The sequence below is a fragment of the Myxocyprinus asiaticus genome, chromosome 32 (assembly GCF_019703515.2).
Source record: "Myxocyprinus asiaticus isolate MX2 ecotype Aquarium Trade chromosome 32, UBuf_Myxa_2, whole genome shotgun sequence".
NCBI classification, from domain to species: Eukaryota; Metazoa; Chordata; class Actinopteri; order Cypriniformes; family Catostomidae; genus Myxocyprinus; species Myxocyprinus asiaticus.
This window is the reverse complement of record NC_059375.1, coordinates 3,991,406-4,123,781: the sequence shown is the minus strand read 5'-3', so window position 1 is coordinate 4,123,781 and position 132,376 is coordinate 3,991,406. Positions and strand designations below refer to the sequence as shown.

Genomic DNA, 132,376 nt, shown 5'->3' with positions numbered 1-132,376 from the left:
CGATTAGATTTTTACATCTAGCTGGATAATAGAAATTGGTCAGTAACTTTTACACACACACAGATCTTTGTCCTTTTTAAGAATCAGACTGATCCGGGTTTGTGTCATGGTTGGAGGAAGCTTTCCGTTTTTTAATGATTCTGTATAAACTTCTAACAAAAGTTCTGTAACATAAGATCTAAAAAATTCAGCAGCAAAACCATCTGGCCCCGGAGATTTGCCTGTAGGTAAGGCCTTAATTACCTCATCAAGTTCCTCCAAGGTTATCTCAGAATCAAGACAATTTCTTTGCTCAGTCGTAAATTTAGGAAGTTTTAATGGTTCCACAAAGTTTCTAATATCTTCATCAGTATACGAAGATGTAGAACTATAAAGATCAATATAGAATTCTTTAAAAGCATTATTAATATCAGTGGCCGAGGTAAATATTTCACCACCAGCAGATTTCACTGAGGAAATAGTAGAAAAAGACTCTCTCTCTTTATATATCTAGCCAAAAGCTTCCCTGCTTTGTCCCCTGACTCAAAGTATGACTGTCTTGCCCTGAATAACCAAAACTCCACTTTCTGTGACAAAATAGCATTATATCTGTATTTCAGTCTAGTCAATTCTCTGAGGCCATTAGACGACATTCTGCGCTTCAGCTCTGCCTCTGCACTTTTAATATTCTCTTCCAACTCCACAAGTTCTCGTGTTTTGGATTTTTTGGTGAATGAGGCATACTGTATGATCCGACCCCTAAGAACTGCCTTAAGTGCCTCCCAAGCCATGCCCACAGAGGATACTGAGGACCAGTTGGTCTCCATATAAACATTGATTTCGGTCTTTAACATTTGTTGGAAGGGATACATTAAAGCACCTACTATATGCTTTATTTTTCTCCGTATGTGGCAACATCTCCAAACTCACCAAGGTGTGATCCGAGACTAAAATGTTTCCAATTGAGCAATCCGCAACGGATGAAATGAGGGACTTAGATATCAAAAATAAATCTATTCTAGAATAAATCTTATGGACTGATAAAAAAAATGTATAGTCCCTACCAGATGGGTTCAAAAGTCGCCAAATATCTGCAAGACCAAGATTTTTACACATCCTGTGAAGCGTCAGTGTTGCTCTAGGGGGCTTACACACTTTTGCTTCACTGTGATCAAGGACTGAGTCCATCAAAAGATTAAAGTCTCCTCCCAATATTATATCATGAGGGGTGCCAGCGGCTTGCAACATCCCTTCAAGATCTATAAAAAAGCCCTGATCATCAGCGTTAGGTGCGTAAATATTAGCCAAAATCAACCTTTGCCCCTGAATTTCAGCTAAAACAATAATGACTCTTCCTAATTTATCTTTAATCTGTTTGAGAAATTTGAACTGTAGATGTTTATTAATCAATATAATGACTCCCCTGCTCTTACTTGAGCCAACACTAAAGAAAACATGTCCACCCCATATCTTCCCAAATTTTTCAGCTTCCTGCGGGGAAAGATGTGTTTCTTGAAGAAACACTATATCATATTTCTTACGCTTAAGAAAAGAAATAACCTTCCTTCTTTTTATGGGGTGCCCCAACCCATTCACATTCCATGTGGAGAGAGACAACTTATTCATATTAACATTTAACATTTTGACATATTGATATAATAAAAATAAATAAATTGTGTCAAAAACAAGATTATATAGACCATATTCCCCATTAATGCAACAATCAAACCCTGAACTTCCCCCCCGAACAAAACAAACAGATAAAAGAACATTTGTGCGCATTAACCCTGCGCACGACAGCGCCAACCGGCGTCAATCCCTTAAAACTCAGAGTCCATGTACGCCTACGAGAGCCCCCGCGACAACTTTGCCATCAGATTGCTCAAGCCAGCTGTTATGAGTTCAGCGAATGACATAATCATTCCAATGTCCCGTAAAAATACTCAACAAAACATACACCAGCCAGCAGGAGGAATAAGCACAAAGAACAAACAGATTTATCCACAGCTGTTCCAAAGGAGTGATATTCAACAGAACAAGCTCCAGCCGCCAGGCGGAGCCAGCATGAAAAACAAAACCGGCATCCCGGTTCCTCGGATGATCAAGAGCCAAACTAACTCGGAGGCCGCAAAAAAAAAAAAAGAAAAGAAAAAAAAAAGAAAAATACACCATAACTTACTCAGCCCGTCAACTTTATAAAAGACGTCCTTTATGTGAGCATGTAGATATTTTGCGGTCATCCAAAGTGTCCATTCTCGATCTGGCCGGAAACTTCAGTGTAAAAAAATCTTCTGTCAATGCAAAAGTTTCTTGGAGTCATGCCACAAAACAAACTCCAGCCGCTAGGCGGAGCCAGCGCAAAAAGAAACAAAAATGGCACCCAGCTTCCTCAGATAGTAGAGTCACTGAACCACGAGTCAGTCCATCAATATAAGAAACATCAAATGGCTTACTCCAAGGTATTTATAAAGGAGAGTGCCTGTTTTGGACAAGTAAATACTTTGCGACCATTCTTCGTTTCTATTCTCAGTTTGGCCAGAAACATCAGAGCAAACGAGATCTTTTTCTGATGTAAGAGTTTCTTACATTCCTTGAACCGATCGCGTTTCTCTCTTGTTGAATTCGCGAAGTCTGGGAACAAGAAAATATTATGGTTCTTCCAAGAAAGCTTCCCTTTGCTCCTCGCCTGGCGCAACACGAGATCTTTATCGGATGATCTCAGAAATTTGGCCAGAATGAGGCCTATCTCCCTCAGCAGATCTCTGAGCAGGGACTCTCTGAGCTCGCTCGATTTCCAGCTTGTGGCCTGTTATGTCGAGCAGACTCAGGAAGAGCTCGTCTAGGAATTTCACCATATCTCTGCCCTCCTCATGCTCAGGAATTCCAACAATTCGTATGTTATTCCTTCGGCTCATATTTTCAAAATATTCCAGTTTTTCCAAAATTAATTCCAAATCTGTTTTGGACACGGATGGATTAGCGGATAATTCCCTTTCCAATGACTCAAGATAATTGATTCGTTTTTCAACTTCTGTCACTCTTGTAAACAACTCAGAGAATTTTGTTTCCATCGCCGTAATCGATTGACGTATTACAGCGAGATCTTCCAAGTCAGCAACAACCTTCGTCAACATCACCGACATGTTGGACAGTTGATGCTGAATTTCATCTACCGACATGCCATCCTAATCGAGTCCCTGTCTCACAGTCCCACCAGAGGCCTCAGCTTGAATACGTAAGTGTCTTTTAATGTCTCCAGAGTCTGAGGATTTTGACTTCTTTTCCATGTTTACCTCAAAGAGCAAGTATGTAACTGGGTGTATCGAATCTCACCAGATTATAACATGAAAATAATTAAAAAACTAGCAAAGTTCGCAGAGCTCGTGTCTCACACGTCTGCTTCTCGCATGGTGTCCCCGGAAACTCCCCATAGCAGGCATTTTACTGCCAAGGGACTGCTACAGTAGTGGACATAAAATAGTCCTTGTAGGCCTCCTTAAACAAAAAAAGCTTCCCTTGATGGATGATTCCCACACTGAGGTAGATTCTTTTCAGCTCCACTGGTACCTGAAACTGCCATACACTCTGGCACTTGGTGTTGGTTTGGCAGTTTTGAGTATATAATTATGCAGGACACAAGTGGCCTTTATAACTCTGTCCACATTTTGAGGCTGGAACCTAATCCTCCTTTGGTACACATCCCACTTGGAGGCCAGGATCCCAAACGAGTTCTCCACCACCCTCCTAGCCCTTGATAGCCTGTAGTTGTATATTCATCTAGCCTAGTCTAGGTCCTTTCCGGGAAAGGGATGCATGATGTTCTGTGAAAGTAGGAAGGCCTCATCAGCCACAGTCACATGGGGGACTGGCTGTGAAGATCCGGACAGTGGTCTTGGCTGAGGGATTACCAGGGTGTAATTTTTTTATTGCTTTCCCTAAGGCACACTGAGCAAAGATGCCCCCATCACTACTAGAACCATGGCCACAAATGTCAATTATGCTAAAGCAATACCTGTGGTCAACCAGGGCCATCAAGACAATGGAGAAATCACCTTTGTAATTGTAAAAGGTGGATCCAGAGTTTGATGGTGCATGGATGACCACGATCCAAAGCCCCAATGCAGTTGGGGAACTGCCACCTTTCCTGAAATCCAGCTGAAATGTTCAACCAATCATCTTCCTTTGGAATGGGCATGTACTTGGGCTGCAACTTCTCCCAAATTGTGTCACACACCTCTGGTATTATTGAGGCTACAGTGGATTTTCCAACTCGAAAGTTTAAGTATATGGTTTTGAATGAATCTGTAGCTAAATACCTAAAAACAATTGTGATTTAAATGAAACAACATACCACTTCATGTTATAAATTAGCCTGCATGATACATGATACAAGTTTTCATTGCACTATAAATATATTACCTGAGACATACTGCCAAACGGTCTCTGGCGCTGATTGGTTTGCTGAAATTTGTTGGGCTCTTGCTGATATCCTTTATCACGATGTCCAAGATACCATCAAACTGATGTTGACTCATACGAAAGGATGAATACAGTTTGTCTTCATAAGACAATAATTCTCTCAGTAGAGTGTTGGATTCTTCCAACTCCTATCGTCTCTGAAGTATTTCAAGTACCCATATTTGTCTGTTTTTCTTTTGTTTTTGTGAAAGGTAGAGCAATAGCAGATCACCTACATCTGCTTTTTTTTTTGTTTTGTTTTTTTGTTTTTTTACTGCAGTATACTCATATCAAAAATAACTTTATCGTCCGTTGGTATGGATGCAAATATAGTTATCATTATAGTTATAGTTCTTGGTGTGAACGGCCATTTACTAGGGTGTTCCGGGTTGTTGCTAGGTGGTTGCTTTCTGGCCCAAGTCAAAAAAGCCAATCACCCCCAGGTTTGAATGATATTCTGGTATTGAGATATGGCTCTGGTCCCTCCTTCAACATAAATCTGATCACTAAGAAAAGTAATAGCACACTTTCCATCATATTTTGCTCATATAGCTCTAGCCTAGCCCATTGTGTTTGAGTGCTGTGCCTTCATACAGCTGTATCTCATGCAATCTTGCATCTCATTCTTCTTGATACCATTTTATTCATTATTTGTCTTTTTGTCCATTCCCCCAATTAATTTATTTTTAGACGTTACAGACATTACAGCTGATTTTCTGTAAAGCTGCTTTGGAAAAATGTGTATTGGGAAAAGCATAAATAAAAAAAAAACTATACAAAAAAATGTATTTGACTTGACAAAGTTTTTTCTATTTTGGCAACAAAATCTCAATGTTCTCTCTTTGCACTGTCAAACAAACAAGTGATAGCCAGTGCTGAAGCATTTTACCAATCAGAAATTAGCATAATTAATTGCATAATTAATCATAATCACATGAGGCATAATTAATTGTGATTCATAGTAATGGCCAGCATCGTTCAATCACTGCCAACCATGCTAAAATAAAATTGTACATCATAAATTCAGAATCTAAGTACTTATTACCATTGTCCTATGTCTGCCAAACATGTTGAGTGGTTCAAACATCATCTGCAGCCTGAAACTGAACTTTTGATTGGAAGTTTAGATTGAATGCACTTAGCTGCATAGGACAGATATAGGATGCTCCCTTGCTCCCTGTTTAGTGAATGACATAACCTCCAGTGTGTTGTCTGTCTGCACTGGTGTCAGAACAGTTCGAATTGCACCTTATTTTCATCCTAATTCTATATAAAGCCTCTGAAAGTGACATTTTTTAGCTTTTGGATGAACCCATTTATTCTCAGTGTGATAATTCACAGTAAATATAGGACACAATAGTGTACAATGTTTTTAGCAGCGTAGCGTTTTGCAGTAAATTGCTCAGATTTTAAAAAGTGGCATATTGGATGAAACTAGAGACTAATCTTTTTACTCGAACAGGTTTCAAATGTAAAAACGTAATTAGGTTGCTTACCAGATGTAGTTTTGTTGGCGTTTCTCCCAAAGACAAACTCTGCTGTGATCGGCGCCATGTTGTTTTGTCACATGACTCCGTGCATCAAAAGTTTAACCTGTTACTGACAGCCCAGAGTCTTCTGAACTCAGATCAGTTTGTTTAAATGAATTTAAATTATGTGTTGCGTATAGCGAAGCCAAAATACAATATCCATGCATGTGTACGCAGGGGTTGCACAAGGATAAAATGTCAGAGAAAGCGAGGAGCAACCACATTGTGTTAAGTTCAAAGTAATGATTCACTCTTAATAATAAAATAAGACAACATCTCCTTATGCAGCACCCGCAGCTCAAGAGAAAGCTGCAAATATTATGTCAGAACAAGACGAAAAGCAGTTCTTCAGTAGTTAAGAATTTATGTAACATTGAATGTAAACACAGCAGACAAATAGAATAGAGTCTATCAAAGTAGAATACAGTAAGTTAGTTGCAAACAGTCACCCTTGTATGGTTGTGTGTGTGAAGCAGTTCATTTTTCATAGTCCAGATAATTAGTGTACATCAGTAAGTGATATGAGGATGAATAATGGTCAGCTTGACACTGATTGATCTTATCCATATGGTTGAAACTTTTATTCACAAAAGTATGTACTGGGATCAGTTACCATGGTAACCATAGTTTCTGCTAAAACACCATAGCTACTGCAATGATTGTTACTAGGACTACTATAAAATTCACATGATATTACTTTTAAACTGTGTAAGAAACTTACGGATTTTTCTGTCTTTACACCCATGTTACCACAGTGTTATTGTAGTAACAGTACCTGTAGAAACAATGGTATTTCTTTGCACAAACTATGGTTTCCATGGGACTGTTCATGTTTGTAAGTTTACAAAACCCCTACAAAAGGAAGCTCAAAGCATCATATTAATTTATATTTTATTCCATCTCAAACTGTATGTAATTGATTTTATCAGTGTCACTGCAGACTTTTTATATCTATAAATTTGAGAGTGTGTTTGTGTGCATGTTCAAATGTTTAATTAGAGTTAAAATGTTTTTTTTTTTTTCGTCTTTGAAGAATAATAATGATGTTTGTTGTAATTATTTTTATCAGTTAAAATAATCTGTCTATATCAATTGTTTTAGTCATAAAAATGCATATACTGTAAATTAACAGATATATAATATATAGCATGTGGCACGGTTTTGTAAGTGTGGGTCCCAGGTAAACATACATTTTCTTCTTTGAGCCCTGGGCTGAGAAAGTTTAAGAACCCTGCCCTATACTGTATGTTAGTATTTAAATGTTAGTATTTAAATTGGGGTGCAAATATTATCTGCCATGGAGCATCTGCCAAATAAAACTTGAACTGCAAATACACAAGAAGGAGCTAACATAGTAGAACCAAAATGTGAATGTAGCATTTTTCCTAACTGCCCATTTTTCATGACAATACCATGTCATTGCATATAACCAATTATAAAAACTGTAACTTCAGAACCACTTGCTTATGTGGGTATGTTTCATGGTCATTTCCCAAGCAATTACAAAATATTTTTGCAGTACACTCTGCTGGCCTTTACCAGAGATAAGAAAGCATATTGGAAAAAAGAAAATCTCCAGTTAGTTGAGCTTTATTGCATGGAGTTGTCTCTGAGGACACGAGAAGGTGAAGTGAATGTAAATGGTATTTTTAGCCCTGCAACATTCTGTGATCTGTAACCCTCCTATGGTATTTGGTCATTTTTGACTGAAATAAATTTTCCTCATATAATAAAAATGGTTTCCTTTATCTGAGCAGTACAAGACTTGGTGACTTTTCCTTCATTTGCCATCTGAACATACAAAAAAAAAATTGGTCTAAGTGGTCGTAAAAATAAAAAATAAAAAAGCGACACTTTTGGTATTCGTGGTCAAAATTGACCGACCATTGAAAATGAATGGGAAAGACCAAAAACAGAAATTTTTTATCTGTCAAATACAATTAATAAATCAGCCACAATGCCGAAAAAACAGACAGAAATTACAGGATGAGACTCTAAAACATCCTGAGAGCAAAACATACACACACACACTTACACGCACACACACACACACACACACAAATTAACTGGTGAAACTTTAACACAATGCTTTTTTTACAATTGTCAAAAAAACTAAAACATAAATCAGTCACAGTGCTAAACATACACACTCAGAATTTAAGGGGTGAGATGATAACACACTCACAATGCAGAACACACACACACACACACACACACACGCACACACACCAGGGCATCAATAAGTGGAGCTCTACAGCCATCTTTTGGTCACTTTTGGCACTACAAGTCATCTGTTGTTTTCCAGCTGATGACAGCAGTCTGACACAGGTGCTGCACACACGTTTGCAAAATAAGTGTTTACTATAGAAAGTTTGAAATTGCAAAATGTCTTCTCTGATTCTTCTGTTTTATACTCTAATTGAATTTTCAGAATTTTGCAGTTCATTTCTGTTTCTTGATGTTCATTTTCTTGACATTATTATGCATTTACTTTGAGTTATTACATTTTTATGTTTGAAGTAAATTATTGGTTGAAATATGTTTATTCTGTGTCTTCTGTTTGTAACACCATGGTCAGGTTTGATTGCAATCATAATGACATTAACTGCAAAAACTGACACTTCAAATCAATTGAAAATGCTAAACTTTGACAAATAATAGTTTGATAATGTCTAAATACGTATATATCCAAATGCATATCTTTTGATAAAATATAAAATTAGGTTACAAGTGATCAGACTACACAGTAGGTGGCTACAGCATATACTGGCTGTTACTGGCGTGACATGGTTTTCAAGTCATGTTATTTATATTTTGTTCACCAGATGGCTGCAATCTGCCTCCAATTTATGTCCAACATTCTCATATTTTCTTCATGTTTCAACTTATAGAGCGGTTTAGGTTCTAAATAAATAAATAAAAAATAATAACAATAATAAAAAATGTGCTTATTTGTATATGCAAATTAATGGTAAAATTAAAAAATGTACATGTAAATACAATCAAAATAGCATAAAATTCCAAAAGAAATACTTAATCCCATTGTTCTTACTTCAGGGAATAAGAAATAAATTGTATCATTATCATCATCATCATCATCATCATAAAAAAAAAAAAAGGGTTAAACATCTGACCCTCATTAATGGTCATGAATGACCACGAATACCAAAAGGGGTGCCATATTTCAACGCCATAGGAAGGTTAAGTATATGGTGACAAACTCCTTCAGAAATAAGTAGTTCAGTCAAAGCATTAAATCTTACTTAAGAGAATTCGGCTTACTTTGCATGTCACAACTTAATTCCCATAAGCAAGAATCCCTACTAGATGCCTAGCTAAGTATATAAAGATTCAAGTGTATTGCATTCTCATTTCAGACTAAAAAAACTGTCAAACTCTCTTTCAATGGAAACACATTTATTTGTTTGTTTATTAATTTCTGTACTTGCTTGTGTAACACTTTGCATTTCTCTGCACTGATTTTGGGGGAAAATCTGCACTGCTTTACTGCACGTGCTTGTAAAATGTGTAACAGAGCTGAGAGTAGGCTACTACACTCTTATTGGTAGTGATGGGAGAAACAAAGCTTTCCAAAACTTTGAATCTTTGAAACCATTTTGCTTCACAAAATGATTCCCTTTTTTGAAGTTCTCGAAACAGCATGCAGAAGACATCTGCTGGTCGCAGGCAGTAAAAGCAATTGGAGACTTAAGTCAAAAGCAGCTACTATGACACAATGCTTTGAAAAAAAAATTGATAATAGACTTTTTATTAGAAGGCAATCTATCCTGGAATACACAGATCTGAATCATTGCAGAATATGTAGATCTTTATATAGCCTACAAGTTGACCTTTTTATGATTATTTTTTAATTGATTGAAAATAAAGTTTGTTTTCATACTAAAACAATACTTATGCTTTTGTAAAATCATGAAATCTATTTATGCTTCAGTATCTTATACCATGTTTGCAATAAACATGTGTAGATGAAAAGCTATGGTGAAAACTTGCACTCACATAACTCGCAACATCGATGGATGAACTTATTTCTAAATTGTAATTTTTTATTTATTTATTTTATTTTATTTTTTTGCTAAATTCACTTGGGATCATTTACAGTCACACATTGAATAGTTGAATAGTTCACCCAAAAATGATAATTCTCTCATATTTACTTACAACATCATATGCCGTCTCAAACATGAATGGCTTTCTTCTGTGGAAGAAGGCAGCATTAAAGCATGCATACTTAAATGAGGGAAATTATTAAAAAATTAAAATCCCAAACAATTTCTCTTTAATTTCTGTGATAGGGTTGACATATGGTTGAGACAGAAAATATTAAAATAACTTAAAATGATAAAAAAACTATAACAACTCACTAGAGCCTGTGTAACCTTAGCCTCATAGCAGGTGAAGAATGGAAATATGGTTATGCATTGTTTTTCTGCATCCTTTCAAAGTACACTATTGACTATAGTGCACAAATTACACTATTCAAAGTATACTCTATTGACCGTGAGCTGCACAGTGCTAACACAGTCTGCATGCACCCTGCTAGTGATGAAATTTACATCACACGCACTGTGCGTGAGACATAGCAGCTTAAGGAGGGCTACAGCAGGTAGGTGATGCTCATGAATCAGTTATTCTGCTTTGCAAAGACCTGATCTGTGTTCTTATTAACATGCTATCCATCCTAAATTGTATACAAGATTTGTCATGGTTCTGGTAAGCCCACAGGTTTGTTTTGTTTTGTTTTGTCATTTTCTCTCCCTCGTTTTGTAGGCGCGCTCGACTGGCATGATCGGTGTTTCCATGGGAACATTCATTGTTCTCAGGGCGCCGCCGATCATGCCACTGATTAGCTTGTTCAGCAACACCCGTTCCAGCCTGATTTCACTCCCTACATATGCCCTCATGTTTCTCTGTTTCTTTGCCAGATTGTTATGCTAAGTTGAGTACTAACCTCACTCTCCTTGTTTAGCTGGTCCTGTCTTGTCACTCTGTTGGTTGCCCACGTTGTTCGGGTTGTGGTTTGCCTTCCAGTCTTTGCTGAGTTCAGCCTGGTAATCCACGAAGGAATTGTGGTCTATGCCCATGTGCCGGGGATCTACACTTCTGCTGTTGCTTGCATTGTCCACTGGACATCTCTCTCATCGCCTAGCTTCTACGGAGGATTCTGCCAAGTTTCTCCTGACTTCCACGATGCACACACTCCACTGACAAACACACTACTCTCTACTCTGTGCGGTGGCGCATTACTGACTTTGTTAATAAATATTTTGTGGGGACCTAGGTAGCTCAGCGAGTATTGACGCTGACTACCACCCCTGGAGTCACGAGTTCGAATCCAAGGTGTGCTGAGTGACTCCAGTCAAGTCTCCTAAGCAACCAAATTGGCCCGGTTACTAGGGAGGGTAGAGTCACATGAGGTAACCTCCTTGTGGTCGCGATTAGTGGTTCTTGCTCTCAATGAGGTGCGTGGTAAGATGTGTGTGGATCGCAGAGAGTAGCATGGGCCTCCACATGCTGTGAGTCTCCGCGGTGTCATGCACAACGAGCCACGTGATAAGATGCATGGATTGACTGTCTCAGAAGCGGAGGCAACTGAGACTTGTCCTCCGCCAGCTGGATTGACGTGAGTAACCGCACCACCACGAGGACCTACTAAGTACTGGGAATTAGGCAATCCAAATTGGGAGAAATATATATATATATATATATATATTGGAACTGTTACCTCCTGGGTCATTCTGTCCAGCACCTACACGTTACAAGATTAAAAGTAGTGCATCTCAAATCATACTTTGTTAAGAATAGTCTGTCAAAGTTGCCCAGATTATATACTTTCTATGGTGGATTTTTTGTGCATCTGTGCATGCTTTTTTTTTAGCTAATTTCATCGCAACACAATAGGCTCTGCAGAAGTTTAATAAATTTAGCCGCTAAAAGTTACATGCAAATGTAAAACAGCATGCAATATGGGGGTGTGTGGTATCAAGGCATTATTTTATTTTTATTTATTTTTTGTCCGAATATTTATATAACCATCACCAGTGAAGTACATATATTTAGTGTTTAGTAGATATGTATGTGAATAGGGACGCATTACACTAAAATGCTGCTGTTTTGAAAGTACAACACAAGTCTCAATTTCTTACGGTCTTACAAAAAAAAATTAAATTTATGCTCTTTGCTAAAGATTCAAGAGGGCAACTGAACATCACAAATTAAACAAAGGCTGTTTCTCAATGCTAAGAACACAAATAACAGACTTGTTTTTCTGTGAAAATCAGTCTTGCTTAGCTACATTGAAAGAACAAACTCCAAAGGATAGGAGGATGTAGAACAAATCTATGCAATTTTTGAGATGTGCTACAATATGTATATTCAACAACCTCAAACAGTATCTATTTTATGTTTTTTTTTTTTTCAGTGGATGCTGATGTTGAAAGGGTCTACGACAACCTAGGAACGCACAAGAACGCACACTGAGGAACAGTAAAATGTTCTTGAATTTGCTTTAAAAGCAAAAAAATAAAATAAAAAAGTGTAAAGCTTATACTTTCACAGTACTGTAGGATGACCTAATAATGCTCCAACAGATTTATACATGCCCATGGAGCTGTTTAATTTAAAGGAATCTTCTGGGTTCAATACAAGGTAAGCTAAGTCGACAGAATTTGTGGCATGATGTGGATTATGACAAAAAAATTATTTCAACTCGTCCGTCCTTTTCTTTAAAAAAAAAAGCAAAAATCAAGGTTACAGTGAGGCACTTACTATGAAAATGAATGTGGACAATTTTTGGAGGGTTTAAAGGCAGAAATGTGAAGCTTATAATTAAAAAAAAGCACACATTTGTTCTTCTGTTAAAACTTGTGTAATATTTGAGCTGTAAAAATGTTTAAATAGTCATTTTTATAGTCATTTTTGGCTTCACGTTGTTATGACTTTAATGGCAACAAAGTTGAACAATTAGATAGACCTTTACACAAAAATGGTTAGTAATAAGTTTTCTTGTTTAACATTTTGAGTATTTTTATGATTGGTCGCATTCACTTCCATTGTAAGTTCCTCACTGTAACCCAGAACTTTGCTAAACATTTGTGGTAATCAACATTATGCCAAAAATGCTGTCAATTGAGCTTAACTTGTATTGAACCTGGAATATTCCTTTTAAGATATAGTTCATCCAAAAATGTAAATTCTGTTTAAATATTTTCTACATGTTTCAACTTATAGAAGTGTAAGTTTTTACTGAAATTTCATAAATGTGCTTATTTGCATATGAAAATTAATTGTAAAATTGAGAAATGTACATAAGATCAAAATAGCATAAAATCACATCTTATTACTTCAGGGAAGACAAAATGGTATAATTATCATCATCATAAAAATAAAAAAAAATTACACCTATGCTCTTTCCGATCAAAAATGACCAGGAGGACAAAAGGTAGGGCTCATTTATGTAGACCATATGAGGGTCAAATACTTACATATCTTTTCCATACAGCAACAGTATATAGTGACCATGTCTGTCAATTGTCAAGCTGTCTGTCAAGGACAAAAAAATAAACTAACATCAGTAGAGTGCTATAAAAGTAGCCCATATGACTCGAACACTCGAATGACTCGAATAGCAACTATATTGCAAGTCGCTATTCACTAAAAACAATTATTTCAAATCTCACTCTCCAAACCCATATGACCTTCTTTCTTCCATGGTACAATCACAGTAACACACAGCCTCTCATGGCTTATTGCTCTACTAAATAATTGAAACTCTGTAAAGTTCACAAACTTCAATATTTAAACTGGTTAAATATTTCAAATAATTCAGGAGCATTAAGGTCGTTAGGCTTTGCATATGAAAGATAAGATTTAACAAAGGTTGGATGAGGTAACAATTTAGCCTACATTTTATTTAGAGAGGCAACAGATGGAGTGTTCTGACGAAAAAGATAACATCGAGAGAGATGGAGTTACATAAAAAACATCAAAGTGCATGATGAAAGAGAGAAAGATCAGGGGAAAAAAGGAGAAAAAAATGTGACAAGGAAAGGGTGACAAATAAATAAACGATAAACAAAATATAAAGCAAAAACAAAACAAAAAATTAAGCACACTGGAATAAAAGCTAAAGCTCGTTTTACGGGCAAAAATGTAAATTAAAGAAAAGAGGGCAAGAAAAAATCTCAAGGCAACAGAAAAGGGAAAGTGACAGAGGTGTGTGCTATTTTGATTGGGGAGAGCAGGAGATATTTTCAAAGGCTTTCAGACTGCTTTAGCTTTCAAGCTGACAGTCTGATCCGCCTTGTTTTCTACAGAGTCACAATGTGATGTCTCAGTGTGTGTGTGTGTGTGTGTGGTGGATGAAGAGAGGGAAGTAGATAAGCACACACACACACACACACACACACACGCACACACAGAAATACATGGAGTGTAAGCTCTTGACAAATAATTCAAGGCCCTGTAAGCATTTTACTGAACTGATTATTAACTCTTCTCAGAGTGATGATATCATGGTCTTAAGACCAGCTGCACATATACACAGCTAAATAAAGACCTATCTAAAAACAGAGGATGAGATAAATGCATTAACTTGTATTGAACCCAGAATATTCCTTTTAAGAAATAATTAATCCAAAAATGAAAATTCTGTCATCATTTACTCACCCTCAATTTGTACCAAACCCATATTACTTACTTTCCCACGTGGAACACAAAATAAAAAAATTCTGTCATTTTTGACCTGAATCACTTTTGCTGGTTTAATAAAAATGGTTTCCTTTATCTGAGCGGTACAAGACTTTGACTTTCATGAAATGTACTTGCATTAGGTTAATAAAAGATGTTGGTTATATAACAGCATAATGATAACACCTTCCAAGCCGAACACTTTCACCTGAATTGCTCTGATCTGAGAAGCTTACACACACACACACACACACACACACACACACACACACACACAGAGAGAGAGAGAGAGAGAGAGAGAGACACACACACACACTAACTTGTTTTTATATCATTGTGGGGACTCTCTATAGACTTCCATGCATTTTATGGATTTTATACAGATCTAACGATAATCTCTATCCCCTAACCCTAACCCTACCCCTAAACCTAACCCTCATAGGAACCTTTTTGCATTTTTACATTTTCAAAAAAACATCATTTAGTTTGTTTACCAAGCCATTTTTCTTGTGGTGACCACTGGCTGGACCCCACAATGTAGGTGAACTCAGGTTTTACTATCCTTGTGTGGACATTTGGTCCCCACAATGTAGCATAAACATGTACACACACACACACACACACCAAGTCCAAGTTTATCCATGTATGCTTCACAATTTCTCAAAATGGCATTGCTTGATTTGCACCATGAGAGAGTCTATGATATACACGCCCGTGTTATTCTCAAAGATTCAAAGGCAACTGGTGTAACTGCAGGTGAGAGGAAGCGTCTACATATACACTGATGAGCCAAAACATTATGAACACTCACAGGTGACACGAATAACGTTGATCATCTCCTAACAAGGCCACATGTCAAGGTCTGGGTAGATTAGATGGTAAGCGAAATGGGTTCTTGTAGTCAACGTGTTGAATGCAGGAGAAATGGGCAGGCATAAAGACCTGAGCGACTTTCACCCACTGTTGCACTTGTGTATATGGAGTGACAATAAAGTGATTTTTGTGATTTTAAAGTGATTTTAAAGTGACAATGAAATGATTTTGACCTTGACAAGTGCCAAATTGTTATGGTCAGCCGACTGGGTCAGAGCATCTCTGAAACGGCAAGGCTTGAGGGGGGTCCCGGTCAGCAATGGTGAGTACCTACCGACAGTGGTCCGAGGAGGGACAAACGGGCAACAGGGCGTTGGGCGCCCAGGGCTCATCGATAAGCAAGGGCAATGAAGGCTCTCCTGTCTGGTCCGGACCGACAGACGGTCTACTGTGGCACAAGTCAGAAAATTTAAATGATAGTTACAGGAGGAATGTGTCACAACTCACAGTGCATCACACCCTGCTGCGTATGGGGCTGCGTAGATGCAGACTGGTCAGAGTGCCCATGATGACCCCTGTCCGCTGTCAAAAGCGCCTACAATGGGCACGCGAGCGTCAAAACTGGACATTAGAGCAGTGGAAGAAGGTCGTCTGGTCCGACGAGTCCCGTTTTCTTTTACTATTGTACGTGGACGGCAGTGTACATGTGTGCCATTTACCTGGGGAAGTGATGGCACCAGGATGCACTGTAGGAAAACAAGCCGGTGGAGGGAGTGTGATGTTCTGGGCAATGTTCTGCTGGGAAACCCTGGGTCCGGCCATTCATGTGGACATCAATTTGACATGTGCCACCTACCTAAACATCGTTGCAGATCAGGTACACCCCTTCATGGCAATGGTATTCTCTGATGGCAATGGCCTCTTTCAGCAGGATAATGCACCCTACCACACTGCACACATTGTTCAGGAATGGTTTGAGGAACATAATAAAGAGTTTAATCCGACTGAGCATCTGTGGGATGTGTTGGACCAACAAGTCCGATCCACGATGGCTCCACCTCGCAACTTACAGGACTTGAAGGATCTGCTGCTAATGTTTTGGTGCCAGATACCACAGGACACCTTCAGGGATCTTGTAAAGTCCATGCCTCTGCAGACCAGTGCTGTTTTGGCGGCACGTGGAGGACCAACAGCATATTGGGCAGGTGGTCATAATGTTTTGGCTCATCTGTGTATATAGTAATTATAGGCCCTACATGTAATGGTATCAAAATATATTTTTTTATAAAAACAAGTATCTTGCCATCCTTTGCAATCAATGCAAGTTGAAACTTGTAATGAATCTTGATTGTTTTGAAAATGTCTAATATAAAAGATGATTTTATTTAAGGCTGAATGGAAACACTTTAGCTGATGTGAAAGCAAATAGCTTTGTACATGACTAAATCCCAGAACATGATGTACTGTATCCTGATTAAAAGGTATGCATTTATGCAACCAAATCCTTGATAATCTTTTCATTTGAATAATAATAATAATAAAAAAAAAAAAGATGTTTTCTAAGTCTGGATTAAAGCTGAAAAAGGGAAATGCTAAAACAGGAATTGCTGTTAGCCTTTAAAAGATACTCAAATCATAATATGGAATATAGTCATTGCATGGCATACAATGCAAAAACTATCCATCACATATGTTATACTACATTGCGTAATTACTACACATACATATTTTGTAGCTAACACTTGTTTTGCATTTATGTGGTATGTTTCCCAGGGCAAGGATTTGGTGTTTCTCGAGATAGTGTGAGATAATAATGATACGCCCCTTGCTGTTCAATAGCTTCTAAACATAGATTCTGCGGATGCTGTGCAGATTATTTCAAAGGGCTTCTAGTATGCACGCGCAAAGCCTGTAATGAAATAATCTCTATGTTACGGGTTGAGTGAAGGCATGAGCGTGTCATTCATTATAGAATAAAACGGATTTGTGCTTAATACATAAATAATGGGACACCAGACGCAGATGATGTTGACATCTTGAGTCTGGAGATGGGCAAAGAATAAAGCGGTTATAATTAGTCTCTATACGTCATCCCAAAACAAAGTGCGAGGACTTGCGCAATATCCACGCCCTTCTCTCTGACGTCACACCTCTGATCCAGTCTCGTTGTAGTACTACATCAATATTTGCATGCCTTGGGAAATTTCGCCCAATCATCTGGCTGGAATGCGAAGCAGAACGAAGCCGTCAAATCCAAGTTTAGATGCGGGAGCCAGAACGCATCAGTCCAGGCTTCTAAACGTTTGGGATATTTTTCCTTCGATGCACAAGGTCGAAACATTCTTACGCTTTCTTTGATGTGCATGTTTTGTCACGGTGAGAGCTGTTGATGGAGGTGAGCAGGAACTATCTTTGGTCTCGCAGGTAATTGGATTTCAAGAATACCTTTTATTCAGGAACGCTACGACGAGATACTGCTTTCAAGCGATCTCGTAAAGAAGATATTGTGGTCTGCATCACTCTTAGGAAATTATGATGACGGAGAATAACGAAAAAGAGAACGAACCCCAAAACCAGGACTTTCAGCGCTCACCGGCTTCAGGACCGATCCAGCCCGAATCAAAGGTGAGGCAAGACCTGACCCATCTGAACGATCGCAACACAATTTATTAAACTAATAATACAAACCAATGACACATACAGTGACGAATGAAAGGATGTTTTTGTTTGTTTGTTTGTTTTTATGAAAATTGGATTTCGCTGACTTGCGCTGACTAAAACATCACATGACTTTACACGTTTAACGCATAGTGCGCATAAAAATAGACAATGACTGTAAATCCGTTTCTATGCGCCTTAACGTACATATATCGTTTGACGTTGGACGATATACTGTAAAACAATGTTTCCCAACCACTGTGTCGCGTGAAAGATTGTCAGGTGCCGTCGAAAATGATCAAATTCCACAAAATAAATAAATAAAAAACAATTTGCTGTGGCATTGCAATAATTATTCGCAAGAACAAATCTACAAATTAGAAAAGAAGCAAATTTTTGGTTTTTCATTACCCAGTTAGCGCTCTTGTCATCTGTGACGTCATTATACAGCGTACCTACGTCACGCGTTTATTGCGTAGTCGAATTTCAAACATTACGGGTAAAGGCTACTAAGACGGACAGAAAACATGGACAAGGTATTGAAAAGGAAAACTATCGACAATGATTATGTGGGACAGCCATAGTATTTTTTATTCGTAAAAAGTGGGCTGTGACAGAAATAAATGTTTGGAAACACTGCTGCGTAAATTATGTGTTGTAAAAACAAACAGGTAACAGGAGAGTAGATTGCGAGTCTGGCCATTATGGTGCGATTACATATAAAGTCAATGCAAAGATGCGGATAGACGCGAATTCGCACCGGGCGGCGCGATTGAAGCGAATGACACGACTGGAACACGTGAAATCGCTTCATTCGCGTAAATTTTTCAACTCGAGCCAGAAATTCGCATGACGCGTTGTCGCGAAAGATTATCAGCATTGAGATTGTCCGGATGTCACTGACATACTGACATAGTAGCAGAAGAAATCTGGAAAAATGGATGAAAAAATTGTTGTAGCGGTGTGTGGACACCCGGAATTGTATGACACGTCCAGTCGTACAGAGACCGGACAAAGCGGCAGTCATCCAGACGCAGTCCCTGGAGAAGGCGGTGAAATTCACTGAGCTGTGTGCGCCTCCGGATGATATCATGCACCCAAACACGACAGTGTTTGGTTTTTCGACGTATCTGTGACTTCCACAACAAATACAGAGCAGCAATCGTTGTGATATCGGCCATGGTTGATGGCAGAAAGATAAGTTGTCGTAAAAGCCCCTCCTCCTGTTCTTTTCCGGAAGAGAATGGGCAATACTCGCGGGTTCGTGTTACTCGCGCGAACACGAGTTTAAACACAAATTTATAATCCAGCGGTTAAACTCGCGCAAGCAATGCGAGGCGAAAATTCTCTTCACGTTGTATGTGAACGCACCATTACAAGTTCATAGTCTGGCGGACGTCAAACGATCATAAATAATTTATTATCTAGCCTATGCTTATTATATTCAGGACGATCTGTTGATACTGTAATCAGTGTACTGGTTGAGAGGAATACCATTCACATCAATAAGCATTAAGAACATTTCCATTTCAGGTTCGACACCTAAAGCGTTAATTTTTTTTTCCAGATCTATGAAATTATTCAAAAACACATTAAAAATAACATTTACACAAAACAACTACTTCAACACACTTATTCTATGATGAACATGTTTTCAGATACTGAGTTTAAAGTCAAACTGTCATGTGGCATAGCCATCTGAAAACAAGGAAATAATTCAAAGTCTCTTAGAAAAAGATGAAATTCTCATGAGTGCAGAATAAGCTTACTTAACAAAAAACTAAATAAGTCAAACAATTTTGTTTTAAAGTGTGATTACTATTTGAAAAAAAACAAAAACAAATTCCACAACATGCAGGAAGCCATTTTGTTGTCATGTGTCAAAAAACATAAAACTGGCAATACCCCTTTAGTCCCACAAGACTGTGTGTGAAGTTTTAAAAAACAAATAAATAAATCATTTTTCATTTCATTACATGTCAGTATTTTAAATTTTTTATGAAGAGGCACATTTTGTTGGATATTTCGTATGATTTGTACAATTTCATCACGTGCCCGGATGTGTAATGCGGAAGTAAGCGCGAGTTCAGCGTGCGAGGTGCCAAAGACATGCTTATTAATATTATGCTCTAACCTAACCCCCTTATCTAAACCTAACCGATCAGTAGAGTATGTAAACATGATGGGAAGCTGTTGTGTGTGACAGAAGCAAGTCATTGTCGTGAATTAGATGATAACGATGTCCAGACTTGCCGCAAATTTGCCACTGATAATTTTCGCATGCAAATGAGCTTTGCAGCAAACTCACGGAAAATTGTCCATTGTTGCCAAAGGTTTGCCGGAGGTTCACCACTACCGGCAAAGAGCTGCAGACTTCTGGCAAACATTTGCGGCAAATCAAAAGCGAATTTGCATGTGAAAATAACAAGTGGAAAATTTGCAGCTAGTTTAGATTTTTTGTAAGGGTGGAGCGGACACATTTTTGTTTGCTGTTTACAGAGTCTAGAGTGAGATATCTCAGGACACTTGTTTCATTAATAATTTTCAGGGAGCTGGAAATTTTTTGCATACCTTTCCATGAAAAAATATTGCTTACAGCACCTTTAAGGGGCGGTCACACTGCACTTCGCACTCCATTCACTCTCATTCAAACGCATCCAAACATGGAAGATCGGAGACGCAAACTCGTGCGAAGAAATTTCGTACGGCGCTGCGAACGAGAGCTCAAGCTTTATGAACTGTGAACCTTGAACAACGAGAGGACGCGTGACCAATAGAAGATCGAACATGCACGCTGACCTCTTGGCTCAAGAAAAAGAATACATATTTTAAAGCTGTGTGTTTTATTGTTGCAGGAAAGTGAGAATATACTTTAATAGTTTTAATATAATATTATTTGTTTTTTGTAGTGTATTATTTACTTACACCAAAAGTCCTCCCGCATGACATCATATCCACTAGACTTCTGGTGTAAGTAAATAATACAACACAAAAAACAAGTAATAATATAGCTGCAAGCAGCAATGACGGGCCCAAGCACAACTGGTCCATTTCCACCTGGTGGCTTTCGGAAAACAATGCAGGATGGACACATGCATTTGGTTGAGTAAACAAGACACCATGTCTTACCTTCTGCTCAGATATAATGGTTAACAACTTTGATGTGTGTGGCAAATGAAATAAATGTGTAATTATGGCAAGTTTTGGAATATCCTTGAACATCTATTGTTGCCAGCTGGAGGCCCTATGATCGTGACCCACCATAGCCACATTCATATCATAAGCATTATTAAACATATGGCTGAGTTTGTCAGATACACTTGAATACACTACAACATCATAGAATTTGATCCGTTGCCATGACAACACTTCTCAAGATATCAAGAATCCCTTCACACTTTTACATCAGCGGTGACTTGGCATTATTGTTAACAATTTTGAAGTGGGGGCCTGAGTAGCTCAGCAAGTAAAGACGCTGAATACCACACCTGGAGTCGCAAGTTCGAATCCAGGGCGTGCTGAGTGATTCCAGTCAGGCTTCCTAAGCAACCAATTGGCCCGGATGCTTGGGTGGGTAGAGCCACATTGGGTTAACCTCCTCGTGGTTGCTATAATGTGGTTCTCACTCTCGGTGTGGCGCATGGTGAGTTGTGCGTGGATGCCGCGGAGAATAGCATGAGCCTCCACACATGCTAGCTCTCCGCGGTAACACGCACGACAAGCCATGTGATAACATGCGCGGATTGACTGTCTCAGACGCAGAGGCAACTGAGATTCGTCCTCTGCCACCTGGATTGAGGCACTCTGCCACCACAAGACTTAGAGTGCATTGGGAATGGGGCATGCCAAAATTGGGGAGGAAAGGGGAGAAAATCCAAAAATAAATAAATTTTGAAGCGATTTGGGAAAATGTATGAGGACTATTTCAAAATCTATTGTAAGTGCCACTCTTCCTGTTTCCAGTTGGTGGCGCTATGATCATGACCCACAGTAGCCATATCCATGTGATTAGCCCCCAAGACTAAACATACATCTCAATAGTGATCTAAATCACACATTGCACACAGAAGATATTAGACACTTCCTGTTTCCCATTTTTGCCATTAATTTAATGCCTCGCTTTTCAATATATAAAAAATCTGTTCACAATTTAGCATCTTCAATGTCTTGGCATAATGTTGTCTAAATGTGGTGACAGTCTCATGAATCCCCTAGGAGGAGTATTTAAAAGTTCAGAAACTGCAATATTCAAAAAAATCAAACTATATATGTACTGTTGGTGACTACAGGTGAAAATGGGGGTGCTACAGAGGCCGTCTTACATGTCCATTTTAAACAGGGTGCTGCAGAGCCCCCCCTACATGCCCATGCATGAACTTTTGCCCATCCCTAATGGCCAACGACTCTGATGTGTGTGCAAAATTTAATGAAATTTTAAGCATGCCAAGTGCCTCAAAAACACCCAAATATAGGAAGAAAGGAATAATAACATTTAGTGCGTTGCCATGGCTACACTGTTTAAGATATCAAATATCCCTTGACAATTTCACATCAGCAGTGTCTTGACATTATTCAAAAAAATTTTGAAGCATTTAATGTAAACATAAGTTTCAAATTTCAAAGTCTGTTAAAAGTGCCATACTTCCTGCTGCCAGTTGGTGGCACTATGACCCATAATAGCCAAATCAATGTGATCAGCCCCCATTTCCAAACATACTGCTGAATTTATCAAAATTATACAGTGCACACAAAAAATATAATTAACTTCCTGTTTAACATTTTTAGCCATAAATGTATTAATGCGGCTTGGCGACACCGTTCAAAATATCAAAAATCCGTTTGCAATTTAGCATCTACAGTGTCTTGGCATGATGTTGCACAAATTTGATGCAAGTCACATGAATCCCCTAGGAGGAGTATTTAAAAGTTCAGAGCTTGCAAATTTCAGAAAATCCAAAATGGCTGACTTCCTGTTGGTCAGAGCTAATGACTATAATTATGAAAGTTGTCTGGCTTGGTTAGAACTATATATGCTAAATATACATAAAAATATATAAATGTTAATAAAACATATAAAAACATTATTAAAACATATAAATATACAACTAAATATACATCCAAATGCATTACTTGGGTAAGAGGTAAGAAAAGATAAAAAAAATCAGTTTGCCACAACTAGACATATGAAAGTTCCTCTGCAGCCACCTGCTGGTTATATATTGTAATTTCACTTAATTATACTTAAAAAGTTTTTTTCTTACCAGAAGATGGCAGCAATCTGCCCCTAACACATGGCATAATCTCCAAATATATATAATTGTGTGATATAGATGTTCACTGAAGTGAATTTATCATAGTTCTTAACATACATTTCTTATTTTATATGCAAACTAATTGTATAGTTTAGTAATTTTGAGGTAAATCAGGCAAAAAAAAATAAAAATAAAACACAAATGTAGCGTTTTTAAATAATTGAAGAAAGTGATATAATATTTGTTAAAAAAAATCCTCACTTTGGTACAGTCACACTGTTTGTGTGTGGGGTCAAAATTGACCCCCAATACATTTAAAGTAAATACAAGGATTAAGCAAGACAAGTGCCAGAATATACAAAGAAAATAATAATATTTAATGTGTTGCCATGGTAACACTATTTAACAGATCTGGAATCCCTTCCAAAATTGTAATCAGCTGTGTTCTGACATTACTATCAAGCATCCCTTGTTCCATGGAATCAAATGTTCCATCAGCAGTGTCTAAACAATTTTGAAGTGATTTGGGTAAATGTAAAAGGATTATTTCAAAGTCTGTTGTAAGTGTCACACTTTCTGCTGCCAGTTGGTGGCACTATGACCGTGACCCACAATAGCCACATCCATGTGATCAGCCCCCAAGTCCAAACATACAGATAAATTGTGATCTAAATCAAACAATGCACAAAAAACATATGAGACATTCCTGTTTCCCATTTTTGCCCTTAATTTATTGCCTCGCCATGGCAACACCATTCAGTATATCAGAAATCACTGACATCTTCAATGTCTTGGCATAATATTGCCTAAATTTGGTGACAATCACATGAATCCCTTAGGAGGAGTATTCAGAAGTTCAGGGCCTGCAATTAAAAAAAAATGCACATTAAATTCAAAATGGCTGACTTCCTGTTGGGCGGGGCTAATGACTGTAATTTTGAAAGTTGTCCAGCTTGATGAGAACAATATATGTAGCAAGTTTGGTGACCGTAGAAGAAACTGACCCCACCACTTTTGTCAAAAGGTGGCACTACAGAGCTCCCCAGCCACGCCCATGTGTTAACTTTTGCCCAGGCCTAATCTGATGTGTATGCAAAATATCATGGAAATTCAAGCATGCCAAGTACCTCAAAAACATTTGAATATACATAAAAAGGAAAAATGACATTTAATACGTTGCCATGGCAACACTATTTAAGATATCAAGTATCCCTTTTTTGCATACCCTGGCAGAAATTGTGAAATTTTGGCATTGTTTTTGAAAATATGACTGATCATGCAAAAAAAAACTGTTATTTAAGGATAGTGATCATAAGAAGCCATTTATTATCACCTAGTTGTTTGGCTCCTTTTTAAAACATAATGATAACAGAAAACACACAAATGGCCCTGATGAAAAGTTCACATACCCTTGAATGTTTGGCCTTGTTACAGACACACAAGGTGACACACACAGGTTTAAATGGCAATTAAAGGTTAATTTCCCACACCTGTGGCTTTTTAAATTGCAATTAGTGTCTGTGTATAAATAGTCAATGAGTTTATTAACTCTCATGTGGATGCACTGAGCAGGCTAGATACTGAGCCATGGGGAGCAGAAAAGAACTGTCAAAAGACCTGCGTAACAAGGTAATGGAAATTTATAAAGATGGAAAAGGATATAAAAGATATCCAAAGCCTTGAAAATGCCAGTCAGTACCATTCAATCACTTATTAAGAAGTGGAAAATTCGGGGATCTCTTGATACCAAGCCAAGGTCAGGTAGACCAAGAAAGATTTCAGCCCTAACTGCCAGAAGAATTGTTCGGGATACAAAGAAATACCCACAGGTAACCTCAGGAGAAATACAGGCTGCTCTGGAAAAAGATGGTGTGGTTGTTTCAAGCAGCACAATATGACAATACTTGAACAAAAATGAGCTGCATGGTCGAGTTGCCAGAAAGAAGCCTTTACTGCACCAATGCCACAAAAAAGCCCAGTTACAATATGCCCGACAACACCTTGACACACCTCACAGCTTCTGGCACACTGTCATTTGGAGTGACGAGACCAAAATAGAGCTTTATGGTCACAACCATAAGCGCTATGTTTGGAGAGGGGTCAACAAGGCCTATAGTGAAAAGAATAACATCCCCACTGTGAAGCATGGTGGTGGCTCACTGATGTTTTGGGGGTGTGTGAGCTTTAAAGGCACGGGGAATCTTGTGAAAATTGATGGCAAGATGAATGCAGCATGTTATCAGAAAATACTGGCAGACAATTGTCTTCTGCATGAATGCTGTGCATGGGACGCTCTTGGACTTTCCAGCACGACAATAAACCTAAGCACAAGGCCAAGTTGACTCTCCAGTGGTTACAGCAGAAAAAGGTGAAGGTTCTGGAGTGGCCATCACAGTCTCCTGACCTTAATATCATCGAGCCACTCTGGGGAGATCTCAAGCGTGCGGTTCATGCAAGATGACCAAAGACTTTGCATGACCTGGAGGCATTTTGCCAAGACGAATGGGCAGCTATACCACCTGCAAGAATTTGGGGCCTCATAGACAACTATTACAAAAGACTGCATGCTGTCATTGATGCTAAAGGGGGCAATACACAGTATTAAGAACTAAGGGTATGCAGACTTTTGAACAGGGGTCATTTCATTTTTTCTTTGTTACCATGTTTTGTTTTATGATTGAGCCATTCTGTTATAACCTACAGTTGAATATGAATCCCATAAGAAATAAAAGAAATGTGTTTTGCCTGCTCACTCATGTTTTCTTTAAAAATGATACATATATTACCATTTCTCCAAGGGTATGCAATCTTTTGAGCACAACTGTATATCAAAAATCAGTTAGCAATTTAGCATCGTCAGTGTCTTGGCATGATGTCGCCCACATTTGGTACCTGTAACATGAATCCCCTAGGAGGAATATTTCAAATTCCAGAGCAAGCATTCTCCAGACAATTCAAAATGGCCGACTTCCTGTTGGGCAGAGCTTATGACTGTCAGAACGATGTAGGTACTTTTTTCATTTAAAGAACCAAATAGCTTTCAGCAGTGTTTGATATAATGGCATGTGACTTTCTAGTACCAAATGATCAATTTAGCATGATTACTCAAGGATAAGGTGTTGGAGTGATGGCTGCTGGAAATGGGGCCTGTCTAGATTTGATCAAAAACTTTTTTTCAAATAGTGATGGTGCTGTTTTTTTACATCAGTAATGTCCTGACTATACTTTGTGATCAGTTGAATGCCACTTTGGTGAATTAAAGTACCAATTTGCCTCCTCCACGTGACGCGTGACCTTACCAACGAGCTTACGTCATCCCTCTCATGAGCGCACGTCACAGAGATGTACGGAAGCGAACATTTGTAGTTAAAAAGTAAGTATTGTTTTTCTTCTAAAATAATCAATTGTTTGGGTTCAGAAGAACTTTATTTGTCAACTGGAGTCGTGTGGATTATTTTGATGCACTCTAAATATGCATTTTGGACCATCAAAAAATGGAGTACATTCACTTGCATTGTTTAGAGGAGGAGGCCTGAAATGAAATCCTAAAAGTCTTAAATTCTGTTTTGATGAAGAAAGAAACTCAGATACATCTTGGAAGGCCTGAGGGTGAGTAAATTATCAGCTAATTTTCATTTTTGGGTGAACTATTCCTTTAACCCCATTGAAAGTCTTTGGGATGTGCTGGAGAAGACTTTACAGAGTGGTTCAATTCTCCCGTCATCAATACAAGATCTCGGCCAAAAATTAAAGCAACTAATGCAAAATAAATGTTGTCAAAACAATGCCAACACTGTTGCCACATGATTGGCTGATTAGATAATCATATGAATAAGTAGGTGTACAAGTGTACCTAATAAAGTGGTCGGTGAGTGTACATACTACCCTGTAACATAAAGACAGAAAGAACTGTTTATTTATTATTTTTTTGTACTATTAAAAGAAGTAATTTTGTTGAATGTTAAATGCTAACTATTGGCCATAACCTTGATAACGGGAAATAATTTTGGCTTGAAATGGTTCTCATTACATTCCACCTGTCAGAATATCCCAACATACTCATTTTCATTAATTTAGCTTGAGATGACACAATGCAACATTTTTTTGCACTTAAATACATTCTTTGACTGATTGAACGTTTAAAATCTTTTAGAAATTTGCATTAATAAATGGAAAAGGTGCCCTTTTCCTAGAATGACTCCACTACAATCTTAGTATTCAATTATTTGCCAATTTTGTAATAATAGATTATTAGTAAGGTATGATAAAAATAGCCAAAATATTTTGTACAGAACACTATGATTTAAAGACTTGTGAATGATTGCAGTGGGACTGTTACTAACACAGGTTAAGCATGTTGTCTCCATGTTGTCACTGCTATGGAAAGCCTGTTTTCCTCAGTTATTTATAACTGTCTTTGATATTGTTGGGAAGAAGCATCTTGGTATGCGTCTACTGAACATCTTGAGTGCTTGAGTTATGTGTGTTAGAATGAGAAGATTTAGAATATAGCATACGAGTCGTATGAACATCTTTAATGATATTTTTATGGATATTTCGATTCCGTTGTGAGTATGCTGTGGAGCTGTTTATTTGACCTTTGTCGGATAGTTTTTTCCATTGTCATACACATTGATTTTTCCTATTACATGGATAATAAGGTGGATATTTATAACTCGATCTTACTGGACCTTTGGCTGTTTATGGTGTCTCTAATCCAGGGCTGTAACCACAATAGATTTTGGGGGTCTAATTGTCAAGTTGTGGACCACCACACTGCACTGCTGTCTAATTGTCATAAGGTGTTGCATGGATTAAATAATTGTATAAAAAAAGTAAAAAAAAAAAAAATGGTTTGCCCAGTGGTCTAACAGCGCTTGTCAATGTAATTTTAGATCAAACCAAAATCAAAGAAATGCGAGACTCTGTTTTCATTGATGCTAAATGGGAACCTTGTGGATTATTCTAGCACCACGCATCAGCACGGTCAGCAGTTCAGATTAAGACTGTTAGTGCCAAGTAAGTATCAAACTAAACATGCAATATTTGCCCATTATTTTACGATTGAAATGTTGTACAGACCAAGCAGTCATTTCCAAGGATGCAAACTACTCACCTGTTGGCGAAATTCGCCATTTTGAATTGAAAATATGTCATGTACAGTACGTTATTCGTAATTGTGAATGTGAAAGCATTAATAGAGCAGTTTTTTTAGGGGGTCTGGGTAGCTCAGCGAGTATTGACGCTGACTATCACCCCTGGAGTCACGAGTTCGAATCCAGGGTGTGTTGAGTGAATCCAGCCAGGTCTCCTAAGCAACCAAATTGGCCCAGTTGCAAGGGAGGGTTGAGTCACATGGGGTAACATCCTCATGGTCGCGATTAGTGGTTCTCGCTCTCAAAGGGGCGCGTGGTAAGTTGTGCATGGATCGCAAAGAATAGCATGAGCCTCCACATGCTGGGAGTCTTGCGGTAAATAGAGCAGTTTTCAGCATATCAGGCAAAGCACAAAAAGAATTTGGGCATATTGTGAATAAACTAAATGAATGTGGATATCTGGCTACCTTTTGAAGTTGACTTTTAGAAAATTCACTTGACAAAAATAGATTAAAAAAAAAATCGATAAAACTCAAAATAGAAGCGTTATCACCCACATATTTAAACTGCAAAAATGCAAATAATTATGCATAGTTAAGATAGTTTTACTCTGCACAGACTTTATTGTGCTATGTATTTTGGCACAAATTCATCTGTCAGTTGGTAGAAGCAAGCACGTTGCAAGAAATGCCCTCATACTTGAAAACCATAAACTAAACTACACAAAGTAAAAGAAATACAACCAAGACTACATTAAATACTGGTTTGTTAGTAAATCAGATTTATTTATTCACGTATTTATTTTTTGCTGTTTTTGTTTTTTTAAGCATTTATAAAATATGTCATTTTAATAAGTGCACATTGTTGGCCCTATGTAGATCATGTTGATAATAAATTTCAAAGTCCGCTGCTATAAAATACTGTGCAAAAAAGATGGTTGTCTTTGGTCTTTGTTTGTTGCAGTGTTTCAGTGTCTCAGACTTCAGAACAACAGAGGAATTAAGGAACTGTCACTGTTTTTGTATCTTGCTGCATTTGTTTCTTTTTTCATCTATTTTTATTCTCATTTGTAATACCCTCGAGGGCTGTTAAATTGGGAGAGTGTGTGAATTGCATAGCAACTATTCTAGGCTCTCCTTAGCAAGTCTTTGTTTGTACGTGTGTATGTGTGTGTGTGTGTGTGTGTGTGTGTGCTCACATGCTGTACATACCCGGTTGTACTGCTTAATTGCAATTTATTAATTGTAAAAATAGTTATGTATTTGCTTTTCATATTTACACTGGATATACAAGTTATTTTTATCATCCAAGTATCCGGAACCTTTTGAATTCCACATTTTCTTTTGTAACTTTAAGGAGCTTAATTTAATTAACACCTTATTCCTATAGCGCTAATTATTCTTATTTTACCCAATATAGAAGCCAATTTACTGAGTTGTGACTGTGCTTCTAGTAAATATGTTTAGTAAATAACATATATTGTCTTCCTTTCACCAGGCTCTTGATGATTTAAAGGGATAGTTACCCAAAAATGAAAATTCTCTCATCATTTACACACCCTCATACCATCCCAGATATGTATGACTTTCTTCTTCATCAGAACACAAATGAAGATTTTTAGAAGAATATTTCAGCTCTGTAGGTCCATTCAATGCAAGTGAATGGTGGCCAGAAATCTGAAGGTCCAAGAAGCATATAAAAGCAGCATAAATGTAACCCATAAGACTCCAGTGTATTAATCCATATCTTCAAAAGCGATATGATAGATGTGGGTGGAAAAAAAGATCAATATTAAAGTCCTTTTATTTTTACTATAAATCTTCACTTTCATATCTGAAAGTGAAAGTGGATATTTATTGTAAAAAAAAAAAAAAAGGACTTGTTGATCTGTTTCTTACCGGCAAGTTTGTCAGAACTTTTTGCAAGACAAGCACAAAGCCAGCACTAAAATGGCATTGACTGTTTACTTAACCCTTTGTGTTATGTGCGTTTTGTGCTAACATCTTTTGTGTTCCCGGTCAAAAATGACCAGCTCATTAATATTGTTAATAAATCTCTCATATTGCATATATTATCACAATATATAGCATAAGATCTTTTTGTCAGCTGTTTTTTATGATTTATTAATAATTGAACTGAGCTAGTGGGGGGCACTCCATGCAGAATTTTTATAAATTAATAATAACCACTTGCTTGATCTGAACAAAATATGTGTCATTTTAAAGCTTAGAATCTGGACTTTACAATGCATATAGCCATATATAATTTGCAAATTTGTTATCACGACAATTATTTTCAGAGTTGATAAAACCTTAAAAAAGATGAGATAGCCATGTGTTATATATTGTTGGAAAGGTCTCAAGGTCTTAATTAGTAAAATGCAAAAAATATAAATTTCACTCAGAAGCCAAACTGCAGTGAGTATTAGTGTCTGAAATTCACACACACACTGTTAATAATAAACAGGAGTGTCTTTTTTCACAATTTTCCTTATTACTTCCTGAAACATACATATAACAATGACAATGACATATCGTAACTTACAGAAGACAGTATCAATTCAAACGAGCCCAAACACAACATAATATGATGAGCAGATCTTGAAATATTCCTCAAAGAGTGTACATGGAAAGACGATGCACAAAAGGGCGCTCTGTGTGTGTGTGTTTGTGTTTATGTGTGTGTGTGTGTGTGTGTGCACGCACAAGTCTGAGGACTTTGTGTGTGCAAACACACATCCACATATGTGCTCATCTAAAGGATTGTGATGCTCCTGAACACCTTATATTTCTGTATTTTGTAGTCTAATCCATTCGTTTCCAATGGCCGGTCATTTTTGACTGGGAACACAACAGGTGTAACAAAGTGAAATAAACAGCGCGTTAGTGAATGGTGCTGCTCTGTTGACACAAACTCACGCACAGGCTGGTGATGCACTTGCGGCTATTTTTAGCCTTCACAGCGGTGCGCGATATTTGAGCGCTACTCAAGAACAGCATCTCAGATGTAGATGCTCAGTAGTTCAGTTCACTTATAATATGCATTAAGAACAGCACCGGAGGTGCATTTTACCAGAATTTGAATAAGAAGCAAATTAAACTACTGTGAACTTGCCTACAAACAGACACATACAGGACTTCTGGAGAGTGTAGAATGTCAAAATAAAAGCGTGAGGGTTTAAAAAAATATACAATTTAAATATATTACTGTTGTATTTAAAATTTAAAATAAAAATCAATAATAATAATATTAATAACAATTTATTATTATTATTATTATTATTATTGTCATCATTAGTATTTGTTTCAATTTATAACAATATTTAAGTTGAATGGGTTCCACAAAATAAATGTGTGAATGAAAAGTGGACTGATGTCTTACAACTAAATTGAACAAAAGAGATCTGAATCCTTTAAAGTTCAGATGCAAGTTGAAACATTAAAAAAAAAAAAAAAAAAAAAAATAGGCAAAAATAAAACACTGGTTTCTTTTCTACTGAAGACTGGAATTACTGTTAATTTTGCTGCTACATTATCCAGTATACTAGTTAATAATAAAGTGTTTCTTAATAAGCTATACATTTATATTGAAATAATGTGTAGTTAGAGGTTTGTGTTTCTTTACATATTAAAGAGTACTCCCAATTATTTCCACACAATAATGTAAAGATATTCTAAACTGATTATGCAAAAAAAACAACACTGGTAATGGAAATGAGCTCTGCGAGAGCTGAAAAGCGCTGGAGGGATCGTTATGCCTGAATATGGGGGCCGCCCCCGCATTAGGGCAGGGTCACCCCGGACGGAGGTGTGAATCCTAGCTGCCCGGACTGACCTTAAGTCTCCCTCCAGGCTTGGTGAGTTCGACGGATGGGCCCGTGCAGTGAACGGGCGAGCACTGTGGCCGCTCGAGCAGGCGAGCCCAACCTGTGATCGAACAGGGTCTCTCACTGCATTCCACCAGGAGAGTCCTCTGAGTTTGAATGGGAGAGCCCACAATACAAATAAACGTGAATAGCACTCAACGTTCGGAATGGGAGAACCCTTGCTACAGTTTGAACGGGAGAGCCCTTTATGTATTGCGTTGGAGGAGTCTGACCCACCCGGGTGGAGGCGTGAATCCTAGCCGCTAGGGCAGATCGCCCCGAGTGTAGGAGTGAACCCTAGGTGCTCGGAAGGACCTCAGCCTCTCCTCCTGCCAATGGGGGGGCCCTCACGGCATTCAAAAGGGGGAGCCCATGATACAAGTAAACATGAGTTAGCTAGTACTGCTTTCGAGCGGGAGAACCCCCTCTGCGATTCAAACGGGAGGGCCCTTGAGTGCTTAAGGTGGGCCCCTGCTACGTCCGAACGGTAGGGCCGGCCTATTGGAAAAACAAGGATGAAGCAAGCGTCCCCCTGACCCCGAATGTAAATGTTTGTGATTAGCTAATTAGGGCTTGATGTGCTTTCCTGATATAAAGATGGTTGGTGCGGATGTAGTAGAGATATGCGTTGGATGTCCAGCGGCCTATTAGGTATTAGGTGTCGGGCAGGCCTTTGTGGGCTGTTGTGGTTGAGGCACCGATGCGAAAGGAATTGCTTGAGTATAGTTTATCTATTAATTAACAGGATGGATTTGAGGTATTTTTGGAACCAGAATCATGATACTGCTTGATTTTGTCATCGATGAAGAGGGGATCTAGAGGGTTTTTTGTTTTGGATCCTCGTAATGTAGATAGTGGGCTAGCGATTGGAAGGGCTGGATGGGAGCAGGAAGGTTGAGAATGAAAATTGTGTGCCCTCTTTTGGTTTGGTCTATTTGCTTTGAAGAAGTATCTGACTGTGTTGTTGTATAGGATGTGGAGGTCTGAAATGGTGGGATGGATTCTTGGATCGAATTTTTTGGGGTGGTGAGTTCGGAGCGATGGAGGAAGCCAAAGAAGGCAAGGATAAACATGTTGTCTAGAGTTTTTGGGGTGTTTAGAAAAATGTAGCCCTGACAGAGAGTGTTTAGGCAACGAGTTAGTAGATCGATAGCAAGCAGTTGTCTGGTACCAATTCTGGTGTGTTGGGATTTGTGAATGCTCTTGAATGCTCGAGGAGTGAGATCTGGGGCTGGCTTATAGTGGGGAAATGTTTTGCAAATTTATTTGTCGAAGAAATGGATGCCGCTTAGGTACCCTTTAATAGTACCGGAGTGGAGGTTTTTGATTTTGTTGAGTTGTGAGGTGAAGGAGGATACGGAGAGGAGAGAAAAATCGGGAAATGGCAGATTGTAATTTAGGAGTAAATCTTTGAAGCATTTCCAAGCTGTCTGATATGTTTCTATGGTTTCGGGGGGAAATGGCTTGAAGAATGGAGTCCTGGGGGGTGTGGAGAAGGAGTCCAAAAGGGTGATTTCTAGAAATTTCAGTTCTGAATGAGGAGGAACTTGGGTTGGTGTGGGGTTTGCTTCAAGGGCCAAGGCTCTGGATCTCTGAAAGAAAGAGTCAGCAAAATGTTTTTTTGAGCCTGGAATGTGTTCTGCTTTAATTATGGTTAGCAGAGGAGGGATTTGGGACAAAGTTCGCTTGCGGAGGCAGCCTCACGCAGGGAACGGTTCCGGAGTAGGAGACCGGGAGGGGAATAAATTGAATAGGGGAATGGGTCTGGAGCGGGGTTCACCAGCAGAGGCAGCCTCACGTGTGAATCCACTCTAGTTGCCCATGGATAGGAAAGGGGTAGAGGAATGGATGTTGGCAGAGAGAATAGGTTGTGTGGAAAAACTAAGGCGTCTAGAACATTTGTGAGGCAATGTCAGGATATGTGCTTGCATGGGCATTTGTGATATGAGCGGGCTGAATCCTCGGGTGCAAAGCATTTAATGGGAGAGCATACGATTCGTGTGAGTATGTTTATGCGGAATTTACTGAGCTCGCTCAAAGCTGTGAGCGGCTGGATCCGCAGGCATGGGCCTGCATGGCATACGATGGTAGGATGAATGGGATGAATCCTCGAGCGTAGACTCACGTGGCGTTTAACAGGAATGGCCCATGTTTTATGTGAAAAGTTTACGCTGCAAATAAGGAAGAACTCATTCTGCGGTACGAATGGGTTGAGCATGACATTTGATGTGAGGGCGCATGGTAGGCTATGTTCAAATTGTGGCACATGAACGGCTGCGGCGCTTGGATGGCGCATTTGCGCTGTTTGCCATGGAGTGGGAGTTTGTCATATGGCCCTAAAGACTCCGCGGTTACAGTGCTTGAACAGCATATTTGCACTGTTTTCAGTGCAGTAGGAGGTTTGTTCGCACGGCCTGTATTTGGACAGCATGTGTGCTGTTTGCAGTGTAGTGGGAGTTTGTCGCATGGCCTGAAAGATGCCACAGTTGCGGTGCTTGGACAGCGTATTGCACTGTTTGCAGTGTAGTGGGAGGTTTAGTTGTACGGCCAAAAGACACCGCATTTGTGGCACCTGGATACCACGTTTGTGCTGCTTAAGGATGTGTTGAGCCAATAGAAAACATGGTAATGTGGTAGACCTAGCATGAACGTAATTGTTTGCTAGATGTCGGGAACATATGAGAAACAATGTCAGGAAACATGCTTGCATGTGCATACGAACAACGTCATTTAAAGTTGGTTTGTCATGAAATTAGAAGGCACCTGAAACTAAGTGCCCAGACGAATACCGTAGTCTGATGTTTATTAACTTAAGGATATGGTTTGGAGCTTGTAGATTGTTTTCCAACTTAATGCGAGTCATTTCATAGCTCTGTATTACTGGCACGGGGTGACTCGTCTCGTTTTGACGAGGACGAATTAAATCGTAGGAGTTTGTGCCTGAGAGTTGGACTGAATAGATACTATAAAAGCACTGTTTGCAGGTAGTGTGGTGGATAAAATGACTTGTTTATATTGATAACTTGTAATAAATTCTACAGAAAAACATTAGAGTATAAAGCAAGGTGCCAAGTTGACTCATTTGGCGTTGATTTAACCTGTTACTTTAAACTTGGGTGAAGTGTAAAATTATGACGGATTGTTGAATGCTTTTAAAATTATTCAGTAATTAAGTTGTATGGTCAAGCTTGTAAATAAAAGTTTGTAATCCAATGATTCAGGCAAAAGTAGAGAAGACTGTCTGTAAAATAAAATAATAGATTGATTTTACCTGACGGGCGGAGGGAAAGTCATGTTATAGTGTAGAGATGAGTGGAAGTTTGTAGCAGCACTTGCTTCGTGTTAATGGGGCTGTGCAGCGAGGCAAACTTGAATGCTGAGAGGTGAGACAAGTTTGCAGAATGATTAAGATCCGAGTCACTGCATCGTGGGCAATGGGCGGGGCCGAATGCCGGAAGACTCAACGCCATGTAGAGGTAAGCGGCTGTTTATATACGCTTACTCTAGCGATGTGATTGGTCGGATTAAATTACCTTGCTCCCCCCAAACCTTGTTTATAAAACTCCATTATGTGACTAATTATCATCCACACATATGTGCAAACCTCAGCAATAAAGACATCAATGCATTTGTATGTGTGTTGGATCTGTGTTATGCTGTACTGTGCTTCAACAGTTAACTAATTCAAAGTTATTTGGTCTTGTTTCCTATCACAGGGTATTTGAGTTGATGTATTTGCTTCTGATAACAAAGGGAGTGGAGTAACATCTATCTATCTATATATTGCTCTCTCTGACAACTTACTGTGCAAGTAACTTGACTTTTATGAAGTCAGTAATGATGAGTAAACAGCATACATCAAGCTAAGCAACTGTACTGAAAAGCATGAATTAAATTGGCATAACAGTTTATGCTACCGATCATGTTAATGTCAATTTTGGCTGATATAACTCAGAGTAAGCAGTGAAAATAACTCCAATGCAAAGACAAATCACCTAGTGCACATACAGCAGCTCATAACACCTGCGAGCAAGCCAGCAATTAGCTCTCAGTGGCTCTGTTCCAAACACTAGTGAGCTACCTGCATAGATAGCTACGTTCCATTCAATGTCAAATTTAAACTATTCTCCTACTTCTCAACATAAAGCAGTTTCATTGCCCGAATTTTGAAAAATGACATCTAAAATGGCAACATTACCCTTAGCTTTGCAGGTGTTCGATTGTCAACAAAGTCTCCTAGCAACCAAACCGCAGTTGTTTCTGCAGGTGTACTATTACCAACTGAAAAATGTCTCTGCAAACATTTGTTAAACAGGTTTTTTTTTATAGGAACTCTGATATCAGGAGAGAAGAGAAAGAGGAAGAAATACAAACAGGCGGAATTGAAGTAATAAGAGCGATACTTAAGTGCTTTGTCAGTCTCCTTGCTCAGTACGGGATTTGCGCATGTAGACTCACAAGGTTTCAAATGAGTGCTGACACTTTGCTTTGTTTAAAGGTGCACTCAGTAACTTTTGTCTTTGTGTCATCTTGGACTTACACTGACACCTAGCGGCTTGGATGCAGCATCATTTAAAATCAATAATTTTCATTTTCAGATGCCATTGTTGAAATTTTGTATTCACAGTCAGTCATGATTACTTTAATCAATGAGTGAAAGAGTCAAATAACAGGACGGCTAGTGTAATGCCGGCTTGAGATTTTTCCCAGCTTGCTTAGCTAAGAAAAAATATATAGCACATGAATATTGGGTGAAATGGTATATTTTTATTAGATAGAACAATAGTCTATCAATACTATTCGGTGAAATCAGTATTTCCATAGACTCTGTCAAACAGTATTGGTGTGTAATTTAACTAAAAGTAGCGATGCCACTAACTTAACTACATTTTCAGTAGCATGACAGTAGCTCAGCTATTTTCACAAAAGTGTAGCTTTTCCAGTAACAAGCTACTTTTCCACTCACCTAAACCCCTCTCTCTCTCTCTAATGTAGTGTCTGGAAAACAAAATCATTTAAGTTCAAATCAGTTCTTTCGGACGTTAATTGAAAGAAGTGGTTCAAATAAATTATTCATTTATATTTATTGTAGTGCACTCCGCTTCATTTTATTAAGTCAGTTCTTTCAAACGGTTCATGTAAATGAACTAGTTCACATAAATGATTCACTGATTCACTTGAACCCCACGCAACCTTAAAGCGACTTTGCCTTCTTTTTTTAAGCGAAATATTTAGTCTATTGCTGCTGTTTCTCACTATATATCAATTCAGTTGTATGAAATAGGGAATGTATAGTTTATTAACATACAGTATATTATGTAAGTAAAATTTCATGTTAAATTCAATGTTGTAACCTTTAACCCAAATGAAAATTAACCACGGTTTTACTATAGTAATCTGCAGTAACCATGGTTAATTTTCAGTAGGAAATGTCACCCTAATTAAATATTTAACTATTAGGACTGGGAATTGCCACAGTCCTGATACGATATTATAACGATATTTAGTTACCGATTCTATATTGTGTCAGAATGACTTGCCCCTCCCTTGGATTATCATTGCCCCACCTCTTCTGAGGGCCGTCCTTCATCCAGCCTCACAATGGGAGCAGGCAGCAAAGAGAAGAGGCTCAATTTAGTAAGCCTTGTTTGGCAATGGATGATGAGGAGCTCCTGATGTGAATAGGGCCTCATCACCACTGCCTTTAAAATGCAGTCCGCGCCTTTCCTTGAGAGGCTGGTCTCAAGCCCCCTGTGCATGCATGCTGGCATTCTCCTTACGCCACATGGCCCAGGGATAAGCCACATGGACCCTCACACCCCAGACCAGTCGGCCACCGGACGAACCTTCTCATCAATCCCCGACCTTCATCCAGCCCCATCGCACTATTTATTTTGGACACTTACCCCATAAGGACACTTAATTTTTCCCTTTTTGTCTTTTCTGTTGTTTATTATTTAAAATAAACGCCTCCCTGAGGCCTGACACCACACCCACTGTGTCTGTCTCTTGCTTTATATCTCCATAAAATGCGTTATTTCTCCATAAAATAGTTCAACCACAAATAGAACACAGCCTAAATAAATGTTAATGAGCGAAATCACTCACTCATACACTCACTGCCTTAATAGTGAATGCCAAATAGTGCACTATATACAGAATAGTGATTTCAGACTGTTCTGAAGGGAACTAACCAGTTAAAAGCTAAATGGCGGTTGATTAAATTTACCTTTGATTGGTCAATGTCACGTGGCAGCCGTGAAAAGATAAAACATTCTCGTAAATGTGCTTGAAGCTGGGCCACCTCCGTTCTGCTGCCGCTCCCATTGAAAATGAATAATTGAATTGAATTGTGACCAAATTTCATATTTCACATTGTCATCATTATGTATAGAATACCATAGGCAGTGAAGGATACATCTAAATACTTCCTTCATAATTCCATCCAATGGAGGCATCTTAGTTACGCAAACATTGAATTCAGATGTGCCTATATGTGGATGTGCGTCTTTTTGAATGTCAGAGCAAGAAAGTTTCAGAATTGTTTTGACTTCAAAATCAAGAAAATATATTTTTAGCTTGTCTTTCACTGTTCTCACATTTCATCTTTCTCTCTCTCTCTCTCTTATTCTTCCTGCCTGTCACTCTGTGGTATGTCGAAAGTCTTCAGTTGTCGAAAAGGGCTCTGCCTTCAGCGTTCTAGTTTAATAATAGCTGGCGGTGCACCTTACGCACACTCACGCGTGCACACACACACACACACACACACACACACAGTCTATCTCACATTCAGTTAGGATCTATAGCCCCACAGGTGATATTTCTCTTTTCTTTCATCCCAGAATAAAACAGTGAAACTCACCTCTCTCTCTCTCTCTTTCGCACACTCACACAAACACACACACACACACACACACACACACACACACACACACACACACACACACACATCACATGTCATTAAAGTCTGGGCTTTTTCTGGGTAGTGTAGCTTTATCTGTATGTTTCTGCTTCTGTTGGAAGCTGATTTTTTAAAGCCCCTTTGCTTTTGCCAATTGCTGTTTTTCCTCAAGGATTATTTTGCACTCCAGATTTTTTTTACTAGCTCCATTTAATTTTTCTTCTATACCTTCTAAGTTTTCAAGTATGAATTGTCCACCATCATGTTTCTCTCTAAGGATAATGTTACAAATATAGAGGCTCAAAAGTTCAGCATTGATCACATCTGACCAATAATCTGCCAAATTGTTTAGCTTTAGGCTTTCTTATTTCCATAAAATCAGATGTATGAAGTGTTTGTTCTGTTTTGATTTCATGCACAGTTTTCCCTCATCTCTGTCTCAGTGTTGGGGAAGCTAAGTTAAAAACTGTAGCTTTCCAAGCTACAAGCTACTCATTACTTAAAGTAGTTAAACTACAGTCGAGCTACTTTGTGTAATGTAGCTAGTAATGTAGCTAACTAAGTAGCTATCTACCTTGAAACTGTTTAAAGAAAATATTTTCAGCTATACAAAATATATCAATATATCAGATATATCAATCAGTTCTGATTGCAGAATTCATTTACAGTACATCACCTGACATTTATTTATCTCTACTTTTTGGTAAATAAACTTGTTATTCGAAAAGCTACACCAGAGATGGGATTGGACTAAAAAGTGGCCCTGGACATTATGACCCAGAGCTGCCCACAAAACCCAGCCCGCAACACCACACCAGCTCATTGATTTCATTTTACTGTGAAATAAATATAAATATATGTAAAAAATTATAATAAACATACCTCTTAAAGCCTAGAACTTTGCAGATATTTTGCAGATTAATTGCTCATATTTTCACTCTATGTGAGTTTGTTGCGTCTTTACATCTGCAGCGTTTTAATTTCTTCCCCAGATTATTCTTAAGAAAAAGTGAAAAGCCCTATATGTTGACAAGTGCTGTTTCTGCTGTCCTTTAAACAAAGTAAGACTCAAATAGCCACAAAGTAATATTTTTCATGACTTATTTTCTGCATTTTTATCAGGTATGAGCAGTAATCAGCAAGCCACACTTCAGCTCCTACTAATGCGTTGTGGTATGAATAAATTATGCAAATGTCTATGTATTGCCCATAGCTTTACTGTTTGCTGATTTTATTTACGCTGCTGTTATTGTATTTGTTGTAACTTGCAGTTATTTGTCATTTTGTGATTATTCAGAGCTTGTCCTATACTTAATATATCGTCTTTGGTTGTCACCATTATTGTAATTTGTATGTCAAATAATGAAGTCCATGTGAGTTACGGAGTAAACATGCGCTTACGGAAACAGTGCCACAATATAAGCGATCTCAAAACAAAAGTCATTACAGGATTTCAAAATAAAAGCCATTGTGTTGTTTTGACCTTACTAAGTGTATTGAATTCTCGCTCTGTTACGGGTTCCGCGTGGCCATGTTGGAGCCCAGGGTGGCCTCCAATATCGCCTCTAGGATGGGCTATTATTTGCACAGCAGCGGGCCGGCCCAAATTACCTAGCGGCCCGCCAGGAAAACACCCGGTGCTCCCGATGGCCAGTCCGCCCCTGAGCTACACTACTGTGAAAATGATCTTTTGTCATGTAGGGCTGAACGATTTTGGGAAATAATCTAATTGCGATTTTTTTTTTACCAATATTACGATTGCGATTTAATATGCGATTATTTTTATAACTCTTTATCATCTGTATTATTCAACAAAGACATGCAATAAATCATTGTATTCTATGAACAACACAATATTAGATAGATTAAACATAAACTGTTCTTTCCTGTAGGCCAGGCCTATACATTATTATGAAATTAGGTGATGCATGAATTGATATGAATGAAGTAGTTAAATAAAAATATGTCAATCACAGTAGTATATTGACTGATTTGTTGAACTTCCAGCCTGGTAAATGTAATAATTATCATGACAACATAAAGCACTGACAAATAAGCCTGGTGTAAACATTAATATGATAGTCAGTAACAAATCACACAAACTAAAGCGCAGATTGCAGAAATATAAAAACAAATCTGTGGCTTTACCACACTCAGTATTATTCAGATAATTCTAAGTCATTGTAATAAACATACATGTAAACATGTGGATTGCACTTTTTAAACACTGTCTGTGAACTTTACTAGACAGTCTTTAAAGAAATAAATAAACTATACACACACACACACACACACACACACACACACACACATATATATATATATATTCTTACTGATCTCCAGTCAGTAACATAACATACAAAGTGCAGAAAAATAAAGGAGAACAAATATCTGCCTGTACCTCTTTGAAAATATTTAGGTAAATCAAAGTTAAATGTAATATAACATGTGAATTGTACTTTTTAATTAAATCTTAAAAGAAAAAGAAACACTGTCTGAACATTAATATAAATATTAATCTTAATTATCTCTAGTCAGTAACAGCAACACACCATACAGACTAAAGTGCACAATGAGTATGGCACTGCCAGCCAAAATGATCCCACTGAATGGTTCTCAGAAGCTCAGAGGTTTTTTGCTATGAAAACCAGCATATCCAATTTTGCTGGTTTTAAGGACGAGCGAGTGCAAGTCACTATATTCCCTCCGGTGCTAAACAGGCGCTCTGAGGAGGCACTTGTGTCTGGTACACAAAGATACTTTGCGGGCTACCTTACACAGTCGTGGAAAGTTGATCTTGTGCACCTACCACCAGGCCAAGGGATCGTCCTCTCCGTCAATGACAGGGAACAACAGGTAACTGTTTAACTCTGCCTCCACGACATTTTCAAGTTGCACAGGCAAAGCAGAAGAGGCCACACTGGTTTTGAAAAGGCTGCCAAGTGACTTCTTTGCCTTTTCCCCAGAGGGCTGAGCACTTTGAGACTTCTGAACGGTTTCAGTACGAGATCTCTTCTCCTGCCAGAAGGGAAAAAAAATCACATTAGTTTTGCAGTTGAATTACATATAAATACGTATGTGTTTGTGGAAGTATCATATTCAAGGACATAATTATTATTAACCTGGTTATATGTATGTCTTGCTGATTCTAGCATTTCCATCTTCAGTCGGGTCTTAATGGCAGGGATGTTGTCTGCGCTGATGTAGAACACCTCTGGGATGTGGTAGAATGGGAGATTTGCAGAATAAATGTGCAGCTGACAAATCTGTAGAAATTGCATTAATGAGTATAGTTTACTGAGCATGTGGATATGCTTGTTTTTCTCAACAAAAACATGACATGAGATACAATATAAACATGATAACTATTATATGTCGAGTGTTTATATTCGTCCTGTATGTTAATTGCATCAGTGTACTTTATTAGCGGCTTCTTTTTCTTCGCTTTGCTTGAGCTTAAATGCTTTCATTCTATACTTTTTTGTTTTCACGCATTGCTTGTTTAAATGTTTTCAACAAAAAACACAGGACATAATATAAGCTTGTTTTGATTATAATTAGAAGCTTGTTTTTTTTAAATGGTGACAAACTTTATGACTAAAAAAATTATTTTACAACGTCTCTTTCTCATTAATTACCTTCATTTATATAGTAGAATATTCAAGTATTCGTTTTTTATGAGCTTAAATATTCGAATACCAAATTATTGATGAATGCCCATCCCTAGATTTTACTATGTACAGTGTAAGTCTGGCACAGCCTGCTGGGACAGCTTAGGATAAAGCAGAACTGTAGTCATAAACAGAATTCTAATGTATGATCCAGTACTATCCAGATGCTGTAAGATGTAGTGCAAACTCATGTTCGCAGCATCCTCTGCAGACCTGTTGGCACTGTAGGCAAACTGCAAAGGGTCCAGCCAGGGATCTGTGATGGTTTTAACATAGCTGATTACAAGTCTTTCAAAGGTTTTCATGACCACATTCGTCAAAGACACTGGCCTGTAGTCATTTAGACAAGAGAACCTTTGCTTTTTTGGAACTGGAAAGACTATGGATTTCTTAAACAGACAGGAACTGAGCACAGGACCAGAGACTGATTGAAGATGTGTGCGAAGAGTGGAGCTAGTTGGTCTGCACAGTGCTTCAGGGAGGCAGGAAAAAAAATCAGGTCCAGGTGCTTTTTAATTTTTGGTTTTTTTGAAGAGTGTCTGTACATCTTTTTCACAGATAGTCCATGGTCAGTTTGTGTTGGGGCAGTGGCTGTTGTCTCACAGACCTATATTAGGTGTGAATGGCTTTGAGTGAGTTGAGGTGGTTTTGGAGACTGTCTTTCAGATCTGCAGGAGAAAGTGTTAAGGTTGTTTGTTAATTGGCAGTCGTTCATGGACATTTGTTTTCTTTTTGTAGCTTGTGATGTCTTTTAAGCCTTTCCAGACTGATGATGGATCTTTGGCTGATATCTGTTTTGTCAGCTTTTCAGAGTACCTTTTTTTGGTTGTAATGATTCCCTTCTCCAACTTGTATTTGGCCTTTTTGAAGAGGTCTTCATTTCCGCTTCTACCGAGAGTTGCTAACTTGCTTCAAACCCTAGTTAGCTGCCTCACCTTCTATATAAGCAAACACATACTAAAGCAGCTTTCAAAGCCTTGTATTTGACGTGGGCAGCTATAGGTAGCCAGTTGAGTGAGACCAAGAGGGGTGTGACAGGGGCCCTCTTTGGTTGGTTGAAGACCAGATGTGCTGCCATGTTCTGGATCATCTGTAAAGGCTTTATCATGCTAACTGGAAGGCCAGCCAACACAGCATTGCAACACTCCAGTGTTGAGATGGCATAAGCCTGGTAAAGGAGTTGTGCTCCTTAGACAGTTAGGATCTGATACTTCTGAAATCAGAAGAATCTGCATTACTGGCAGTTGTTGCGATGTGTGCAGTGAAGTTTATCTGGTCATCAAACTGTTTCCTGGATGGCCTGGCTGTTGTTAGCGTTGTTGAGCCCAAATGTACAGTGATGTTGTGGCCATTTGATGAGTTAGCGGGGATAACAAGGAGTTTTGTCTTCACAAGTTTCAGATGAAGGTGAAATGACAGGTAGAGCTTCATGTGACTGTATGATTGGTCATAGTGCAGTCCAAAAACAGGAGAGGACCAAGCACTAACTCTGAGGCACCCCAGTGATTAACTGACATGATGTTTAAGACCCATTGCATAGATATATTGTGTTACATTTATTGTTTACAAGCATAATTGGTACTGTAACAAAATATTTACATGGATTTGTAGAACACATGATATAACAGCACTCTCTCGTCCTTGGGCATTTGTCTGATTCACAAAAATAAATTTGGTATACATCATTTACAGACCCTCCTGACAAAATGTTATCAAAAATAGTTTTGATTCGTTAAGTCATTCGGAAGATAAAAGCTAATTCACTTTTGGGTGTGGCCCATTATGACTAATTGTCCTGTTTCTTGTAACCTTAGTACACATGGTACACAACAGAACATTATGAGGTCACATGCAAAATTTAATACATTTCTGATGCTAGGGGGTGCTAAAATGTAATAACTGTTTTTAATAACTGTTATCAAAGCAGTGGAAATTTGACTCCAAAACAGCTGTCTACAGGATCCACAAATTTGATTATTTTGGACATCTTCTGTCCATATATGCTTGGACGTTGATAACAGCCACTTGCGGCTATATTTTTTGTTTTATTAACAACTTACTGTAAAGAACAGGGAGGATATTTTGTCTTTGGACACACATTACACAGAATGAGTCAAACCAAACATTTACTCTCAATACACAGTGAAAGAATTTCACTGCTGAACATTGCCATTATATCACTCAATCACTGATGAGTGAAATCTGAAAATTTACCACAGGCATTTTTAGTTGCATAGCCCTCTACATTGTGATTTGCATAAAGTAAAAGATCGATCTGGGATTTAAGGATCATTCAAATGGAGATTGTGATGCATCAGGGAACTCGATATTTTCACGCAGCCCTAAGGCTCAGAGCTAAATCTTATGTTATTGTAAGTACAATGGAATAAGTACTGATTGCATCAAGTGCTTACATCAGCACAGCTAGACACATAATGTTCCCTGGTCTCTTCTAGAATGTAGCTGTAATGTGATGTTGTCTTTCATTGCAGCTCCAGCGATTGAAGCGCTCTCTTTCTTTCAAGTCAGTCATGAGAAGTAAAAGCGTTGAGAACTTCTTCCAGTGCACCAACAACGAAGCTCGGCGTTCTCCAGACTTCATCTCTGAACATCCTTCACCTGCTCTGGAACCTCCATCTCCACCATTTCAGGAGTGTCCCCTGCAATTTGATTGTTCACCGTCGCTGTCACCATCGATCAGCCCCAACCCGTCGCTGTCATCGCAGTCACCCGCCGTCAGTCCCTCCATCTCTCTCAGTTCTAAATCCTCACTCCAATTACAGTCCTGCCCAGAGAAGAAACACTTGTTTCAGGAATATGTGTTTCGCCGACCAACTGTTTGTCAGCTGTGCAAACAAATAATAATAGGTATGTAAAGATACCAACCTTATATACACAGACTCTGTGGCTGCAATACAAATTTATAGGGTTCACCCAAAAATTTAAATTATGTCAAAATTTACTCACTCTCATGTCGTTCCAAGCCCATATGACTTTCTTTCTTTTGTGGAACACAACATTTTTTGAATAAACTATTCCTTAAATTATAAACATGAGGTATATAACAAGTATCAATAAGTCATAAAAAGATATTTGGACCAACATGTGCTATTTTTTTTTTTTGTCTTTCTAGGGAACTCTAAGCAGGGTTTGCGGTGTAAATCATGTAAAATAGGAGCTCATCTCTGGTGTTCGTCTGAGCTTTCCCAACAAGCCTGCCATGGCAAGGTGAGGCAGTTCAGTTCACATTACCAAAAACCACAAATGCTCTTGACTTAGTGCAATGTAATAGGATTCCAAATTGTTTGTCCAGCCTGAATACTAAACAGTGTTAATTTTCACACAGTTTTTTATTTTAGTTATAATTTTTGTCTTTTGACAAAAACAGACACCTGTGAAGCACCTCACCTGTCAATCAGCCTTTCTTTGCGTGCTTGCCTTGCTTTTTATTTAGCAGCCCCTGAAACTTGCTTGCATTTAGGAGGCATTATACAATGTTTGTAAATTACATAATGTTTGTATGCATCCTTGCTTGGATGGGGTGGACTTGCCCCCATCGTATAATATATCTTCATAAATTCAGAGTTTTGGCCCACGTTAAATTGGTGATATTGATTGGTTTTACTACAAGTAACAACTAAAAGTTGTGAGGTCCTATGTCACAGTTTACATTTATATTTAGTAATTTAGCAGATTCTTTTATCCAAAGCAACTTAAAAATGTATCAATATCCGCAGGATCGCACTGCTAAGTTCTATTCGTAGCTGCCGTAGTACAGAAGTTAGAGCAAAGAAAGACACAATTTTTTTATAAATATAGAATGCAAGTGCCTTATGTTTGTGGACTGAATAAGTGCTCATGGAAGAGATGCGTCTTCAGCTGTTTTTTGTATGTTGAGAAGGTCTCAACAGTTTGGGTGGGGGTTAGAAGCACATTTCACCACTGAGGAACAGAAAATGTGAATGATCTGGAAAGCGGCTTTTTACCTCGTTGCAATGGAACCACCAGGCGGTGCTCATTCTTTGAACGCAGGGAGTGAGAGGGGGCATAGACCTGGAGGAGTGTGTTTAAGTAATAGGGTGCTGTTTCATCATCTGTCCTGAAGGCCAAAGTCAAAGCCTTGATTTTGATGCGGGCAGTGACAGTGGAGTGAGATCAAGAGGGGGTAACGTGGGCCCTCTTTGACTGATTAAGGACAAGATTCGTCGCCGCATTCTGGACCAACTGCAGTGGCTTATTTGTGCTAGTGGGGAGCCTGGCCAAAAGAGCATTGCAGTAGCCAAGTCTTGATATGACAAGAGATTGGATCAGGAGCTACGCAGCGTATTCAGACAGGAAAGTTCTGATTTTCCTAATGTTGTAAAGTGCATACCTGCAAGACTGGGCGACTGACTAGATCTAGTCATCAAACACCACTCCCAGGTTCCTGGCTGTCCTGGATGGTGTAAGTATTGCTGAACCAAGATGAATTGTGAGGTTGTGGTCAACAGATGGGTTGGCAGGGATTACCAGAAGTTCTGTCTTGGCAAGGTTGAACAAAGGAGTTGTTCCTTCATCCAGGCTGAGATATCTGAAAGGCAGTCAGAGATAGGAGCCGAGACAGTGAGGTGGTCAGGCTGGAACGCCAGGTAGAGCTGCATATCATCTGAGTAGCAGTGATAGGAGAAACCACGTGCCTTTATGATACGTCCGAGCGATGCTGTGTGGATCGAGAAGAGGAGGGGCCCAAGCATTGATCCCAGAGGAACACCAGTAGTCAGCTGGTGTGACTTGGACACTTCTCCTCTCCAGGAGACCTTGAAGGATCTGCCTATGAGGTACGACTCGAACCAGCCAAGCGTGGTTCCTGTAATGCCCAGTTCGTAGAGGGTGGACAGGAGGATCAGGTGGTTCACTGTGTTAAAGGATGATGAGTACAGATGATTTGAAATTAGCTTTTGTTATTTTCAGAGTTTTAGTTACAGATAGGATATCAGTCTCTGTGGAATAACCTTTTGTGAGACCAGACTGATGACTATCAAGTAAGTTGTTCTATGAAAGCAGACAGCTGGTTAAAATGCAACCCACTTAAGAGTTTTTGCCAGGAAAAGTAGGAGAAAGACCAGTCTTTAGTTATCAAGTACTGTGGGGTAATGTGTTGCTTTTTTGAGCAGTGGGGTTACCCAAGCCTGCTTAAATGTGGTGGGGAAGGTTCCAGTTGTAAGGGATGTGTTGCTGATGTGTGTGAGTGCGGGAAGAATTGGTGGAGAGGCAGCTTGCAGAAGATGAGAAGGAACAGGGTTAAGAGGAAAAGTAGTAGGACAGTTGGAAAGAAGAGCTTTGGAGACATCTGTCTCAGAAAGAAGACAGAAAGAGGAAAACAGAGAGAGATATGTGGGAAGAGAGCGGTTGTGGGTGTGTGGTGTAGAGCAGTGGTTCTCAAACGGTGGTACGCAGAGTGCCCCAGGTGGTACGCAGCACGACCCAGGATATTTATATTTTTAAAAAAAATTCAAATGTTTTCCATGTTTTATTTCTAATGTATGATTACAATTGTAATATATCTTTAAGATAGCCCACCTTTTTCTTTTTTCACATCGGCAGTGCAGGATGTGAATAGGTAACGTTGCGCGTGGCTGCGCTGATGACTCAATGTGCACACCACAATATTATTCCCATGCAGAAAACAGAACAACAAATACTAATGTGAATGAGGCAAGATATAATTCCATTTATTTTACACATTCTCAGACTTCCTTAAAGTCTATGATCTTAAATAGTGCTTTTGACTCAAAGACACTGGGTTGTATTCAGCTGTATTTTGATTTCACTGGAAGATTGCTCAAAAGAGGGACAGAGTGCGCATCTGACAGCTGTGCACAAGGCAGTGCATGTGACGAACATTGCCGCTATGTCACCAGTGGCCAAGTCTGCCTATGACTAGAGGGAAGGAAAATACTTAGTTTGACAAGTTAACGACTGCTAAGTGCATGATTCCGAGTAAAATTAACCTCAAATAGCTTACTGCAGCCGCTGTTTTCATGCACATTATCACAGATTTTTAAGGGTGATGCTAGCTGCATAGCTGCAACAGGGTCTAGCAATGCCTAAACTCCAAATTTCTAAATTTGGAACTGGAGTGCAAAACTCCTAAATGTTAATATTGTATGTTTGATTTTAGAAACACACTCTTGCTGATCTTGTTGAACTTAATTGTGTAAACTACAGGAATATTGATGATAATCAAATATGGCATTGTGTATGTTGCTCACAATCCTTAAGACTACGTTAAAAATGTATATGTGCCGAATGCTGAAAAAATATTTGAATGAACATTGGTGGTGAATGTTCTGATTTGATCGAAGTTGGTACTTGGCCTAAAAAGTTTGAGAAGCACTGGTTTAGAGAACTGGCTGCTAATGGTCATCACCTTGTCAGTGAAAAAAATGGCAAAGTCATCGTCAGTCAGAAAAGTAGTGAGAGGAGGTGGGGGAGGATAGAGGAGAGAAGAGAAAGTTGTAAACAGTTGGTGGGAACTTGCAGTGTTATTGATCTAATTCTGTTAATAGATAACCTTGGCAGCAGAAACACTAGAAGAGAAAGACGAAAGTAGAGATTGATACTTGTTCAGGTCAGCTGGTTCTATCAACTTGCGCCACTTCCTCTCAGCAGCCCTGAATTCTGGTGGTCACAAAGCATTTTGAAGAGCCAGGGCCTGGAGGGTTTGGCACATGCTGCCCTGGAGGTGAGAGGGCGGACACTGCCAAGGCAGGAAGTAAGGGTAAAGTGTGTTTGTGGCTTAATTAACATCACATATATAGGATATGTTTGAGTAAGGTAATCAAACCGTTTGTAAAGTTGGTTGTACAGGTGTTCAGCTCTTTCAGCTCATGCAGCGCAAGCTGGGAAATCCCTAACATATTATGACTGGAATATTTCAATGTATTCTTTCCAGATGTTTTTTTTTCCTGATTTAAAAAGATTTACTTCTAAACAAATTAATTGCAATTTTGAAACCCATGTAAAAAATCATGACTACTCACATGAGATGAAGACCTCAGTCATATCAGAAACCTTATGTATTGTCAGTGTAAGTCCAAGACAACATATTAAAAAAATTACTGAATTAATTGTAGTTATTTTTTTCTCATCATCAACAGTATGTTTTAATTAAAACAGTTTAATGTGTCTTTTTTTGTCCCATTTTCATTATCATTGTCAAAAACCCTTCATCAACAAACATTTTCATCAGTAATTTCATTGACAAGATTAACACTGATGCAAAACAGCTGCATGATGCAGCACAATAACAGCCAATCAGAACATATTTGATGTACAGTTATGAGGAGCAGGATTTTAGACCAATGAGAGTTGACAGTGGAAGGGGCAACCCGGCTCAGATTTACATGGATCATGGCTTGTCGTATTATCACATTGTGTCTGGTTAGGACAAAATGCTAGTCTCCACTGTTGTGTGTTTCATAAACAATGCTATGAGATGCAACCCCCTCACCCACCACACCCACCCAGCTGGCTCTGGTGCAAAACCTAGTAAGCTGCCTTGCTGTCTACAAGCTCAGGTACAATTCATTTTACCACAGTCCGGATCATCTCGCACACGGTTGAGTGCTCAGCCTTTCAAAGTACACTGATGAGCCAAAAAATTATGACCACTCACAGGTGAAGCGAATAACAATCATATCCTAACAAGGCCACATGTCATGATCTGGGTAGATTAGATGGTAAGCGAACAATCAGTTCTCATAGTCAAAGTGTTGAATGAAGGAGAAATGGGCAGGAGTAAAGACCCAAGCAACCAAATTGTTATTGCCAGACGACTGGGTCAGAGCATCTCTGAAACTGCAAGGCTTGTGGGGTACAAACCACAAACCAGTGACAGGATGTTGGGCACCCAAGGCTCATCGATGCGTGAGGGCAACGAAGGCTATCCTGTCTTGTCCGAACTGACAAAAGGTCTACTGTGGCATAAGTCACATAAAATTTTAATGATGGTTACGGGAGGAATGTGTCATAACACTGCGTATGGGGCTGCGTAGCCGTAGTCTGGTCAGAGTGCCCATGGAGACCCCTGTCCACCATCGAAAGCACCTACAACGGGCATGTGAGAGTCAGAACTGGACCTTAGCAGTGGAAGAAGGTCGCCTGGTCCGATGAGTCCCGTTTTCTTTTCTATCACGTGGACATTAGTGTATGTATGTGCCATTTACCTGGGGAAGTGATGGCACCAGGATGCACTGTGGGAAGACGACAAGCCAGTGGAGGGAGTGTGATGCTCTGGGCAATGTTCTGTTGGGAAACCCTGGGTCCGGCCATTCATGTGGATGTCAATTTGACACAGGCCACATACCTAAACATTATTGCAGACCAGGTACACCCCTTCATGGCAATGGTATTCCCTGATGGCAATGGCCTCTTTCAGCAGGATAATGCACCCTGCCACATTGCACACATTTTTTGGGAATGGTTTGATGAACATGATGAAGAGTTCAAGGTGTTGCCCTGGCCTCCAAATTCCCCAGATCTCAATCTGATTGAGCATCTGTGGGATGTGCTGGACCAACAAGTCCAATCCACGTCGGACTTACAGGACTTGAAGGATCTGCTGCTAATGTTTTGTTGCCAGATACCACAGGACAATTTCATGGGTCTTGTAGAGTCCATGTCTTGGCAGGTCACCACTGTTTTGGTGGCATGCGGAGGACCAACAGCATATTAGCATATTAGGTGGTCATAACGTTTTGGCTCATCGGTGTATACTTTTTTGACCGCAAGCAAATATGAATGCATTCAACACATGCACACTACGACTGCTTTTGGTACTCTTTTGGTACAGTCAACAGCAGGCACATGTGCCTCAGTGACTGGTTTGAAACGCTTTTTAGAAGAAACTCCATGTCGCACATCATGTTGCTGTGTTACAGCCTTCGCATTGGGAGTGTGTGTATGATGCCTTAAAATGCTGTCTAGGTAGCAGGTTTTAGAACAAAGCTACTTTCAGCTATTTTTCCCATAGTGCTGAAGATCTCTGTTAAAAGTGATTATTTGTTCCAGAACACAAAATCTCTCTTCTCTTCATTACACACATACTGTCTAAATAATGAAAACACAGTCTGCTCCTCACAGGCTGAACAGGCACTTTTATAATTACCTCACATTTACTCAAACTAGGTCAACAGACTCCAGTGCATATACTATCACAAATGTTGTTTCCTTCAGATACTTGTGTGTGTTTGTGAAAAGTTTTTCACACAGAAAACACATTCTGCGATTAACGAGAGAGCAATAGGAAGGATTGGAGAAGAAAGAAATTGTACATTGTCCTGGAAGAGCCTGAATTTCTAGAGAAGGAAGAAGTGACATGATCCACTTTGATTTGATAATGCTCTCTCTCTCTAGAAACCTCTCCACAAGCATTTTTCTTGCTCTATCTCATACCAGCAGAGATGTTTGGGATGCTGATGGTGTGCTTCCTAACTAGCTTAGACTTCCTTGATCAACCAGCTTCAAAAGAATAGTTGTATTGGTCCACCTGCTAGACCAGTACCAAACTAGCACTATCTAGCATTAACCAGTGTGGAAAAGCATGGAAATTCATGCTGGTTTAAGCTGTTATTTTCAGCAAGCAGCGACATTTAAGGCAGTATTCCAATTAAATGGACCCATTTGTCAAGCTTTACATTGGAAGCCAACCCACCCAGTATGCACCCTACACAAAACAGCTCTATTCATGATAACTGCACAGGACACTTGACTCTCAATTGATTTTAATAGTGTCTGATGTTATGCTGCTAAACTATTGAGGAGATACAAAGCATAATATTCTTAGCACTCAGAAATATTGGGTAAATTAGTCAAATTTTAATTGGATTGAACAATTTTATTACTTTACAGTACTGAATCCAATATACATAAAGTATATTTGTACTTATATTGTCAACATTTATTTTGGAGGAATTTAATCACTTGGATTGTCTTATCTTTGAAGGAAACATGCGATGCTGCCTTAGATTTAGGCCAAAACGAGGCCTAAATCTTAATTTCTAACTTAAGAAAATAGTTAAGAATATTTTGTATTCCTAAAAAAGATTTTGGTAACACTTTCTATAAAGCCCATGTTTATAATGCACTGTAAATGCATTATTATGCATTAGTAATGTCTCATAATACACCTTATAACATGTTATATCTTCTCATAAATAATTGTAACCACAATTATAATACATTATAATAATTAGCTATTCATAGTTATACCTTAGAGTATAATGCACGCAACATTTAATTTTATCTGCAGAAGTTATTTGTAAAATATATAATAGGTGCTTTAAGTAAAGTGACAAATGCAGTGTCTTCTTATAAACATCCATAAGATATTTTTAAGTGGTTATAAGTCATTACAAGTCATGCTGGAAGTTATATACATTACACATGCACAAAATACAAAATAATTCATATTCAGAGTCAATTTTGAGATGTTATGAAAAATACTTGTATAGCTACATGATTAAAATATATTAGAAACTCTAAATATGTAAAGTTTATCACAAATGTAGTCAATCTTCTTGAGTGTAAAAACACCCAAGAATAAAAAAAATCAAACTGATTCTATATTAAGCTCTATTCAATAAACTTTAATGTTTGTGCATCTTATTTTGAGACTTATTTTGTATATATCTTCCATTAAATAATCTGACTTGTGACTAACTGTATGTTACAAGTTTATGTTATTGCTGTTTATAAGAAAACATTTTTGTAACTTTACTTAAAGCAGGCAAAGACCACTGATAATATGATCACGTCATAAATCCTTTTGACTGTTTACACTTTACAGCACTTCTACCATTAACTTTATTAACTTCTAGGTTGTTTCAAATGTGATGTGTTCTATCATATTGAGTCAGAAGTCGTAATGGGCTGTTTATGTAGAAATGTGATTTTAGACCTAAACAGGTTTGTTGACTGTTTTTTGTTTTTTTTGTTTTGTTTTTTCAGCTTTTAAACCATGTACATTTTATCACGAAATTCAAAGAATAAATGTTGTTGTGAAGCTTTTTAATGTGGTGACCAATCATGCTAGTCAATTTAAATGGATGTGCTGCAGTGCGCACTCTCTCCGCGATCTTGAGTCCATAGAAACATAATAATTATATTATTAGAAAGATGTGACTGTCCTTTTTACTTTAGTGCATAAAACTCAAAATGTGTTTCTGAGTCAAAGCAACTGAAAATGATGGAGAGGGTCACAAATATTAAGCTTTACAACATTATACTACCTACATGCAGGTACAGTTGTGCTCAAAATGTTGCATACCCTTGGAGAATTGGTAATATATGTACCATTTTTAAAGAAAACATGAGTGAGCAGGCAAAACACATTTCTTTTATTTCTTATGGGATTCATATTCAACTGTAGGTTATAACAGAATGGCACAATCATAAAACAAAACATGGCAACAAAGAAAAAAATGAAATGACCCCTGTTCAAAAGTCTGCATACCCTTAGTTCTTAATACTGTGTAATGCCCCCTTTAGCATCAATGACAGCGTGCAGACTTTTGTAATAGTTGTCTATGAGGCCCCAAATTCTTGCAGATGGTATAGCTGCCCATTCGTCTTAGCAAAATGCCTCCAGGTCATGCAAAGACTTGGTCGTCTTGCATGAACCGCACGTTTGAGATCTCCCCAGAGTGGCTCGATGATATTAAGGTCAGGAGACTGTGATGGCCACTCCAGAACCTTCACCTTATTCGGCTGTAGCCACTGGAGGGTCAACTTGGCCTTGTGCTTAGGGTCATTGTCATGCTGGATAGTCCAAGAGCGTCCCATGCACAGCTTTCGTGCAGAAGAATGCAAATTGTCTGCCAGTATTTTCTGATAACATGCTGCATTCATCTTGCCATCAATTTCACAAGATTCCCCGTGCCTTTAGAGCTCACACACCCCCAAAACATCAGTGAGCCACCAACATGCTTCACAGTGGGGATGGTATTCTTTTCACTATAGGCCTTGTTGACCCCTCTCCAAACATAGCGCTTATAAATCTCTATTTTGGTTTCGTCACTCCAAATTACAGTGTGCCAGAAGCTGTGAGGCGTGTCAAGGTGTTGTCGGGCATATTGTAACTGGGTTTTTTTGTGGCATTGGCACAGTAAAGGCTTCTTTCTGGCAACTCGACCATGCAGCTCATTTTTGTTCAAGTATCGTCATATTGTGCTCCTTGAAACAACCACACCGTCTTTTTCCAGAGCAGCCTGTATTTCTCCTGAGGTTACCTGTGGGTTTTTCTTTGTATCCCGAACAATTCTTCTGGCAGTTGTAGCTGAAATCTTTCTTGGTCTACCTGAACTTGGCTTGGTATCAAGAGATCCCTGAATTTTCCACTTCTTAATAAGTGATTGAACAGTACTGACTGGCATTTTCAAGGCTTTGGATATATTTTATATCCTTTTCCATCTTTATAAAGCTCCATTACCTTGTTACGCAGGTCTTTTGACAGTTCTTTTCTGTTCCCAATGGCTCAGTATCTAGCCTGCTCAGTGCATCCACATGAGCGCTAACAAACTCATTGACTATTTATACACAGACACTAATTGCAATTTAAAAAGCCACAGGTGTGGGAAAAAAATTGCCATTTAAACCTGTGTGTGTCACCTTGTGTGTCTGTTACAAGGCTAAACATTTTGATCAGGGCCATTTGGGTGATTTCTGTTATCATTATGATTTAAAAAGGAGCCAAACAACTATGTGATAATAAATGGCTTCATATGATCACTATCCTTAAATAAAAGACAGTTTTTTTGCATGATCAGTCATATTTTCAAAAACAATGCCAAAATTTCACAATTTCTGCCAGGGTATGCAAACTTTTGAGCACAACTGTATATAGTATGTCTTTAACACAAATATAAAAAAAATTAGTGCAAGGTGCTTGCTACTTAAAAAAAAAAAAAAAAAGTTAAATAGATAGTTGTCAATTGAAAATGAGATGAGTGGTGCAAATAGTCACATGACCAGAGCTATTTAATTCTACTGTGCTCCTGGAAAGATTATGTTTGTCAAAACTTCATAAAAAGAAGCAAATAAATCCTGTCATAATACACTTACAGCTACTATATTTTGTACATAATTTGAATTGAATTGTGTTGTGTTCATTTTCTGCTGTTCAACTCTGTTGGTGGGGTAGGTTTTGTGTGGATGACTGAAAAATACATCTGGATGAAGCATATTTTGTTCACTCATGTTTATAAATATATTGCGATTAATCACGATTAACTACAAAAAAATTATGCGATTTGATTATTTTAATATATATATATATATATATATATATATATATATATATATATATATATATATATATGCAGTACTGTGCAAACATTTTAGGCACTTGTGAAAAATGTTGCATAGTGAGGATGTCTTCAAAAATAATGCCATAAATAGTTTTCATTTATCAATTAACATCATACAAAGTCCAGTAAACATAAAAAAGCTAAATCAATATTCAGTGTGACAACCTTTGCATTTAAAACAGCCTCAATTCTCCTAGGTACACCTGGATACAGTTTTTCTTGGTTGTTGGCAGATAGGATGTACCAAGCTTCTTGGAGAATTCACCACAGTTCTTCTATCTGTTTAGGCTGTCTCAATTGCTTCTGTCTCTTTATGTAATCTCAGACTGACTCAATGTTCAGTGGGGGGCTTTGTGGGGGCCATGACATCTGTTGCAGGTCTCCCTGTTCTTCTATTCTAATCTTTTCTATTGCAATAGTAATGTTTGGGAGTCTAACATTTATATTTCCTATTGACACACTAAAGCTGAAGATATAAATAACCATCTTAAGACAAATGTTTTTGTGAAACATCTTATGTGCCTAAGACTTTTGCACAGTACTATATATATATATATATATATATATATATATATATATATACACCGATCTGCCACAACATTAAAGCCACCTGCCTAATATTGTGTAGGTCCCCCTCGTGCCACCGAATCAGTGCCAACCCACATCTCAGAATAGCATTCTGACACGCTATTCTTCTCACCACAATTGTACAGGGTGGTTATTTGAATGTCTTGTTGATGAGAGAGGTCAACAGAGAATGGCCAGACTGGTTCGAACTGACAAAGTCTACAGTAACTCAGATAACCGCTCTGTACAATTGTGGTGAGAAGAATATTATCTCAGATTGCTATTCTGAGATGCGGGTTGGTGCTGTTTTGGCGGCACGAGGGGGAGATACACAATATTAGGCTGATCGATATATATACTGTATAAACTCACTGAGCACTTTATTAGGAACACCTGTACATCTACTTATTCATATGATTATCTAATCAGCCAATCGTGTGGCAGCAGTGTGCACAAAATCATGCAGATTTGGGTCAGGAGATTCATTTAATGTTCACACCAACCATCAGATCAGAATTTTCAATTTTGATCTCAGTGATTTCGACTGCAGCATGATTGTTGGTGCCAGATGGGCTGGTTTGAGTATTTCTGTAACTGCTGATCTCCTGGGATTTTCACACACAATAGTCTCTAGAGAAAAAACATCAAGTGAGCAGCAGTTCTGTGGATTGAAACGCCTTGTTGATGAGAGAGGTCAACAGAGAATGACCAGACTGGTTCGAGCTGACAGAAAGGTTATGGTAACTTAGATAACCACTCTACAACAACAGAAGACCACATCAGGCACTTTATTAGGATCATAGTGTTCCTAATAAAGTGCTCATTGAGTGTATATATAAAAACAAACACACACACACACACACACACACACACACACACACACACACATGCAGTATATAAATAGTCAGAGGTCTAAGCCCTGTGGAGGTCATTAAGGCATGAACAGGTTCAGTATCTGCAGTCAATCTGGATGCTGCCTTATTATGTCTCGGTTGAATGTCATGTTATTGTCTGAAAAGTCCTTTGGGAGCTACCCCAAGTCAAGCTAAAGTCTGCATATATTGCCAGACTGGAGCCTTTGAGCCTTGAAAGGACAATTATCTTGGAATCTTTCAAAGCTTTATAATATTTTACTGTGCCTGCATGTCTAGACCCAAGCATCAAGATAAGTGTCAACAAACAACATTATGCTGTTAATTTACAAAAATTTTAGTTTAGTCTTGTTATTTTATTATTATTATTATTATTATTGTCTTTAGTTAGCTAATGAAGAACTGTATTCATACATGCATATCATATTTTAAGTATTGAATTCAGATCTGTTTTGTTCATGAAATTAATGGATAGCTAACCTTGCTTTATTATTATAGGCTACAGAAAAAAAGTGTACACTGCTGGAATCTTATTTTTTGCCAGAAAGAGACAGAAAAGCTAGCATAACAGAATTTCTTGGTGGCTGGGATTAGCGCTAAAGAGCTTATGCAAATCTCCATCTTCTAGTCTGTTGAGAGAAATATTTGCAGTTACACCAACCTTAGAAGCCGTTTTACACAATACACAAAGACTGTGATGAGATTTGTTAGGGAATATGGGGATAAACCCAGAAAATGTCAGGCATACCTCACCCAGAATGGACTGGACAACAATATAATGCATAAGGGTAGGTTCATATAGGAGAATGAATTGGCAAATAGTTTTACATTGACGCATATACATATATATTACAATATATAAGCAACATTATAAAAAAACAAAAAAAAACAAAACACAGATGTAAAGTTGTGCTGCTCTTTTAAATATTTCTCCTGCAAAAGCCTTGCTTTTAAAATTTTAAAAACATATCTCTGAACATCTTTTATTCAGCATCCTCTCTCTCCCTCATGAAGAATCATCACAGTGTCTGGGTCGAAGCAATGCACTGGAGAAATTTAGTTGAATAAAATGGTTTCTAGAATGACCTTGTACTGTATGTCCGTGTTCCAAACAGCATAAATGATTCCTTCACACAGCACTTCAGGGCATAGTTATGATCACTTTTGAATGGAACACACCCAAGAAGTCTGCTCGAATATGCATGCTGTATGTACTTTAGCTGTAGCTACCGTGAGCTGGTTGCGATGGAAGTGGCTGGAGCTTATTCATTTTGTGGGAGGTATTTAAGAGGATTTATTCACCAGTTTGGGGATGTTCAATGCATGAACTACACACTATTTTACATTAGTAGAGACGGTCATCCCTACTTATTACCCTGTACAGCACTAGTGACTATATTTTTATTCTTTCTATTCAGTGTATTGTGATTCAAAATATAGACATACAGTATTGCAATCTTTTATTCACTTTTGACTCATTCATCCCCACTGGACTTTGTTGCTTTGTGTAAATATATTCTTAGCGTGTTCTAAGTTTGGATTTTGTTTCACCTTCTCAAATACTTGCTCTGAGTGGTGGTCAGTCTCCTTTTTGCCCAAAAATATTAATGGAAAATTTTTAATTAAAAATATTGATTCTTGTCATGAGAAGATCTATACAGTATTGTGATGTAGACTATCACAAAATATAGATTTTTTCCCCCATGTCTACCGCTATTTCACATAGCCGATACAGGTGGCGGCATGATCAGGTCCTGTGCAAGCTGGTGGATCTCCTAGAGGTGTGTAGAGTAAACGCAAACAAAGGTCATCATGCTCCTCAAAGGCAGTTCATTGATTCTGTTAAAAGGGGAGGCGACAAACAAGGCACTGCATGGAGGGAAGCCAGATCAATCCTAGTGCCTGGAAGCGATTGGGCAATGGTGGTCGACCTTGGCCAGAGGCCGAAATTTCCTTCTGAAGTGGCCATTACCACCTTGAGACTGAACGTAGTGTTATGGTTGGCGTCAGCTAGAAAAGTCATAATGATTGAGCTTAATGTCCCATGGGAAGAGGGACTGGAGGCAGCCAATGAGAGGAAGAAGCTAAAATATGCTGATCTGGCTGCTGAGTGCAGGAAAAATGGTTGGAGGACTGCCATTTACCTGGTGGAGGTTGGGTGTCAAGGATTTATGGGGAAATCAATGAAGCACCTATTGAAAGACATTGGCATTGTTGGAGCAGCGTTGAAGTCTCTGAAGAAAATGTTTGAGGAAGCTGAGAACGGGAGCTTCTGGCTATGGTTAAGAAGGAAGGACAAAAAGAGGGGTGAGAATGTTGGAATAGGGAACATTTGTTATATGAGGTAAGGTAGTATGTGGCAGAGGGAAAGGAGTGGGGGGAATAGCTCTGAACCACTTGGTCCTTATCTTAGGGTTTCTAGAAAGGGATTGAGTGGTGGAGCGAAACTATGCCAAGAGAGGCATTGGAAGGGTGGTTGACGCAGTTTCACGTCACTCTCCAAATTAAACTGTTGGGGGATTGGTTTATGGATAGGTAATGGAGGGGTGGTAGGCATAGTCTGGTAGCTTGTCTTTTCTAACAGAGAAGAGGCTTTGGACATAGAGGTTGTCTACTCATTGGAGGGTATATTGATCCCTGGCTGCATGTTATGACCTGTGAAGGAGGATTGTCTTGAAGGGGAGGCACGAATGAGAGGTAATGGAAAGGATCTGGTGTCCAGCTGCAGGGGTGGCCTCCCTGAGGACTGCCCCACCACCAGGATATGTTCTGTGATCAGTGGTGAATTCTCAGGGCCAGCAAAGTCTTCTCTGCTGGCCTAACATGCCTAATAAATAAATATTTTTTCATCCTTTCATTCTCATTCACCTTTTTGCCTATTTATTTTCAGTCATTTCCCACTCCTAATTTATCTACAAACGAATAGCAAAAACCAAAAAGTTTATCCAATCAGAATTTATTCCTTGATGCTTACAAGCGAAGTGTGACACCTGTTTCACAAAACCCATGCCCGAAGCCAAGCTTGTTAAACGAAGCAGCGCTTGAGTTTGAGCTCCACCCTGTTATGCCTTCAGAATTTCTATAGAATCAAGTGAATAGGCATCTAAAGTCAGATTGTCAGATTCATCAGCCAATCAGATTGATTTATTTGTTCTTAGTGGGTGTGGTCTTTAGGATATGTCCCAGTCGAGGCCTTCTAGCTGGCCTTGAGTGAAGCAATCACGCTTCAAGTGATGTACATAATTTGAAAGCGAAGAGCACAAGATTTATAGCTGATGAGTCAGATGTTATCACTGCTGCTATCGCCATTGAGAAAGAGATCCTTATGGATTAAAAAAACAGAGATATAAACAGGAAAGGAGGGCTGATTTTCACTTCAAGCAAATTGGTAAGTGCTTTTTGCATTGTTATAGCAACATCAGGAATTTTCTAAGTGTAAATAAGGCTGGCCTGAGCATTCAGTGTCGGTTCAAGTTTTGAAAAGTAACCGTGTATCCTTACGAAACTAAAATTATTGCAAGCAACATTTAAATAGCAAATATTATTAGATAGCTTTTTCCTAGTATTAGGCCTCCTTGGTTTTGGCTTTCGTGCATGGACATGTTTATAAAATGTAAATTGGCATTGTAAGTTGGCTGCGACGTAATGTGTAATGTTTAACGTGATAAAAGAAATGAAAGTACTGGACTACTGGTCAAACACTATCCGCATGTTTTACTAAAAGCATCATACTGCACACAGCCAACAATCAGTAGTTCAACACTATATGTAGTTGCAGGTAGAATTCACATTAACATGACACAGTGTCCCCTGTAGTCTTGGAATAGTATTGCAACCTAGGAATGATCGCACGGAACACAACATAATGTATGATGTCCATAGGCATAAGGTGTCATATTAATTGTGAATTAATATGCATGGGCCGCACTGGCCGTGATTATTGGGGCAAACCATCTTTGATGGGTGCCTCCCTGCTGATGACCCCATTGCTGGAGGTGTGGCAGGCAATAATTCCAAGCAGGTTCAGACAGCTACCTATGTACCTGATAAGCTACAGCTAATTTCTTCTAGCTGAAGGTTTTCACATTTTGAACTGACTTCCCAGGCCAATGTTTTTATTACCTCGGTGCACTTGCTGTTATGTTCTTGAAACTTGATTCATTAATATATACATAATAAATCCTAATAATTTAAGATGCACTGTTGATGTATCTGACGATTATGGTCTATTTAAACTGCAAAAGTGAAACTTGAAATAAAACTGTTGTGTCAGATGTGAAGGGGGAGGAGAATTTATGCATGCGTCATGTGCTTCCACAAAAAAAGTGTTCAACACTGGATGCTCCTTGATCGATGTTTCTCGATCAAGTGTCCTCAGGAAGCTTCCTCTGTCCTTGATCCTCACCTCCGTCGTGCTGCATTTAGAGAATTCATATGTCCTTCATGATGCTAGACTTTGATCAATTTCCAGGTCACAGGGTTGAGGACAGAAGAGCGAGGAAACGAGGAAGCACAATTTAAGAAATAAGAAGCATCCTATTTAGCCTGAGACGGAGAACTTGTATTAAAATTAATTGGGAGAAATTGGAACACCCAATATGGTGGATGTAGAAAAGGAAGTCCTGCCTTACAGGTTAAGAAGCCTATCAACTTTTAGATACAGACATCACCTGTAAATCAACTCGAGAATGCGCATGTGCATTAGCTCGACACGCCAGGAAAATATAATTTTTTTGCGTGATCTGAGCTAAAGAAGCACTATGTGTACCATTGTTGTCAGATTTTACTGCTGCTTTAACCCTCCTATGGTACTGAAAAATTGTAGCTCCCTTTTTAATTCGCATTCATTTTTGAACAAAAGGGTCAGATGTGTAACCTTTTAATTTTTTTGATGATGATAATGATACCATTTCTTCTTCCCTAAAATAAATGATGCATTTATTTTGGGATTGTGTGCTATTTTCATTTTATTTACATGTACATTTCTACATTTTACCATTAATTTGCATAAATAAGCACATTTAAGATTTCTTTTTATTTTTTATTCAGAACCTACACTTCCTACACTGTGTGTGTGTGTGTGTCAGATTGTTGTCATCAGCTGGAAAACAACAGATGACTTGTAATGGCAACAATGACCAAACTATGGCTGTAGAGCTCCCCTTATTGATGTCCTGGTTCTGTGTGAATTTGTGTGTGTTTGTGTGTTCTGCATTGTGAGTGTGTTATCGTCTCACCCCTTAATTTCTGAGTGTGTGTTTAGCATTGTGATTTTTTTGTTGTTTTTTTGTTTTTTTGACAAATGTAAAAAAAAAAAAAGCTCTGTGTTATAGTCGCACCAGTTAATTTTTTTTGTCTGAGTGGGTGTGTACGTTTTGCACTGAGGATGTTTTAGAGTCTCACCCTGTAATTTCTGTCTGTTTGTTTTTTTTTTTGTTTTTGTTTTTTTTTTTGGCATTGTGGCTAATTTATTGATTGTATTTGACAGATCAAATAACATTGCTCTGTTTTTTTGGTCTTTCCCATTCATTTTCAATGGTCGGTCAATTTTGACCGCTAATACCAAAGGTGTTGCTTTGTTACGGCCACTTAGATTTATCGAATCAAGCCCAATTATTTTTTGTATGTTCAGATGGCCAAGTCTTGTACTGTTCAGATAAAGGAAACCAGTTTTAGTCAATAAGGTGGGGAAAATTCAGTCAAAAATGACAGAATACCATAGGAGAGTTCTTTGATCGTAATTTTGACTGTTTTGGAGATTTCGGTCTTTCCCCATTAAAGAAAATAGGAGCTGTGCTTTAATGCTGCTTTTATCCATAGAAAATAGCTGCCCAGCCTGCCCAAGAGCATTCAAAAGATGGCCGCTGAGTGAACTGACTTGCTTTAAAAGGCACTTTGTTTGCACTTGTAGTCAGCTTTGTTGAATATAATGGGAGCAATCAAGTTATGAAAGGATTAGCACATTAGAATCTTGTCTTGATGTACCAGTCCATTCATACTACTTACTGATTTGTAATTTCCAAAAATCCAAAATGTCCTCTTCTTCAGCCCCTGCAGTCCCTATATGCAAGGCTGGTGATCAACTTCATCTTGTGTTTACTAGGAGCTTCCCTTCCCCTGACCTTCACACCTACCGCGATTTTGGTGAGTAGGAGATATTTTCTGGATCAACATTCTTGTTGGACCTGGAATAATATAAATCACAGGATAAGGATTAGGGCTGGGGTTGGGGCTTCAACAACCTTTTTAGCAACCAAGCATTTCCCTCTGATTTTAGGGATGTTCATGGTTAAGGTTAGGTTTATGATTAGGCTGGGGTGGGGTGGTTATAGGGTCATTGGATATTCAGGGCTTAGCCCAGACCTCTGTGGATACGTATGGGGTCATCCTTTGATAAAACATCGGAATAAAATACACTTTATAATAAAAGTTTAAATGTTACATATTGTCTGATGAAAGGCACGTATCTCCAAAAAGTAGGTAGGTGGTAGGTTATCGATTGCTAGTGAATTAATTTTTGGATATAATCTGAGCTTTCATTTACTATTTTAGAACGAAATCAGTTTTATGACTTGGGTTTTTAGTCTGGTTGTTGAGTGGACAGTTTGGTTTTGAGACGTGTTTTTGGGTCCAATGCATAAATTGCCTGGCAGAATTAGCTTTCACTCCCGTTTTTGCGAAGATGGAAATCTGGCAACTGTATATGGCTGGTATAGTCTACTTTTTAAAGCCACCTGTCATTGTGCGTGCATGAATGGCTTTGGTCGTCAGGGAAATCACAGAGCCAGCGCGATGTAGGCAATCTCTTCACTACACTTCAAACTAAAAAACAATAGTGTTATTTACACAAATTTATGCTTTTGGACTCCTTTCATAGTTGTACATATTTTAACACTGTTTTCAAAGAACAAGAGAAGATACTTTACCTTGGTGGTGATTTTATAGATGAGCAGACGCTATAGTTAACGCTATTCAAAACATAAGGGCGGGACATACGTGGTTTTGATGGACACTCAAGGCCAATAAAGAGACTTGTTAAACAGATAGCCTGATTGTGAGGTGGGCCACCATGGATAGGACTTGTTGGTCTAGCACATCCCATAGATGCTCAATCGGATTAAGATCTGGGGAATTTGGAGGCCAAGTCAACACCTTGAACTCTTAGTCATGTTCCTCAAACCATTCTGGAACAATGTGTGCAGTGTGGCAGGGTGCATTATCCTGCTGAAACAGGCCACTGCCATCAGGGAATACCATTGCCATGAAGGGGTGTACCTGGCCTGCAACGATGTTTAGGTAGGTGGCACGTGTCAAAGTCCACGTGAATGGCAGGACCCAGAATTTCCTAGCAGAACATTGCCCAGAGCATCACACTCCCTCCACCGGCTTGTCGTCTTCCCACAGTGCATCCTGGTGCCATCACTTCCCCAGGTAAACGGCGCAGGCGCACATGTACACGGCCATCCATGTGATGTAAAAGAAAACGGGACTCATCGGACCAGGTGACATTCTTCCACTGTTCCGAGGTCCAGTTCTGATGCTCACACCCATTGTAGCTGCTTTCGACGGAAGACAGGGGTCATCATGGTCACTCTGACCGGTCTGCAGCTACGCAGCCCATACGCAGCAGGGTGCGATGCACTGTGTGTTGTGACACATTCCTCCCATAACAATCATTAACATTTTCTGTGACCAGTAGACCTTCTGTCAGTTCGGATCAGACAGGATAGCCTTCGTTGCCCTCGCGCATCGATGAGCCTTGGGCGCCTAACACCCTGTTGCTGATTTGTGGTTTGTCCCTCGGACCACTGTCAGTAGGTACTCACCACTGACCGGGAGCACCCCACAAGCCTTGCGATTTCAGAGATGCTCTGACCCAGTTGTCTGGCCATAACAATTTGGCCCTTGTCAAAGTTGCTCAGGTCTTTTCTCCTGCCCATTTCTCCTGCATTCAACACATTGACTACGAGAACTGATTGTTCGCTTACCATCTGTGGCAAGGAGGATGGCGGGGCCGGGCTGTGATGATGCACGCCCGGCCCCTAATCAGGCTAATCAAGCCGACCAATGTAACAGGGTAGAAGGGAAAGGAGGAGGCAAGAACCGGCTTGACAATATAAATAATAATTTAATGATCATCTTAAAGCAAAAGACATACAACACAAACACATACAGGGCAGCTGCCTGTAGCTCTCTCTCTCTGCCGAACTGCTGCCTCCGGCCGCCTTTATCCCTCTTTTTTAGGTTACAGACTGGTAATTACAAGGGTATTATGCTATAAAAGTGGTTTATGAGGACATTTCTAGTGTCCCCATAATTGAAATCGCTTAAAAAACATACTAAACAATGTTTTATTGAAAATGTAAAAATGCAGAAAGTTTTTTGTGAGGGTTAGGTTTAGGGGTAGGGTTAGGGTCAGGGGATAGAATCTATAGTTTGTACAGTATAAAAATCATTATGTCCATGGAGAGTCCTCATAATGATAGCTGCACCAACATGAACATCATAAAATGTCCAAACAGTACATGAGGATTAGGCAAAGAAGTTAAGAAACCTAGACAATATACCACAATGCCAGCATAGGAACAGCATCCAAAACACAACACTGATCTTTTTAGCAGGGCATTGGTGTCTTTTATCATCATTCTTTTGGCGCCGTTGTATTAAAGCAATAAGCAGTTTGAGGCAATTCTTTGTGTGACTAACAATTTCCCTTAAAAAATAAAAATCACTCTGATCAAAAAGCCTCTGATGGCTTAGCTTTATTTATTTCTTGTCAGTTATACAGCTACATTGAACAGCTCTGAGCATATACAGTAAATTTCTCAAGAGGCAAAGTCGTCTTGCCTTCTCCCTTCTCTCTCTCTCTCTCTATCTCTCTCTCTCTCTCTCTCTCTCTGTATTACAGCATATGGCACTGCAGCTTATGCAGCGTCATGTGTTTTTTGTTTTTCATGAATATCAGCAGTCATAAGACCTCTGTTGTTTTCAGTGTTCAGTTACAATGTGACCTCCAGTTTTGGTCCGGTGCCTTTTGTCATCAGTCCCATATGGCCAAACTGAGATGTATTAGAATTCTAGATTATAAATTCAGATTATAGAGCAGTGTTGGGGAGTCACTTATAAAAAGTAGTGACGCTACTAACTTTAACATTTTCAGTAGGATGACAGTTAGCTAAACTGTGTTCAAAAGAGTGTAGCTTTTGCAGTAATGAGCTACTTTTTCAACAAGTAGTGGTGTAATGTGAAAAATGCCACATTGCTATTTTTATGTTATATTGTATTGCACACACACCATACAGCCAAACAAACAGAGGTTATAAACAAATGCACTCCACTACAATATCCTCTCTAAAATGTAGTGTTGGGAAGCGGGAAGCTGAGTTTAGTGAATCCGTTCATTTTGACAATTCATGTAAATCAAGTGATTAAAAAAACTGTCCTTGCACAGATGAACTAGCACAGCATTTTTTGTCTATGTTTTTCCAGTGAAATGTTTAGTGAAATGCTGCCATTCATCACTATGTTTTCGACATTATTCCGGCTTAAATGCATACCTCAGATCTTTTAGATTTAGACCCTTTCCTCATCCATTTTTTGGAGTTATGCCCCCATCTCTTTAGTATTCATCAACCTTTTTCTTATGAGAAGTGCAATGATTAAAAAAAAATCAAAAATTGCAAAAAATATTTTTTTTTCTTATTGCTTAATTACTAAGTGTATAGGGTCGTAAGTGACCTAAGATCTGTAATAGTGTCACAATTTATTTTATTTTTTTTTGCACTTCCTAAATCATATTTTATTATTAATTTATATCTATTACCTGCTTCATTACACATTTTGCTGCAGTTTCCCAGTCAAATATCCAGCAGGGGGCACCAAAAGTGAGTGAAATGGTGTCATAATCAGACAAGGTTTTTATGTTGAATATTATATGGAGGTTTTAATGAGTAAAACGTACCTCCCTAACCTAAAACTTTAACCTAAACCTAACCAATAATGTTTTAAAAGCAAATAAGAGGTAAACAAAACAGATATCCTTTCCTTAAACCAACACCTAAACCTAACCGATAGTGTTCTAAAAGCAAATGCGACATTTAAAGCACATTTTCAGAAGCAGCCATGTCATTTTGTGTCGCTTCTATGACACTTTCGTCTCACGTGTCAGTTTGCATGCTTGGCTGGGCTCAAACCTTGATCTTTCAACTTCAGAGTCCAAACTCTCTATCAGGTGAGTTACAGCGGAACTTATTTAAATTAGAATAAGTGTGTAAATATAGGTGGGTCTGTAATACAAGCGTTAAAATTGATCATTTTTCAAATGATACGTTAGAGTAAAAGTGTTTCGATATCATGGCATAGCAGTGTGAGTATTAGTGTGATAAATAAGTGTTTCTAAAGTCATAATCAGCCATTGTAGTCGTGATTTGTGTGAAACTGAATCAAACGCACTGTTGTTGTAGTGCCTCTAGTGTTCATTTCACCAGGAAACTGCAGTGAAACACAGAACGCAGGACGTAAAAGTCAGTTTGGAAAAATGTAGTTCTAGTAATGTTTATTGTATGAGACTATGTTGACAGTTTTAGATGTAGCTTCAGCCACACTGTTATTGAGATAAGGGGGGTTACAGAGATTTGCTTTTCATTTCAGTTTTACTTCAACTCTCCATCTTTGAGGAGTCGGGTTTGCAGTGGGTTTGTTCTTAATGTGCTTATGTAAAATGTGGGCGCTGAGCTTTGCTTAAGTAATGGACAGTGAAATTATTACAATAACTCACTCTCTCTCACACACACACTCACAGAAGAGGGTGTGGAATAAAAGCTTTTATTTATTGACTGTCCAGTGTCCACTACTTTTACAACAGAGATGATCAAATGTGGTACATTTATAATGTACTTCTTTCAGACAACGATTAGACTCAGAGAAAATGAGCATCTGATTTGACTAGTGATGTAATAAACTCACTTTAGAGTATACTCACATGAACAAAAACTACATTGTACTTGGGTAGCTGGACAGAAATATTGACCAGTTACAGGACCTGAAATAAACACTTTCCATTATACAATAAAATACATTTTTAAAGGTGCACTCAGTAACTTTTGTCTTTGTGTCATCTTGGACTTACACTGACACCTAGTGGCTTGGATGCAGCATCATTTAAAATCAATAGTTTTCAGTTACTGATGTCATTGTAAAAATTTAGTATTCAGTCAGTCATGATTACTTTAATCAATGAGTGAAAGTGTCAAATAACAGGACGGTTACTGAGATGAAGTGAGTAGTGTTCAGCTGGTCATGTGATTCTAACATGGCAGCCCCCATGTGCGGACCCTCTCCATGTAGAATAAAACAGCTTTTATAAGGTTACTGATATGACTGGAGTCTTCATTTTAATGTGAGTGCTCATGATTTTCTACATATATTGCAAAACTACAATTAATGTCTTTAGGAGTTTAACTTTTTTAATGAGGAATGAATTACTGACTGCACCTTTAAACGAAAGTCTTGATGTTATGGACATGTTTTTTTTTTTGTATTTTTGTTATGCAATAAGGAGCAACATTAGCTAATTTCATAAATAATAATAATAATAATAATTAAAAAAAATTATGACTTTCTTTGTTCTGTGGAACACAAAGGGAAATGTTAAGAAGGAACATTCATACTGCTCTTTTCCATACAATGAATGTGAATGGGGATTGGGGCTGTCAAGCTTTTAAAAAGGCAACATAAAGGTATCATTAAAGTAGTCCATACAGTTGGCTATATTCCAAGACTTCTGTAGTCATATAGCTTTGTAGGGGGAACAGACCCAAATTGCTGTTGTTAATCATTAAAAATGTTCCTGCATGCCATAACTCGCATATCTCATTTGTGCATGTGCATATTCATACTCAGCCTCACAATGCTTTAGTATTGTACAGATACAAATACAAATCTGTTATATACAGTGCAAGGGAATGTAATGCAGAAGAGGTTGGATATGTTGGATAAATATAAATAGACTAAGCTTTGTATTGCACATAATTATTGCTCAGTGGGGCAGTTTTAATGTTCATGAGATGGATAGCCTGAGGGAAAAAACAGTTCCTGTGCCTGACGGTTCTGGTCTTAAATATTTCTGTTTTTTGTGATGTCAGTGATGTCAAGTGTCATTAGTTCTTGCATGTCTCATGAGCAAGAATGCATAATTTAAAATGATAAAGCCAATTTATTACATAATGATGCAAACTTTATAAAGATTCATTCATTTTTTATAAAGCCATCAAGTTTCAGCCTAGGAAAAACTTCTAGTACTCAGAGAATCACATAGTTATGATATAGTAACACATACACAAACAGTCTCTCAGTCGAACCTTTGTACTTGAAAACGTGAAATTACCAAATACATGTCCAAAAACAAATAATGAAAAAGGCAATTGCTCTGATACTTTTTTTTTAGGGAAAGCAGCAAGTGTGTCCATTTTTACTTTGCTAACACTCTGTATGTCTGTTTCTTAAATCTCTCCTGTTTATCAGTCAGGTGTTTTCAAAAGGAACTTCAGTTCTCCTCTTCTCACTTACAATCACTTTGGTATGGCTAAAGATGCTTCGCCCACTCAAGGTGAGGATTCTCTTATATTTCTGATTGATTCTGTAACTATGGCCACTATACAGTCGCAGTAAAGGGGTTCAAAGCAAATATTTCAGTTTTTCTTTGTATAAACAGTAAATAGCTTTAGCTGTACAAATGTACTGGGAAAAGATAAGGGGCCTGTAAGGGGGTTCGGTGGAAAGGAAGAGGCGAGAACCGGCTTGACAACTTAAATAATAATTTAATAAACAACTTAAACAAACACACAACCAAAAACACACAGTAAAGCTGCCTGCAATTCTCTCTCTCTTGAACTGTCTTCCCCGGCCGCCTTTATCCCTCGCGCGCCCCATCAGGCTGATTGGGGACCGGGTGTGTCTCATTCCAGCCCGGCCCCGCCCTCCTCAGCTCTACACTCCTCCCAGCGTTGCCTCAGGCCGGGGAGCCCCTGGCATGACGTACATCCCCCACCCTTCCTCTCCGGGAAAAAACAACAAAACAAAATGGCGAGGGAAAGGCCAACACGGAGCGACAGAGAGAGAGGGAGGAGAGAGAGAAACTCACCAGTTCTCTGATGCGCTGTCGCGTGGTCCTCGATCACTACTCCACCCTCTCAGGCGGACTGCAGCCGCTCCTCCCCGGGCGGACCGGAGTCAGACCACCGACCCCCAGCGGACAGAACGCCCCTCCTCGTTCCCGGCGTCCCGTGGGGACACTCCTCCGCCCCTGGCAGCGGCCCTACCACCCCAGGCGGTCGGGGAGTCGCTTCCCTCCTCCCCCCGTGGGCGGAGGTCTTCTCTCGACCCCTCCGCGTTCCCGGGGGACGGCGGGGCACTCCTCCGCCCCCGGCAGCGGCTCCCTCGCTCCAGGCGGTCGGGGAGTCCCGTCCCCACTCGCCTCGCGGACGGCGGCCGTTCCCCGTGTCCGGGTGGTCGGGCTACTCCGTCCCCCGTCAGACGGCAGCGGCGCTCCCCTGGGTGGACGGCAGTGTCGAGGACTCTGCGACGGGAATCCCTCCTCCTTCCCGGGTTTCGGCACCAGTGTAAGGGGGTTCAGTGGAAAGGAGGAGGCGAGAACCGGCTTAATAATATAAATAATAATTTAATAAACAATTTAAACAAACACAACCAAAAACACACAGTACAGCTGCCTGCAATTCTCTCTCTCTCGAACTGTCGTCCCCGGCCGCCTTTATCCCTCGCGCGCCCCATCAGGCTAATTGGGGACCGGGTGTGTCTCATTCCAGCCCGGCCCCGCCCTCCTCGGCTCTACAGGGCCATAAATGACAAATTAGATTTTTATGCCATTTTATGGATAAAACAAACTGTTTGTTTCCTTGTCCCTACACTGGGGATTTTACATTCACAAGTCAATTATGGATGAATCCTTTTATTTTCAACCAAGAAATGTGTATTTGAAAGCATTACTATTAAGGAATAGAGCTCATTAAATTGTTCATTGTATTTTTTTTAGAGTTGTCAAAGTTAATGCGTTAACACATGCCATTAATTAAAAAAGTTTAAAGCTTTGATTTTTCTTAATCGTGATCAACATATTTACCATTAATAAAGAAAAAACCAGCATATAGACTGGTTGGAGTAGGGCAGAACCTTTGCGATGTGTCCACCCGCAGTCATTACACTGATGCTCAAACACATACACATCAACCGTTTCAGTGATCAAATGATGAGGAAAGGACCTCTTAATGCTATTTTAGAAAAAAGAAAGCCCAGATGGGACTTGTGACAGAAATCAAGTACTTTGCAGCCTCTGTAATGCGCAATTTAATTAGCACAGAAGCACATCAAGTCGTAACTATCACTAAAACTTAGAATGAGAAGTTGTTTGCAAATGCTTTTCATGTGCAGTTCATAGCAGCACTTGACGCTGGTGTTGATGCCCTGAATCATCAATGCGGCTACACGATTGCTGTAGAAAAGCGGATAGCCACAGTAAAATGTCAGCACTTTCAAAATCTGCGATTAATCGCGATTAACTGTGAAAAAGTATGTGATTAATGGTGATGATTTATTTTAATCGACTGACAGCACTATTTTTTTGTAAATTAAATATATTTTGCTGAAGTTGCAAAAAGCTGATTTTTAAACCATTTTGTTTAAGATAAATTCAATATACTATCGAAATTGGTATACGTTTATATCTGACAACTTGTCAATGCCACTATAGAGTCAAATCTGTACTGTGTTTTAAGTGCTTCAACTGGCACAGAAATGTTTTTAATATTACATTTTAAGATATGTTTTTTAAGGTAGCAAAACAGAAACAATGTCTGCCATACCATTAAACAAAATTTTCAATGTTGACATTTTTGAGAATTTAGGGATTAAAAGAAAATTATGAAATAGAAAACATGTGAGTAATGTCAGTTTTAAACATAGAAAGAGCAGAAGAATACACTGTTACTAGCTATGCTGTCAACATTAATTGTATTGATGTCTACTCTCACTGTATGACTTAACTATTGACACATTTGTGTCTATTATTATTTCTCCATACAATTCTTAAGTATAATTCTGATACTTAAAAAGGAACTATATTAATTGTCCTGAGCTATTAAAGAGCAAACTGAGAGCAGTAAAATGTTCCTGTGTGGAATTAAATGTTTTGTGATATGTGTGTGTGTGTGTGTGTGTGTGTGTGTGTGTGTGTGTGTGTGTGTGTGTGTGTGTGTGTGTGTGTGTGTGTAGATCAGGGTAAGAGTGCTGTGGACCCGGTGTATGAAGCGTTACGATACGGAACATCTCTTGCACACATGAGTCGATCCAACTTTGGAAGCATCTCAGAATCACCGTATCATCAGGTAATGACATTGTCTAGTCATTTTATAGCGTTTTATAAGCTGCGTCCAATTCGCAGGGTCCCTACGCAGTATTCACTGCTCTCTACTCACTGAGCATGGAATATCTGTTGAAGTTCACTTTACTTGACAAAATGTTGTTCATGTGAAACACCCTGCAACATCATCAAACACAGACAATAATTCCATATATACATTATATAACATAATACATCCACGTGTATTCTTATAAAAAATATATATTTTTATATATTTTATTTCATATATCTCCAGACTTGCAACTTGTAAGCTAAATGACTGTTATTGTTTAATATGATAATGGCAGTCATGGTCACTTCTTGAGCGCTTTACATTCAACAACTGCATAGAAAGCACACTTTAGGTAAATAAGCTGGACAAAAAGCAAGACTCTCAAGACTCCTTATGTTTAGTTTATTTTCATGTAGCACTCTTATGGTTTGCAATGTCTGGTGAATACATTTCCCTCTCCACTTCCTGTGAAGTGATGTATCGACAGGGTTGGGGAGTAACGGAATACATGTAATGGGATTACGTATTTAAAATACAAAGTAACTGTATTCCACTACAGTTACAATTTAAATCATTGGTATTTAGAATACAGTTACATTCAAAAAGTATTTAGATTACTGAAGAGATTACTTTGCATTTTATTGTCATTTGTTTCATTTAATATTTAGTCCTTTCAGATGGAAAACATTTATACATATAAATGATGTGATCCAAAGTGTTTTTGAACAGCTGTGAAACTTTCTTATGAAGTGTTACATTCATACGAGCAGACAGAGAAGTAAGTTTGAAGTAAGTTTGGAGCAGAAGAAATAGAAATAAACCTGTGTAAATTGTCAGCTTTACGCTAAGCTAAAATTCTATTTCTAGCCATTTTACATGCACATGTTACCAGACACAATCATATTTTTTATCAAGAAAATTCACATTGGATCATAATTTCTTTTTTTCTAGTAAGACCTTTGATATTAGGGCAAAAATTTTATTCTTGATAATAATTTTTGTATTGTTTTCCTGTAAAAATATCTAAAAAATCTTTAAAACGAGATCAATTTGATTTATCTTGTTTTAGAAACAACACTACATAAGATATTTAGGTTTTTCAGAGAATGTATTTTAAACATGTGTATTTTGTCTTACCGTACTGTCAGAGTTTTTATAGTCAAAACAAGTGAAAAAATCTACCAGTGCTGAAGAAGTAATCCAAAGTATTTAGAATACGTTACTGACCTTGAGTAATCTAACAGAACACAAATTACAAATGACATTTTACAGCATGTATTCTGTAATCTGTAGTGGAATACATTTCAAAAGTAACCCTCCCAACCCTGAGTATCGATGTACCCCTTTTCCCTATGTCGCTCCCATCAGACTGTTAACTCACTTAAGATGTCTGAATTTCATGTCAAGTGCACTATGTAGAGCACTATCGGTTGATTGGAACACGCCTAGGGTGTAATTTTTTTAAATAAAAAAAACCCCAAAAAACACATGCTTTTAATAATAAACATCATTTCAAAGCAGCTTTTCTGAATCGTTTCATAATAACAAAAACTGTAAATGTACACAGATTCACATACAAAACGTTGATTAAAATAGTTATTGAAATATTTATTAAAATATAAACCATTATTTCATCAGATATTTTCATTAAAAATAACTTTATCATTCTATATACCATAACTGTGATATAAGATTTTGGTCATACCCTATTGACCCACCCCTTTATTGATGTACTGTGATATGGGATGGGCTAATTCTAATCTCACATACTATTTATGAAGGATAGTATGTGAATTGTGACGCACAGTTTATCTGCTGTAGGTATTAAGAGTCTCTGTCTTCTGTAACAGGGTAAAGGAGTAGGAGAGAGTTTAGAAAGTCAAACTATCACTGAAGAGGAGTGTGTTGCTGACGCTGAAGGTGAGTTTCACACAGATGAGCAAACATACTGTATATCTTCAGTGTATCCGACTTACACTGGACAGCACAGGTCAATGTGTTTCTAAACTGATAAACTGATCGCAGGTAACTCTCAGTCATCACAATCTCATGACGATGGTTTATCTGTGGATTGAGGGTTAAACTGAGGAAAGTGTTTTTCTTCTGCTTCCACCATTATGTGCTGAAAAGAAGCTTCTGGGCATCTTCATGTGCTTTAGTGAACACTTATTTTAGTCTTTGTCACTTAAAGGTTTTGTGGTACAGGTGACACTATAAACTCAAATCTGCCCAAATCTAGTTTGCAGCCTTGCCAATGGTGGGTGAATTGAGAAAATTTACCAGCCATAAATATATTTTATATCAATTTTAAATTTGTCCCAAGGACAATGGAATTATTTAGTATATTTAATTCTTTGTATATTATTTATTTATTTATTTATTTTGTATATTTGCTGCAAACACTCACTATGTTCACACCACAGCTGAATGTTTTTTTTTTTTTTAGTTTTTTTTTTTTTTAGTTACACAGATCTATTTTTTGACAGTGAGAACAGCAAATATCATTTGATTTCTCCTTTTTTGTGCTATTTTATTTCAGTGTGAACAGTCTAGTTGCTATTCATGCAATTATTATGTCGATCTAACTTAACTTTTGTCAGAATTTCACACTTGAATTATCTTTGGTTTGAATTTCTGAAATGCACTTCATAAAGTATTACACAGAAAGGTAAAAAAAATCTATTTGTTTAAAATGTATATTGATTTACATTAGGACTCAAATGTTGTGATGCTTCCTTTGAGTAGAAAGGCAGTTATAGGCAATAGAGAGTGACCATAGAAGTTAAAATGTTAATGCTGAAGCATAGATTTAAGACTGAAAGTCCAAAACAATTATAATTTCATATAATAACAACATTTGAAAATAAATTATGAACATGGTTTTAAAGGAAAATTAATTGTACACTTGTGAATTAGACGTACTGTATATACGTGCAAGAAAGCGTGCATATAACATGATATCAGCCGCTGCTGGTGGAAGAGGAGGAGGATTAGTCACATGGCATTAGCTAGAGAGAACCAGCAGTGTATCTGGCAGACTTGGAATAAGTGGCTAAAGGTGCTGCTAAGTTAGCATGTGCATAATTGTTTATGATGGATTCCAATATAATGGACAAGCCTTTTTTAATGGTAAAGTATTTATACATCATAGCAGTATTTGTTGTACTTCCTTTAATGCATGCTGATTTAATTAATAATAATAATAATTAAACCAAAACCTTCAGACATGGTACATGGTAAAAAAATATCTTAATGGTCCTAAAATAAGCTTTATTTTCTATATGCAATATAGAATATACATTACAGTATATATATTTATTTTTTTATGAATATTTTATAATTTTATAAATATTTTTTATTTTTGTGAATAAAAGAAATTACAAAAATATCTCTTTCTCTCTCTTTAGCTGTCTCTCTAGCTGACAGTGAAATATCAGAGGATAGAGTCAGTTTAAAGGTGAGTGATTGCAGTACTGCTTTATTATTATATATACGTATATATATATATATATATATATATATATATATATATATATATATACACACACACATACACACACACACACACACACTGGCGGCCAAAAGTTTGGAATAATGTACAGATTTTGCTCCTATGGAAAGAAATTGGTACTTTTATTCACCAAAGTGGCATTCAACTGATCACAATGTATAGTCAGGACATTAATAACATGAAAAAATACTATTACAATTTGAAAAAAAAAATTAAGAACTTCTTAAACTACTTCAAAGTGTTCTCATCAAAAAATCCTCCATGTGCAGCAACGACAGCTTTGCAGATCCTTGGCATTCTAGCTGTCAGTTTGTCCAGATACTCAGGTGACATTTCACCCCACACTTCCTGTAGCACTTGCCATAGATGTGGCTGTCTTGTCGGGCACTTCTCACACACCTTACAGTCTAGCTGATCTCACAAATGCTCAATGGGGTTAAGATCCATAACACTCTTCCAATTATCTGTTGTCAAATGTCTGTGTTTCTTTGACCACTCTAACCTTTTCTTTTTGTTTTTCTGTTTCAAAAGTGGCTTTTTCTTTACAATTCTTCCCATAAGGCCTGCACCCCTGAGTCTTCTCTTTACTGTTGTACATGAAACTGGTGTTGAGCGGGTAGAATTCAATGAAGCTGTCAGCTGAGGACATGTGAGATGTCTATTTCTCAAACTAGAGACTCTGATGTACTTATCCTCTTGTTTAGTTGTACAACTGGTCTTCCACATCTCTTTCTGTCCTTGTTAGAACCAGTTGTCCTTTGTCTTTGAAGACTGTAATGTACACCTTTGTATGAAATCTTCAGTGTTTTGGCAATTTCAAGCATTGAATAGCCTTCATTCCTCAAAACAATGATTGACTGATGAGTTTCTAGAGAAAGCTGTTTCTTTTTTGCCATTTTTGGCCTAATATTGACCTTAAGACATGCCAGTCTATTGCATACTGTGGCAACTCAAAAACTAACACAAAGACAATGTTAAGCTTCATTTAATGAACCAAATATCTTTCAACTGTGTTTGATATAATGGCAAGTGATTTTCTAGTATCAAAATAGCAATTTAGCATGATTACTCAGTGATAAGGTGTTGGAGTGATGGCTGCTGGAAATGGGGCCTGTCTAGATTTGATCAAAAATGACTTTTTTCAAAAAGTGATGGTGCTGTTTTTTACATCAGTAATGTCCTGACTATACTTTGTGATCAGTTGAATGCCACTTTGATGAATTAAAGTATCAATTTCCTTCTGAAACAGCAAAAGCTGTACATTATTCCAAACTTTTGGCTGCCAGTGTGTATGTGTATATATATATATATATATATATGGAAAACAAGAGACCACTGCAAAATGGTCAGTTTCTCTGGATTTACTTTGTCCTTCACAAAGATAAATCTGCCCGATTCCAGCCATGCTGAAGCACCCCCAGATCATCACCGATCCTCCACCTGGTCATCAAATGGTTAGACAGAGACCTGGAGAGGCCTTCCAGCCACAGTGTCTCGCATCCACTGTGAAATTTGGTGGAGTATCGGTGATGACGTACAACACGTGCTTCCTTCTGCTCTGACAATGTTCCCCAACTCTGAGGATTGGTTTTTCCAGCAAAACAATGCTCCATGCCACACAGCCAGGTCAATCAATGTTTGGATGGAGGACCACCAGATCAAGACCCTGTCAAGCCCAATCTCCAGACCTGAATCCCATTGAAAACCTCTGGAATGTGATCAAGAGGAAAATGGATGGCCACAAGCCATCAAACAAAGCCGAGCTGCTCGAATTTTTGCACCAGGAGTGGCATAACAGCAATGTGAAAGACTGGTGGAGAGCATGCCAAGACCCATGAAAGCTGTGATTGAAAATCAGGGTTATTCCACCAAATATTGATTTCTGAACTCTCCCTAAGTTAAAACATTAGTATTGTGTTGTTTAAAAATGAATATGAACTTGTTTTCCTTGCATTATTCGAGGTATGAAAACACTGCAGCTTTTTTGTTATTTTGAAAAGTTGTCATTTTCTGCAAATAAATGCTCTAAATGACAATATTTTTATTTGGAATTTGGGAGAAATGTTGACAGTACTTTATAGAATAAAACAAAAAATTTCATTTTACTCAAACACATACCTATACATAGTAAATCCAGAGAAACTGATAATTTTGCAGTGGTCTCTTAATTTTTTCCAGAACTGTGTATATACAGTATATATATATATATATAGTGTGTGTGTGTGTGTGTGTGAGCCAAAACATTATGACCACTTGACTAATATGCTGTTGGTCCTCCGCGTGCTGCGAAAACAGCACAGACCCGCTGAGGCATAGATTCTACAAAATCCCTGAAGGTGCCCTGTGGTATCTGGCACCAACACATTAGCAGCAGATCCTTCAAGTCCTGTAAGATGCAAAAGTGGAGCCACTGTGGATCGGACTTGTTGGTCCAGCACATCCCATAGGTGCTCAATTGGATTGAGATCTGGGGAATTTGGAGGCCAGGTCAACACCTTGAACTCTTCATAATGTTCCTCAAACCATTCCCAAACAATGTGTGTACTGTGGCAGGGCGCATTATCATGCTGAAAGAGGCCACTGCCATCAGGGAATACCATTGCCATGAAGGGGTGTACCTGGCCTGCAACTATGTTTAGGAAAGTGGCACGTGTCAAACTGACCGGCACTCCCTCCACCAGCTTGTCGTCTTCCCACAGTGCATCCTGGTGCCATCACTTCCCCAAGTAAATGGCGTACATGTTCACGGCCGTCCAAGAGATGTAAAAAAATGTGACTCATCGGACCAGACGACCTTCTTCCACTGCTCCAAGGTCCAGTTCCGACGCTCACGCCCATTCTAGGCACTTTCGATGGTGGACAGGGGTCATCATGGGCACTCTGACTGGTCTATGGCTACACAGCCCCATACACAGCAGGGTGCAGCCATCATTAAAATGTTCTATGACTTGTGCCACAGTAGACCGTCTGTCGGTTCGGACCAGAAGGGATAGCCTTCGTTGTCCTCGGGCATCAATGAGTCTTTGGCGCCTAACACCCTGTCAACGGTTTATGGTTTGTCTGTACTCGGACCACTGTTGGTAGGCACTCACTACTGCTAACCGGGAGCACCCCACAAGCCTTGCCGTTTCAGAGATGCTTTGAGCCATCTGGCCATAGCAATCTGGCCCTTGTCAAAGTGGCTCAGGTCTTTACTCCTACCCATTTCTCCTGCATTCAACACGCTGACTACAACATTTTGCCTTGTTAGGAGATGTCATTCGCTTCACCTGTGAGTGGTCATAATGTTTTGGCTCATCAGTGTATTTATATATATATATATATATATATATATATATATATATATATATATATATATATATATATATATATATATATATATGGCTGTCTCCATAGATTTTTCTTGTGTCACTATTTTCTGTTTCATCCTCATAATTATTATATCTGTCTTTTATCATTTCCTCCATCCTGCTTTAATTTCTCTTATCAAACTCTCTAAAACAAAATTTATTTCTCTTTTTTGTTTCTGTGAATGAAGATTTTGACTTGTTATGTGCCTCATAATTCATGTGAATTTCATTTTGCACATCCCTACAAAGACAGTGTCACCTTGTGAACCTCATGCATATTTATCATCAAATATTCAACCAACAAGCTGCCATGAAAATGTCCTAAAAAGCTTGACAATAGGACTCAAGGGAAGGATATTGAATGGTGTGTATCTTTACTCTTTTCACCTTATTTGTTTGTGTATATACAGGCCCCTAAACGCATTGAAGTGCACTCCATACACACGTACGTGGTGTTGTACAAGTTCCTTCCTCAAGAGAAACACGACCTGGAGCTACAGTGAGTGATAGATTGTGTGTTTATATTTATAGTATTTGGACATATAAGCCACAATTAAAAATGTATGAATGTATCTGCATTATATAACAACTTATTAAACCAAGTGGCATTTATTTTAACCTTCTGAGACCTGTGTGCATTTTTCATTTTTCCTTCTTTTTTGATTTGTAACTAACAGCACCTAGCTATAAAAAAAAAATGTCTAGAGCAAATGCAGTAGTTTTCCTAAAAATTGATGTCCACATATGTTGAGTGATCCAAACATCATCTGTAGCCTGAAACTGAACTTTTGATATGAAGTTTGGATTGAATGCACTTAGCTGCATAGAGAGCTATAGGATGCTCCCTTGCTCCCTATTTAGTGAATGACTTAAGCTCCAGTTCCCTATCTGTCACTCACTCGACGTTGGTGTCGATGTAGTGACACTAGGGGTCACTCTTGGGAGCCCGAGACACCTCTGGTCTTTGATAAAAGGCCAATGAAAATTGGCGAGTGCTATTTGCATGCCACTCCCCCGGATATGCGGGTATAAAAGGAGCTGGTATGCAACCACTCATTCAGATTTTCTCTTCGGAGCCAAACGGTCATGCTCATTGAGCTGAATACTACTGTTCATTCACCTCAGCTGGATCTGACGGCGCATTTCAGCGGCTTCTCCCTCCTCTGCACTGGTGCACTGCAGAGAACGCCCCTGGGCGCTTCGGCAGAAAAACTAGAGAGTATATTTTCTGAAAGAGCATTTTTCCCCTCTAAAAGAGTATATATTTCTCTAAAAGAGTGCACACACGGAACGTCTTTTTAAAGACGCGTCTTTTTAAAGATGCTTTTCCGATTGTGTGTTATTCCTGGTTGTGCTTGTTATCTCTCGCCTTCTAATGGTCACGATCACTGTCTTTCGTGTCTGGGCACTGCTCACGCGGAGACAGTGTTCGTGGATGGTCATGTTCTCATTGCGAGAATATGTCCATGGCAACGTTGCAGTCGCGGCTCGCCTTCATAAGAAAGTGAGCCACCCCAGAGGCTCCTGCCTCGGTCCTTTTACCCACGGATTTGAGGCCAGCGCGGCTAGCACTGGGGGCGATTTGGGGACCCCAATGGGACCGCCTCCACCGGGTATCCCCCCGCGGACCTCCCATTCCCCAGCACACTCGTCTGCCCCGATCGGGCTTCCGGGTGAGTCCACCAGCTCGTCTCACGGCGAGTTCGACCTCTTATTCAGAGTCCGCGAAAGTGATGAGCTCTCGAGCGCAGCATCGGAGAGCGGGCTCGTCCAATCAGAAGCCTCAGCTGGGCTCCTCCCTTTGGTGTCGATCGCCCAGTCACAGGCTGACGCGGAGATGATGACATGCTTTCCCAGGCTCGGTGATTGGTTCCTGGGCTCGCGGCACCGCTCAAAGCCACGCCCCGCCCCCGTTCCTTTCTTCCCGGAAGTGCATGAAGAGCTGACAAGGCACTTTTTACTGCCCGGTCCCGATCATTTCAGCTTCCCCGCTCTCACTACCCTCGATGGTGGGGCGGCCAAGGGCTATTCGGCAATCCCCCGGTTGATAAAGGCGCTCTCGGTGCACCTATGCCCGCAGAGCGCCGCCACCTGGCGCGGGTGCCCAAAGCCCCCGTCCAAGGCCTGTAGGTTTACATCGTCTCTGACGGCCAAGGCCTACGGTGCCGCTGGACAAGCCGCCTCCGCCCTGCACGCCATGGCTCTCCTGCAAGTCCGCCAAGGCACTAAAGGAACTAAACGAGGGTAGTTCCGCCCCGGGATTGATGCAGGAACTGTGCTCGGCGACCGACCTTGCTCTCCGAGCGACGGAGGTCACGGCGTGGTCTCTCGGGCGGACGATGGCCACACTAGTGGTCCAGGAGTGCCACCTTTGGCTCAACCTGGTCGAGATGGGTGAGGCTGACAAGACACGATTCCTTGCTGCCCCCATTTCCCAGGCGGGCCTGTTCAGCGACACCATCGAGGACTTTGCCCAGCAGTTCTCGATGGTAGAGCAGTAGATGGATGCTAGCCGGCATATCCTGCCCCGGAACGGCTTAAGATCCGTCTACTCATCACCAAGGGCCCGGCCCCGGCGTGGAGCCCACCGCAGGAAGCAGACGCCACCCGTCTCGCGGCCGCCCAGAACCGTGAAAGGCTTCAAAGCGCCCTTGAGACGGGCAACCCAGGGACAATGAAACCCGCTACTCTGGAGCTGGTAAGCAGATCTTCATCTTTTTGTTACCTTTTGCATTTAATTGCGCTGCATGCCCAAGTGGCTGCATTACTCAAGAGCTCAGCAAGAGCAGTTTCCTTGTTCCCTGGGTCACATATCCAGTGTGTACGGCTGTCATCACGACCACCGTCCACCACTCCATTTGGCAGGTTGGCGCTCCAGCGGCGGTCTCCCGCCTCTGAGCGCCCAGCTGTGGCACAAATCCACCCACGATGTGTCTCCACGGGTCACGAGGACAGGCCTCTTCCACGTAACACAGTTCAGGCTTGTGGCGTTTTGTATAGGGACCCCTAGTGTCACTACATCGACACCAACGTCGAGTGAGTGACAGATAGGGTACGTCATGGTTACTGGTGTAACCTCCGTTCCCTGATGGAGGGAACGAGACGTTAGTCCCTCCTGCCACAACGCTGAACTACCTGCTGAAATGGCCGGACCTTATATCGGCTCCTCAGCGTAAAACCTGAATGAGTGGTTGCATACCAGCTCCTTTTATACCCGTATGTCCGGGGGAGTGGCATGCAAATACCACTCACCAATTTTCATTGGCCTTTTATCAAAGACCAGAGGTGTCTCGGGCTCCCAAGAGTGTCCCCTAGTGTCACTACATCGACATCAACGTCTCGTTCCCTCCATCAGGGAACGGAGGTTACACAAGTAACCATGACGTTTGCTGTCTGTCTACACTGATCTCATTACGGTTTGAAATGCACCTAATTTTCATCCTAACTCCATATAAATCCTTTTTCAGTTTTTGGATGAACCCATTTATTCTCAATGTGAAAATGCACAGTAAATATAGGAATTAATTAACTAATGTTAATGAATAGAACCGTATTGTACAGAGATAACAAAATAAAATATAACAACATTTATATTAAAATGAAGCGAAATGACCCACAGATGTGTTAATGTTGAAAGTTATTCAAAATAACTAACATGTTTTTTCTACTTTTGAGGGAATAGTGTTGCAAAATCCATGTATGTGGACATCATGTTTATCAGCGCACTGATGCGTGAAAAATTAACAGATTTATTAAAGTGGCATATCAAACTAAACTTAAGACTCTACTCTTTACACCCAAATAGGTTTCAGTGAAAAAACTTAAAGAGGTTTCTTACAAGAGGCACTTTTTTGGCTCTGCACCCATAGAAGCACTTTACAGAAATCAACGTCATGTTGTTGTGCCATGTGACTCGGTGCGTCAGAAGTATAACCCTTATATGACAGTCTAGAGTCGGTTTAAATTCATTTAAATTATTTGTTGCGTATAGCGAAGCCAAAATACAATGTCCATGCATGTGGACCTGGGGTCGCAGAAGGTTAAAGATAAATGTGCACAAACACACTTTTCAACCATAGCATTTTTACTAAATTAAGTTTCTTAGGTTTCAATTGATAAAACGAGGACAAAAAGTAGTTCATGTGATGACCTCGGTGGCGTGTTGTGAACTTTTGAAATGAGAGGCAGAGTGACATCTCTGTGTTCTTTTCTTTTTTTTTTTTTTTGTAGAATATAAATTCATAATTACACAGTTTCCAGGTTAAAGACATGTATTGAATACCTACACTATTAACAAACAATATGATATTTTTGTACATTCGTACAACCAGACCATACTAAATATTTTTAAAACATTATTAAACCAAGTCAATATTTTTTACTGTATCTTTTATTTATTACTACTAACTGTTGTTTGGCTATTATTATTTTAATAATACTGTATATAACCTTGTTTTCAGATGATAAGTCATCTACTACTCAGTAAACACACAGTTTAAGTTCATTTTGATTCAGACGTGATGTTTGTTTCAAAAGTGGTGTTGTCTGAGTCGGATTAGTTGTTAACTGTAATTAGTCTATCCAATGCCATTAGTTTGCACCATTCGTGACGATGTGCGGACCTGTTACAAATGTAAGAGGCATAATCACATTGACAGAATGGCATCGTAATAGCGAAGTGGGGGCATTGCCTCCTCTCACGTGACTTGCCGCTTGTATTTTGTGGTTAGTTCTGAGAAAAGCTCTTGTAGTATTTGTTTGCAGATGACACTTGGTTTGATATTTTCTTATCTAATGCATTCAGACATTCAGTAAGAGTGATGCATGGTGCGTAGTGTAGTGTGTATGTGCAGTTACTGTGTCTTGTATCTGTGTTAGTGTCAGTTTACACTGCAGTAGTGAATTCTGACGATGCAGTAAGTGAGACTCACGTTTTTCCCAGTTAATCCAGCAGGTTTTAGTCAGAATCAGTCACCCTTTGGAGTATATTCATGTCAGCGGTAGTCAGACTATCCTGCTGGAAGTTATATAATTAAACCCCTGCTGAACAGACCAACACATCCTGAAGCTTTTGAGGCAACAGTCCTATTTAAAGCGGTCATACTGTATTATACATTTTATTTTATTTACCATTATGATGTTATTGTTTTTGCACCAAATTTTTTTTTTCATGGTAATTTTCTGCCCTCTGAGTAATTTTTTTGCTGCTGTACCTTCAAAACTTCTATGTAAATGCCTTTCGAGTAACCTCTTTGCAAAGCTGCATTACATTGTGACAGACTCAAAAAAACAATCTGGGCAGAAATGGGCTGCTCAAAATGTTAAGATCAGACTGATAAATATAAAACAATCGACCGCTTGTTTCTAACTTTGGAATTGGTCAGATGGATGTGCAGAGTGGCTGGCGCAGAAACAGCACAAATGATGACAGACTTTACCACATTTTACTCTTATTATTAGTTCTTCTGGTGTTAAGAAATAATTAGGGCTTTTCACATTTAAAATCGTTAACCCCGTGTCATTCTAAACCCCGGGTAAATGGAATCCTGGGTTATCCTGTTTCATATTTGCGGTGTCAATAACCATGATTGTTCGAATAACAGCTTGCGACGGACACGTAACCTTCCGATGGAGCTGCTCTTCTGGGGAAATGTCACAAAACAAATCATCTTTGTTTTGTCTTTCATCTTCTGAAAAACAACATCCACAGAACTTTATCATCTCGTGTATTGTGGCCAGGGTTGGGGAGTAATGGAATACATGTAATGGGATTACGTATTTAAAATCCTAAATATTAGTAACTGTATTCCATTACAGTTACAGTTTAAATCGTTGGTTACATTCAAATATTACATATAAAGTATTTTGATTACTGAAGAGATTACTTTTCCTTTTATTGTAATTTGGATCATTTAATATGTAGTCTGTTCAGTAGTCAAAGCATTTATTCATATAAATGATGCAATCTGAGGAGCTTTTGAACAACGGAGAAACCCTTTCTTATGATTATTATTAATACGAGCGCTTTCACACTGTTGTGAGAGAGCAGGTGGATATGACGCCATTCCCATGGGACTAAGCGTGGAACTTTCCTGTGGGAGCTTAATAGAGTAGTTACATCGTGTTTCTACAGCTTAACAAAAAATAGCCTGAAACACTTGCAATAAATGCACAATTACATGCCATGTCAATGTTTTTTATGCGGTTAGGATATTCTTTTTTTATCCCCTTTTCTCTCGCCAATTTGGAATGCCCAATTCCCCCTACTTAGTAGGTCCTCGTGGTGGCATGGTTACCCACCTCAATCCGGGTGGCGGAGGACAAGTCTCAGTTGCCTCCACTTCTGAGACCGTCAATCCACACATCTTCTCATGTGGCTCGTTGTACATGACACCGTGGAGACTCACAGCATGTGGAGGCTCATGCTACTCTCCGCGATCAACACACAACTTACCACGCAACCCATTGAGAGCGAGAACTACTAATCGCGACCACAAGGAGGTTACCCCATATGACTCTACCCTCCCTAGCAACCGGGCCAATTTGGTTGCTTAGGAGACCTGGCTGGAGTCACTCAGCACACCCTGGATTCGAACTCATGACTCCAGGGGTGGTAGTTGGTGTCAATACTTGCTGAGCTACCCAGGCCCCTGCGGTTAGGGTATTTTTAAAATAAATGTTAACCAATGTAGCCTTTAACAACATATTCACCGTATGCGCCAGAGAAACTAGCACGCAGCCATCTTGACAATTTTGTCTTTGATCTTCCGGTCTAGCACTTTCTATATAGATATCTACAGTATGGTGTTGATGTCTCAGTGTAATTAGTTAGCTAAGTGGATTTACAGGTTGTAGAGTTTCCAAAAGTTATCATGAGTATTTAAAAGTGTTCAGGGGATGTCATAACAACTGGAAGCAGACCGTGGAGATTTTAAAACAAGATTCATAAATTCACAAGATCCTACTTTCACACTGTGGACGTACTGATATGACTCTGTACTCATGAAACTCAAAGAGACAACACAAAGTCATTAAAAATATCTCTTTACGACACCTCTGACTATCTTCTCATGTCATTCTTCTTATGTTACAGTTAAGGAGAGCAGATGTTTTTAGTGTTATTCCAGGATGGGGGAAGGGGTGCGGCTATATTTATCCACACACACACACATATACTGTATATATAAAAGTGTACGTTTTATTTTATATGGCGCTTACATTTAAGTCTCTTAAAAATGTGGGGTGAAAAATTAATTTTAAAAAGTACAAATAATTTCCTTTAATGTCATGTACTTGCATGTGTTATAATACGAGATGTCCTGTTTGAAATTTCATGTCAACTAGACATTTTAACAAATTATTAACAAGTTGAAACCCTAAAAAATTAAGCAGAATTACACGTATACTAATGAAACATTTGTATCATGAAAAAGTGCAGTGTGTCATAGCTGTCCAAATGTGATTTGCCATGTCCAGTTTACCTCCGTGTGTGTGTCGGAAAACAAACTTGTACTGTGACAAAAAACACCTCATGAGCATTTTCACATAGTAAAGGGGTGCTGTAGACTCACACCATCAACTCTTGGTGAAAAATACTTTCTGTGCTCTCATACGTAATCCATTTTGATCGACTCTTCTCAGTAGCTTCAATACAAACAGAAAGTTAGATGACAAAATTTGGAAGAGCGGAGCACTGAAAAGGGGTGTGGCTGAATAAGGTGAATAAAAAGCTACAAATAATATATTTTCTGCCTCATTCTCTGAACAAAATCCACATACGATTGGAAAAGGATGTTGTTGTGTACACTTTGTGGGGTGTTGAAGTTTGGAGCAACAAAAATAGTAAACTGTCATGTGAACATTTAGCTTTATGCTAAGCTAAAATGCTATTTCTAGTCTTTACATGCATCTTTTAGCTGGAATGATTATATTATATAATGAATTCTATGAAGAAAATTCACATTAGAGCATAACTTCTTTTCTCTAGTAAGACCTTTGATATTAGGGCAAAGATGTACTACAAACATTTTACTTTTAATGAGAATTTAAATATTGTTTATCTGTAAAAATATCAAAAAATCCTAAAAACAAGATAAATTTACTTGAGTAGCAAAACTGCATAAGATATTAAGGATTTTTTTTTTTTTTTTTTTTCAAATAATGTATTTTTACAGTGAAGTATATTTTCTTACTTTAGTTACTTGTTTATTGTCAAAACAAGTGGAAAAATGGGCCAGTGCTGAAGAAGTAATCCAACGTATTTTATATTATGTTACTGACCTTGAATAATCTAACAGAATATGTAACAAATTACATTTTACAATATGTAATTTGTAATCTGTAGTGGAATACTTTTTAAAAGTAACCTTCCCAACCCTGATTGTGGCATGATACTAGACCTTACAGTATACTACAAAATATATAACACAATACACAAGGGTCCAATTTACACCTGGTATGAACTAAATACTACTGTAAACAGGGTTGATTAAATGTTTAGTGATCCACTCAAACCCCATTCAGAGGTAGTCATAAACACATGACCACATCGCATTTGTAGTGTAAATACTAATGCGTACAGGACAAGGGCGAAACACCTCCTACTCACCTCAGGCCCTGTCCCAAATGAACCCCTTAGCCCTTGCGGCCCTCCTCCGAATCTGTTGAAGCAATGCCAGGTAAAAGTCAATTGTGAAGCTTGTTTCACTGTGGCCTCGACCGAAGGGCATTTTGAAGGCACATAGCGGCCACTTTCAGGACTTCTGAAACCTAAAATGGGACACCTACAGTCTCATGCACTTCACTGTCATCGCAAATTAACAAGTGCACATAAATATGACATGCACATGACATACAAAAATAATGCAAGGATTGAAAAGTGAAGCTCCGTGACGCAACCAAAAGTTGAGGAAATCTTTGCTACAATGCACTTTGATGTAGGCAACTAAAAATTTTAGAGAGACTGATCCAGTTGCGCGTTCAGAAACACAATTCGTTGTATTCCCACTTTCTTTTTTTAAATTGACCCAGCACTTTTCATACCCTAAAAACGAAACTGATGCATTCCTATCCGTCAAACTCAGTCAGAGCTTTCGCTAGTGTGCAAGCACCCTTAATAGTAGGTGCAAATGGCAATGTGTCTCTGCTGACTACTTGGGATTGGATCACTCAAGACAGATGTTACTTGGTCTAATTATTTTATTGTGCTTTCTCTGTATCTCTCACTGTCTAAGGCCAGGTGATCGTGTTCAGGTGACGGATGACTCGAATGAGGATTGGTGGAAGGTGAGTCAAGATTCTCCAACACTAGCTGATTCCTCTCTCACAGATTGACATTCATTGGTTCATGTAGAGAGATTGGACTGCGGCCAGGCGCCATAGTTATTCAGCGAGCTGTGCTGCAGTATTTGATAAGAGCACAGTCATTTCATTAAACATTCATGAGCTTTCTTCTTCTTTCGTGGCAGCCAGACCTTGAGTGCATGCCATCACACGGTTGAATGAATACATGAGACCTGTAGTCACATGAGAGACAGAGCTGCTTAGACACACACACATTATGTTACATAAATATACAAATAGCACATTTACACAGAGTGTGGCATTGTAGGAATATTCTGCGCTCAATACAGTTTAAGCTCTATGTGCAGCATCTCTGACATGCTGTTGATTACCACAGAAAATACATTTGTTTTGAAAGTGTAGCCTTATACTATGTTAACATGAGACTGGTGTAATAGAATCACTTAATAACCTTGTCTCCGTAAAGTTATTTGCAATCTTTCAACTCTTGTCATGACCATGTAAAGCCAGTAACTTTCGCATAGAATACGCAAGGATCCATAAAGCACTGTTTACCAACAGGAATTACATCATGTAACAACAATAGAAGTTTTATGCTCAAAATTATTTACTGTATGCTTTAAACCCTCTGGTACACTTGCCCCATCGTCTTCCTTTATAAGTGAATAACTATAAAGACATACTGTATTTTGTCTGTTTTTATAAACTGACAAATTAAAAGGAAATATTTTCAGAGGTAATTGACAGCATGTCCCAGATCTTAAGTTTAAATTCAGAACAGTGACAGTGTTTCAAGTCATGTTAATTCCAGCCAAGCTTATCCTTATCCTTTAATTTCAAGAAGAGAACCAGTATACTGTTTTAAGATGTGCACAAAAGGATAACTTCTTTAAAAAAGTTGTCTCTCACACTTCTAGTGAAAGCCTTTTTCCTTAAAATCATGATGCATAAAATGATGCATGAGAAATGACAATGTCAATTCATCCTTAAAGGAATAGTTCACCCAAAAATGAAAATTCTCTCATTATTCATTTACCCTAACACCATCCCAGACAAATGAAGATTTTTAGAAGAAGAGCTCTGTCAGGTCCTTATAATATCCAAATAATGTCCAAAAATGATATTTAGGCAGCATAAAAGTAATCCACACGACTCCAGTCTATCAGTGAAAGTCTTCTGAAACAAATCAATATGTTTGTGTACAAAATAAATCAATAATTGAAACGTTATTAACTTTTAAAAGCACTTCCTGCCCGCAGCTCACACAAAGCGTGAATTCGGAAGCGGCGCTTATTTACAACAGAAGAACAAATGTCGTGTGAGAATTATGCCATTTCAAACTGCAACAGGGCCCTGGATGAAAGCACCGATTGTCATGTGTATTTTGTTGGTTCATGTTTTTCATTTTTTTTTATTTTGAATTTGTAGTTCCTGTTTCATGTCATGTGGTTCCCTTGTCATGTGATTTCATGTTTTCCCTCCATGTTCATGTGTCTTGTTTTCATTGGTTTATTGTCTCGTTATCTTGTTTAGAGTTCTCAGTGTTTACTGGCTTTGTCATGTGTTTTCCCATGTTCATGTATTTAAGCCTCATGTTTTCCTTTGTCCATTGTCAGGTATTGTTGAATGTAACTTTGGTTGTGTTTGGTAACGTGTCATGCTAAGTCAAGTCAAGTCCATGTTTATGTTTTGTTCATGTTTGGATTTACGGTTTTGGGATTTCAGGTTTGTAATATATTGCACTTGGGTTCTTCATTCCATCGTCTCATCGTCTTCATCATTGTCAGCACCAGCAGCAACTTTACACCGATTAAGTTAAAAATCTTTTAATTATCGACTTGTTTCTTAAACAAACCTATCTATTAGCTTCAGAAGACATTCATTGATCGACTGGAGTTGTGTGGATTACTTTTATGCTGCCTAAATATGACTTTTGGACCATCATAGTGCTGGCATCCATTTACTTGCATTATAAGGACCTGACAGAGCTCTATCTTCTTCTAAAAATCTTAAATTGTGTTTTACTGAAGAAAGACAGTCATACACATTTGGGATGGCATCAGGGTAAGTGAATAATGAGAGAATTTTAATTTTTGTGTGAACTATTCCTTTAACTATAAAATTAAGCCTAGTTTTCTTTTATTAAAATGACATAAAATGGATAAGAAATATTTAAGATTCCACACAATTTGTAAGTCACTAATCAAATTTGTGACATAACCGTGTTAACTCCTTTTGTACAAAAGGTTAGGTTTTCTGCTTTCATTGAAGCAGAATATGCTCTGTAGAATATTCACAAATCATGCTGGATAACTTAATCATTGTGTTTTGCACAACTTTTCACTCAAACTCACATATATACTGTGGCAAGAAAAAGTATGTGAACCCTTTAGAATTAGCTGGTTTTCTGCATTAAAATGTGATCTTATCTTCATCAAAGTCACTATTATAAACAAAATACATTTTCTTGCCACTGTACATACATACATACATTCACTTATACAAACATACATGGGGATTTGAAATTGTAACACTCTGTTACAATCTGTGTTTTCACTTAAAGGGATAGTTCACCCAAAAATGAAAATCCTCTCATGATTTACTTACCTTTAAGCCATCCCAGATGTGTATGACTTTCCTTCTTCAATGTATCTTCGAATGTATTCTGAAGCAAATCAATAGGTTTGTGTAGAAAGAAATTGATGGGAGCCTGGGTAGCTCAGCGAGTATTGACACTGACTACCACCCGTGGAGTCGCGAGTTCGAATCCAGGGCGTGCTGAGTGACTCCAGCCAGGTCTCCTAAGCAATCAAATTGGCTCGGTTGCTAGGGAGGGTAGAGTCGCATGGGGTAACCTCCTCGTGGTTGTGATTAGTGGTTCTCGCTCTCAATGGGGCGTGTGGTAAGTTGTGTGTGGATCGTGGAGATTAGCATGAGCCTCCACATGCTGTGAGTCTCCATGGTGTCATGCACAACGAGCCACAGTGAGAAGATGCGCAGATTAACCGTCTCAGAAGCGGAGGCAACTGAGACTTGTCCTCCACCACGAGGACCTAATAAGTAGTGGGAATTGGGCATTCCAAATTGGGAGAAAAGAGGATAAAAAAAAAAAAAAGAAACAAATCGATGATTAAAACTTTATTAACTTTAAAAAATGCTTCCTGCCAGCAGTCGACGCATCACGCTGCTGTCGCGTGACATAAGTGTAATGGCGCATTCACACGAGAAGCCGGAAGCACGCGCTTTGTTTACAAAGGAGGAACGAACCTCACACAAGAGTTACGCCAGGTTCACACATCCTCCGTGAGCAGGGCGTGAGCGAGGCGTGATTGGCACTTTTTCGTTTCGATGCCCATATTAACAGATGACACCGTTTATACAGCAAGCGTGAGTCATGAGGTGACGCATCCCAGAAGCGCCCCAGATGCGCCAGTGAGCAGACAGTTTCAGCCCAGCTGCTCTGGGTGCAGTATAACACTGAAATAATCAGGAGATTATTGGAAAGACATAAAAGCAAATCAAAATTATTCAAACCGAACCTATAGTACACTACAATTTATATTTCTGCATGCAAGTAAACTCAATAAAATAAATTAATAAAGGAAAGAATTAATAAACTGCTGGACCTTCTGCCATTCTGTGTATATAGGTGTACAGTATAGACACAACATTAACCAATCACAACCAAGTGTGCTAATAAAGATGAAGTGCACGTGACAGCCCGCTGTTGTCCTTGAAGCAGCAATAGCCTCAGCTTATTATGACCTTATTAAAGAAAAAACCTGGCATAGGACCCCATAGATAACTTTATTTTCTGTGCAGAGACGCTGCTGTTTCTCGCGGAAGAGACGCGGCCAATGTGAATGTCCAACACGACCGCCCCGCTTTTGCGCTGCTCGCGCCTCACTCACGCCACACCACACGGAGGATGTGTGAACCCGGATTACTTTAATGCTGCCTAAATATGACTTTTGGACTGTCACACAGCCTGATGGCACCCATTCACTTGCATTGTATGGAGAAACTGAGCTGAAATGTGCTTATAAAAATCTTATTTTCTGTTCTGCTGAAGAAGGAAAGTCATACACATCTGGGATGGCTTAAAGGTGAGTAAATCATGAGAGAATTGCACATAGTTGAGCCAAATCCATCTGCCACAAGAAAGATCATAGTCCAAGCGATTCGATTACGATAATAACTCCATTTTGACTAAATGTGTAGTTACGGTGTTTTGCCTTTGTAGAGCAGTACAGTAAAAAGAAAAGTGTGCAATAATAAATAGGATTTACTTTAAGCTGAAGTGTGTGATTTCTGCATCAGTTGCACTATACTGTAGTTGACTCTGAATAATAAACTTGTATACGAGAAAGTATTTTAACATCAAAAATATGAAACAGATAGTCAAACCCCAAGCCAGAAATTGACATCAGGCCACTCAAACCAATGGAGCAATTTTTTGAAAGCACCATAGAGTCACAGTATTTACACAGTATTTTCACATCCAAGCATTGCACATTTTACCTTTCAGCATAGAAATAGTGCCAGTCTACATGAGAAGATCAGTTGTGCTGCTTTCATCCTTTTGTTCTTTAATGAGCGGCTGTTATGTTGCTCAGTCACTTTAATTTTTAGATGGATGTTGCTATGGTGACTGACTTGCGTACATGCTTGTGTGTGTGTTGTAGGGTAAATGTCGTGATAAAGTCGGCTTTTTCCCAGCTAACTTTGTGCAAAGAGTCCGTCCTGGAGAGAGGGTGTGGAGGGTGACTCAGAGTTACCATGGCAACAAAGACAAAGGACAGATGACCGTCAAAGAGTTTCAGGTGAATTGACAAATAAACACACACACACACGTACAGAAATACACATGCACACAAAATAGCTCTGTTCAAAAACCTAGTGTGGTGATACCTAGGCAGCATATTAAGGCATGAAGACACACTCCTGATGCAAAGTCTCTTCCAGAAGATAGAAAGCAATACCTTGATTTCGCCAAATTATAAAGCAGCATTGCATATATCCTTCTCAGAGAAGACAATCCATTTTAAATACATCATAAATCAATTTCATTCAATACTCAAAAGTATCCAGAAAAATCTCATTATTGCTAAATTTAATGTTTTACCCAATATATGTGTGTGCTATGTATTTGTATGCTCATTAGAGTATCACATCATAAACTTAGCAACATGCTAACATCAAACTATTGAAATCTATTGTGGGTCGAGTCTCTTAGCATTTAGAAGGTACTGTAGCTGCATATGTAGACAGTACCAAAAACTGTCCCACACTAAAACGTAGGATAGGAAAAGGAGAGTTAAATTAGGGTCGTAACACAACAAAAGTCATTTCTACAACATCTTAAATCGCCATTTAGTGATAGTTATATAGTGGTACATTATGGAGAGAAAATTGCATGCACCTTTGTTTTGCCAAGGCTAAATTCATAGCTAGCATTTTTTTTATTCTATACTACAGGAATTGTAGCTCAACTGTTAGAACATGGCACTAACAACGCCAAGATCATGGATTTGATTCCCGGGGCATACACAAACTGATGAAATGCATACCTTAAAGATGCACTTAGGCTAAGTCCAGACTGCCACTAAAAATCAGATTTTTTTGCATATCCAGATTGTATCCAGATGAGTTTTGATAGTCTGTACAGCAAACAAAAACCACATGAAATCTGATTTTTCCGAATCTGATTCAAACCACATCGGGAGGTGGTTTCAAATGCGATTGAAATCTGATTTTTTCAGATGCTTCTCAGTCCGGACACTCTGGCTGCTCAAATCGGATTTCAAATGGTCTTTTGCGACACACAACGATGACGTCACAAATTGGTGACGGAAATGCCGGAAGTATTCATAAGCCGGCCGTGACTGCAGCACGGAACATCACAATATTTACCAGTCTCCTCCGTCACACAAGAAAAACTCAGCGACGGAGGAGACTGGTAAATATTTTGATGTTCCGTTCTGCACTGCAACTGGACAGGGCGCTTATTTGGAGAGCGAGATGATGCACCTCTATTTTTCCCACATCTGTTTTGAAAGCATCATCACGTGGGTACACCTATGTCATTTTCAAAGCAACCCATGCAGATAGGTTGGTTATGTCTGAATGCGCAAAACTGATTTGATCACTTTCAATTAATAGTGCGGACAGTCTGCCTGAAAAGAGAAAAAATCCGATTTGCCTGCAGTCTGAACATAGCCTTAGTAATTTTTAACTCCTAAAGACATTAATTGTAGTTTTGCAATATATGTAGGAAATCATGAGCACTCACATGAGATGAAGACTCATATCAGTAACCTTATAAAAGCTGTTTTATTCTACATGGAGAGGGTCCGCACATGGGGGCTGCCATGTTAGAATCACATGACCAGCCGAATACTACTGGCTTAATCTCAGTAACCGTCCTGTAATTTGACACTTTCACTCATTGATTAAAGTAATCGTGACTGACTGTGAATACTACATTTCTACAATGGCATCAGTAACTGAAAACTATTGATTTTAAATGATGCTGCATCCAAGCCACTAGGTGTCAGTGTAAGTCCAAGATGACACAAAGACAAAAGTTACTGAATGCACCTTTAAATGCACTGTATGTCTCTTTGGATAAAAGCATCTGCCAAATGCATAAATGTAAATGGTAAATGTAAATGCACTTCTTGTATAATTTGTCAAAACTACAGCTTGATTCGAAATGCTGTACAATAGAAAATATTATTTTCACAAGTGATATTTAACATGATTTTTCTATTTTTGCTTCACACATAACATCTCATAACAAGCATGGTCTGCACTGACACTCTTTGGTCAATAAGTAGGGCCTACATTAACTTAAATAACTGTGTTACAAATATTTTTAGAAGTATTTTTCATCTTGTTTTTTAGGAAATTTATAAAGATAAATTTATTCGAGAAGCAAAATAACATAAGATGTGTTGCCTTGATTTCAGAAAAAAAATCGAACAAAATTTTGTAACGTTTATGCTTATAACAAGAAAAAACTATTTGCCATGGGGTAAGCTTTTTGTGTTTTTAATTTTTCTTATCCTTTTGGCAAATAGTTCTACTTCCTTGGCTCTTGAAAGGCAAAGAGCACTACTGAGTGGAACACCTTCATGTTTCCCTTCTTGCAGAGAACCTACTGCAAAAGCTGTCACCTTGTGGCGTGTTGATGACGTGGCCGCCTATAAATACCCATCGCGCTCGTCATCACTTCCTCTTTCATCTTCTCACCTAATGCTGAGAACCTGCATGGGTCTGAATGCAGCTATTAAAGGGTCATGAAACCCCCCTATTTCAGTCCCAATGTTTTGCACCTCAGACTGAAAAAAGACTGTCGAAAATGGGTGGGAAAATATGTAAATACGTGGGCAGGTATCAGGGCTGTTTCTAGCAGTAAGTGGTATAAGTGGCCGCTTAGGTCTCCTGAGCCACCAGGGGGCCCTGCAAAGCAAAGTAGTTTTTTGCTTCAAGTAGGATTTTGCATAGGGCTCCCGTATGCTAAGAAAAGGCCCTGGCGGGTATTGTGGGCGGGAAGAGGGAAAACGGGAGGGGGACAAGAGCTACTTCCAAAAACACACAAACAGAGATGGCTGAACCTCACATTATGAGTGGAGATGAAAACAAAATAGTTTGGGGCTGTATATTAATCATGGGACAAAAGTGTTAAGCGTAAAGACGATAGAACAGTTTGCAGATCTGCCAAATGCAGATCTGGATGTTTTGTTCAAACTTTTGAGAATGAAGTGAGAACAGCACTCAGAGCAGACATTACCATCAAAACCAGCACTTAATTTGTAGATATTTATTACAAGGAGTGTTTCATGTTTAATAAAAGTTCAACTCTATTGACAGTATTTGTGGCATAATGTTTATTACCACAGAAAGTAGTTTCCACTCATCCATCCATTTCTAAAGAAAATTATTTTCATGCATTAAGGCACATACAATGAAAGTAAATGGGTCTGATACACAAAATATATACACACTGTTTTTAAAAGTATAGCCACAATACTTAAGCATAATGCGTGTTATCATGACTCTAGTGTGATAAAATTCCTTACTTACCTTGTCTGTATCAAGTTATTCAGTATTTAAACTATATTGTCAGGACGACGTAACGCCAGATAACCATGTTGGCATCAATCATGGGAACTTGATGTAAAATAGACCAAAAATAGAGTTGACATGACATTGAGTTTTCGGTTTTAATCGTCTTCTGTTTTTTAACAAGCCGTTGTGTTATCCTGTTTATGATCAGATGCACAGCAAGAAGCCGCTTTTGGCACTGTCCGTCCAACAAACATGCTTGCTTCGGTGAGGTTCTGGACTGTGGTCCATTCTGATGAGTGATTTCAATCTTATCATGTCCATGATCCGACACACGGAGAATAAGCGATGGAATCAGTTCTAAATATATAAATATATTTAAGTAATAAATATATAAAAAGCCTAAATACTATATTTCTATATATATATATATATATATATATATATAAACTCAGCAAAAAAAAGAAATGTCCTCTCACTTTCAACTGCTTTTATTTTCAGCAAATTTAACGTGTAAATATTTGTATGAACATAAAAAGATTCAACAACTAAGACATAAACTGAACAAGTTTCACAGACATGTGACTAACAGAAATGGAATAATGTGTCCCTGAACAAAGGGGGGGTCAAAATCAAAAGTAACAGTCAGTATCTGGTGTGGCCACCAGCTGCATTAAGTACTGCAGTGCATCATCCTCCTCATGGACTGCACCAGATTTGCCAGTTCTTGCTGTGAGATGTTACCCCACTCTTCCACCAAGGCACTTGCAAGTTCCCGGACATTTCTGGGGGGTATGGCCCTAGCCCTCACCCTCCGATCCAACAGGTCCTAGATGTGCTCAATGGGATTGAGATCTGGGCTCTTCGCTGGCCATGACAGAACACTGACATTCCTGTCTTGCAGGAAATCACGCACAGAACGAGCAGTATGGCTGGTGGCATTGTCATGCTGGAGGGTCATGTCAGGATGAGCCTGCAGGAAGGGAACCACACGAGGGAGGAGGATGTCTTCCCTGTAACGCACAGTGTTGAGATTGCCTGCAGTGACAACAAGCACAGTCCGATGAGGCTGTGACACACTACCCCAGACCATGATGGAAACTCCACCTCCAAATCGATCCCGCTCGGTGTAACGTTCATTCCTTCGACGATAAACGCGAGTCCAACCATCACCCCTGGTGAGACAAAACCGCGACTCATCAGTGAAGAGCACTTTCTGCCAGTTCTGTCTGGGCCAGTGAAGGTGGGTTTGTGCCCACAGATGATGTTGTTGCCGGTGATGTCTGGTAAGGACCTGCCTTACAACAGGCCTACAAGCCCTCAGTCCAGCCTCTCTCAGCCTATTGCGGACAGTCTGAACACTGATGGAGGGATTGTGCATTCCTGGTGTAACTCGGGCAGTTGTTGTTGCCATCCTGTACCTGTCCCTCAGGTGTGATGTTCGGATGTACCGATCCTGTGCAGGTGTTGTTACACGTGGTCTGCCACTGTGAGGACAATCAGCTGTCCTTCCTGTCTCCCTGTAGTGCTGTCTTAGGCGTCTCACAGTACGGACATTGCAGTTTATTGTACTGGCCACATCTGCAGTCCTCAAGCCTCCATGCAGCATGCCTAAGGCACGTTCACGCAGATGAGCAGGGACCCTGGGCATCTTTCTTTTGGTGTTTTTCAGAGTCAGTAGAAAGGTCTCTTTAGTGTCCTCAGTTTTTATAACTGTGACCTTAATTGCCTACCGTCTGTAAGCTGTTAGTGTCTTAACGACCGTTCCACAGGTGCATGTTCATTAATTGTTTATGGTTCATTGAACAAGCATGAAAACATTGTTTAAACCCTTTACAATAAAGATCTGTAAAGTTATTTGGATTTTTACAAATGTATCTTTAAAATACAGTGTCCTGAAAAAGGAAGTTTCTTTTTTGCTGAGTTTATATATATTATCAAAGGTGGATTTTTTTTTTATTAAAAAGAAAAATGTATCGTGGCTGGTAACGTGCATTTAAAAGGCTAGAAATAGCATTTTAGCTTAGCATAAAGCTAAATGTTCACATTACAATGTTAACTACAAGGTTAACTCTTTCTACTTCTCCTTACTTTAAAACTACCCACAGATTTCTTCTGTATGTGGATTCTCTATTAGGCTCTCAAAAGGAAAGTTCCTAAATGATGTCATATCCACCTTTTCATTCAGTGTAAAAGCGCCCTCTGTCTGCTCGTATGAATGTAACATATTATAAGAAAGTGTTTCACGTTCAAACGTTCCACAGATCGCATCATTTATACGAATTTTTTCCCCAACTGAATAGACTGCATTTTATTGTAATTTGTTTCATTTAATATTTAAAGTAATCTCTTCAGTAATAAAAATACTTTTTGAATGTAACTGTATTATGATTACCAATGATTTAAATTGTAACTGTAGTGGAATACAGTTACTAAGATTTAAAATTTTAAATACGTAATCCTGTTACATGTACTCTGTTACTTCCCAACCCTGGCTGTATCCCTGCAATTTTGTGGATAACGGTTTTTCCTAGCAAAACTGTGTTTTCTGTCCTGGGTAAGCATGGTCTTCCTAAACCGCCCAATGCAACCTGTCCCCAGTGAAGACACACAAAAAATACATATTAATTTCAGTGTCTTAGCAACGGTGTACTGGTTATTCCAGTCGTGTACCCCACTCCCCACCTTTAAGTGAGCCTCATTTTAGGATGTCAGCTTGGTATTTGCTGTACCAGGTGATGTCACAACTGTTGTCCAAGCTGCCTAGACATCGAACATCTTAAGGAGGCTTTGGAAGACTTGTGCATTCACTTCAGCATGATGCCCCTAGGAATGCAACCCACTCGCTGGGTTAGGTGTTGAGAGCAACAGATTGTTTAATACTGTGATCGCTGACAGTGGCACGAAGAGAACAGCTTCAGCCTCTGCTCCTCTCCTCAAATGTAAATAATCCAAATATAACTTTGCTTGTTGATGAATTGACTGCAAGAATTAGGAAAATTCACAAGCTTTTGGTGAGACTGCAACCTCCACCAGCCAGTTCTGCAATCTCAGAATCGGGCAGTGAAGAGACGGATGCTCTGTCTCTCTCAAAGCCCAATCTGATATCATTTACAGGAGCACATGACATGAACTTCGTCTCCATGGCAGCTACAGACACGCTGTTCACAATGGAGCAATCACTTACAGATTTGGAACTAATGGAGATTATGTGCAGCCAGCCCTTGTCCCCTTGTAGAGCGAATTCATTTTTGTACTTCCATACTTGGGCGACTGGCTTTTGTGCGCAAACAGACCACAACAGTTAAAGAATTTGCAGCACCTCTTAACTTATGTCACAAATTTGGGACTTACAATCAACCACACCAAATGCCAGTTTACTTCTCTGCTGTTTATCCAGTTTATCAGGGTTCAGTTAAAGTCTCGCAGTATGACAGCTTTTGTCATGATGGTCAAGGTGCAAAGTATTTTAAGCAGTATTATCCGAGTGAAGCCAGGCTAGCATGTCTGGTACCTCATTTTATTGTGTCTAGGGGGCATGTTTGCCACAGCAACACCAGTGGTCAAGCTAGGTATGTTACATTTATGCCCTTTTCAGCATTGGCTAAGGGAAAGGTGCAGGAACTCAGAGGCATGCATTAGTGAGAGTGGCATGGGTGGTGTCGCAATCTTTAGACCCCTGACACAGCACGGAATTTCTCCTCTAGGGGGTTCCCGTGGGACCACCCCCTGCGAGGAGAGAGACTGTGACCACGGATTCCTGCTGGTAAGGCTGGGAAGGTGTCTGGAGGCAACTATGCATGAGAGGAACGTGGAGAGACAACCTTTGGTCCCAACATATCAATTATCTTGAGTTGAAGGCGGTTTCGTTACCACTGAGACATTTCTCATATCTATTGGAAAATAAAAATGTGTTGGTACAGTCCGACAATATATCTGTGGTTTTCCACCTCAATCACCAGAGAGGCACAAGATCAGTAAGGCTTTTTCAGGCTGCACGTGAACTATGGCTTTAGGCAGATGCTCACCTTCTCTCTTAAAGAGCAGAGCACATACCATGGCACGCAAACTGTGTGGCACACACGTTATCTCGGGGCATTCCTCTGCCAGGAGAGTGGAGATACCTACAGAATGGCGGACATGGATCTATTTGCAAGCAGTCTGTCAATGCACTGTCCAAAATGGTTCTCGCTGAACAGGAAGTAGGTTCGCAAGGGAAGGATGTGATAGCATACAGCTGGCTGAACAGTATCCCATATATGTTTCTTCCATTTCCGTATATACGGATGGTTCTGAGCCACATTCAAATAGTGAACCAACCATTGTTATTAATCGCCTCGTGTTGGCCGAGAAGACTGTGTTTTGACTCTTAATGGGTTCATCATTTAAAAAACCAATCAGGTGGGATATCCTAACCCAAATGAACAGCAGAGCCTGAAGTTGTGTGTCTGGGGGTGACAGCAGCTTTTTGGCCTCTTCACAGGGGGTTATGAACACTATTTTAAATGCTAACACCCGGTCGACAAGCGCTTTGTATCAGAACAGATGGAAGCTCTTTTCTGAGTAGCAAGCTGATGATCAATTAATTCCCAAAACTTGTTCTATATTAGACATTTCAGAGTTCCTGCAGAGTTTACTTACATTGGGCTGATCGCACTCCACGATCAAAGTATATGTGGCTGCATTGTGTAGATGAGCATAAACTGATTAGCATTCTGAAAAGGGGTCAGTCATTTAAATTACGTTTAAAGAGTCACGATCCTGCAATGGGACCTTAACGTCATTCTTTTTTTTTTTTGCATGCCACATTCCCAATGAAAAGCATTGCCAGCACTAACCAGCATAAACCAGCCTAGACCAGCATGGGAAATGCATGCTGGTTAAGCTGGACTTTTCAGCAGGGTGGTAACCACAAGATGCAGGATGCGGCTTTACAGGGTACACAGCTCACATTTGTATGGCAGTGACTTGGAATTCTCAGTGTATGTTTTCACGATTCAATAGGCTGAATGTGGTCTCTACACCAGACATTTGTTCCACAATAGTGCTGGGAAACCAGACACACTCATGATAGAAATTATGAGTCATCAGTTACTGCCATCACTGAGCTATTCTTATTGTATACTGCTATGGGTTTTTATTTAAGTTTTAGGAACCTTATAAATGTTTTCTGTTTTTTTTTTTTTTTTTTTTTTTTTATCAAATAAAAATAAAATATATTGTTAATGCATATCTGCACTCCTGGTTGGGTACTAATTCTGTACAATCACAACAAAGTTCAATAATGAAGCTCTCTTTGGTGACTGATTGTTGACATAAAACTTGATTGAACCAGGTCAAATTCTCATCATAATGAGAAAGACTTTGTATAATACTCGACATTGCAATCCTGCTAGTCACTATAGGAACGGGCCCTCATGACTGATTTGTTATTCATCTTACACTCAATTGTGCTTTCTGGCAGTCTGCAGCAAAGTAAATAGAATGCTGGGTAAGTATGTAACCGTGATTCTAAGACTGGGACTGGCGGGAGACTGCCAGAGCCTCAGATCACTCGGGTCAGCGAGAAGACTTTGGAGGAAGTGATGATGAGAGTGACAGGCATTTATAGGCGGCCACGTGTTTAACAGTTTATAAAGTGACAGCTTTTGGTGTAGGTTTTAGGCAAGAAGGGAGACATGAAGGTTTTCCACTCAGTAGCTCTCTGGCGGTCTTCTGACAGTCATAGAACCATGGTTACATATGTTACCAGCATATTTTCTTGTTTTATGCATAAACCCCACCAAACATTATTAGATTTATCTTAAAGCAAGTCTTAACACCACCTGTATCAAATTTTATACTGTTTTCTAAAGCCCGTGCATCATTAACATAATTTCAATTGTTGTCTGCACTGTACTAGATGACTGCTGCCACCTAGTGGACGTTTCTGAGCATTTCTTGATGGGGAAAATTATATACAGTTGTGCTCAAAAGTTTGCATACCATTGGAGAATTGTTAATATATGTACCATTTTTAAAGAAAACATGAGTGAGCAGGCAAAACACATTTCTTTTATTTCTTATGGGATTCATATTCAACTGTAGGTTATAACAGAATGGCACAATCATAAAACAAAACATGGCAACAAAGAAAAAAATGAAAGTTTGCATACCTTAGTTCTTAATACTGTGTATTGCCCCCTTTAGCATCAATGACAGCATGCAGTCTTTTGTAATAGTTGTCTATGAGGCCCCAAATTCTTGCAGGTGGTATAGCTGCCCATTCATCTTGGCAAAATGCCTCCAGGTCATGCAAAGTCTTTGATCGTCTTGCATGAACCGCATGTTTGAGATCTCCCCAGAGTTGCTCGATGATATTAAGGTCAGGAGACTGTGTTGGCCACTCCAGAACCTTCACCTTTTTCTGCTGTAACCACTGGAGGGTCAACTTGGCCTTGTGCTTAGGGTCATTGTCGTGCTGGAAAGTCCAAGAGCGTCCCATGCGCAGCTTTCGTGCAGAAGAATGCAAATTGTCTGCCAGTATTTTCTGATAACATGCTGCATTCATCTTGCCATCAATTTTCACAAGATTCCCCATGCCTTTAGAGCTCACACCCCCCCAAAACATCAGTGAGCCACCACCATGCTTCACAGTGGGGATGGTATTCTTTTCACTATAGGCCTTGTTGACCCCTCTCCAAACATAGCGCTTATGGTTGTGACCATAAAGCTCTATTTTGGTCTCATCACTCCAAATTACAGTGTGCCAGAATCTGTGAGGTGTGTCAAGTTGTTGTCGGGCATATTGTAACCGGGCTTTTATGTGCCATTGGTGCAGTAAAGGCTTCTTTCTGGCAACTCCACCATGCAGCTCATTTCTGTTCAAGTATTGTCATATTGTGCTCCTTGAAACAACCACACCGTCTTTTTCCAGAGCAGCCTGTATTTCTCCTGAGGTTACCTGTGGGTTTTTCCTTTGTATACTGGACAATTCTTCTGGCAGTTATGGCTGAAGTCTTTCTTGGTCTACCTGACCTTGGCTTGGTATCAAGAGATCCCCAAATTTTCCACTTCTTAATAAGTGATTTAACAGTACTGACTGGCATTTTCAAAGCTTTGGATATCTTTTTATATCCTTTTCCATCTTTATAAAGTTCCATTACCTTGTTACGCAGGTCTTTTGACAGTTCTTTTCTGCTCCCCATTGCTCAATATCTAGCCTGCTCAGTGCATCCACATGAGAGCTAACAAACACATTGACTATTTATACACAGACACTAATTGCAATTTAAAAAGCTACAGGTGTGGGAAATTAACCTTTAATTGCCATTTAAACCTGTGTGTGTCACCTTGTGTGTCTGTAACAAGGCCAAACATTTTGATCAGGGCCATTTGGGTGATTCTGAACTTTTGAGCACAACTGTATGTATATATATATATATATATATATATATATATATGTATACACACACACTACCGGTCAAAAGTTTAGGGTCACTTACTCATTCTTTATTATTTTTCACATTTTAGAATAATAGTAAAGTTATCAAAACTATGGAAGAACAGAAATGGAACTATAGGAATTATATTGTTTCTAAAAAAAATCCAAAATAAATAAAAAACTATGTCATATTTTAGCATGTTCAAAGTAGTCACCCTTTGTCTAGAATTTGCAGACATGTACTCTTGACATTTTCTCAACCAACTTCTTGAGGTATCACCCTGAGATGCTTTTTAAACAGTATTGAAGGAGTTCCCATCTATGTTGGGCACTTATTGGCTGCTTTTCTTAATTATTCGGTCCAAGTCATCCATTTAAAATAATTTTTTGTTTTAAATAAAATTTTTGTTTTGTAATTAAATAAATTAATATGGTGGCACAATTATATTTTTGTCTAAAAAACTCATTTCAAACATTTAAGCTTACGCCTTCAGATCAAAAGATTTTTAAAATCATGAGAAACATTTCAGTCAAGTGACCCCAAACTTTTGAACGGCAGTATATATATATACACACACACACACACACACACATATATATATATTAAAAAATGTCCACTTTTGTATTGCATGCACTCATTTTTTTTAATATATATATATGAAATCTTTGCTGATTTTAATAAAGTAAAAGTGACAGTAATGATTATATTGTTACTGATATTTTAAAATGAGTATTTGCTGAATATAAGCAACTTGTGTTTGGTCAAAATGTTGAATATTATTTTATTGAAAACCCCCTTTGGAATCAAAGTATCAAATATGATACAGCAGGCTTATGATGTATATATCTCAATCACCATTCCATTCATGCCAACCACAAAAATAAAAAAAAAATAAAAAAAAACAGAGCTTTGAAAATTCTGACATATGGTTTTTCTAAAATATATTTAAAGTGTGAACTAATATTTCTGTGTATTTTTATATATGCAGCCTGCTCTGTCATTATAAAGATGTCATTATTTTACATTACAAGCTATTATAATGTCATCTTACCATAAGTTCTTGAGACCCAGTGAAAAAAGTTTTACAGTTTCTTTTTTAAATGTGAATATAGTCGTCATTTTTATTTGTATAGCACCTTTCAGAACACACATTGTTTCAATGCAGCATTACAGAAAATCATGCATTAACAGAATATGAAACTGTAATATCTATAAAGTCTTAGAGTCATCACTGTGTAATTTGATTAAATATGATTGTATATTGTGTATAAAAAGAAATAATTAAATAATAATTGTATTTAGAACCCCAGTGAGCAAGCAGAAGGTGACTGTGGCAAGGAACACAAAACTCCATAAGATTTTGGTTAATGGAGAAAAATAACCTTGGGAGAGACCAGACTCACTGTGGGGGCCAGTTCCCCTCTGACTAAACAACATGAATATAATGCCAATATTACTTATGTATAGTGCAAGTCATGGTTTAAAATGATTAAACTTAGTAAGTGTTAAGGGTCAGTGTTTAAAATAAAGATGCTTTATGAATTGTAAGATTAATGACTAATGTCTTTGAAGTTCTTCCTGGATTAACTGTATATAGTGAATGTAGTGTTTGGTGCACACAATACATATGATAAAAATTGTTTATTGAAAAAAGAATATTTTATTCCTATAGTATTTGATGTGCTGAATTGAACTGTGATACGTTTAAATCCATATTTATAGACCAAGGAGAGGAAGTTGTCATGGCCAAACTCTCAAACATTTGGTATCTCTGAAAAGCCCAGGGAGTCCTCTGATAATACCTCAAGATTTACTCACTGTAGCATGTATCGGACTAAGAAAAACTTATATAACAATTGTCCTAATTTTTTTTTTTTTTTTTTTTGCAGTGTAAAAGTTAATCATTTTCACATAATAAATATTGAAATACATTAGCTTTCTGTTTATTTTTAGATTGTCATAGTTTTAAAAATAATTATATATTTTAAGATTCAAAATCTGTGTCTTAGACAAGGGTAAAACTATCAAATCTATACCTAAAAGGCATTTGAAAAGTAGCAGAAATAAATTATGAAGACATTGTAAAAAAAAATCCCAAGGCAGTTTTAATGTGCCCTTCAAATGAAATCAACCCGTGACATAAAAGTGCCAGAAGTTGAAAAAAATGTATGTTATGTTTTCTCTCTCAAACAGATCTGTGTTGGTAAAGGAGAAGAGAATGATGGTTTCCTGAAGTTGAGCAGTAGTAAGAAGCGTGGTCTGGTTCCCCAAAGGTGTTTGGAGGAGATATGAGGCCTGTTTTTCTACGTCCTGAACGGGAAACGTGAGAGAACATATGGAATGAATCTGCTTCACCGCTCCATGTGTAACACACTGCAACTGATCAAGCATGCGTCCCCGCACACACACGCTTTACCTGTAGAGCACCAGATACTGTCTGACAGAAGGAAAACCTGCGGTGAGACATGCAGGAGATCAGCAGGGAAACAGAAGTTCATGCGACTTTGCATGGCCTGCATTCTGACCTCTGAACACTTACAGATGTAAACAAGAGGACAGCGTGAACCCGAAATGGACAGACAGACAGACAGACAGATAGACATATAGACAGATAGATAGATAGCACCCCCTGTGGTAACACTGAGAATGCAACGCATACTTGCGCTGTATTATGAATTGTGTTCTGACCAGAGTTGGGTTAGTTACTTAAAAAGTAATCTATTACATATTACTAATTATTTCCATAAAATAACTTCCCTAAAATTGTAATTAGATTACTTTACTAATTACTTGGTTGCAAAAGTAAACACATTAAAAATCACTTTACTTTTAAGTTACTTTCTAAAACACTTTTCAGATAAGTTTGTTTACTAAATAATGTCTAAAACAATTAAAAATAATTTGAAAGAAAATTAAAATAATTATATAATAATGTCTATAATCATTTATATATTACACATCTTTCATCTGTCACAGAAATGCAAACAGATGAACATAGTTCATGTTTTAAATGTATTCTACATAAATAATACTATTTAGAACTATTAGAATACTATTTAGAAATATCTGTAACCCAAGTAAATGTAATTCAAAGTAATCTGATAATGTACTTAAATGCAATCTGATTACAAGAATTTAAAGTGTAATGCGTTACACAATGTTTTGACTAAAAAAGTAATTAGATTACAGTAAATAATTACTTTGTAATCAGATTACACCCAACTCTGGTTCTGGCACATTTTGGAATGCAGTGGCGTGTGAAATCGAGCTTGCGTTGCTAGAAGCATTTGCATTGATGTACTGGTGTAGAGTATGTTTCTGACCCTAGAGTCACTGTATGGATTGTTTGGTTGCATTGTGTTCTACATAATTAAAAAACAATAAAAACAGAAAAGCATGCAGTAGTTTGATGAATGAAAAGCTTGTGTGGACTATTGTCTTTATACTATAATGAAGCAATGCAAAACTTCTCTTTTTATTCTACATTTTTTCATTATGAAAAACATAGTGATTATGAATACATTATTCATAGTGTATTCAAAAATAATTGTCTTCCTTTTCATTTTTTTCACTTGATTATTCTCTCTTTCTCGCACACACACTTCTCTGTCTCAAGCTCTGTCTAATAATAAGCACAGTAAGGCACTTGTCCAGTTGTGTTCAGTGTAATGATGGGAGCAGAGTGAGATGACACTATTTAGGAGGCTGTTTTGAGTGTTGTTGACATCTCCTCTCAACACTCAGCACAAAGCACATGCCTTATGTCAAGAGTATGAGATATAGATGAACTTAACATGCACTACAATGAGAAACCTCAAACACACACAGCAAATATGTAGCAAGCATCTGAATAATCGTTTTTATTTACTAGATATTCTGTGTTTCATGTGTGCATGTCTTATTTAACTGTTTATGTCCATTATTTTGTGTGAATTGTCAATAGTATTGCTATTTATATAGCAGTTTAATCTGCTTTGAACTGGCAATAATGATTTGATGTTTTTCTTTAGATGATAATATCAGTTTGACTTGTTAAAATGATAAGATCATTGAGATATGAACCAAAATCACTGTGGCGTTGGAGGAATTTATTTATTTGTCTGTTTTATTCTATTATTTATTGTTCAATCAAAAAATAAGCTCTGCCAGAGCACCATATCATGTATAAGCTTGGAAAGTGTAAAAAATAAAGTTTTACATGTATAGTTCATGTTTGATGTGCTACAGCACTCAAGAAAAAAACTTCTAAATGGTTTATTGGGTTGGTACATAAGTTACCCCATAAGATTAAATATGTATTGACATTTGATATGTCACTGATATGTCAGTGTCACTAATAATTGTGTCTTATGATGAAATTGAGAATTTTATGTTATATATTTCAATATATTGCTGACTGAAATTTGTGATGTAAAACACTGTACATCTTTGATGAAGCACTAAAACTCGGCATGTACTGTAGTCTGGGTTGATGTTTGAAAGAAGCAGTGACAATAAGTTTACTCTGTAATGCTGGACACACTGCATATAGAGAAATGGGGATGTGTTTTTGTACTACTGTGGACTGTTGCTGCTGTAATTTCTTGTTTAGTCATGGGGTATATTGGAGTATGGTTGGGTTTCAACCTTTTAACAAATACAAATCAAGCACTCGCAACCACAAAAAGCTATTTTTTTCTGTATGCATGAAAAATGATCAAATCTACTGATCACACTTTAATAAAAAAAAAAAACATTTTAAAGTTGCAACTTCACTCCCAATGCTGTCAACTTTGTTGTCAATCAGTATGTTCAGTTATTCCGCCCTGTTTGTCACTAAGTACTCAGCGTTGCACTGGGTTCTTCCCTGTCCAGTGGCAATAAGCAAATTTGGAGTTGTTAACACATAGAGAAGAATTCTCAATTGTCTTCTAACAGTGGAGGTAAATAACCACAGTTCAGTTTCATGTTGAAAACTTCGATGCTGTGTCAGTAACTGACTCTGTGGGAGCTCCTCTTAGGGGTGGTGGCCTTGAAACCCTATTTGCCAATTTGATCGGCAGGTGATGCTTGGCTTTCTGCCCTATGCTTGCATCATTGCGGGCATATAAGCTAAAGCCCACCCTGACAGCACACATACATCAGATGTCTATTTGATGTGTGTTTACATTTGGAAGACACATTTATACATGGTTTGCTCATCTGCAATACGTCTATAAGATATGTCAATAAGTATATCTTCAATGTCAATAAGACATTCAGCAGATCTCTTTGACACATTTATAATTTAGAATGTTTGTAAATTTGATCTTTTTAAGATGTTTAGCAGATGTTAATCAGATTGTGATGCTTTCCAGATGAAAAGATCTAAAACAGACATCTCAGAGATGTACATGTGGTATCTAGGCAGCTCAACACCATCTGAATTTTACACTTTCAGGGTCACGTAGTCATCTCTCCTGCTCTGGAACCCTAAACCAACGATTTGTGGTTCTAATCGGCACTAAGTCAGTGAGTAGACTCCCTCTCCCTGCATGCTTCAGCAAAGAAGTGTATCCTTAAAAACACATCCATGTTTGCAAGTTTGTTTACATTGGGAGTGAATTAAACAAACTAAATGAGCCATTTGCTAAAGCATCTTTTTTTGTGAGAGATACATCCCTCTGTCCGATGGCCACGAGTGCTGTCTGTAATACTCGGGCCGAGCTCACGCTGAAGCAGGGGCATTTTGGGGGCCCTAAGCACATTTAAGGCCCCCTACCTACAGGTACACCTAAGCAAACACACCCAACATCAAGCAAGATGGCATGCTTAAACTGTGCAAATAAACGTCAATTTATTCACACATATAAAGCTTAAAAATGCAAAAATATATCAACTGTAGGTTATTAGCACAGGTATAACTGCTTCAAAAGTTTAAAAAAAATGGAGAATATATATATATATATATATAAACTCAAAAGAAACGTCCTCTCACTTTCAACTGCTTTTATTTTCAGCAAATTTAACATGTGTAAATATTTGTATGAACATAAAAAGATTCAACAACTAAGACATAAACTGAACAAGTTTCACAGACATGTGACTAACAGAAATGGAATAATGTGTCCCTGAACAAAAGAGGGGTCAAAATCAAAAGTAACAGTCAGTATCTGGTGTGGCCACCAGCTGCATTAAGTACTGCAGTGCATCTCCTCCTCATGGATTGCACCAGATTTGCCAGTTCTTGCTGTGAGATGTTACCCCACTCTTCCACCAAGGCACTTGCAAGTTCCCGGACATTTCTGGGGGGAATGGCCCTAGCCCTCACCCTCCGATCCAACAGGTCCCAGACATGCTCAATGAGATTGAGATCTGGGCTCTTCGCTGGCCATGACAGAACACTGACATTCCTGTCTTGCAGGAAATCACGCACAGAACGAGCAGTATGGCTGGTGGCATTGTCATGCTGGAGGGTCATGTCAGGATGAGCCTGAAGGAAGGGAACCACATGAGGGAGGAGGATGTCTTCCCTGTAACACACAGCATTGAGATTGCCTGCAATGACAACAAGCTCAGTCTGATGATGCTGTGACACACCGCCCCAGACCATGATGGACCCTCCACCTCCAAATCGATCCCGCTCCAGAGTACAGGCCTCGGTGTAACACTCATTCCTTCGACGATAAATGAATCCAATGTTGTTGCCGGTGATGTCTGGTAAGGATCTGCCTTACAACAGGTCTACAAGCCCTCAGTCAAGCCTCTCTCAGCCTATTGCGGACAGTCTAAGCACTGATGGAGGGATTGTGCGTTCCTGGTGTAGCTCGGGCAGTTGTTGTTGCCATCCTGTACCTGTCCTGCAGGTGTGATATTCGGATGTACCGATCCTGTGCAGGTGTTGTTACACGTGGTCTGCCACTGCGAGGATGATCAGCTGTCCTTCCTGTCTCCCTGTAGTGCTGTCTTAGGTGTCTCACAGTACGGATATGCAATTTATTGCCCTGGCCACATCTGCAGTCTTCAAGCCTCCATGCAGCATGCCTAAGGCACATTCACGCAGATGAGCAGGGACCCCGGGCATCTTTCTTTTGGTGTTTTTCAGAGTCAGTAGAAAGGTCTCTTTAGTGTCCTCAGTTTTTATAACTGTGACCTTAATTGCCTACTGTCTGTAAGCTGTTAGTGTCTTAACGACCGTTCCACAGGTGCATGTTCATTAATTGTTTATGGTTCATTGAACAAGGATGGAAAACATTGTTTAAACCCTTTACAATAAAGATCTGTAAATTTATTTGGATTTTTATAAAATTATCTTTAAAATGCAGTGTCCTGAAAAAGGGACGTTTCTTTTTTGCTGAGTTTATATATATATTAGGGCTGCCCCCTAATAGTCGACCAAACGTTAGCTGATGAGAAGAGTCTTGGTTGACCAAGTTTTGATTGGTTGGTTGGGTCGCAGAAAAAAAAAAACTCCACAGGAAGTGGCAGAGTCACGTAGTCAGTGACGGACAGACATCATCATTTACATGGCTGGTCCATGCGGTAATTAATTATGTCAAGCAGGAAATCCAAATTGTGGGATCATTTCGAGAGGGTAAAGGATGACCCCAAGAAGGTGACATGCAAACTTTGCAGGTAAACGTTCGCCTATCATTCATCGACCTCAAACATGGCTTATCATTTGAAACATGTAAGTAGCCTAACATTAGCCACTTAGCATGGCCGCTCGCTCTAACGTTAGATAACCTAGATAAATATGCGCTATTAGGCTTATCCAAGTGTTTGTGGGGAGTGGGGAAGCTAAATTAGTACCTCGCTTACTGCCTGTTTAACTTAATGTGCATTTCTATCTATAAATTAACAAAATGTCTCCTAGCTGGTTCGTGCATGTGCTTGTAAAATTTATATTTAAAGGCTCATTATTATGGTTTAGTATTTCTCTGTAATGTAGAACAGTGTTAGCAATGTTACTTATAACATTCTCAGCTCTGGAACTCAAACCATTTTCTGATGCCCTCCAATATATATATATATATATATATATATATATATATATATATGTTTGAAATTAGTTTTGTAGACAAAAATATAATTGTGTCACCATATTAATTTATTTCATTATAAAACTAAAATTTAATTAAACAAAAAATTTTTTTGAAATTGATGACTTGGACCAAATAATAAAGAAAAGCAGCCAATAAGTGCCCAACAATATTGAACAATACTGTTTAAAAATCATCTCAGGGTGATACCTCAAGAAGTTGGTTGAGAAAATGTCAAGAGTACATGTCTGCAAATTCTAGGCAAAGGGTGACTACTTTGAAGATGCTAAAATATAACACAGTTTTGATTTATTTTGGATTTTGTTTAGTCAAATGATCTCCACGGTGTCTTTCCCTTGGGAGGGACACCCCCCGACGCAGACACTTATGGCTCCCAGTCAGTTAACAAATTCCACTCTTTTAGGGGAGAAAAGAGAGGGAAAAGAGGCCTCGACTGGGCTAGCCTATAGTTGGGCAGTCGACTTGTTCCTGATGGACCGTTCGACGCTCATAAGAGCGTTGGGGGAGATTATGTGACAGCCTGGTGCGCTGGCTACGAGGCACACAGCAGTCAGCCCGTCATACACCGCCAGTTCAGGCAACACAGTTCAGCTAATTGTGGCATTTTGTATAGGGACCCCTAGTGTCACTACATCGACACAACGTCTCGTTCCCTCCATCAGGGAACAGAGGTTACGAAAGTAACCAGGACGTTTTTCTTGGTTGTTGGCAGATAGGATGTTCCAAGCTTCTTGGAGAATTCGCCACAGTTCTTCTATATATTTAGGCTGTCTCAATTGCTTCGGTCTCTTCATGTAATCCCAGACTGACTCGATGTTCAGTGGGGGGCTCTGTGGGGGCAGTGCTCTTGCAGAGCACCCTGTTCTTCTATTCTAATCTTATTTGCAAAAGATTCTAAAATGTATTTTTCCTATCGACACACTAAAGCTGAAGATATAAATAAACATCTTAAGACAACTGTTTTTGTGAAACTTTTGCACAGTACTGTATATATATATATAAAAATATATATGTATGTATATGTATGGTGGAGCAGAGGTGCACAAGGTTTTTGCTGTCGACAGATCCTCCTCATAATCTTCATACTCTATATCCTGTCTTCGCACACCTCCTTCGTGTGGTCCCTCAGGAAGCACAGAAGGAGCGAAGCAGAGGGGAGGGGTACCGGCTTCAACTTTTGCAATAAAAGCAAGCCACGAGCACTGCTTCAGCGCAGTGCCGGCCCTACGATATAAACACCTGCAACCTTAATTTGGTAATTTAATTCTTTCTTATTCATTTGCACAATCTTGGAATTTCATTAAAAATATTTATTAATTTGTGCATGTGATAAGTTTATTTGGTAAGAAAAAAAAAATATATATATATATAGAGAGAGAGAGAGAGAGAGAGAGATAGAGTATGAAGATTATGAAGAGGATCTGTTGACAGCAAAAACCTTGTGCACCTCTGCTCCTCCATAAACAGCGTTTTTGCCTGTTTGATTTGCCCGTGATGATCTGTGCCCTTCGATCAATGTGCATGGTTCTATCAAGTTTGACAGCAAGGATGAAAAGGTAGATGCTTTTTCCCCTTGAGCTGTGGAAAAAAAATACATTATCTGCTTCAGAGACTGAGTTGGTCCAGGTTCTCTTAGGGCGGTTGAGAGATTACAGCCCGAGCACTCTTGACTGGATGGCATAATCAAGCATTACATCGTTCTGAGATCCACAACAAGCTGGTGAAGACATGACGCGCTTGCCTTACTCGGTGAGAACTCATGTCTCCGGTGCAGCGGCCTTCACAGCTCTGGACTGCGCCCAGCAAAGAGGCTATACATAGCTTCCCAAGGTCGAAGAGGCAGTAGCGGCTCATCTTTGGCCCTCTCCACTGGTATGTAAATCAAAGCCGATGCATTCATCCAAGTCATGTCGGCTCACAACCACATTTTTGGGTAAGGCCTACACTTTAGTGGGTTTAGAATGGTAAGGCACTGCACACCATGGTGGTGTTGCAGACCTACCAGGCATTCTGCTGAAGGACTAGGATGAGAACAGTCCAGACCCTGAGTCATACCATGTTCTTGGAAGGACTCAGGGTCTGGACCATTCTCATCTTAGTCATTCAGCAGATCCGCCTGTTAGGACTGCAACACCACCATGCTGTGCAGCTCCTTACCAATCTGACCCGCTAAAGTGTATGCCTTATCCAAAAGTGTAGATGTGAGCCTACATGGAATATTTGGCAGCATCCAGCCCAATCTAACCAAGTTCTTTACCGTAGAGTGGAGACAGAGCCACGGTTGAGGAAGCAACCCCAGCGGCATGGACCCAAGTGGAATATAGTGCTTACTGGACCTCGTCATAGTGGTAAAGTTTCTTCTGGGCAGGCCAAGCATTCCTGATGGTTTGGCACCTATGAAGCGAGGTCGTATGCACGTGGATCAGTCTACGCTGGAATGCACCAGTTCTGTGCTCAGAGGTACAGAATCTATTTGCCAAAGATGTGATTTTACAGCCGTTATTTTCTGATCACCAAGAAGAGTGGTGGGTTGTGGCCCACACTGGACTCTTGAATCGGACACTCAAGACATGTCTGTCTAGATGGTGACTCAGAGACAGAAACTCAACTAGGTAGCCATGTTGGCACACCTGACCGGCAAACTTGTTCAGTAAATTCTCTTACATTTGACAATGTTCAAGCTGGAGAGAACCCTGCTATTGTGTCAATTTCAGCGAGCGCTGTGATTGATAGCTGCTGCAGTTGCCATCACCCGCTAGGCTTGCTATGGATGAGAACTCTCCAGTGCTGGCTCAACTCAAGGGTCCTATTTTATGCCTGGCGACATGGACTCCTTCACCTTCTAGTAATGCCTCACTGTTTTGTCTCACTTACTATTTGGAAGAGAGCTGAGTTTTTTCGGAAAGGTGTGACACTTGCCCAATCTAAAGTCCAACATAGGCTGGGGAACCCTAGAGGACAGCAAGCAGTTCCAGGCGATTTATGTGCCACACAGTTTGTGCACCTGTCAAGGTGCCAACACATCCTGAGTGTCCAATTTGGCACCTTGAAAGGTGCACAAACTGTGTGGCACATAAATCACCTGGAACTGCTTGCAGTCCTCTGATCGAAAGGCTCTGGAAGCCTTTCGATCAGACGTGCAAGGGTCTCATGTCCCAATCCTATACTCAGAGATTGTCACTTACTGTTACTGTAGCTGCTTGCACACAGCTTGAGTTTGTGTTTGTAGACTGCTAGCCTGCTTAGTATTTTTCTGTTTTCATCATTTTAATCTTTAATCTCTGCTATTTCACCATGTGCATTTTTCTACTTTTATCACTTTTCTACTGCATGCATCTGTTTTTTCCCTCTATGTTTTTACACTGAATATTGCATCAATCTCAAACCCACGAAAGAACAGCATTCTTCCACCTCAGAAACATTGCAAAATTATGCCATGCTTTCTATTTCTGAAGCCAAAAAAACTAATTTATGCGTTCTTGACCTCAGGACTACATGTCTGTAATGCATTACTGGGAGGATGTCCCACAGGTTCAGTTAATAAGCTTAATTCAGCAGATAGAACGCTTTCTGAAACCAAGAAATATGATAATATCAGCCCCATTTTACCATTGCCACATTGGCTTTTTTACTATTTTAACTTTTAAAATTCTGTTAATTACTAACAAAGCTTTGTATGGTCTAGCTCCTCAGTACTTACAGTTGTGCTCAAAAGTTTGCATACCATTGGAGAATTGGTACTATATGTACCATTTTTAAAGAAAACATGAGTGAGCAGGCAAAACACATTTCTTTTATTTCTTATGGGATTCATATTCAACTGTAGGTTATAACAGAATGGCACAATCATAAAACAAAACATGGCAACAAAGAAAAAAATAAAATGACACCTGTTCAAAAGTCTGCATACCCTTAGTTCTTAATACTGTGTAATGCCCCCTTTAGCATCAATGACAGCGTGCAGTCTTTTGTAATAGTTGTCTACGAGGCCCCAAATTCTTGCAGGTGGTATAGCTGCCCATTCGTCTTGGCAAAATGCCTCCAGGTCATGCAAAGTCTTTGGTTGTCTTGCATGAACCGCACGTTTGAGATCTCCCAAGAGTGGCTTGATGATATTAAGGTCAGGAGACTGTGATGGCCACTCCAGAACCTTCACCTTTTTCTGCTGTAACCACTGGAGGGTCAACTTGGCCTTGTGCTTAGGGTCATTGTCATGCTGGAAAGTCCAAGAGCGTCCCATGCGCAGCTTTCGTGCAGAAGAATGCAAATTGTCTGCCAGTATTTTCTGATAACATGCTGCATTCATCTTGCCATCAATTTTCACAAGATTACCCGTGCCTTTAGAGCTCACACACCCACAAAACATCAGTGAGCCACCATCATGCTTCACAGTGGGGATGGTATTCTTTTCACTGTAGGCCTTGTTGACCCCTCTCCAAACATAGCACTTATGGTTGTGACCATAAAGCTCTATTTTGGTCTCATCATGCCAAATTACAGTGTGCCAGAAGCTGTGAGGCATGTCAAGCTGTTGTCAGGCATATTGTAACCAGGATTTTTTGTGGCATTGGCACAGTAAAGGCTTCTTTCTAGCAACTCGACCATGCAGCTCATTTATGTTCAAGTATCGTCTTATTGTGCTCCTTGAAACAACCACACTGTCTTTTTTCCAGAGCAGCCTGTATTTCTCCTGAGGTTACCTGTGGGTTTTTCTTTGTATCCCGAAAATTCTTATGGCATTTGTGGCTGAAATCTTTCTTGGTCTACCTGACCTTGGCTTGGTATCAAGAGATCCCTGAAATTTCCACTTCTTAATAAGTGATTGAACAGTACTGACTGGCATTTTCAAGGCTTTGGATATCTTTTAATACCTTTTTCCATCTTTATAAAGTTCCATTACCTTGTTACGCAGGTCTTTTGACAGTTCTTTTCTGCTCCCTATGGCTCAGTATCTAGCCTGCTCAGCGCATCCAAGTGAGAGCTAACAAACTCATTGACTATTTATACACAGGCACTAATTGCAATATAAAAAGCGACAGATGTGGGAAATTAACCTTTAATTGCCATTTAAACCTGTGTGTCTATAACAAGGCCAAACATTCAAGGGTATGTAAACTTTTGATCAGGGCCATTTGGGTGATTTCTGTTATCATTATGATTTAAAAAGGAGCAAAACAACTATGTGATGATAATGGCTTCATATGATCACTATCCTTAAATAAAAAACAGTTTTTTTGCATGATCAGTCATATTTTCAAAATCAATGCCAAAATTTCACAATTTCTGCCAGGGTATGCAAACTTTTGAGCACAATTGTAAGTGACATTCTATCGCTATAATACAATTGTAAGTGACGCTATAATCCATCACATTCACTACCGTTGCAAAATTCAAGTCTATTGATTGTACCTATAATATCAAAATGGTCGATCCATTTTCTATTTGGCTCCTAAACTATATAATATTATTCCTAGCATTGTTCGGGTCTCAGACACACTCTCTCAGTTTAAGTATAGACTAAAAACTCATCTCTTCAGCCAGGCATACACCTAATTTATCCCTCAACCCGTAGTTAAGCTGCACTGGTCAGGTCTTCCGTAATCATAAACACTTCTTATATTTTATAACTCTGCCATAAATTGAATGGCATCTACACTAATATTATTCTATTTGTTACATATACATATGATTCATATCCCAAGGTCACCAGAGCCTGCCAGATCCAGCTTCGGTCCTACCCAATGTCCCACTCCTGCCACTATGTGTCACTGAGTGATGAATACTAACTACAGTCTGTGCCAGCCAGACAGCGAGGGGCACTTCAATGATCACTGTCTGCATCACTTCAGTCTACTACGATGGACATCACAGAGGATGAACTACTGCCAAGCCCAACCGTAAGACATGGGATACTTCTCTGGCCACTGCCTGAACCTCGGACCTAGGATGGATTTCACTGAAATGAACTACAACAAGCTTCCAGCCTTACTGCAATGTACCAAATTGACCTATGCCTGCATCATCTTGGTCATCGGATGGACCACACTCTCTTTAAATGGAATACGTAAACAATAAAATAATGCCAACTTAAGCTTTCATCATCCAAATAACAAAGGACAATGCATCGATGTGAACTAGAAGACATATGTCTGGCTGCAGGTTGAGCTTCTCCTAACACCTTTGCCAGGTTTAAAACCTGCATGTATCTTCCCTCTCTTCCAGATTTTCATTGGAATAGGGTTGATTATACACTGGTCACTGACCAGCTGGTTAGTGTCATTGTATTGTGTGTTAGATCAAAAACTGTGGTCTCTCTATTCCCACATGGGTGAATGATAGCATGTAAGCAATATATTTTACTACCCTGTTTGCTAGTGTCATTGTACCAAAGCCCTTGGCCAGGCGACCATCCTGCTCCCCTCCTTCTATAACTCTGCAAAAAATTTAATGGCATCTACGCTAATATTATTCTATTTGTTTCCCAGTCTCAACCTTGGGATTCATACCTTCCCGAGGTTACCAGAGCCGGCCAGATCCAGCTCCATTCCTGCTTGGTGTCGGACTTCATTGCTACGTGTCTCTGAGTGATGAAAATAAAATTTCCAGTTTCCAAATTTCCAATGTTTGTAGAACAGCATTCTTCCACCTCAGAAATATTGCTAAGTTATGACACATGCTCTCTGTTGCTGATGCCAAAAAACTAATTCATGCATTCATGACCTCAAGACTAGATTATTGTAATGAATTACTGTGAGGATGTACTACAAGTTCAATAAATAAACTTCAATTGGTTCAAAATGCAGCTGCCAGAGTGCTGACTAGAACCAAGAAATATGATCATATTAGTCCCATTTCATCGTCATTACATTGGCTACCTGTTTAATTTTGTATTAATTTTAAAATTCTGTTAACTACATACAAAGCTTTGAATGGTCTAGCTCTACAGTACTTAAGTGACTTTCTGTCATGCTATATTCCATCACGTTCATTACGATCACAAAATTCTGGCCTGTTAATAGTTCCTAGAATATCAAAATCCACAAAAGGACAAAAGATCCTTTTCCTATTTGGCACTTAAACTATGGAATAGTCTCCCTAACACTGTTCAGGATGCAGACACACTCACTCAGTTAAAGTCTAGACTAAAGACTCATCTATTTAGCCAGGCAAACACCTAATTTATCCATCAACACACAATTAGACTGCTTTAGATAGGTCTGCCAGAACCAGAAACATTTCTCAGAAACATTTCTCATAATCTATAACTCTGCAATAATTTGAATGGCATCTACGCTAATATTTATTCTATTTGTTAACCTGTCTCAACCTCGGGATTCATATCCCAGGATCCAGCTCCGTTCCTGCTTGGTGTCGGACTCCACTGCTACGAGTGATGATGACAAACTACAGCCGGTATTAGCCAGACATCACTTCAGTCTTTTATGATGGAATTTAGAGGATGAAATTATGCCAACTCCAACTGTAAGACATCGGATACTTCATATGCCACTGCTTGAACCTTGGACTTAGGATGGACCCCACCAAACCTCACCAAAATGACTGGCCGGTTGAACTGCGAAGCACCTCATTGATCTCTGCCTACATCACCTTGGTTTAATGATGGACTACACTCCTGAAATGGAATACATAGACTATCAATTAACTGTCAACAAAAGTCTTCATCAGCCAACTAACAAAGGACAATGCATCTATGTAAACTTCTGCAGTTAATCCAGGATGGACATCAAAGACATTAGTCATTAATATTACAGTTCATACAAAATATTGTTCAATCACTGGCCCTTAACACTTAGTTTATTAAACCATGACTTGCACTGCACACAAATAACTAATATTGGCATTATATTCATGCTGTTAGTCAGAGGGGAACTGGCCCCCACAGTGAGCCTGGTTTCTCCCAATGTTATTTTTCACCATTAGCCAACATCTTTGACTGACATTGAGGTCTCTAAACTCCTCCTCTCCAACCACCCCACCACTTGTTCCCTTGACCCCATTCCTTCTCACCTTTCCAGGCCATTTCTCCGTCCATCCTACCTGCACTTAGACACATAATTAACACATCTCTAATTACAGGCACTTTTCCCACTACATTCAAGCAGGCTCGAGTAACCCCGCTGCTGAAGAAACCTGCACTTAACCCCACACAAATAGAACACTACAGACCAGTCTCTCTCATCCCATTCATGGCAAAAACACTTGAAAGGGCAGTTTTCAATCAAATCTCTGCCTATCTCTCACAGAACAAGCTGCTGGATGACAATCAATCAGGTTTCAAAAGTGGACACTCCACCGAGACTGCCCTGCTGGCTGTCACTGAATCGCTGAGACAGGCGAAAGCTGAATCCAGATCATCCGTCCTGATTCTGCTGGACCTTTCTGCAGCCTTTGACACAGTCAACCATCAGATCTTACTCTCTACCCTCTCCTCGCTGGGCATCACAGGAACTGTGCTTGACTGGTTTAACTCCTATCTCTCAGGTAGGTCCTTCAAGGTAGCCTGGAGAGGTTAGGTATCCAAGCCTCATCAGCTACTTACTGGGGTATCTCAGGGATCAATGCTTGGGCCACTCTCTATATACACAACATCACTGGGACCCATCATTCAGGCACATGGTTTCTCTTACCACTGTTACGCTGATAACACGCAACTCTACTTGTCTTTCCAGCTCAACGACACCACAGTGACTGCTCAAATTTCTACCTGCCTGGCAGACATCTCGGCCTGGATGAAGGAGCACCACCTGCAATTCAACCCAGCCAAGACTGAACTCCTTGTCTTTCCAGCCAACCCTGCTGTTGAACACAGCATCACCATGCAGCTGGGTGCAACTACAGTAACGCCTTCCAAATCAGTCAGAAATCTAGGGGTAACCATCGACAACAGACTAAATTTCACAGACCACATCTCAAAGACCACAAGATCATGTAGATTTACACTACAATATCAGGAAGATAAGACCCTTCCTCTCTGAACATGCCACACAACTGCTTGTCCAGTCATAACTAGACTCGACTACTGTAACGCTCTCATTGCAGGCCTCCCTGCATGTGCAATTAGACCTCTGCAAATGATCCAGAATGCAGCAGCACGTCTGGTCTTTAATGTACCAAAGAGAGTGCATGTTACACCACTCCTTGTCTCTCTCCACTGGCTGCCGGTTGATGCGCGTATCAAATTCAAGGCTCTGATGCTGGCATACAGAACAGTCACTGGGTCTGCTCCAGCATACCTAAAATCATTTATGCAGAGCTACGCACCCACTAGAAGCCTGCGGTTGGCTAAGGAACGTTGCCTTGTTGTACCAACACAAAGAGGCACCAAAACACTTTCCCGGACTTTCAGCTTCATCATACCACGTTGGTGGAACGACCTTCCCAACTCCATCCGTGAAGCTGACTCACTCTCGGTATTCAAAAAATGACTAAAAACACATCTTTTCCATGAGCACTTAACCAGTCATTAAAAAAAATAAAAAATAAATAAAATAAAATATTCCTGTTGCAATTTATTCTGTTTTGAATACTATTCTGATGCTAGTGAAACTTTGTAATATGGCACTTTTCATACCACTGTCTCCTTCAGATGATTCGCTTATGTTTTCCTCTTTTGTAAGTCTCTTTGGATAAAAGCGTCTGCCAAATGAATAAATGTAAATGTAAATCTTATGGAGTTTTGTGTTTCTTGCCACAGTCACCTTCGGCTTACTTACTGGGGTTATAAATACAATTATTATTCAATTATTTTTATACAAAATTTACAATCATATTTAATCAAACTACACAATTATGACTCTAAGACTTTAGATATTACAGTTAAATTTTCTGTCAATGCATGATTTTCTGTAAAACTGCTTTGTAACGATGTTCAAGTTATTTATTGACTGTATTTGACAGATAAAAAATAGCTGTTTTTTGGTCTTTCCCATTAATTTTCAATGGTCCATCAATTTTTATCGTGAATACCAAAGCTGTCGCTTTTTGTTTTATGACCACTTAGACTTATCAAATCAAGCCCAATTTGTTTTTTGTATGTTGGCAAATAGAGGAAAAGTCACCAAGTCTTGTACTACTCAGATAAAGGAAACCATTTTTATTAAACAAGGAACATTTATTTAGGTAAAAAATGACAGAATACCATAGGAGGATTAAGAAAGTAACTAGATAAAAAAAGTTTGTGGATAAACTTTAGGTTGGCTTGAAAAAGCCTGGTATTAAAAGTTTAAGATAGATAGATAAATAGATAGATAGATAGATAGATAGATAGATAGATAGATTAGATTGGTTGCTAGAGTAACCCCATCTGGTAGCTAGGCAGTTACCAAGGTAATACTCAAAAGGCTCCTTGCTACCCTGAGTCAAATGAATGAAATCGGAAGTCTCTACGGTGTTCTGGTGCAGAGATATGTGATTTGTCACTTGGTTGCTAGGGAAAGCCCATCTGGTTGCTAGGCAGTTACCAAGGTGATACTCAAAAGGCTCCTTGCTACGCTGCGTCAAATGAACAAAACCAAAAGTCTCTACGATGTTCTGGTGCAGACGTGATTTGTCACTTGATTGCTAGGGTAACCCCATCTGGTTGCTAGGCAGTTACCAAGGTGATACTCAAAAGGCTCCTTGCTACCCTGAGTCAAATAATGAAGCCAGAAGTCTATATGATGTTCTGGTGCAGAGATATATGTTTTGTTACTTGGTTGCTAGGGTAACCCCATCTGGTTGCTAGGCAGTTACCAAGGTGATACTCAAAAGGCTCCTTGCTACCCTGAGTCAAATGACCCAACCCGGAAGTGTCTACGATGTTCTGGTGCAGAGAAATGTGATTTGTTACTTGGTTGCTAGGGTAACCCCATCTGTTGCTAGGAAGTTACCAAGGTGATACTCAAAAAGCTCCTTGCTACCCTGTGTCAAATGAATGAAACCGGAAGTCTCTACGATGTTCTGGTGCAGAAATATTGTATTGGCATGGCAATATTGTAAAAACAGTCATTCAGATAAAGCTTGATTGAATTTGATAAAAATAAAGATTCAGTAGAGTGGCCTAAAGCATATTAAGAGAGAAAGAAATAGAGATTTGATAGAAGAGCAGCCTAAAGCATGTTAAAGCCTTCTGTTGGTGGCTCAGATCTGAATTTTGACAGTTGGAGTTTGAATAGTCATGGCTCATCTGAACATTCCATCAATGTAAGTGAATGGGATTTTTCAGATTTTTGATCGTCCGCTGTGGGAAAACCGTAAGACCGATCAGTTAGAAAAGATAGAGCACACTATTTGATCAGTCTGAAGGTCTGTGCCGAGTTTAGTGCATGAAGCTTGAAAGCTCTAGGAGGAGTCAGTGTTAGAAATTTTTGTCTCTTAATAATAATAATAATATTAAGTTTAAGTAGTAGATCAGTAGCCAACCTAATAAGAAATCTTTCAAGCCAACCTAATAAGAAATGTTACTTTATTCATTCACATTAAAACAATAAACTTCAAAATCTCGATTCCAAAAACACACTATTATTAAGAGTAAGTGACATGTGGCTCCTCAGTTAGTGCAATACTTATATCTAGTTTTTGGACTTTAGAAACCTACATCTGCAAAGCTCTAAAATGCATAATTAGGGGTCCAAGCCCCAAAGGTGCTAAAACTCTACTGTATTTGTAGGTCTAATGATTTTCTTTTAAAAGTGTCTGGATGTCAGAAACCTCCTTCAACAATACACAAAACCCAAGGACCCATGTTATTCCCGAAATAAGTTCATGGCGCTGTTCTATGGTGACATCCTGTTAAATTCATTTTACCAACCCTGGACGAGTGCCGATACATGAACATTCGATAATGACGCAGCAGCCAGGTAAGGATATTTGGTGGGTCATGACTGACAGGAAACACTGGGTCAGTTTTTAAGCTTCTTTACAGAACAGAAACAGCGTTTTATCTTATTCTGGCATCTACAGTAAACAGTTAGAGAAAGCCAAGAAGAAGTATACCATGTAACAATCTTTAATTGAATGTAAATCAGGCAGCAGTATTTAATTCATCCAGGAGGTCAGAGAGATAACCAAAGCTTAACCAGAGCTGGTGGAAGAGCTGTTTTCCAGGTTATGAAGGATAATCTAGGAGGAGCATGGAGTTGGCAAACCAGTTAAGTCTAAAGGTCAAGCAGGAGAACTCCTCTGCTTTTCAGGTGCTTTGAGATGATGACTGTGTGACCTTTTATCACAAACAGAGAGAGACTGATTAGCTGAGAGGAGATCAGTGTCATCAGAGTTCATGAAATGTCAGAGAGCACACTAATCTTTAGATGCCAACATTTGAAGTAAACTCTTGAAAACTTCTCACACAAACCCTGTGAACACAATCAATTCTGATATATATATATATATATTCTACAGGTTTCTATAGTAAGGAGGGGCATGTGTTTCTGCTATAATATCTGTCTCTACAGTCAACACCATAAATCTTTGATCCATCAGTAATCCCTCCACAGAAGAACATCTCTACCTGTCTTTGATGTTGCGATTATATTTCCCCCTGCACTGCTTGTCTTCTGCCAACCATTTCATCTGTCCATCTAGCACACTAGCTCTTGCCCAGCTCTTACACAGATGAATTTGAGATAAGATAAATGGATGACCAAAGGATACGGAAGATAGATTGAAAAGAAAAGGACTAAGCAACCAATGAGCATCTATCTCAGCTAAAGAATGTTACAAGTTAGGGGGAGGTCACGTGACGCCATGCAAGAAGCAGATGTGTGAGCGACGAGCTCTGCGCACTTTGCTACATTTTTATTTTCATGTTATAATCTGGTGAAATTTGATACACCCAGTTACACATTTGCTCTTTGAGGCAAAACATGGCAAAGAAGTCAAAATCCTCAGGCTCTGGAGAAATTAAAAGACACTTACGTGTTCAGAATGAAAGCCCCAACAGGCCTACAGACCGGGGACTTGATTTGGATGGCGCGGCGGGAGAGGTGATCCAGCGTCAGTTGTCCAACATGTCGTGATGTTGACGAAGGTTCTTGCTGACTTGGAGGATCTCGCTGTAATACGTCGATCGATTACAGCGATGGAAATAAGATTCTCTGAGTTAGTTACAAAAGTGACTGATGTTGAGAGATGAATCGATTGTCTGGAATCTTCGGAGAGGGAATTAACCGCTAATCCGCCCGTGACCAAAGTTGATTTGGAACATCTGGAAGAACCATAATATTTTCTTGTTCCCGGACTTTGCGAGTTCGACAAGAGAGAAACGCGATCGGTTCAAGGAATGTAAGAAACTCTTACATCAGCGAAAGATCACTTTTGCTCTGATGTTTCCGGCAAAACTGAGAACAGAAACGAAGGATGGTCACAAAGTTTTTACATGTCCCAATCAGGCAATGTCTTATATTGAATCAATGGGTGAGTAAACCATTGGGTGTTTCTCATGTGAGTGGGTCGACTTGCTGTACTTACTCTGGCTTTTGAGGAAGCTGGGCATCATTTTGGTTTCTTTTTTCTTTTTGCGTTGGCTCCGCCGAGCGCCTGGAGTTTGTTTTGTGAATAACACTTTTCCTTAAAGAAACTTTTGCATTGTCGAAAGATTACTTTTGCACTGAAGTTCCCGGCCAGTTTGAGAGTGGACACTACGGATGACCGCGAAATATCTACATGCTCACACAAAATATGTCTTTTATAAAGTTGACGGATTGTGTAAGTCATGGTATACACTTTTATGCAGCCTCCGAGTGAATTGACTCGACCATCCAGGGAACCGGGATGCCGGTTTTGTTTCTTTTTGTATTGGTTCCACCTAGCGGCTGGAGCTTGTTCTATTGAATAATACTCCTTTAGAACAGCTGTGGATTAATCTGTTCGTTCTTCATGCTTATTCCTCCTGCTGGCTGGAGTTTGTTTTGTTGAGTATTTTTACGGGACATTGGAATGATTACGTCATCTGCTGAACTCATAACAGCTGGCTCACTGAACATTCGTTTGTCTGTCCGAAGAATCTGAACGGTTTTATATCAGCTGGAATTTGTTTTGTGGAAGATCACACCTTTGAGACAGTTCTGTGAATGAATCTACATGTTCTTTGTGTTCATTCTTCCCATTGAATTCTTCCTATTTTATTCCAAAATTCTGTAATTTTTTAATTGAGCAATCCGATGGCAAAATTGTCGTGGGGGCTCGTGGGCATTCATGGACCTTTTGAGTTTAGAGGGATTGTCGCCGGTTGGCGCATTCGTGCGTGGGGTTAATGCGCACGTTTTTATTTTTTCTGTTTGTTTTGTTCAGGGGAAGTTCGGGGTATGATTGTTTTACTAATGGGGAATGTGGTCTGTATAATTTAGTTTTTGACACACAATTTATTTTTTCTACTATATCAAAATGTCAAATGTTAATATGAGTGTACTATATCTCTCCACATGGAATGTGAATGGGTTGGGGCACCCCATAAAAAGAAGGAAGATTATTTATTTTCTTAAAACGTAAGAAATATGATATAGTGTTTCTTCAAGAAACACATCTCTCCCCACAGGAAGCTGAAAAATTTGGGAAGATATGGGGTGGACATGTTTATTTTTAGTGCTGGCTCAAGTAGGAGCAAGGGAGTCATTATATTGATTAATAAACATCTACAATTCTCAAACAGACTAAAGATAAATTAGGGAGAGTCGTTATTGTTTTAGCTAAAATTCAAGGGAAAAGGTTGATTTTGGTTATTATTTACGCACCTAACGCTGATGATCAGGGCTTTTTTATAGCTCTTGAAGGGATGCTGCAAACCACTGGCACCCCTCATGATATAATATTGGGAGGAGACTTTAATCTTTTGATGGACTCAGTCCTTTTTCACAGTGAAGCAAAAGTGTGTAAACCCCCTAGAGCAACATTGATGCTTCACTGGATGTGTAAAAATCTTGGTCTTACAGATATTTGGAGACTTTTGAACCCATCTGGTAGGGACTCCATAAGATTTATTCTAGAATTTTTTTTTTTTTTTTTTTTTTTTTTTTTTAATATCCAAATCGCTCATTTCATCTGGTGTTGATTGCTCAGTTGGAAATATCTTAGTCCCAGATCATGCCCTGGTGAGTTTAGAGGTGTTGCCATATACAGAGAAAAAGAAATCATATAGTTGCTGCCTTAATGTGTCCCTTTTGCAAAATCCTGATTTCCAACAAATGTTAAAGACTGAAATCAATGTTTATATGGAGACCAACTGGTCCTCAGTATCCTCTATGGGCGTGGCTTGGGAGGCACTTAAGGCGGTTCTTAGGGGTCTGATCATACAGTATGCCTCATTCACCAAAAAATCCAAAGCACAAGAACTTGTGGAGTTGGAAGGAAATATTAAAAGTGCCGAGGCACAGCTGAAGCGGCGTATGTCATCTTATGGCCTCAGAGAATTGACGCGATTGAAATATAGATATAATACTATTTTGTCATGGAAAGTGGAGTTTTGGTTATTCAGGGCAAGACAGTCATACTTTGAGTCGGGGGACAAAGCAGGAAAACTTTTGGCTAGATATATAAAGCAGAGAGAGTCTTTTTCTACCATTCCCTCAGTGAAATCTGCTGGTGGTGAAATATTTACCTCAGCCATTGATATTAATAACGCTTTTAAAGAATTCTACTTTGGTCTCTATAGTTCCACGTCTTCGTCTACTGATGAAGATATTAGGAACTTTGTGGAACTATTAGATCTCCCTAAACTGACGACTGAGCAAAACAATTATCTTGATTCTGAGATAAACTTGGAGGAGCTTGATGAGGTAATTAAGGCCTTGCCTACAGGCAAGGCTCCGGGGCCAGACGGCTTTTCCTCTGAGTTTTTCAGATCTTATGCTACAGAACTGGCTCCACTTTTGTTAGAAGTTTATACGGAATTATTAAAGAACGGAAAGTTTCCTCCAACCATGACGCAAGCCCGGATCATTCTGATTCTTAAAAAGGACAAAGATCCAAGCGAGTGTAAAAGTTACTGCCCAATTTCCCTGATCCAGTTAGATGTAAAAATTGTGTCCAAAATTCTGGCTAATCGATTAAGTAAAGTTATGACATCACTTAAACATATTGATCCGGTGGGGGTTATTTGAGGCTGTAGCTCTTCTGATAATATTATGCGTCTCATCAATATCATGTGGTCAGTAGCGAATGATCAATCTCTGGTCGCTGCCATCTCACTTGACTCCGAAAAGGCATTTGATATGGTAGAATGGGATTATCTTTTTAAGATTTTGGAAATGTATAGGTTCGGGAGTACACTTATTGGTTGGATTAAGTTACTTTATAGACACCCTGTAGCAGTGGTACAAACAAATGGGTTAATTTCAGATTATTTTACACTGGATAGTGGCACCCGGCAGGGTTGCCCTCTTTCCCCATTATTGTTCTGTCTTGCCCTGGAACCATTAGCAGCCGCGATAAGAAAGGAGGATGATTTTCCAGGGGTGATTGCGGGAGGTGTGGCGCATATGCTTCTGCTTTACGCAGATGATATTTTATTATTCGTATATTATTGTATTCCAAAATTCAACTACCTGCTACAGTCTCTCCCTGTAGATTCCCCCGCTCTTATTTCAAGCAATTTGATAGCATAGCGAAGTCCTTCATTTGGAATGGTAAGATTTCAATAAGTTACATAGGCCGATTGACAAAGGTGGGTTAGGCCTACCCAAGATTTTGTTTTATTATTATGCACTCAGTCCTATATATTTGGCTCATTGGTTGCTTCCACCTGAGAGAGCCCCTCCCTGGTTTTGTATTGAAAAGGAAGTTCTTGCCCCTCTCGCCACTGCAAAACCTTTTGAATAACTAGCCAGAGAGGTTAAGTCGCACCCTGTAATTTTGCATTTGCACTCGATATGGACAAAAGTGTCCAGAGTGTTTAATTCTGATATTTATTTAAACGTAGCCTCGAACATATGGCTGAACCCTAAACTATGTATTAATAAGTCCCCTTTCTGTTGGTCAGATTGGATTGTGAGGGGGGATAATACACTTGGTGACCTATATGAGAGTGGAGTATTGAGATCTTTTGAAAATTTGATTCAACATTTTGGGATTCCCAGATCTCAATTTTATAAGTATTTACAGCTGCGCCACCTGCTCTGCACTGTTTTTGGGAGTAGCACGCACCCCCCTAGAGCGGCAGATACTCTGGGAGTGGTGATTGCTGCTTTTGGGAAGGGTCATGAGGCATCAGTGTATTACTCCCTGCTAATTCAGAGTCTGGGGGACGGAGCTTTAAATTCTCTCAAAAGATTATGGGAGGAAGATTTAAAATTGTTATTGGAGGAGGGAGTGTGGGCTAGGACTCTAAAAAATATCAAGTCTGCATCTTGAGATGCAAGGGTTCGCCTTATGCAATTTAAGATTTTACATCGATTTTATTGGACCCCCTCTAGATTGTTTAGGCTTGGTCTTAAGGACACACCCATCTGCTGGCTATGCCATTCTGAAGATGGAGACACCACCCATGTTTTTTGGGGGTGTCGTAAGATCCAAGAATTTTGGCTGAAGGCGCAAATTTTTGTGTGTGATGTGTTGGGCACTCAGGCCTCGTTCTGCCCCAGACTCTGTATTTTGGGAGATGGGGAGGTCATGGATTTGGAGGATAAGTACATGAAGGACTGGGTTTTGACCAGTGTGATGATTGGTAGGCAGGTTATTTTGAGGAGTTGGAAGTCGGATGGAGCACCCTCGTTCCCGGAGTGGTGCGCAGAGATGGGTTGGGTGGCAGCCTTCGAGGAGGGGTCGAGCATAAGGATGGGAGTTAGGGATTCTTACAATAAGAAACTGGGCAATTACTTAGCATTTTTGGGGGAATCTCGAGGAGGGGCGGTGGAGGGAGTAATTTAGAGTTTATTTTTTTATTTTTATTTTTTTTATTATACTTGATTATTGTATTTTATTTTATTTTTTGCTGTTGTTTTAGTTTTGTGTTTTTTGTGTGTGTGTGTGTGTGTGTGTGTGTCTATATTCTATAGACCATAAGGGTGTTCGTGGGGGGGTCAGGGTGGGGTGGGAGTTTGGTAGGGGGAGGGGATATAGTGGGGGTTTAATGTTTAAAGTGATTGATTCAATATATATATATATATATATATATATATATATATATATATATATATATATATATATATATATATATATGTTGTTGTATTTTTTGTGTTAATTTATGAATCAATAAAAATGTTAATAAAAAAAAAAAATTTTACAAGTTAAACAGGTATAGGAGTAGTTTAAATTATGCATGCGCAAAGCTGCTGGGGTTACGTACCTTTGAAACAAATCCTTTTCAATTAATCCAGATTAAAGTCAGATAAACAGGTTTTGAGAGAGTCTGCCTTGTCTTTGTTTTCCCCAAGCTTCAGAATGGATTACTAGTGTAATTCTTATGATTTACTGTTTACTGCATACTCTGTATAGTATACTGAATACATAATATACTGAATAGGGAAAACAGTATGCGTTATACAATGCTAAACATTTCAAACACTTACAACAGTTCTACAAATTTTGTTCAGGCACTTTACTTTCTAGCACCATGGTCTTCTAGAAAGTAAAATTTTTCAAAGTCCAACAGTGTATGTGCATGCACCACAGGAGATTTATGTAATTTGTTTCTTTTTTTTTTTTCCTTTTTTTTTATCATGACAATTCCCACCACAGTGTCATTTCCAGCACATCTCAAATCTGTAGTGGAAATGACATTAAAAAAAAAATAAAAAAAATAAAATGCAATGTAACATTTGGTGTATCCTAAATAATTTAATAATTAAACATTTTCACACTTTGTGCATAATTTGTCAAAATTACAGTTTGATTGATGCCTTATAAAAATATTCTGTCCACAAGATATTTACCTTGATTTTGCTTTGTTTTTTTCAAATGGAGTTAATTAACAGAGGTTTGGGAGCAGCATGTAAATTTTAATCTGACAAATCACAGTCCACGAGCAGGAGTATATAAGCCGCTGTTTACCTGCTTCCTGTGACAACTCTCCTGACATGAGACACTTTCTGGCATTCGGCCCTGCCCATTTCCCCACAAACAGACCCAGGCAGACAGATCATCGGATGCAACTTCCCTGCAAAGCATTCGGCTCCACCAGAACAACTCTTCCATCCAAACAGTCTCGTTATTCAACAGAAGCTGCCACAGCAACTCTTTGTTTTTTAACAGTACTGACGGCTACCACATTAAGTGTTTTATATATATATATATATATATATATATACACACAGTATATTTATGTATTTTTTACCCTGTCTGTCTTTCTATGCTCCATTCGACGAAGCAGTTTATAGCGCGAAGTTGCTGCGGCAAACTGGCTGCTCCTTCACTTTAAAAATGTGAAACCGCTTTCTATGACTGCTCATATGTTCTCTTATCTAAACTTTCCACCCGGAAAGCAGTGCCAACTGCTTCTGCGAACAGGCGCCGTTCCGGTTTCATGCCATTAGAATTCAATTTTATTTGAAAGTGAAAGAAATGAAGATTAACTGTTCAATCCAACCACCATTTCAACCCCCAGCATTTTTAATCATGTTCTGCCACAC

The 132,376-nt window shown here is 39.1% G+C and overlaps 1 protein-coding gene across 3 annotated transcripts; it reads left to right on the top strand.

The window, feature by feature from the left end:
- The first annotated feature begins 17,664 nt into the window (after nt 1-17,664).
- LOC127423007 (SH3 and cysteine-rich domain-containing protein 2-like) lies at nt 17,665-109,543 on the top strand. Of its 3 annotated transcripts, XM_051666975.1 has the most exons (12): nt 17,665-17,909; nt 18,012-18,110; nt 45,421-45,796; nt 46,062-46,156; nt 70,236-70,320; nt 72,999-73,111; nt 74,989-75,058; nt 76,546-76,595; nt 80,410-80,498; nt 89,233-89,284; nt 93,988-94,125; nt 106,990-109,543. In XM_051666975.1, the coding sequence occupies exons 2-12, from the start codon at nt 18,018-18,020 to the stop codon at nt 107,086-107,088; spliced, it is 1,260 nt and encodes a 419-aa protein (XP_051522935.1). In that variant the 5' UTR covers nt 17,665-17,909; nt 18,012-18,017; the 3' UTR covers nt 107,089-109,543. The 3 variants fall into 3 exon arrangements, with proteins under 3 accessions (XP_051522935.1, XP_051522934.1, XP_051522937.1); XM_051666974.1 differs by having other exon boundaries at nt 17,665-18,110; XM_051666977.1 differs by lacking the exon at nt 106,990-109,543 and adding an exon at nt 96,457-96,829 and having other exon boundaries at nt 17,665-18,110.
- Nucleotides 109,544-132,376: the final 22,833 nt, after the last annotated feature.

What these genes read in the sequence shown, in the direction of transcription:
- LOC127423007 (XM_051666975.1), top strand. Translation starts at nt 18,018, where the DNA reads ATGATGACGGAGAATAACGAAAAAGAGAACGAACCCCAAAACCAGGAC. An exon ending in AGGATAGAGTCAGTTTAAAG is followed by an intron (nt 76,596 to 80,409) that starts GTGAGTGATTGC and finishes GTGTATATACAG; the next exon opens with GCCCCTAAACGCATTGAAGT. An exon ending in TGACCGTCAAAGAGTTTCAG is followed by an intron (nt 94,126 to 106,989) that starts GTGAATTGACAA and finishes TCTCTCAAACAG; the next exon opens with ATCTGTGTTGGTAAAGGAGA.